The following is a 139,330-nucleotide window of genomic DNA, read 5'->3' as shown; positions in this document are numbered from 1 at the left end:
CTCAGCAAACCCGCTAAGGAATTTGCCCCAGACTCAATCCTCTGAACCCATATTACTTCAAAGTCAAGAAATTTATAAGCTAATAGTGGAGAAATGCTTACGAGAGTGCAAGAAAATCCAATCCCGCCGACTGTTCGACGAAATGCCTCAGAAACTGATTTTTTCTTTGAAAGCGGGGAAAACAATCCATTCTTACAGCTTGAAGCTTGGGTTCGCATCAAAAGGTTCACTTGGAGGTGCCATTGTGGATTTGTACTCCAAATGTGGAGATATGGAGTTTGCAGAAAAGGCTTTCTTTCTGCTAGAGAAGAAGGATAATTTGGCTTGGAATTCGATATTATCATTGTATTCGAGAAAGGGGTTGCTGAAAAATGTAGTGGAACGATTTTCCTCGATGCGGAAGTCGGGGGAAGCACCACCCAATCAGTTTACTTATGCTATCGTCTTGTCTGTTTGTGCTAGGTTGATGCATGTTGACTTGGGTAAGCAAGTGCATTGTAGCATTGTAAAAACTGGGTATGAGTTTGATTCATTTTGTGGGGGTGCTCTAGTTGATATGTTTTCAAAAACTGGGAATCTGGATGATGCTAGAAGGATATTTGATGACTTGATTGAACCTGATACGGTCTCTTGGACAGCGATGATATCAGGGTATGTGCATGCTGGTTTTCCTGAGGAGGCGCTAGAATTGTTTGAGGAGATGCGGAGCTCAGGCCAGGTGCCAGACCAGGTTGCATTTGGGACTGTCATAAATGCTTGTGTTAGGCTTGGAAGGCTTGATGATGCTTGGCGCTTGTTTTCAGACATGCCTAATAAAAATGTAGTCACGTGGAATGTGATGATTTCTGGACATTGCAAGGTTGGTTATGAGATGGACGCTGTGAAATTCTTTCTGGATATGATAAAAGCTGGCATTAAACCGACACGATCCACACTGGGAAGTGTATTAAGTGCCATTGCAGGTGTGGCGAGCCTTGAGCTTGGTGTCCAGGTTCATGCTAAGGCGATGAAGCAGGGGTTGGATGCGAATGTTTATGTGGGTAGTTCCTTGATTAACATGTATGCAAAGTGTAAGCGAATGGAAGCTGCAAAGCAAGTATTTAATGGAGTAAGTGAGAAAAATGATGTAATATGGAATGCATTGCTTGGAGGGTATGCACAAAATGGGCATGCTTGTGAAGTTGTTGAGTTATTTACGAGTATGACAATTGCTGGTTTCCAACATGATGAATTTACATACACTAGTATCCTAAGTGCATGTTCTTCTTTAGAAAATGTGGAGATGGGATGCCAATTACATTCTGCTCTAATCAAGAGAAAATATGCTTTGAATTTATTTGTGGGAAATGCACTGGTGGACATGTACGCAAAATGTGGGGCTTTAAAGGATGCAAGGAAACAATTTGAGCTCATGACAACACGAGATAATGTTTCCTGGAATGCAATTATTGTGGGATATGTCCAGGAAGAGGAAGAAGGAGAGGCTTTTGACATGTTTCATGCAATGAAATTGGGAGGGATTGCACCTGATGAAGTGTCTTTAGCTAGCATACTTAGTGCTTGTGCTAACGTACAAGCTCTTGATAAAGGAAAACAAGTGCACTGTTTGTTGATCAAATATGGTCTGGAAACAAGCCTTTATACTGGAAGCTCACTTATTGACATGTACTCGAAGTGTGGGGTTATTGGGGCTGCAACAGAAGTATTCTCTTGCATGCCTGAAAGGAGTGTGGTCTCCACGAATGCTTTAATTGCTGGTTACGCCCTAAGTAACATAGACTGTGCAGGAAGTATATTCAAATATATGCTGGCTGAAGGTCTAAAACCATCCGAAGTTACCTTTGCCAGCCTTCTGGATGCATGCAGTGATCCGAGTAAAATGTGTCTTGGTAAGCAAATCCACTGTTTTATTCTAAAGTTGGGCATCTCAATAAATGATGAATTCTTGGCTATTTCTCTGTTACAAATGTATTTGAATTCTCAAATAGAAACAGAAGCTATTGTTCTTTTCAGTGAGTTACCAGTTCCAAAGAGCACAGTTTTGTGGACTGCCTTAATATCAGGACTTCCTCAGAATAGCTATAGTGATGAGGCCTTAAAGTTTTATCAGGAAATGCGGTTATGCAATGCTATGCCTGACCAAGCTACATTTGCCAGCGTTCTTAAAGCCTGTTCTGTATTAGCATCTTTGCAGAATGGTAGAAAGATCCATTCTCTAGTTGTTCAAACTGGACTTAATGAGGACGAATTGACAGGAAGTGCTCTTCTTGACATGTATGCCAAATGTGGGGATGTTAGAAGTTCAGAGTGCATATTTGATGAAATGGTTACCAGGAATGACGTCATCACATGGAACTCGATGATAGTTGGATTTGCAAAAAATGGTTATGCTAAAAATGCCTTTAAAGTCTTTGAACAGATGAAGCAGACAAATGTAAAGCCTGATGAAGTTACATTCCTTGGTATCCTTACAGCATGTAGTCATGCTGGTATGGTATCTGAAGGCCAACGAATATTTCATGATATGGTTGCCGTATATGGGGTTCAACCAAGGTTGGACCACTATGCTTGCATGATTGACATTTTTGGACGTTGGGGCTTCCTCATGGAAGCTGAGGATTTCATTGAGAAACTAAGTTTTGAACCTGACTCAATGATTTGGGCACCGTTTCTTTCAGCCTGCAGATTACATGGGGATGATACGAGAGGGAAGCATGCAGCAGAGAAACTCATTGAGCTGGAGCCCCAAAATTCTTCTCCTTATGTTCTGCTATCGAATATATATGCTGCATTAAGTAACTGGGATGAGGTTAACTCTTTGAGGAGGGACATGAACGAAAAAGGTGTGAGAAAGTCCCCTGGATGCAGTTGGATAACAGTAGGTGAGGAGACAAATTACTTCATTGCAGGTGATAAACTTCATCGTAGTGCTGGTAAAATCTATGCAATTTTGACAGATTTGATGGAAGTAATGGGAGATGAGAGTTGTTTTTCTGAAATTCAGTTTTTTATGGTTGAAGGGTGAGAATCAATATATGGTAGCTATAACAGAAGCAACATGCAATGTAGATCATAGACACTGGATTAATAGACGGAGCAATTCTTCTCTTGTTGTCATTTTCTTTTACTCAGATTACGACTTTTAGTCCTCGTATTTTCTTCCTCTATTTGCCTTTCAATATTCTTGCATTCTTTGCCCAGGGAACAGCCTCATTCTCTTATAAGTTCAGGCTATAAATTAGGGTGATAACTATGAAATGTAGCTACCCGCCCTCTACATTCTCTGTAAAGGGCCTCTGGCCATCCATATGACTAAACACAAAAACAAAAAAGAAAAAAGGGGGCATAAAATATGGAATGGATGTAAAGGATTTCAAGATCAAACTAAAAAGTAGTTTGGTTCAAAGACTCACAGCGAGTAGTATAAAAGATTCATTGAGCATTAGAAAATCCATCTACATAATAAAAAGACGAGCAAAATTATTCCTTGCGAAGCTATGCATTGCCCAACCGTCCACATCCACCGAATCCACCCCACAAAAAAAAAAAAAAAAGAAAAAAAAGAAAAAAAATGCCAAAAAGACCTCCACAGCCTCCATCGTTGGATGACCTTTGAATAGTATATTTCTTAAAGGATGAACCAATAAAAGATTATAAGGAAAAATATGAACCAAATAAAAAAAAATGTGAGTACTCAACTTCAGTGCAATTGTAGACGACAATTTTGGAACTTTACAAGAAGCCGTCATGGTAAAAAATCAAAGAAGGTTCAAAGCTCCAATTAATTGCGGAGGTGCATCTTATTCCTTGGAATTTACAGCAGGTGATTTATCCCTAATTCTCGTATTTATTCGAAAAAATAATCGCCGTCAATAGCCCAAAACGTCACGACCATGCTTAGTTCATAGATCACAGCCGTGCCAATAAAAGCATCTCTAGTACTAGCTATCTCAGACGTCACCCACCTCTGAAATTAAAAGAAATACCCTCTACCTTTGCTCATAAATGAAAGTGCTTTGTTGAACACTAGAGGTCTTAACAGGCTTGTTAAACAGATTGCTATACAGAAATTGGTGAATAGTACCTCTACTGATATTATTGATAATGAAGAAAATAAGTTCAGCTACAAGACATTGGTAGCATTTTTAATAAAATGTTTGCCGGGAATGGTCTGTTCTGCATAATGCTTCTGATCGTCATGCTAGCAGAGTTCTTTTTTGTTGGAAGGAAATAAATGTTTAAGTGTCAGCTTCTGGATTCCCACAGTCAAACCAAACCATTTCTTCTGTTGTTTCCCCAGTTTGTTTGAAATTGTCTTTTGTTCTTACTATTGCATATGGTATGAATAAGACAGAAGATAGAAGAGCTTTGTGGGATTGTCTCAGGGGGGTAAGGTGCAAAGTTGGAAATTTTCTTTGGTTAATTCTCGGGGATTTTAATGCCACCAGAAATTCTGAAGAAAGGTCGGGAAGTGTGGATTTTGATTTGCTGGCTACGGATGACTTTAATCAATGTATTGATAACATTGATGTAAGTTTCCTAGCAGGGGCTATTATTATACTTGGTGTAATCACAGACTAATCTATATCAAAATTGATAGAATGTTTGTGAATGATGTTTGGCTTTCTAAGGTAATTAAGGCAGAAGCTGAAATTTTTCCACCAAATGCGTCTGATCATTCCCCAATGCGTGTCTCTGTTATTGATTCTATAAACTTTGACCCAAAACCATTTCGCTTTCATAGTTTCTGGAAACAACACGAGACATTTTTAGAAGTTGTTGCTGGTTGCTGGTCTGAGTAAATAGTAGGAAATGCTGTAAGAACTGTTTCTAAAAAGATGAAATGTGTGAAGTCTGGTTTGAAGAGACTAAAAGAGCAGTTGAATGACTTCACCAGCAGAGTTTTGGCAAAGAAGGAACAGCTAAATATTATACAGAGGCCCTTACAAGGGAATCCTCTAGTTGCAGAGCTTATTCAATTGAATAAAACTGTGACTGTCGAATATGCAAATTTGTTACTTGCTGAAGAAAGTTTTTAGAAGGACAAATCCAGGGTTCAGTGGTTGAATATTGGTGATAGAAACCCCTCTTTTTCCCATAGGAAGGTCAAAGGATACAGCAATGCATGTTTGGCTGCTACAAAACATTTTCACAGCATCTAAATTTCGGCAGGATTTAGTTTGAAAATTTGAATCCAAAGAAACATATAATGGATTTTTGTTGGGTCTAGCCGTCTAGGTAATTCCGAGCTCCATTGACATGCCTACATGAATTTAACGCAACTATGCCAAATTATCCATAGTACAACGTTAAATATTCATTCATTTTTTCCCTTTTCTTGGTAGAATTCATTTACAGATTGAAAAAAAAAAAAAAAAAAGAAGAAGAAGACACAAAATAATTCTGTCTCTTTAATCAGGCACACCTCAGCTGAAAGCCCTTTTGTCTTGAAACGCATCTGTTTGCATTCCTCCAACCTCATTACCGGTTGATGTGGGTGTAATGCACTCCAATGCAACCTCTTCTTTAGTCTGATTTGATTTTTCTTCATCTGCATGGATTTTGGTCTCTTTATTCTTGCCCCACAAAAAGCTATATAGGCCAGCCACTACTAGAACAGCCCCCACAGCACTGCTCCACAAATCATAAGCAACAAAAATCAGAATCCCGTTGAAGAAGTAAATTTCAATGAGTACCACTTGAGTAAGCCTCTTCGAGGTTCATCGAGTCGTATGGATGTTGAATTAGAAAACTAAAAGTTCGGGAAAAAAAAATTGCTTTGACTAATCTACTTGGAAAAGAGAGAATACAATTTAGTTACAGTATATATAAACAAACACACGTAGATGTGACATTTGGTTATGAAAAGGTGGCTTACATTTTGGTAAATTGCAAAGGCAGTACAAGAGAATAATTTTATTTGGGACCGAAATGCACTTTGAGTCCCTAATATTTGACATGTGAGTTAAATGGTTTCTAATGTTTCGACCAAAATAAATGCGGTCCCTGAAAGTTTTTGAGTTTAGGTAAGTTTAGAATAACTAACCAAAAACTATAATATCTGGCAGTCAAAATAAAATTGAAGTTGCCTAATGTTTGATATTTTGATTCAGTATGGTCCCTTATGTTTCAGATAGTTATATTTCAAATGGAAAAAAAAAATGCGAATTAGAATAAATGTATAAAAAATGCGTCCTCATGAAGTCCCTATAAAAATCCCTAAAAGCGCTCCACACTATCCAAACACAATCCTTTAGCCTAAAGAGCATCTCTTTTTTAAATTAATTACAAACGAACAACAACACATGAATCATAGATAAAAGAAAAATTAGTAGGAAGAAAAGAATCCTACCTTCAGTGTATAATATACTAAAACTATAATACAAATTGCTGTATGACTTGTGCATATGAACCTCAATCAGTCATAGTTAGGAATTATGGTTATATTAACAAACAATGATGATTATAAATATGCAGTACTCGTAAGGATTTTTTTTTCTTGCCTTTTCTTTATATTAAATCAAATATTTCAATAATACATTTTTAATGTATTTATACTTATGTTCATCTAAAATTGACAATTAAGTTGAAGAATTTAAACAATTATAAAATCTCTATTTCAATTGAAACTTAATTGATAACCAATTGAAATGCCAAAAAAAAAAAGAAAAATTATTGTTCAATCAACTTAATGACATATAGTTGTTAATGGGAATAAGTGAAAAGGTAATCAAATTCGTTATCAATTAATCATTCATATGATTAAATGTATTGTGTCAAATTTGAGACCAATTATGCAAGAAAGAATAAACATACAAGAAATTAGAAGTATGACCAAATACAAAAAAGGGAAAAGAAAAGTTAATTTAGTTTTTCCTTTTTGTTTTTAGTATTACAATATTTAGTTCATAGAGATGGCAATGGGGTGAGTGTCTGCCCCGTAGAGGAAGGAATGCGGCGGGGCAAAATAGGGGAGGGGGCAATTTTTCTTCCCCTACATTAAATGGGGGGCGGGCAACGGAGCATATCCCCTGCCAATCTCCCGCCGCCCCAACCCTTACCTATATTTTAATATGGCATTATATATATATATATATATCTTTGTGTGTATGAGATGGTGACGGGCGAGTGCCCGACCCATAGGGGAGGAATTGGGCGGGGGGCGGGATGGGGGTATGGGCAAAGGTCAAGGCATATCCCCTTCCAATCCCTAGCCTTACCCCCTACCTATATTTTAATACATACATACAAATATATATGTGTGTGCATGTGTGTGTGTATAATATAAAATAAATGCTATGTTATTGTTATCATGTAAATATATGTATGAAATAAATAACATGTTATGTTGTTATGATAAAATGATGTAATTTTTTGCTAAAACCTCAAAAGAATGATCAATAAAACTATTATTACATCTATATAAATTGAAAAAGTTAAATCAAATAAAAAAATAATGATAGTAGGGCAAGACGGGGATGGGGATTGGAGGGATGAGGGCGAGGTAGGAACCAAGGGAACTTTAGTAGGACAAAGTTTTCTCTGCCTCAAAACCGCCTTGTTGCCATCCTCTACCATTACAGATAATACAATTTCAACCTGATTCATATCTAATTTCATCCTATAATCCTCAACATTTCTATTCCAAACATAAAAGAGTAGAATGATTCAAACTCCAAATTATTGGGACTAAAATGCAAAGTCAAAATAGTTGACTAATGGAAATTGGATTTTGACCATTCATAGTGGTAGAATTTCCTTCAATTGTTCTAAATCTGCTCCAACTTAGAAACTTTGGTGATCATATTTATTTTGGTCAAAATATTAGGAACTAATTTGACACACAGCTCAAATATTAAGGACCAAAACTATATTTCTTCCTTTTTTTTTTTTTGGTTTATTCTAAATTTTCAGTTTGTTGGATAGATATGACAAGGTGCAAACCTGCCGCAATGAAGCGTCTCTTTAAAAATCATAGCCGAAGAGATTGCTGTTAAAATTAGTGCTAACGGGCTGAAAATGGCAGTAAATACGGGCCCTTTCTTGTCCACCACCCACACTTGCAACCAGTACGACAGCCCGGTGACAACAATGCCCTGCAATTGAGGTAAGGTAACCGGTCAAGTGTACAGCCAACATTTTATCTATTCCCTCCCTTTTTTTATAACTGACGTTTAAGGTTTTGCACACCAATTAAATAGTGCTGTTTTACTAGACCAAAAGCAATGCAAACTAACTCCCACCAATTATGAAAAGAGAGATAAAAGGGTAAAATTGTGAAAAAATAATTAATGCTGCATGGGGATAATAAAACGACAGATAAAAGTACTTAAGAGCAAATTTCTTAAACGTCAGTTATAAAAAAAGGGAGGGAGTACTAATTTGCGTGCAAAGCCCGAGAAAGATTGATCTCCTCCCATACAGAACAAAAATGAAAATGAAATGTGTACGGGCCTCCAACAACTTCTTCTTTTCCCTCATTTTAATGAATTTGAAATTTTAATCTTGTTCATACCCCACAAGGACTGAAGCATCCGTACACAAGAGCAACGGGCAGACTCTAGACGACGACCGGGATGACAAAAAGAATGGCTTGAAGCCTTGAACTCCCCTTGTCCTTTCCCCATGGTTAGCTAATACTACGGACATCGCAGCCAGCATCTATGCCCTGCTATAGAAGGAGGGGGAAGAGAAACAGGGAAAATCTTGTCATTAGACTCGACAAAACTTCATCTGTCTACCTAAAAATGTTTTTTACAACGACAGGTTTAAATCCAATTTTGGAACTGTGGCATGCATTCAGGGCGATAAAATTATTTTATTATGAGAGCGTAGGAAATATCTATAAAATATATAATTCCCAATATATAGTGCTAGAGTGGGGGTAGTTGGAGTAAACACTTTTTATCATCTTTTGAATTTCTAATTTTACCCTTGCAAACATTAATTTCTACCCTAATTACCTAATCATATTTTGCCAATATAACTATTCATAACCACCCTAAGTATTGTAACTATCAAATTACTATAACCAAATAAAGCAAAATTCTTTCATCAAAATTTTATACAAATTTTTTATATGTAACAAACAAAATTGATTACTTTTAATAGTTCCCTAATTGTACACATATTGGACGTGTTTTTAACACTAGTTAATCCTTATTGTTAACTTCTAAATTTTAATTTGGAAAAATGGCCATTTTGGTCCCTCATTTTTGGGGTCGTAACTAATTTAGTTCCTTATCTATCACTATGACCATTTTGGACCCTTGTCTTAACCCAAAAATAATAAGCCAATTTTGTCCATTATCTTCAAAGTTGTGTCCAATTTTGTTCTTTACATAATTTAAACCCTTATTTTCACAAAATAAAATCAATATAGAACTTTTGATGAGAAATTAAAAACCCCTAATGGAGCCGATTCTGTGCACTACAAGTCTATATTTGAAATAAAAAAAAGAATTTTGAAAAAAAAAACACACACACACACACATGTGCCAATGCGTATATGGTGATATATAAGGGATAAAATAGGATGCAACTCTAATAATAATGAAGGAAAAAGGTCATTTGATGCACATACTGTGCACAGAACTAACTTCGTTAGAAATTTTCAATTTTTTGTTAGAGGGTCTAGATTGGCTTTTATAGTAAAAAATATGGGAATAAAATGGTCTCAATAATAGATAAGGGACTAAATTGAACAAAAATCCACAAATAAGGGATCAAAATGGCTATTTTTCCTTTTAATTTTTAAATGAAGTTGTACTCTAAGTAAAGCTTGAAGAACTAAGAACTAAAAAAAAAAAATTAACGGATATGATCACGTTTCATAATCTGGCTTCTAATTGTTTGTCGTAGACTAAGTACTGAGTGGAAACCAAGCTGTTTAAAAAGAGTGCTTTAATCATTCTGACATGATTTTTGGTATGTACCATAAAGAGTGCTAGACTAGGATGTTCGAGTGATTAAAGTTATGTTTTAGTTCAGTTTAGATTTGGAGCTAGTGGAATTAGATTCCCGAAAGAGTAAATATGACACAATTTCCCACCCAAAAGTTGATATTAACTTCACAAGGCAAGCATACAATTAGGCATGTTAATAGATTTGGGTTTAATTTCTCAAGTCCACACCCTACCCAAATTTAAACCCCGTGAGAGAGTTGTGAATTTGGATAGAGTCTAATTTTCTATGATTCATTCCAAATTCGGATCCAAATCAGACCTTGCATAAATCCATGTATAAATATATTTTGTATATAATAATTTTGTAAAATGATATAATATTCTGTGGCAAATCGAATATAATAAGATGTCATGATCGTTAAATTAAAGGATACTCTCTTAATCTAAGAAAACACCACCTAAACTAATATTTATGTTATTTTTTAACTCTACATATTTTAAAAATATTTCTACTTTAATTCTTCACTATATGCACGGGTGCCCATGAGATGTCCACACCCATGAGAGGTCTAGATCTACTTTTTTAGACCATAAGGATCCGAGTTTGGGTCTAAGTCTTACTAAATTTAATAAGTTTGGATGTGAATCAAAAGAAAGAATCCAAATCAAATCTTACCCGTTGACATGCTTAGACACAATCAATAACCTGTTCAACCTTTTTTTCAAGATAAAAATGAATATGAAGAAATTTAAAAAAGAGTAAATAAATGAAGAAATAAACAAACAACATACGCAATAGGCCACTGATAAAAGATTAAGATCCCATCCAAGTTTCCAGGAGGATATGTTCCTCTCCACAGCTGCACCATAAACTGTTGAAATCACGCAGCTGAAACAGCACTGCAACGTCGTGAGCCGAAGTTTTGCTGGATACTGCTTGAGAATTGGAGCCTAAAAAGTTTTTTCATTTTGTAAGAATGAAGAAGTTTAAAGAAAATTTATTAGTCCAAAAATAATTGGAAAAAAAATTAATTCAAAAGAAAGTAAAGACTAAGAACCTGCATGACAAGCCAGATAGCCCATGTTAAGTTTGATCCGAGCAGGAGAAGAGACCCTTTTATCCATTCTTCTCTAGTAGAAGTTCCTGAAGAATGGTCTGAGATTTCCTTGCCATGTTGTGAATACAAAGCAGGACCTTTGTAGAAAGTCACCACCATAGCCCCTGAAAGACCCAAAACTGCGCCCGACACTTTGGCCATCCCATGCCACTGAGTTATACTCAGGCTTTCAATCCTGCTTAATTATCATTACCAAAATGAAGATGGTTATATTTTTCAGTGAAAACTTTCAATATTAATTTTGGTACGTACTTAAATTTGTGATGATACCTTAATAAGACAGCCATGACGAAAACCATGACTGGTATATTATTTGTCATGGCCGTAGCAAAAGTTGCTGAAGTGTAATCCATTCCAACGAAGTAAAGATTTAAACTTAACGTTACCCTGAAATTTGTCCCATGAAGAAGGAAAAGAAACTGCGTTAGGAGTCATAGGATTCATCTTTATTTACATGAGCTAAAAGATAAAAAAAAAAAAAAAATTTGCATCAAGATAACAAAACGATTTCATACCCGCATAATGACACAAAAAAGATCTTGCAGAGTACATTGAGTGTTAGTCGATGAGAGCCTTTGCTGCACAAAGTATACAAGGGAAGAAAATTTGAGTTAATCCATCAACTTTGGTCGCGGCACAAGAAGATAAAAATTTAAAAAGTAAAGAAAAGATTTTGTTTGTTTTTCTTTTTTTCGGCTACCTTTCAAAGAAAAATGCGAAGGGAGCCAAGGCAAGTGTGGCTAATGCTTGTCTATAAGCAACAAATACAGGAGGTTTCATGCCTTCAGCTATTGCTGCTTTAGAGAATAGGGCCATGCCAGTGTAGATGAATTGAATAATCAGCATTACTACGTAAGGCTTGTGCTTTTCCATAGCTGCTAGGGAATATCGCAAGGCCATCTTGTCTGTTGATATGCGGGCGAGTGGAAACGGAAGAGGACGCCTAAGGATTAGTGTGAGTTGCTGGCTCGTCATCGTGCCGCGCTGGCCGGCATAAGTAAAGTACCGTGAAGTGTGAACTTTTTTTTTTATTATTATTAATTAGTGAGAAATGTTAATACTACTCTATTTTTTTGTTGATCGCACTTTTGTCATTTAAAATTTTTTTTTTCTCATATGAAAAAGAGGAAATTTAAGCCGGGAGGGGGGAAGGCGATTTAGGACCTAGGATGATATCTAAGTTCGGGCAGCTTCAAGTCTCTCCACTTATTTTATCACATGGTTTAATAAATAAACGTCAAAAAATAAAAATGATACTGGGAGTGTGATTAAAAAAAGAAAAGAGAGTTCAGTTGACATTTATTATTATTTATTTATGATCTAATTATTACTTTTTTGGATCTGTTTAACGAGTGCTCGTTACCGTATATATTCAACGAATTCCCTTCATCATCTTTCTTAAGATGTACTATAGCTTTAAATTTTTGAAAAAAATAAAATTAATTAGCAAAAGTATATAAAATATAAGGAAGGGTAATAATTGTTGATGTCTGCATATACATTATAAGTTAGGATGTGATTTAGGCACGTTAATGACCGCTAGTAAGCACTCATTAGAAAAACCCTTTTTTTTTAAAAAAAATAAAATAAAACTATCATTCTTGGCATTGTTTTGGTGTATGGCTCATATATAGGAGCCATCATAGTTGCCAAAAATTTGGTCCGTCCCAAATAAGGGAAGTTTGTTTTGGTGCTTTTTCACTCATTCTAGCGACGGGATCTCGTAGCCCCCAAACAGGTTTGAAGTCCTAAATGATGTAATTTCTTTGTTTTTATACAAAATATTTGAAGTCCTCAATGATGTACTTTCTTTGTTTTTACAAAATAGAAACTAGAGCGAATTTGATAATCTCAAAGGAATGAAGAAGATACTTCTTAATATTCCCTTTTGCCAGATTGATTTAAAAAGTGTCTTTCACCTCCTTAGTCCCGAATCCTGTTCGGGCAAAAACAAAAATGATTAAAAAATAGTAGTGATTCAAGAATGATTTATTAAGGTTCTGCCAAATTGATTGCTTTTAGATTAGGGTGGATATCATCTCCTTGTAAAGGAACAAGAAATAAGACAAAGCTAGAAAACTGTTCCATTTTTGCCAAAATTGGTTTTCTCGAAGCACCATTTACATACCTAATTTAGCATATGAATACTAACTCATATTTGTAAAATCTAATGCCTCCTATCTTAACATTTGCTTCCAGGACATCCGGTCATCAAACCCTAAAAATGTATCTTGTCATTATTGGTCATCCAAATTTTCATTCACTATTCGAATCCCATAAAGTGTTCAAACTAGAGCAGTTGGTTTAAGTGCGTTGGCAAATAAAAAAAAAAAACGAATAACCATGCTTTATAATTCAAACTGAGTAATCAATTTGATCCAATATAAATAAGTAATTTAATTTCAAAATTCAAAGTTAACAGCTAAGATTGAAGTCATATTTAACTTGTTCTTCTTGATACTACTATCGCGTGTATAATCATTGAGAAACTCGTCTCACATTTATTTAAGAAGATTACGTTCTATATTTCCTTTTTTTTTCAAAATACTCAATATAAAGCTAAAACTTGGATAAATCCGATTTTCAAAAATTCGATGATCCAAATTGTACCGCACCATTTAGTGAGATAATATGACATAATTTAGACCATTGAATTTTTAAAGATAAGATATATCCAAGTGTAAGCCATAATACACCTAACAGCAACGTTCCCCAACTTACCTTCTTGGCCGACCACAGAGAGAGACACCCAGCATAACACCAAAAGTAATCAACTTCAGTACTACTGTAGACCACAGTTTTGGAACTTTATAAGATGCCGTCATGGTAAAAAATCAAAGAAGGTTCAAGGCTCCAATTAATTGCGGAGGTGCATCTTATTCCTTGGACTTTACAGCAGGTGATTTATCCCTAATTCTCGTATTTATTCGAAAAAATAATAGCCCAAAACATCAGCTGCCACCATATTTAGTTCACAGATCACATCCGTACCAATAAAAGCATCTCTAGTACCGGCTGTCTCAGGCATCATCACCCATCTCTGGAATTACAAAAAACACCCTACACCTTTGCTCATATTTTCCATTGCTACCTCAACTCAACTGCCACAGCATTCACCCCGTGATCTGCACTTTGCTGCAAGACCCTTTAGAGAAAACCGTAAGATTTTGTTAATTTTTCCTTTCAAGAAGCTCATTTCTTGCTGCTGCTAAAAAGAATCTTATTTCTGGGTTTTTCTTGTTGCTCATTTTCAATTAAGTTTTTGGTTCATTACTTTAAAAATCCTGTCTTTTTGGGTATTTTGATCTTGTTTAAGCAATGGTGCTAAGTTAAGTTGAATTTCAGTTTATTGAGAGTTAAGTTCTTGCTCTGCATTCAAGATGGTCAGTCATTTTAGTGTTTGTTGGCGATTGAGGCCTGCCTTTTTTGATTTTCTGAGTTTTGGAAAGTTGAAAGCTAAGGGGATGTTTAAGAGCTGGTTTTTTCAGTCATTTAATGGGATTATTGTGGTTGGATCATTGCTGTTCTTTGTTGCAGCTATAAGTTCTGGTTATTTTTTCATGTTTCCAACTTTTCAACCAGAGATGAATAATCCTGACAACAGAACATCACCTGAGTTAGTGATTGATATGAATAGCACATCAACTGAGTTAGATGTTGATATTGATAGTGCATTACCTGATTTGGATAGAGAATGCAATGTGTTTGATGGAAGTTGGGTGGCTGATGATAGTTTTCCTTCGTATAATGCATCAAATTGTCCTTTTGCTGAACGTGGATTTAATTGTTTAGCTAATGGTCGGCGAGATAAAGGGTACCTTAAGTGGAGGTGGCAACCAAAGAATTGTAATATTCCGAGGTTTGATGTGGAAGAGACGTTGGAATTTCTTCGTGATAAAAGGGTTGTCTTTGTTGGAGATTCATTGAGTAGGACTCAATGGGAATCTATGGTGTGTATGCTTATGACTGGGGTCAATGATAAGAGGAGCGTGTATGAAATCAATGGAAGCAAGATTACTAAACAGATTAGGCATTTAGCGGTTCGTTTCGGCTCTTTCAATTTCACAGTGGAATTTTACCGGTCAATTTTCCTAGTGCAGCCACACCAGGCGCCAAAGCGAGCTCCAAAGAGGGTTAAAGTAGCACTTCAGCTTGATAGGTTGGATGATATCAGTAAAGAATGGGTTGATTCTGATATCCTTATCTTCAATTCAGGGCATTGGTGGACACCTGGAAAGCTCTTTGACATGTAAGTCATCTAGTCATCGTATGCGTTGTCAATACTTGTTTTGGTTATCTTAGTTGATATCATCTAAACTCTTCTGGTTAATCTGACACTCAAGTGCACTCTAGATTCTTGGACATCCATTTTTTTATCCCTTATACTGAGTACTATATGGTTTATGTGTTAGATTTATGGTTTGTTGGATTTCTAGTGGCTAGATAAGTCTTACACCGTCCTTGTATCATTGATGACTAATTTCGTGGTATTGAGTTCAATACTTTCTTTTTCTGTTGCTTTTCTTATTTGGATTCTCTTTTTTTTTGGCTGGCGAGGGGGAGGGGTGGTATCCTTGGTTTTTGCAGCAGTTTCTATGGTAATCTCATTAAGTCTAAGGGGAAAAGAGAAATTGAACCTTCAAATCTAGCACAGAAGCTGCCATCTTCCCATTTCCTGCAAGAGCTGAGGACTTCCTGCTCTGAAAATAACTGATTCAACATACTAACAATTCTCTCTAATGAGATGCTTTATTCACCCCACTGGTAGAGACATGTAATGGTAGTGTAGAAGAATTAAATGAGAAGTAGGTTTGTTCACAAGTACACATCAATGTGCAAATTGAATATTACCAGATAACCATAGGTATAAACTCCGAGGTAGACACTTAAAATTTGATATTCTCTTAAAATATGTCAGATCACATCTATGAGCTAAGATGATGTTGCTTCTTATGGTGAGCATTTCCTGGGAATCTTGAAGATGATGTTCTAAGTTGGTATAAAAACATTTTGCCATTCATGAAGATGTGTTCTGTACTTATTTGTCTCTTCCCAAATATGGGAAAAACAGGGATTAGTGCAATTTCTGATACAGATCTATTTGCAGAAGAGTTTACCTTCTTCAATACGTATGTATTAATTCAATTAAACATCTAATGTTAGTCTCATTTTTCTCGTTGAAGCAGTTATTTTTTCTGGCAATTAAGATAGTATGATATATGCTAGTATTCTCCTTACTTTTCTTCTCTGCTGTGGTCAAACAAAAGTTTTTACACGTGTCTGCTTTTGAGCCTGTAAGGAAAGTTCTCTTAGGCATACATAGGTCAAAACTTTTACACTTGCCATTTTGCCATTTTTTAGCACTGTAATTTTTTACGCTTTCTTGAGAATGCTTCTGATGTGTATTCTTCAGACAGGGGCTGGTACTTTCAAATTGGTGGAAAGATGAAGCTTGGGATGCCAATTTCTGGTGCTTTTAAAACAGCATTGGCCACTTGGAAATCTTGGGTCGAGAGTAGGATCAATACCAGAAAAACTCGTGTATTTTTCCGGACATTCGAATCCACCCACTGGAGGTGTGTTTTGTGCGTCATGTTTGGTGAAGCTAATCAGCAGTGATTTCATTTGGATTATTTTGCTTCTGATTTTGCTATGTCCATTTAAGTCTTCCTGTGCATTGGTAGAATAAATTTGCAGCAGCTAAATTTTCTTTAGCATTAACAGCTGCATCCATGTTAAATATATTGTTTTCTTTATTTTCCTGAAGCATTTAGTATTTGTTGGATGGCTTGTTATTGCTGTTTTTGTATTGGTGGAATGTCAAAGGTTTCCTTTTTGGTAACTTTTCCCGTAAACACTCTAACCATGAGCAAACTTTAATTGGGCCCTAGTTCGCATAATTACCATTTATTTCTTATATCTACAACAATTTTCCAAATTTCTAGTTGACTTATACTGATGCTTGTATCTGTATCTGTAGTGCATCCCGACAGCATTGCAAAGTAACAGAGCAGCCCATGTCAAAAGTTAACGGCAGGGACAAGCACCCGTTTTCTGATGCCATAATTGACGCTGCTAAGAATACATCAATACCTGTCACAGTGTTGCATGTAACTCCCATGGGGGCATTCAGAAGTGATGCACATGTGGGGACTTGGAGTGACAACCCATCAGTACCTGATTGTAGCCACTGGTGCTTACCTGGAGTACCTGATGTTTGGAACGAACTGCTCTTCTCATTTCTGCTCTCAGATCAAGGCCCTCAATGAATGTAAAGTAGCAAGTTTATTATCCTACTTGCATGTCCATATAATTGAGCTTGCTTGTACATACCTGTCATTTTTTCACTTTATTGCTGCTTCAAGGGTATGATGCCCATTTGATCAAGGTATATGCTGCAAATAGAGCTTCTTTGTACATTGAGTGGCACTTCCTTCTTTGTTGTATTATTCATCATCAAGAAGACAGTTAGATTTTTCTTTTCCAACTGTGCCAATGTAAAGAAATTCGCTGATAATGGAAGACCGAGGATGTAAACTGAACTCAGGAAATGGCTTCATATGTACAAAGATTCCCTTAATGACAAGCTGGTCATTTTGATCTCTTTATAACAGGAATATAGCTTGCTTTATTCGTTCTCTTTTCATCTCCTTCATGCAAGTATGTGGATGGGGATTCAAAAATGCTGCAATCTTTGCTCTTTAAAGTATCAGATCTTAACAGAGCTTTGACTTAAGATATAAGTAGACACTCAGAAAGAAACCCCATATCTCATCCTGCTATGGCTTTAGTTACCATTTTTTGGATTACCATTGCCTGATTATCAAAGTAAAAGGATTCCTGACTCCCTGCTACCTAAGATTTCTGCATTTCCTTCATTTGCATATGCTTCTCCTTTCTGATCTTCTAAATCACATTAGCATCTTATTTTCCGGAGGTATGTCATGGAGTTAACAAGTAGGATCATCTTCAGTTCTCTGGTTTAAGTAATCTAGGCGGTAATTAAAGCGTTTTTTTAGCTTTGAACTGGTCAATAAAACATGACTTTTCTTCTGAATTCAGAAATCTTATGCATGTTAGATTAATAACGGGCAATTGGCTGAGGGAATATTTTGCTGCAGTTTTTTTAAGAACAGAAGCAACTAAATGTGCAGCTCTGGCCTGATGGCAGCAGAAAGAAAAAAATTTTGAGTGTTTTTTTCAAAGTTTACCCTCATTAATCTTTCAGAGTCAAGCATTCAGATATTATATACTTGTAATTAAGCGAGCACTAGTACAATTTAGAAGTCTTTTAAGGGCAAATTCAATTTGTACATGTTCTTGATTATGGAAGAATAATTACCACTTCCAATCTGATTCTGAAACTATAAGCAGGCAAGAAGAAGCTGTTGAAGAAGTGTTTTTCACTCTAATCAAAATGTGAAGACTCCAAATCTTAACATGAGTGCCACGTTTTTGGAAGCTTGAAAGCATTGTCGTAAAGAAACAGGCTGAAATCTTTAGTACAAATAGGAACCCTTCCCTGGATTATCTCATCATCCAACTGAGATCATCCCAAGATTTCCAAAAGCATTGCAATGGCCTCCGTCAACAACTACAACTTCCCTCATTTTCCTCCCCCACCAACACCTTTTGTTAGTCCACCAACTCCTGCCCGTCCGATTAGGCCCTCTCCTCCTCCTCCTGTTATTCCACCAACCCCTGCCAGTCCGATTAGGTCCCCTCCTCCTCCTGTCATTCCACCACCTGCTCCCAAACCGACTAGCCCACCGCCTCCTCATGTCACCCCACCACCACCTCCCCACCGTACTCCACCACCTAAACCACACCCTATCACTCCGCCACCTCCTCATATCCTCCCACCACCGCCTCCATCGCCACCAGACCATCATTCAACAGTCATAATCATTGTGTTCGTGTCATTCGGCTGTCTTCTGTTCCTTGCTTGCTCCTTGTTAGCCCTCTGGTGCTTCTTGAAGAAGAGAAAAAAGAAGGCTGTGGAAGAGACAAAGATTGTCAACATGGATGAACACTTGAAGGTCCAGGAAGCAATAGTCCAAGGACCTCATGGACAAAAAACAGTAGTCCTTTCCGTTGAGGATGATGTGCATGTCAACGAAGTAGATTACAAAAAGAGTAAGAGTTTATCTGATGAGCAAAGCATGCATGCAAAATCAGGAGAGATTGCTCCTAGCAGCCTTGAAGAAGGGAGATCTTCCTCTAGTCCTGGCCATCACCATTCTAAGCAAAATCCCAGCTGATTCATAACATTCAGTGTTCAATAACTTGAACATCACTTCCAAGACTTTCCTTTTTGCTTCAAGGCATTGTTTGCATTTCGAATAAAAATTGGTCAAATAAACATCACGAGGTAAAAGAAATATGTAACGTGATAAATGATTTTCCTACTCGTGGGAAATTAAGCTGTATAATTTATTCCTCCTTTTGATTGATGAATGAATTTGTTGTTAAATGCTTTAATTCATGATCAGCTGCTGCCATTCAATTTTCTGCCACCCCCATTGTATTCAACTTCATTCCATCATAGTCAAAAGCTAAGGACTCTCAACTTCTTCAGTTTTATATATCTTCACATTTTCTTTAGAAAGAAAGCTCCAAGCTAATCAAACAGTATCCAGCTCTCTCACAGGTATCTCTTAATTATCTTGTTCATCCATATTACCTATGTTACTAAACCTTTTTGTTTATGCTTGGAGCAATAATGTTCAAATTTTAGTGTACAAATTGCTTATTACTCTAGCTCTGTAATTTCTCCCCATCATGGTAATACACCATTCTTTCCACCCAAATGCATATGAATTGGCACTCGAAAGTAGGAAATGTACAACCCCTAAATGCCAATACACAACATACATGTGCAATGGTTGCTTATTACTACATCATATTAAGGGCACTAAATTAATAGCTAGACCCAAAAAATGTACATATGTTATTGTCCTATTGTACTTAGTTCACTGATTAAAATTCTCAAAAATTATCCTTGCATTAAAAATTTCCTAGCACGATGGCTGTCGGCCCCTATGCAAAATTTGCTTTGAAAATTCTTTCCTTTTAGACTTTGCCTTGTATGTTACATTTTCAAGCAACCTGCTAATTTACACTATTTACACATTGTTTGAGTGAAAATTGTCTCTACAACTGAAGAAAAAAATAATGGCGAAGAAAAACTCAACAAGAATGACCACTAGACCATGATGAATCAAGATCTTTGAACTTCTCAAAAAAAAAAAAAAAAAAAAACACTACATATCACACATTTAGAAACAATTGAAGTTTGTTTTTGTTACATGATATGCTTGAAAAAAAAAAAGAAGGAAGTTTGTTATGTGATATGGAATAAAAAAATTGAGTACCATTTTAGACGTACATTATAATAGTAAAAATCAATAATTAAATCCAAACTTGTACAATATGTAAATTTGTGATGATTATGTAGATTTGAGGGAAATATAGGGACTGTTTTCAAAGATGAGGAGGCAATTAACTGTATATTCCAATAAAGGATGTTCTTTTCTCCCAAATTTTCTTACGAAAGTAAGAAGTTTAAAGCAAATAAACCTAATCCCCAACTTTTGAAGCCCTGCGAGGGACTTATCTACCCAAACACCCAACCCCCCCAATACCGATGTGGGATGAAAAATCCCACAAGTTGCCCTGCTGCTAGAAAGTTAAGACCCCCCAAGCCCCTGAGCTGATTTTTCTTTTCTCCCAAATTTTCTTACGAAAGTAAGAAGTTTAAAGCAAATAAACCTAATCCCCATAGTAACTTCAAAAGCCGGCAACTTTTGAAGTCCTGCGAGAGACTTATCTACCCAAACACCCAACCCCCAATATCGATGTGGGATGAAAAACCCCACAGGATGTTAGGACGGTATTATTATTGATACTCGAATCCCAAGTTTCAGTTTTTGTTTGTTTCCCTCCTAATTAAGCTCCCAAGTTCACACCGCCATCCACCTCCTACGGATCACGTTTTGATATCTGAGCTCCTTTAACTCATTACTATTTATTTATGCATGTGATTCTGTGCATTCCATTTCTTCCCATTTCTCACCCTCTCTCTCTCTCGCCGCTCCTGCTGCTTTGAGCTTATTGGTTAGTGTCAAATTTCCTCCTCTCAACTCTCACCACCCTTTTTTCCACACACAAACACACCAAGAAACACACAGTCTTCAGTTTTATCGAACTTATTCCTGCAGGTATGTGGACTAATTTAGTGTTGCACTGGTTCTGCTTGAAGGAATGTCAAAAAAACTGTGATTTTAAGTTCACTTCTTCAAAATTTTGCTGGGGTGGGGGTGTTTCTTGATGATAGTTTTGATCTGAATTGATGGTTTAGAGATAGAATTTTTAGAAGGCTGAGCCCTTGTGGGATTATGCAAATTTGTGGCATGGCCATTCAAACTATAGCTAATTCTGCTGGTATTTTGCCGAAATGGTTAGGAATTTGTAGAGCAATTATTGTTACAGGACTCCAATTGCCGAGGCAATAATATTGATATGAAAGTTTTCAAATTTATGATTCCTTGTAGTTATTGCTGATTTTGGTCTTTGACACCCTTTTTTGGGTGCTTATTTGTTAAGAAAGTTATCGGATGGGAAATAAGGGATTTAATGTATTTTCTAGTGGTTATCGTGTTTGGGATGATTTTAGTGCATTTTTGCAGATGGACTACTTAATTAGATAAAAATATATATATATATATATATATATATGGAAGTAAATTAAATTCGGGGTCAGGAATTTATAACCCTTGATTTGACCCTTGAAGTTGATTGACTACATTTGCCAGACCACAATTATACATACTGTGTTGCTTTGAGCTCCTATGAACTTGATGCTTGAATGATTACTTAAAATCGTTGATGATAATGCAATATAATATGACATGGAGCTGATGATTCCAAGTTTGTCATTTTCTAGTTATTTTTTATTGTTAGTCATTTATTTGTGCTCATCAGTCTTTTTTGTTGTTTTATTATGAGTATGTAACAGCAAATTTGTCTAAAACTTCTGATAATTATGTGGAATTGTTAAAAATCTTTGTATGAATAAATGGGATAGGTTCCCTCTAACATCGATATTTTCTGGTCTACAAACTTGCCATATACTTCCTGCTTTGGGTAAGGACCATGTATCTTTTTGTTGGTTTTTCAATCTTGTTCTCATGGTTTGTCATTTTGGTTTGACTTTCCTGTTCAAATTAGTTACATTCAGGCATTATCTCTTGAAAGGAACATCATTTTGACAACCTTTATGACATTGTAACTGCTGGATGTGTATGGTTCTCTTTTTGCTTCCCATGATAGTTGGATCTTTGTGATTTTCTCTTTCACCGTAAACTGATGCCCTTCTTTGTTACTCAGTGCTGGAGTTGCCCCCTCTGCAGGAAAAATCTTGTCATAGCCCTGAGACACACAACGCATGGGCATAAATTTGTGATTTTTGTACTTTTGAGTTCGTAAATGGCTGGCTCAGTAGTGCCTGTGAGTAAGGTGCCATCACGTAATTATGGATGTATCAACTATTGCATCTCTGAGTACTGCACCTATCGGTTACAGCCTCTTCAGTTTCAGCGCAAATATCTGCAACAATCATTACATGGCAAACTTAATTTTACAAAACGACTCTTGAATGGCCCATTAATCTGCTGTGACAAGCTTAGGCCAGTAGCAGCACTTGAGTCAAATGCTCCTGACCCCATTCAACAGGTTCTATCGTTTATGATAAATTTCAACAGACAGTACTTTAGTTTCATGGAAATTGTTTTTCAGTCAAAGGAGACAAACATACATCAAAATCTTGTTACAGAGAAAGCAAATGAAGATAGTGTCTTTGTTTCTATTTTTATTCTAATCCTTGTAAATGCTGTCAAATAAAGGGATCTGAGAATCTGAGGGGAGGCAAGAACTTTAAAGAATGGAATTCATTAAGTGCAAAGTTTGCTGGAGCTTCAAATATACCATTTTTGTTGTTGCAACTGCCTCAGATTATCCTCAATGCCCGTAACCTCTTAGCGGGGAATAAGACAGCATTATTTGCCGTCCCATGGCTGGTATTACTACATTTCTCGAAAAGTACTTAAGTTCAAATCCTAGTTGTAACTGAAGTTGTTGGAGAGTTATTTTATACATTTTGTATGAAATTGCAGGGGATGTTCACTGGGTTACTTGGGAATTTATCTTTGCTATCATACTTCATAAAGAAAAGGGAGACTGAAGTTGTAGTAGTGCAAACTTTAGGAGTTGTATCCATATATATTGTTATTACGCAGCTTGCTATGGCAGGAGCTATGCCTCTTCCTCACTACATTGTCACTTCAACGGTGGTTTTTTGTGGCTTGATTTTGAATTTTATGAATTACTTTTACTTGCTTAATCCTGGGATCTGGCGTTTATGGGAAGATTTTATTACGATTGCAGGACTATCTGCACTTCCACAGGTGATATTTCTGTCTCAAGCACACACAGATAAAATTCTTGACAAAGGCAAATTATGTTAGGTTTGGCCCTTACCATGAATTTTACAGGTCATGTGGTCAACATTTCTTCCATATGTACCAAATACTATTCTGCCGGGTCTCTTAGCTTTTGTCATTGCTGTGATGACTGTTCTCATGGTAAGGTTTAAACTACTACTTTACTTATTTCCTTTGTTGTCCTAATAATTGATGCATCCCTGGAGGTTTGAAATGATAAATGTGAAAACCATGAAGGTAACATTGAGAATTGATGCCATAGGAGTCATAAAATGAAACTACAATTTAATTTTACATAGGATGAGGGTGTAAATATTCTTCTGATGCGAACAGATTTTTCTTTTCAAGCCTGGAAGCAATAGGCTTCTTCAAATCTTTTTTATAGTATCTCAAATTTGAGGTTGGTAGTCCATGAAGACATGAAGAATGGGGTGTAATTTTTGGATAATTCTATGTTACCATGTTCGGATTTTCCTGACTTAATTTCTCTGGAAGTTGTTACTTTGACTACCATGGTTTTGTTTATCAACAAGAGTCTCCTAGCTCTTTTAAAGGTATTGATGTTAGAAATACTGGTTGAAACGAGGTGGCATACAGAATTTGTTGGTGTTATTTATAGTTCACAGAAACTTCGGCTTGAATACCAAGAAAAAGATTCTACAGGAGATTTGCTGAAATGACTTTTTTGCAAGCACCTTCCCCTCACCCCTCCCCAAAAAGAAAAAAGATATGAAAAATATTAATGAGAAATGGTATATAGTAGAACATTGGCCTCAGTTTTCAATTCTTCTGTTTGTTCATCGGCTCTGTGAGGCACTATCCTTTTTTATGTAAAAACCACTCATCGGTCATTACAAGTGTGGTTTTAATTTTGTGTGGTGTATATATTCATACCTTTCCAGTTAGTGTTCCATTGTACCATCAGGACGTAATGCCCTTGTGGAAAACTAACTTAGCATCCTATTATAAATAGCCCAAAATATGAAGCTTATGTTAGTTTAAATACAGTAAATGACATGCTAAGTGTCACATGCAACTTGACCTTTCAGGTCAAATGTTTGTTGCTTTTACAAGAGATTGAGCTTGATTTTCCTATATCATTGAAAATCATCAAAGGGGTAATGTTTGTGAGAAGTTGAAGCTACTTTTTAATTGCTGGAGTCTGCAAGTGCCAAACAAGTTAATCCTCTTGCACGTGGGAAATTTGTTGGTCTTGTTAAACTCTTTTAATGTGAAATGGCTAGATATCCATATTATTACTCCTCCTCTAGTCGATCGCATATGTTCATTTGTTCTAAGTCTGCTAGTTACATTTAGAAGATCATGGAAAATCTTCATTTATCCAGTCAGTTTTTTTGCTTAATTAGCTGAGATGGAAAATACTCCAGAGCGCATGTAATCATGACAGCAGCTACATTTACAGGCTAGGATGGGCAAACTCTCAGATAGAGGCATCAAATTTGTTGGGTCGATATCTGGGTGGACAGCTACACTTCTTTTTATGTGGATGCCTGTTGCACAAGCGGTAGTTATCTTTTAATTCTATCCACAGAGCAAACGATTATTCTGCTTCAAAAGACATATTCTGAGAGGTTATTGAGGTTGCTTTTTTAATAGGCATGATGGTTTTTTTTTCAGTGGACAAATCTCCGGAATCCTGAAAATATCAGAGGGTTATCATCTGTCTCAATGTTGCTTGCTATGGTTGGCAATGGACTTATGATCCCCCGTGCGCTCTTTATTCGAGATCTAATGTGGTATGATTCTTTTAACTCAAGCTCTCTAAAGCCCTCAGTTCTGCTTTGTTTGCTTTCTAGCGACTGCACATGCTTACTTAAAAGTTCAAATTTTTATTCTTGATTGGATTGGCTTTTCAGTATAGGTAGTTTGTAAAAATGCTAGAGAACTAAGGAGTGAGTCAGAGAGAGAGAGCAAGAGATGGTGGGTGGAAGACTGAACAGTCATTTGGCACAAATCCCACAGTTACATGAAAATCTCTTAAATTGTCCTTCTATTGGGGACGCTTTTGCACTCCAGATGGTTTGAAGTGCTTGATTGAATTATTTTTGGTGGTATCCCTATGACCATAATTACTATAGTAAATGAAACAAAATGCTTATGAGTGCCTACCATGTAGCCATTAATCCTATGGTTTTTTGTGTCTATAATGAGTAACAATGTAAGCTATTCTAGGTTATATCTTCAAAGTCCAGCAAACTAATTAGGTTTGTGGAACTTTCTAGTTTATGATTATTTGTTGAAAATGTACTCTCGTACTCTTTGTAGAAGACAACTAGCCCAAGACTAAGAACATCTTATTTCCTCTAGAATACAATACAAACTTATTATCTCATCAACTTTATCATGTTTTTCATGTCAAATACCAAGTTAAGGCTTGTTTCGCTTCTCACGAACTGTAATTCTTTTTAAAACAAGATCCCATCCTCATTAATGTTATTTGGATGACTAAATAAGAATCACCTAGAGTGGCTTATATATGTGCTCCATAGAGGTGTTTTATGTTTGTAAAAGTATCTGTAAAACTACTATAAGGTCAATGGTATGTTCTGTCATCAACTTGAATATATTTGTTTATCAATAATTATATCACATACATTTCACCTTTGCAACAACTTGGAACTAAAGCACTCCAAAACAAGATGTGTTCAGGAAGTATAAATTATAACATCAGCTCAGGAACGTGCATCTGTTTCTGTAGTTTTAGTTATAAATTCTTTTTTAAAATTGTGTCAGGGCAGAACTAGGTCACAGGTCTGTAAAATCTATCACATGGTACTCTAGTGTCACAACTAGAAAAGAGAAAGGAGCACTCTTGTAAGTTGACGTATAATGTGCATGATCTTGCCATCTTGGGTTCTGCTTGAAAGTTTTGATTTTAGATGAGAGACATTTGATTACTCGATTCGCAATAGCCTAATAGAGTACAACTGAGTAGCCTTCACCCCCGAATGAGCTTCTTGATCTTGTCCTTAGGTAAGTTGTATGTCTCATTAGGAGAAAAGAAGATGTGGTTTTCTAAAGATATTCTATCATTAGGTTGGATTCTGCTTTGAAGCAAAAGAAAAAGCCCCTCCAGAGTCACTTTTGCTTTGAGCATATCCTGTGCCATTTCAAGGGAAAGATTTTTACATCAATGTGCGGTATTTTGTTTGTTGAATTCCAATAGTGTCATTCTAGTCTGTAGACCATGACAGCATGCGGAATGTGTTCTTGATGGTGCTAAACGTCTTTTATAATTGTATCTGTTTGAAAGCAATCCTCTTTTGTATGATATTAGTTTGTATTTAAGCTTCTGATGTTTTTAGACTTTTGAGTGATTGATTACAATACTATCTTAGTATGTCTTTTTATATTGTTATTGTTTTCTAAATCCTTCCAAATGATTAAATCTTATATTCAAAACACTTCTTCAGGTTCACTGGTTCAAGTTGGGCAAGCGTCTTCTATGGTTGGGGGAACCTTCTATGCCTCTACTAGTATGCTTCTTACCTTTGCAGAAGATTTCTTGGGTTGACGATTTTGTTGTTGCTGAAATTCTTTCTTTTCTTCCAGTTTTCAGTGTATCAGCCGCGAGTTCTTCGGGGCGGCAACAATCGGCCTTGTGGCTTGGATAGGTTGGTCAATTTCTCTGTTTCTGAACTTCTTTTATTACAAAATCTGTAGCACAGCTGAAGTAGTGCTTGAATAATAAGACTGTCTTGGTAATAACTTTTTAGATTCTTTTTTACCATCATCCTTAGACATTTAGCTTGAATAGGGCTTGATGGTCCTTCAACAAAACAGGGACAGAATATCCTTAAGTTTAACTTGACTGGCCTTCTTTGGTCCTTTTTCTGTGGAACAGGGATGGCACTCTGGAAGGACACACAAGTTTATGGATACACTTCCCCCTTGACATCCTTGAAGGAGTTGGTTTTTGGTCATTGAATTTACTGGTCCACCACGTCTGATTTAAATGTCGTTTGTCTGAAATACACGGGTTATCCAAGACTTCATCAGAGACCGGTAGGAATTGTGAACCAGGCTACTGGCTTCAATAAGAGAATTTCGGTTTAGAAACCCCTTTGTAGGAATCACTCCTTGACCTTATTCTTGACGATTGGCACTGTCTTGCCTATAGATTCTCAACGAGTACAGTACAATTCCTATATGAATGTAACTCAATGTTATCTTTGACAAAGCAGATGCAGTGTGCTTGGCATGCAACGATAGTGTTAATAAAATGACTGTGTTAATATTTTTCAATACAATTTTAGATTTAAAAGAATGCACAGTTAAGTATTGCTTTATCTCATTGTCAATAATCATTAGCTACATCTGAGAAATAGCCATCTGTCCACTGCCTACGATCAAGTGGAACTGGAGCAGCCCCAGTTCCAGTGAGAAGAGGTATTAAGTAGCTTAGAACAACCAGAATAAGTGCATAGAAAAGAGCCTTGGGGAGTGTTGTACTAGGATTGTCCCATAATTCAAGTTCCAGAAAAGAACATTCAGGTCCAATCCTCAGTCCACATTGTGCAAGTCCACAGCAAACCATCTTGAAGGCTGCAGTTTTGGAATGCCTACACCTGCCATAACCAAGAAAGGAAGAGGAGAAAACACCCCCAACACTACAGCAATCCATCCCACAATTGTCAAGCCCCTATAGTTTACATAAGTTAGTGCAACCGTCAAAACCAGCGCAGCTCTCATCCTATGCTTGCCATGTGCTAGAGCTGGGATTCCGGACTTCAAATAGTCTAGGAATATAACTGGATACAGCGCATTGTCTATGATTCCACTGAGCCATTTCATCCACCCTACTCGAAACCTTCAGTAAGCTCCCAATGCTGGTGAAACCCAGATGACAGAGCCTCCATTTTCTGGAAACATGGTGCCCAACTCTACTGTTACTAATGCTTCTGGGACACTCGATATCAGGGGGCAAAGCAGAAAGCCAGGAAGGGCTAATAGAGGACCAGCTGCTCGTACACTCTCCTCAACTCCAAAAGAGCCCCTAGAGACCTCATTGAAGACGAGAAAAACAAGAGGTACAATTGATACGTTGGTAAAGATTTCAAGATTTGAGGAAAACCCTTCTCCTAACTTGAATATTCAGCATCATTTTTATCCATTTGATGCCTTTCAGTTAGTTAGCAGTAGATGTTTTAATTAACTTTGTGAAGTCAAGAAGTTTGTTTCTATACAATTTGATGAAAATTGACTTTTGGCTTGAAACTTTTGGTCAGTTTCTTGATTTTTGGCGTCATTTCTATGGAATGCCACGAATTTGTCTTCCTGAGCTTTGGCAAGCCATGTGGCAATGACCGCTAAACTTCTCTAAGAAAAAGATATAATACTCCACAAAATAATTGGAGATCATTTGACAAATGGGATCTGTTCTAACTTCTAACTTCTGAGTTCTCAGTTCTTGCCTTCTGAAACGGGTCTTGAAAAGTAAGAATAATTTAATCACTCCCTCCATCCCAAAACTTTTGCTCATTAGAACAGTAACTTCTTGTAGATTTAATCGACACGTTATATGTAGTTTAAATGGAATTACAAGGCACAAGCAGAAGTGTAGACAAGCAACCAGAGAAGAAGACAGAGACTTCGACCAAAAGTCCATACAAGCCTTAATTTCTTCTCTAGACACATTTGGAACGGTGCTAAATCCTTTACTTTGTGGGATATCCTTTCACTTTTGACGTTATAAGGGTATATTGATCTTTGCAGGGGAACAAGGAAATAAAAATTGATCATGTAACGAAGAAGAAATCAATATCATTACTTGTATTGCTAAAGTAATTGAAAAGAGTCTAGCAATGGTATGCGCTCAAAACATTCTTTCTAACATCACTACCTCCCGAGACTTCTATTTATTGCCACCATAAAACTTTCAGTCCTCCCAAATCTTTTAGAGGCAAGAGCTCTAAGCTTCCATTCGGATGATGCAGCGGAGACTTTCTCCTCGTAGCATGTAGTCAAATGCCTTGTTAATCTCTGAGAAAGGGATTTCGTGGGTGATGAACTTCTCAAGCTCTAGCTCCTATAAACAGAAGATAACAAGTCAAATACTAAAGAATCTAATATTGCATGGGACAAGTCCAAATAACTTTGGAAAGACATACAAATAAAGGAAAATCAGAGCAACACTTCTGAGAATCTGACAAAAATATTTTACCTTTTTCATGTATTTTTCTACAACACCTGGAATGTCACTACGGGGCTTATAGTTGCCGAAGAAGGTGCCCTTGAGAGTCCTCCCATTCAGCAGATTCACAGGATGTGTTTTGAATGCATCATCCTTGTTTGGCACACCAACAAGCACAGCTACACCCCAGCCCTGTCAATAAATTGAAGTATCAAATTTCAGTTCTAACTGATTGATACTGTAGGAAAAAAAAATCAAAGAAACGATTACTAGGAAGGGCATTACATCATGAACACATTCAAATGCAGAGATCATGGCATTGGCATTTCCAGTGCACTCAACACTTCTGTCCACTCCTCCATCAGTCATTTCAGCGATCACCTGATAAATGCAGAGATCTTAAAAACCATAGAAGTGAAAAGATAATACATGCAAAATAATAGTAGGTCATTTACAAGCCTTGTCGCTCTTATGATATGAGATATTTTGTCGAAATGTCAACTTGCCTGTTGAACTGGCTTGTCATAATCTTTTGGGTTTACAAACTCGGTGACACCGAACTTCCTTGCTGTTTCAGATGTACTCAGCGTCAATAATGGTTCAAAAATTTACCAAGCAGATCCAATCAATTTCTTCAATATTACCGTCATTGAATCTATTGGCATTCAGGTCAACACCGATGATCCTTGAAGCCCCGGAAATGCGAGCTCCTTCAGCAGCCTGTAGCAGTCATCAAGGCAAAAGGAAAGCTCATTTGTTAAATGTCCATCATCAACAAAAGCAAGGGAGAAGGCAAACATTATCTACTTACAGCAAGGCCTACAGCCCCAAGTCCAAAAATGGCGACTGTTGATCCCTTTGTTGGTTTTGCAACATTTAGAGTTGCACCAAGTCCTGCAGAGAAGAACCACACAACATTTTTGCACCATTGTTTGAGAAATTCTATAATGTTGCTAAGAGTTTAAACTCATCAAACCTGTAGATATCCCACAGCTAAGAACGCAAACTTTATCTAGTGGTGCTTGCGGGTTGATCTTGGCAACACTACCAACGTGGACAACAGTATACTCGCTGAAGGTTGAAGTCCCAAGGAAGTGGTATATTGGCTGCCCATTTTTGGAGAACCTTGTCCGGCCATCATGTAACATGGCACCTCTATCGGTATTTATCCTGAGAAGGTCGCACATATTGCTTTCCTCTGACTTGCAATGGCGGCAATCCTTGCATTCTCCTGTGAATATAGGAAGAACATGGTCTCCTGGCTGCAAATCCGTCACCCCTTCACCTACACTCTCCACAATTCTGTGTTGAGCCCAAAAAACAGAAAAGGGAAGCAAATTTATGAGCTGATTTCTGAAAATCAAATTAATATACTAATGTTAGGTTTCTGAGTCTTCTAATTAGGCTTTCAAAAGAGAAATCTAGATGCCTACCCTCCTGCTTCATGACCAAATATCCGAGGGAAGAGTGGTGTTTGACCCTGTATGCAACTCACTTAATGTCAACTCAAGGATAACAAATCAAAGAAAGATGAAAAGCTACAAATTAGACAACCTCATAGCCCATCCACTGGATGCTCGATATTCAAATAATAGACCGTTGGAGGGTTTACTTAAAATCTGTAGTTGATATAAGGCAATATCACCAAAACCATATTGAAAACATAGAAGGGAAGAAAAAAATGCTTGTGCCGAGAAAATTGGATATGTGCTGAGAAAATTGGATAACTTTTCCATCAATACAGAAACATCAATCAGGTTAGCCAGCTCAATCTCCTTGATATACATGTCTAATTATCTCAAAAAATAATCACCATATGTCCACAAGTGAACTACAGAAATCTGCTTTCACCTCATCCCCCCCCCCCCCGGGGGCGGTAGCTGCTTTGTATAATCAGATCAAACAGACAAACAAAATATAAGTGCATAAGTTCTGAGAATCTAGTCTTGCAATTTACCTTTTATTTTCAAAAGTTAATACCCCACAAAATCAAAGCATTAAGAAAATGAATAGACAGTGACCTTAGCTTCCCAGAAGTAAACATCAGTATGGCAAAGGGAAGTAACTAGAATCCTCAAACGAACTTCCATTCTCTGGGGAGGTGCCACCTCAACTTCTTCCACCACCAACGGCTTTCCCGCCTCCCATGCCACAGCAGCTACAGTAATATTCATCAAAATTACCAAACATCCATAAACGTTGTGTAAAAAGAAGAATCTCTAACACCATAATACATCAAAATCAACCAAAAATGACAAGAACCCACATCCAATTAATCAATGCTAGTTAAGGAAAAAAACACAAGATACAAATATGGTACCTTTGCACCGAATAACTTGACCTGCAGTGTTAGACATTGTTGTGCCTAAAATGATTGTGATCAATGACCAGTATCTCTGATTATAAGGTGAGATTAATTCTAGTGCAATTATGCATGCATTATATAGAGATGCTTGGGGTGCATATGTAGGATTTGTCGGACAATCCACCGCCAAATGTGGAACTAAAGTACCAGAAACGCCACTATTCTTTGATTACCCTCTTGCACGGTGGAAAGACACGCACCTAAGTCCAATGTACTAGATTGTCTTTTCGTGGCTTAGTTCTTTAACTAATTTTTCAGCACTAATAGCCGCCTTCTATTTTGCATGGCAACTTGCCATGTGTCCTTCCAGCAAATACCCTCCATTTAAAAAAAAAAAAAAAAACCTCAATCTCAAGATTAATAATTTAGTTCTTGGTAAAAAAAATAAAAAATTAGCCACTACAATTTGAGAGGCTATAAGTGTAAAAAGGTTAGGAGTTAAAGTTTGAGAAACAAGAAATTAGCTCATAATACTATAATAGGAAAAGATTATTTGCTTGGTACTGAAGTCGCTTGATCAGCAAGAAGGTTTTCTTGCAAGTGTTCGTGATTTTGGTTTACTTGTTCCTAATTCATTCATAGATTGATTTGTGCAACAAGAAATAACCGAAAAAAGAAAAGGGATGTTAATACTTGATAAAACTAGAGAATGGCTTTAACCTAAAGAAAAAGAAAAGGTAGGAAAATGAAAGGACGATGAGGGCCCTCTTAAGAGCTTTCATAAACTTCCCATCTATTGTTTGAGATTGCTAAGGAACATTAGATCCAAGAGTTGTTAAACCTTTTCTTTCTTTCTTTCTATTTTTTCTTTTGGGTGTTGAAACTCAATAAGAAACTTGGATATTGTACAATATGAACAAGGCATTCAATCAGTCAAGATAAATTTTCTAACTCAAACATCTTCTTTTCTAGTTTGATTTTGTCTCCCTCATGAAATATTTAATATGATTTGGTTCTACAAAATGTTCACGACACTATTAAGATCCACATAACTATATCTTCTTTTTCTTCCCCCCACCCCCCATCTCAAGATACTTTGTTCTTCAAAATATGCCGCCTACAAAGTCATTCAGTTGCATTATTGCGTATCTTGATTTTTTTTTTTTTTTGGTATTCTTTCCAATTTTATGTTTTTCCCTTTGTGTCAATGAAGAAATTCAAAGAAAGTATACCTTCCATATGCCACATTATTATCTTTTTCTCATCATCAGAAGGCTGAAGACAGGTGATATGCTTTGCTATATTGGGCTTTTAATTGTAATGTCATAGAACTATCCGCTATGCTCTTGTAGTCCAAACTAAGTGTTGATCAAATCCAATCCGCGATTGATTCCAACAATGGATATTACATTGAAAGAATTTATTTAAACTTTCTAGGGTGATTTTTATGCTATTATTGGTATGGACTTTTGGTAGTGCTTGATTGCAAGGAAAAATACGAGAAAGAAGGAAATTTTTTTTTTTTTTTTTTTTAGTAAGGAGAAAGAAGGATAGTTAGTTCTTTTTTCTTCATGCATGCTTAAAGTTAGCATGAAAGTCGAAAAGTTCCTTTGCACTTCTCTGCAATCTCATCAAAGGCCATGCGAGATGAGATGAGTTGAAAAGTTTTCTTTTCTTTTCCTCTTTTTGGTGCTTCAATACAGTTTTTTTTTTGGGGGGTTGATGTCTTACCCCCGGTGTTTAGGGTCCGCCCCTCCATTTACAAGACTTGAAATCAAGACTTTGCATGAGGAACCGAGTAACTTGCCACTCGAACCAAAGGCGAAATTCTAGAAATATTGTTAAATTTAAAAAGTTTTTTAGAGACGTTTTCCCTAGTTAGGGTCACCAAATTTTCAAAATGCGGCCGCCCATGAAATATGGTATATATTAAGATTTGAATATAATGGTCGTCGCATTTAAATGTAATGCGATGCCCCTTTTTTAATTTTATCTGTTGCATTTGAATATATGTCAACTGTAAATGTATTAGCCTGAATTATTTTCTCCGTGCAGATGGATCTAATTAGGCACTTTAGCAAAGAACTTATGCCCATTTTCTACCATTTGAAAATTGGCGTATGACAATAAACTAGGGAAACTTTGAGCATTCAGCGGACTAGTTTAGTCATACAATTGAGAGGGACTACGAAGTTGGAACATATCTTCTTTGCTATGGTCAATTTTTAGCATTATCACCAGCTGCCAAAGCACCTACACGTGCGTATCACCGCAATCTTTGTGTTTCTTCGTCTTCCCTGCCAAAGTATATGGATATGCTTATGTTACTTTGACGACAGAAGAGTGCATGAATCATACTAATTGTGACCAAAAACAATACTAATTATGACCAAACACAAGATAACTTAGATAACTTGGATAAGTTCATTGCCGTATCCAGTTTTGGATGCGATGAATGATCATTTTCATACGACAGTCCTTTTAGCAAAAAAAAAATCTCGAAAGCAAGATAGTAGTGTTTCGTGGTGGGCACATTTCAAAAATACAGCGATACTAAATGAAAAAAAAAAATGATTTTGAAGGACATCATAATTGAGATATTTTTAATTTAACAATATTCATAGAAATTTGCCCAACCAAGAGGAGTTGGTAATTCTTTTTTGTTTTTAACCGTGTAGCTACAGTATAACTATAGAGGCTAGATTGACTCCATATGCAACCACTGGGCCAATGCCTCAGTGGCTACCAGGGAGGGGTTTAAGCCTTTCTTTGAGCGAAAAAAATCTAAGAGTTGTGTCATAGCACTTTTTTGGTCTAGTTGAATTTGTATACCCGCTAGCCTCCTACTACAACCTCTTTAGGCTTCCCCTCCCCCTTAGATTAGGATAGAGTAGATTATACAAATGTATCGTTGCTGAAAAAAAAAAAAAAAAAAAAAAGACTCCATATGCCCGGCGGACCAACTTTTAATATGACTCAGCAAAGCAGTCGATTCTGCTGAATATGCTGACAAATAGCAAGTCTTTCAATGGGCATAACCTTTGAAAGTTGAAATGATATTGCAAGAAATATTCGTCAAAATGATTCCTTTGATACGATGTTGACAAAAAAATGCAAAGGGAAATGACTCAATGATTTTGCCGTTTTCATCTTTTTCTTGGGTCAAACATAGATCTATGCCCTTCAACAACTTACACAGTCTCTTGCAATAATTTTATGAGAATCTGATATCTCAGTCGTAAGCAATTATACATAGGGTCCAATTCTTTCGGTCTCCACTAACTTGAACGTGCACTAATTACATGAGTAAAACACAGTAAACTAAAATCCACTGCTAATTCATTTCTCTCTGTATAAATGAAGCCTTTGATTTGCTTTCTCTCCAATCATAATTGCAGCTTTAGATAACTGTTCTAAGCCTTCCTGAGAAATTCTCAATTAAAACCATAGATAGATTCAGTCAATTTTTGACTGTTATTTGTTGGATCTAACATAATACATAGGACATATATATGAAATGTTGGCAATTGGGTACATGGGATTCTTGCTTTCTTACTTTTTGAGTTCCCTATGTTCATGATCACAGGCCGAGGACTATGTAGTATAGCAGCGTTACAGGCAAAGATACCAGCATCCCGAATATTACCCTGTAAAAGTCAAGAAAAACAGTTAAACAATTATGCATGCTGTGCAACAGCTACTAATTAAAGAGACAAACTCATTTTTCGTTAAGAGTTTCCAATCTTTTGAAGCTTAGATTGAGCTATATATTATGTCTACAATATATTCAAATGCTTCAGTTGATTTATCTAGCCCTAGTCGAATTACAAAAACTATGCTCTTTAATTTTTTTTTTTCTCTTCTTTTTGGCTAGGTTCATGATTGGTCAAATGAATGTTGAACTGTTCATGCTCCACCAAAGATATATAGGTTGCAGCAGCTAGCTAGTGTTTTCTGATGGGATAAAGCTTACCCGGTACTAAGTATGTCAGGATGCAAGCCATATTCTCTCGCAAAGACAAAAGGGACAATTCCTTGAGGAAGAGCAGCCTGAAAGAATCCCAGAAAACCCACCAAAAAATTTCACTTGAGTTTGCAATCACCATTGATTAGACCACTTTTTATTTTCATCTGCAAAGTATTGAGCATGACAATTATCACCTGCACTATAGCCGCATGCAATCTAATTCCTCTTAGTCCAACCGCAATTGATGCAGCTGACATTATCAATGGTCCACAGACAAAACGAATCACCATTCCTACAGCCGCCATTTTCGTGCCACAAGCAATAATCCGAGGTTGTAATGCCATGAATAACCCTGCAACATTTGTTTGTGAGATGTAAGGGATGTGGAAAAGTTTTTTTTTAAGGTTTTAGATGAATTCTTGTAGCATTGACTAAAGTTTTTTATGTTTAAATATTTCAACGTAATTAGTCCTCCCACATTTAGATTTTACTCAAAAAATATTTGTACCACAATGATAATTACTTTTGCGTTAAAAAAAAAAAAAAAAGCTAATGATTTGATTTGTCCACATTGAAGATAATTATCAGTGATAAGATCACTTACCCAAACTGAACATGGCCATTCCAAGACCTGCATCGGAGATTATTTTGATGGAGTATTTAACCAAACTTGGCATCCCAAAATTCCATCTGTACCCAAGATTACAAATTAAGCATCATACACAAATATATCCACATCCAAAAAAAAATGAAAAAAAAAAAGAGAAAGAGATAGAGAGAAATTATTAACAAAGTGAAAGCACACAATTATTCCTTATTTCTTTTTTTTTTAACGCGCGTGTGATTCGTTATTTCTCTTTTTGTAAATAAATCTTTATCTCGATTCAACATTTTGACATCATAACATGAATTGATCATGCAACATTAGATTGTAGAACAGGTTTATGCCTTAAAACCAACTGTTATGAACAAGCATTAGGACAGAATCACTGCTATATCGTAGCAATGAATTGATCAAAATTTTTTTTTCTACTTTTCAGAAAATAATTATCTATATAATACTAGATAATAATTCATTGTTAAGAAACTTACTTGAATGAAATGAGCGACCAAAGAAGCCCCAAGACACTGGAATAAGTATTTGGATTACGCAAAAGCTTTCTGCCTACCATTATAAGAATAAGTCTTAACATGACAAAAGCATTTGGCATTTCTTGATCTTTTGCTGCACCATGCGGACCTACTTCGACAATTGAGCAATCTCTGAAACTAAGATCGTTTTCTGCAAGCCAACATTCAATAAAATGGATCATCACTGTTCATATTTATCGACAAAACCAACCATTTATTTTTAAAGAAAAATATGAAATTCAATGTGTATAAATTTAATCGTTTTTCTCTATTTCCCCATTCAACATCTCACGCAGGAGTGAGACTTTTTTTTTTGCTTCTTAATATTGTCCTCCCTGTAAATATGAACTTGAAAATCAAATTAGCAAGCTCTCATGAACTGATTTTGTTTGTTATTTCAATAGTCCACAATTATAAAGATATAGATTTGTGCCATAATCTAAATCTTTGCTCATATTTATGGCTACATTTTCTGAGGGCATGTATGGTTTAAGACCATCTCGACCACTTTAGGTGAATATATAGGTAAAGCATCATACTGGTTCAGGACAAGCATGCAGGAAGTTAAAGTGGATACCATGATGAAACTGTCTTTACACAATATGGTTAGACAATGGACCCCAAATAACTTCCCTATGATCAACCCAAATACATGCGCCCTAATGTAATCATTTCACTTGCTAAAAAAGTCTGACCGACCACCAATTTTATGCTTAACCCAAAAAAAAAAAATTGCCAATTATATGAAGAAATATTAGGTGATTCTAATTACTTGTAAATAGTTCTTTAACATGGTCAAGAAAGAGGTGTAAATCTCTTGAATTTTGTCTAGAGACACTAGTCACATGAAACTGCAATATAAATCTCGACTATTTTCGTGGGTAAGTATGAATTTAGACTAGTCAACTCCACTATAGAACTTGGAAATCTATTGTGCTTATAGTTAGTAAAAGTTGATTTGTTTGCCTAGCACCAAAAAAAAAAAAAAAAAAAACCCACTGTTGAACAATTATATTGGGGGGAGTGATTCTTATCGATGGGCCAGAAGGCTTGAATTCTACTTAATTTGTTTGGAAAAAAATGTATATTTTGCACTGGAAAATATGCAAAAATTGGAAAAAAAAAAAAAAAAAAAGAGTTGTATAAAAATCGTGGATGTTTGCTAGAACCATTAAGAGCTCCTGTCATGTTAGGGGATCAGGATGCAAACATCATACAACTTGAAGGATATTAGTAATGAAACACATATATGTTCTGTATCTACATCTATAATTGAAGATTTTGGTGCACAAGAAAAGTTTAATTTTCAATACATTTTTCCAGGAATCTTCAGAAGTATTCGTTAAAAGTTTCTGGCGTTAGCTCAAAACAATTTGAGTTTGTATGAAACAAATCACTGAAATATCTAGACTACAAGAGTTTCCCAGTAATTAACGACAAGAAATCGGATTAGCATATGGAATTTTATTCCTCAATTAATTAAGTACTCGAATAGCACAACTTAAATGGTAGATTCCAAGTTAATCCATGAACGTGCTTTTTTCTTTGTAACCCAAATTGTCATTTCCCAGCTTTTCATTAGTCTCAACCACAAAAGAGAACGACAAAGAAGTTAGAAAGCCAAGAAAAAAAAAAAAAGGCAAGGCAAAAGGAAACAGTAAAATTCCCATGAGAATCCAAGACAAACACCAACACCAACATGCGATGCTACAGGCAGCAATTGTCTAGAAATTTGAGATACAGACAAATCCAAAATCAGGATGACTTTAGTGTATGAATTTCTTGAAGTCTAAAATGACTAAAGTATTACCAATCATAAAAGAATCATGCTGCAAATACTACATAAAGTACTACTATACTATATTATGATACATTGGTTTGTGGCCAAATGATTCGATTCGAAGAGAGAATAGCGTCAAAATCTTTTAAAGTACAGCATTTTTATTTTTTTTTACAAAATACAACAATTATTGGTTCTAAATCAGAGTTTTACCCATGTATGTATGATTATCACCTCAATTTTCTGCCATTGTGAAATTTGCAATGAGAAGGTCCAGTCATGTCTGGTCCGGTCAGTTGAGGTAAGAATGAGACATCTATAAGCTCAGGAGACAAATGTACAACCAGACGCAGAAGAAAGCAATTTATCTCTGACTACTTCATGCCTGCTACTTTTTCTAGTAACCATGTGATCCATATTTTTCCAGATCCCAATGACCCAAATAAGCTAGGTGATAATTCCAAATTTGTTGCTAGAACACTTGATTATACTACCAAATCATGTTCATGTAGAATATCAAACTTTTAATTACGTAATTTTTTTAGTTCCGTTTAAGTTTTAGGGACCAAAAAAAAAAAAAACAATTTCTCTATACTAGTTGGTCTAAGTTCATAACATGCATTCTCCATTGAAACTTGAAATCCTCCATTGGTATATGCGTCATGCATCTTTACTCATGCTCAAATGAAAATATCTTTACAATATAGGGGATTAATTTTTACAGTCTCAATTTTTGTCTGCTTTTGTATATTTAATCAAGTCCTAGGAAAGAAAGAAACAGTGTCGCGTGTCAAAAGTTGACAATACATTAACATACCTCCAAGAGCATCTTTGTGCCCTTGTCCCTCTCCAAGACCACCTTGACCCTTCCCCGGTGAGTCCCACACTATTTTCGTTGTCGGAGACGGCTGGCGGTGCACCTTCCCGGCAGCAGCCGGAGACCTTATCCACATCGGAGTGTTTACGATGGCAGTCGCGGTCACAGTGTCCATTTCATTAAAGTTTGATGCCCTAGGAGTAGGCTGAAGTGAGTAGGCATCCGATGATGCGTAACCCGATAACCTAGGACTTGTTGCATGGTATCCAAACCCTAAATCACCATGCCCAAAAGCAACATCACCATTTGCATGGTGGAATTCATGCAAAGGTGCTGGCGTGTTGACTGAGAATATCTCTGCGTTGGATAGGTTTGATGCTCTAGGAGTGAGTCCTAGGGATGATGATAATGCGGACTCAGGAGCTGAAGATGTTGACCGTCTGATTCGAACATGGATGCGTCCATTGACGTCCATTTCTGACTCGGTGCAAAGTGGGCCCCGGCCGTCTAGGGATATTACATCGTTGTCAATCTCAAATTTGGTGATGGAGGCAGCAATGGAACCAGGAAATTGGCTGCGGATTAGCATCGTTGCACCTCTGTATTCAAAGAGAAATAGCAAGAAGGTGTACCTGCATTGCAGTAAATATAGGAATGTTACGACTGATTTACACAGTTTGTGTAATTTCTTTGGGGCATATTGTCGTTACATTTATATTAATTCAATCATTCCTTAAAAAAATGGTTGCTTGGTCTGAGTGAGAACTGGAATGAAACCTTCATTTTGGATCCTATTTCCATTTGTATTTTTAGTTTCTCAGTGGTTATTTTGTTAGTGTAATGTGTGTTTGAGCTTGAAGTGAGTTTTGCAGCCAAAATTGAATCAACTTTGTGGCTAAATTGTCTACTTTTTCTCTTTTATCGGCTTGCTTTCAGGAAGAGAATTTGTCTCTTTCCACATCAATCTCCTTTTTGTGTTATTCCCTCCCTCTTCAAGGATAAAATGAACTAAAAGTCAAAGGAGCCATTGAAATTTTTGAGAGACAAAAGGAAAAAAAGGAGAAAAAGTGCTTAGTTGAAATACCAGATAATGCATTGAAGGACTACAAGTTGCACCATAAGGCTTTGCGTGAAATCTCCATACATGGCTTTAAGCAGAGGAATGCCCATGACTAGTGTGTTCGGCAAAGTAGAAACTGAGAAGAGGGTTATCATCCAATCGAATTTTCCTGTGCAAACGGCCCAAATTGATAGCAAAACAAGCACAAACATCTTAGAGAGAGTATCGGCTAATATGAACTTTGTGTCCATCTCATACGGATTGTTTTGAGAAATGAAGTGAAAAGATAGCACTGGAACTGCAAAAACTGCGACAAACCGGTTAATCCCGGCGCATTGCTCTGGTGTGAAGATCTTCCACCACTTGACTGAACCATATGCAACAAGCATTGCAAAGTATAGAGGAACCATTGCACACATGACCTTGTAGAAATCACTAGCACTGATCATCTTTTAAGTCTCTTCCCCTCTCTTATTATGAGTAAGCTATGTAAAATTCAAGGATGAGAAGAAAGTTTGATGAGTATATATAGGGAGGGATATGCAGACTTAGAGGCTCCTTTCTCCACATGTGTTAGATACCAGATCACAGTGAATTACTTTTTGGTACTAGGTCTTATTCATTGCATAAAATTTGGGACGGGAACAGTGAATTATATGCACAATATTTGATGTGGAAAACCAACAAGAAAAAGTGTACTCAAGTAATTACAAAAAGTTAATCCAATAGTTGATGTACATTTTCAAAATTTTTCGTGAAGACTTTACTAATCATGTCGTTTTGGTACAGTAGCGTCTAAGAAGATTTGTAATTGGCAGATATGGTAGCAGAAGACAAGTTTAACTTGTGGTAAACAAGTAACTTGCCAGAGGTTTAGTCAATGTTAGAAAGGTTACCTTTTGTATTTAGAAACTATGTGGATTCTTTCTGTAAAAATTACGAACAACCGAGATGAAGCATTGAAATCGTTAAGGAATTTTTCTGATCAGACAGCATTATTTTATGAGTTGAATCTTCCTCCTGGTGATTATTAGGAATCTATTCTTGAGGTCAAAGAAGTTTAAAGAAGTTTAAAGTGGGCAGGCTTTAAAAAAGTTTAAAGTGGGCAGGCTGCCATGAACATGTTCATCTCAAAATTCTTCCTTTTTATAGTTGTCTCTGTAATAATCATATAGGCAACTAAAGAAAGAAGGAATTTGGTCACAAAAACTATAATACTAGTCATCGAATAGATTTTTTACCCCTTTACAAATAAGGTCATCTCTATATGGCCACAACACCGATTATGACTCGTAAATGAATGTCATATTATAATTTGTGATTTAAAATTATACTTATTATTATTACACTATTTTTATATCATAAAAATAAAGCTTATATGACTATTAGCATATATATATATATATATATATATATATATATATATATATATATATATATTGTAAGTGTGAGATCTGGAATCATGATCTTCTACTTACAATTTTTTTTACTTTATTATTCAACCCAACCTTACCCGGAATCAGAAGTTATTAAACTATAGGGAGATTTTGTAGTAAAGGACCAAACCATAGCAAGGTAAAAGATAAATTATTCTCTCTTTTTTTTTTAGTGAATAGCGTGTTACGTATACTACAAATCTAAAAATCACTAGAACGAGAGATTACATTGTGAAATTTTTTACATATTCAAAATCTAGATAAACCATTAGTAGACCAATGATTATCTGTGCATGAGACCAATATCATATTTGCTATCCAACTGGTTCAATTTCAAATTTGATGTTGAGAATTCGATGAAATAATCTAAGAAATCCCAAGTTTGAAAATATTGCTTAGAATCAAAGAGAGAAAACTTTTATCAAAACACATAGAAGAAATGATATAAGAACAAAACTTATATATCTAATAAAGAAACTATAAAAAAAAACTTGAAAAATAAAATCCTACAAAAGAACAAAACTCTCATTAGGAAACCTTAAGAGAGAGAAAACTTTCACTAGTAAACACTAAAAGAGAGAAACTAATGATACCCTAAGAGAGACTTTATTAATATAAAAAAATAAAGCATAGAATTAACTGCTTAGCTCTTTATATGTTGTTGAAAATTAAAGCTCTCTAGACCTACGCAAACAATTACTACATTTTGTTTCTTGGATCTCTAGGCTCTGAATGCAATTTACGGTCACAAGATTGATGGAATGCTAATTCTAAAATATCCTTCAACTATATATTGAAATTCTTCCTTTTGTCTTTAAACTTCAAAAGTGGAATCGAACACAGCAGAATTTTTTTTGTGCTGCAAGTTCTATCTTAGCAGTTTCTGGTCATGGGCTGGATCTTAATCCAAGCAACATTTTATATGGAGTAGACTCAAAGACACATGTTAGCTAAATTGACATAACAACTTGCCCACCATTCACAAGAAGTAATCAAGGCCCAAATTATGTTGAACCACTAAACTACTATTAAAAATTACAGAATAACTTCGGCTTTAAGACAAAAGGGCTTTTTTTTAAAAAAATTGTCTTCATTTGTGTATGGCTGACGTTGCAATTTTTTATAACTCTTAATTGGGTTTTTTGCCCGATTATTGGGTTTTCATAGGGCTTAATTGGGTGTTTTGCCCAATGGCAAAGTCGAATCGTAAACGAGCCCAAGAAACAAAAACAGATAGACGCATGCAGTCGAAGCAAAGGGGTGAAAAAAATATGGAGCAGATGTAAACTGTTAAAGTTAATACTAAAAGAAGAGAAATGTATTTTTGTGGAGAAACGCAGCATTTTCTTGTGAGAATTCCAACACTTATAAGACAAAGAAAGGCATGGTGTTTTTGACAATTCAAATGGTCAAATGTGAGATTTTCCTTTTCTTTTCTTTCTGTGTTTATCAGATGATTTCAATTTCATACGTTGATAGGATTGGATATATATATCACATATTCAAAATTTAAATTTCTAATTTGAATTATGATTAGTTGTTATCCTTAGAAATATGATGCAGCAAAACGAATTTACAGATGAACGGGTCAAGAGATCAAATGTGTTTATGGGCTAATGTGGTCCAATCAAGATTTCAAAATAGAAATTCTTAACAATTTAATTTCTATCTAGCTTACTATCTTCCCGAGACACCCTACATTAAATGGAGTATGACTAATTAACTTTAAATTAAATAAGATAAATTATACTCAATAACAACCTACATTAAATCAAGGCGTTTTAGAAAAGTTACAAGTTAACTATATTCTTTAATTGAAAAAGTGGATTATAATTTGTGATAGATGAAAAAGAAAAACAAAACCATCAAAGTGAGAGGATGGAGTAGCAAATAAGCTGTGGGCTATCACATCTCGATTCCTACGAGAGAAAATGATGTATTTTCTTGTGAGAATTTCAATACTTATAACACAAGGGAATGGGTTTTTGACAAACCACCACAAATGTGGGGTTTTTTTTTCCTTCCTTTCTTTTTTTTTATTGATTTTAATTTAGTTTAAAGGAGACTCTAGAGTCTAAACCTCATAAGAAAAGAGATACAAAAAAGGTATCTGTAAGACAAAAAATAAATAAATATTTAAGAGTTGAATCAAGGAGTTCAACCTAACCTCATAAAGAAAAATAAATATTTTTTTTTCAGTTGGGGTATCCGAGCATACACCTGACTAGTCCCCCAACCCCGAGGAGAGCGGGCCCCACCGATCCTCAAGAAATTACGCCAGGTTGCTGAGGTCGGGTTCGAACCCAGGCCGTCTCACCCTAACGAGGGCTACACGACCACCCGACCAACCCGTCGGGGGCAAGTTCAACCTAACCTCCTTAATATACCTAAACTTGTCTCAACGCTGTTGAGTTAACTTAAGAGAGGATAAACATAGCACAAAAATAATGTTAAGAAGTAGGATTAATTTAATAGGGTTAGATATATGTCACATATATAAAATTTAAATTATGATTAATTATCATGCATTCAAATTAAATAATAGATACATTATCAATGTACAAGAAATAAATTGCTGCAAAACGAGCTTGAGGCATTTGACCAAGCGAAGGGGTGAGATATTGATGGGCTAAGGCGGTGGTCCAATCTGGTTTTCAAACAAGTCTTGACATTCTACTTCCTAAAAATAGGCATTCTTAATAGACTTTCTTAATTGCAATCTACTTTCCAAAAGGTGCTCGTGACGGTGATAGGCTAATAGGCTAAATAGCAACTCTTGACAGTTGCTGTCAAGCTGTCGCCTATCATATGTCTCTGTATTCCTGTTGACTGAACCTCCAAAATTGCAAAGTAGAGGACCCAAGTTTGATTGGGACTGGGGGCATAATGTCCGTCGTTATTGACAATCATTCAAAACGACCTAAAATGTTTTTTTAAATACTATATATATAATTATTCTATATTAATTACTTGTAAAATTTTATAACAAAGACATACTTATTATAATACATAGAGTTCATATAAACAGTAACAGAATATTAAACTCCCGTTGTAAGCATATACAATCAGTTAAAATGCTATCACATCTTGTTTAATAAATATTACGCTATTCTGAACGATTATCACTGGTAATTAATCATCTGTGCCTCGCGTCCCGTTGATTGGAAGCCACCCTTGCAAAGTGGATCCATAGAAATCTGAAGGGTAATTATCAAAAGTTACAATTCCTACAGATCAAAAACTTGAATAGATCTAATTCTATAAATCACGTGATCCAATTCTTATCATACCATTAGTTCTTGAATTGATGTGACAAAATTTAAATAGTAAAATGTATATAAATCGGATCTATCCAAGTGTTTACGAAACCATCAATAGCTTAAACCAACCACGTAGAAACTATCCACTAAATTCTCTATGCGGTTTTTGTATAGAATCTTCATTGAGCTTCTAACGGCGGGGCAATCTGAAATTCTTCTTTAAACAAACAGCAAGCAAGATGACTCTGTCCAATTTGACAATTCTTGCATACACACACACACACATATATATATATATATATATATATATATATATATGTATATATATTATTTTCTGTATTTTAACATCTTTGGAATTGTTTTACATAATCTTTTTTCTAATTCTTTTGCCACTTTTACACACACACACATATATATATATATATATATATATATATATATATATATATATATATATATGCCACTTTTACTATCGCAAGCCTTATTTGAAAAATCATTTTTTTACCTCACATAAATACATGAAATCGATATAGTATATTTTTTTTTTACAAAAAAACTTCAAAAAATAGCAATTTAATAGATTTTGTAATAGTTTTCTAAACTCCAAAAGTATTTGTAGTTTTCTGATAAAAAAGGAAAAAGATAAAATCAAAGTACCATAACAAAAGAGTAGAGAGCCCTCAACATCTCCATTTCAATTTCATAATTTCAGCATAAAATATTTTTACAACATTACAAGAAACAAAATGGATAAGCTTTTGGAAATTAAAAAAAAAAAAAAGGGTAATGGATAAAACCGGGAGCAAAACCAGACGCAAGATTACAAATACAGGCCACCAAAACCTAGGAACGGTTTCGGTTTCGCCTGTGGTTTTTTTGAAAACATTGACTACGGTGCTGACTAATAAAGCAAAGGTCCATTACAAGACAGTGGCAGCCCATGGAAAATGATAATACACAGTTTCCCCCGGGGGGGGGGGGGGGGGGGCGGGCCTGTTTTTAAATGCTTTTATCCATTGTATAAATACCCATCAGTTCATGTCAAAGGTCACCGGAAAACAAACGCAATACTTTACAGACAGAATAACGAAACACATTTTCAAAAGCAACCCGTTAAAGAGAAGAAGAAAAAGAAGAGGAAGAAAGAAGAGATGGCAAGCACTGCTGGACAGGTTATACGTTGCAAAGGTACAGTTTCCTTTAGCTTTTGAAGTAGCATGTGAGTTGATTTTTTTTTTTTTTTTTTTGTGGGAGAGTAAAGATGTGAGTTGATGCTATGTGTTAGTCCAAGGAAATTTTGTAGAGGACTTATTGCCTATTCATGGAATCTTTAGTTTACTAGATAGTGGATCAAATTTAGTTGTTTGTGAGGGGGGTTTAAGGAAGAATAATTGGTTCTTGGTTTGATTTTCATATTTATTTGGTGCGGGATTGCAGCTGCTATTGCATGGGAAGCAGGGAAGCCACTAGTCATTGAGGAAGTGGAGGTGGCACCTCCTCAGAAAATGGAGGTCCGGCTCAAGATTCTCTTCACTTCCCTCTGCCATACTGATGTTTATTTCTGGGAAGCGAAGGTAACAACAACAGTCACACACTTTTGCATAGTATATAATCAATGCAATGTGTCTTAAGTCAAATCAACCTGATGGATCATAGTGTCCTTTAGCAAATTTTGCTGATCTGAGGTTGCGTACTTTTCAATATTTTCAGGGCCAACACCCCGTGTTTCCTAGAATTCTCGGGCACGAGGCATCAGGGTATGTTAATGTTTGAGCCATGATTTCACTGATTCTCGTTATACTGTTACTCATATTCTGGTTTTAGGACTACATATGAGATGGATACTGACTGAATTTTTTTTGGCGATTAGGATTGTGGAGAGTGTAGGGGAAGGCGTGACAGAACTTCAGCCCGGAGACCATGTGCTCCCTGTTTTCACAGGGGAGTGTAAGGAATGTCGTCATTGCAAATCAGAAGAAAGTAACATGTGTGATCTCCTCAGGATCAACACAGACAGGGGTGTGATGCTTAATGATGGGAAATCAAGGTTCTCAATTAATGGGAAACCAATTTATCATTTTGTTGGGACTTCCACATTTAGCGAGTACACTGTGGTCCATGTTGGTTGTCTAGCCAAAATCAATCCCCTTGCTCCTCTTGACAAAGTTTGTGTCTTGAGTTGTGGAATCTCCACAGGTATGAGAATTTGAATTGAAAACTGGATTCCCCTAGTTCAAAGTTTTTAATGCTGGATGATTAATGTTCTGATGCCTGTGTTTTCGGTGCCCTTCTATTTTAGGCCTTGGTGCTACTTTGAATGTTGCTAAACCTAGAAGGGGATCATCAGTGGCAGTTTTCGGTTTGGGGGCTGTTGGCCTTGCTGTGAGTTTTCGAACTGGAAATCGAAATTTAGCTTTCATTCTGCCCAAATTTCCAAATGAGTAACTGTTCTTGTTGCAATTCTACTTGATCAGGCTGCAGAAGGGGCTAGAATAGCAGGTGCCTCAAGAATCATAGGAATCGATCTGCTTCCTGACAGATTTGAACAAGGTTAGCCATCTTTCTGATCATTCAGTTAGAATCATACTCAGACCTTGCATTCAGTTGATTCAAGCTAAATGGATCACTCTGTATTCATTGACCATAGGTCTTAATAAGTGGTTTTTTCCCCGTTTTCTTCCTCAAGTGCAATTTAGTTCAATGGTTAATAATGAGGTTTCTGTCTTGAATGCAGCAAAGAAGTTTGGGGTGAATGAATTTGTAAATCCAAAAGATTACCCTAAACCAGTTCAAGAGGTTTGTTCTTGGTGACATTTCAATCGTGGGTTGCAGTTGCATCCTGAGCCTCCACTTAATACATTTCCAAAGCACTAACATACTCTTCAACATTACTAGGTAATTGCTGAGATGACTGATGGAGGAGTGGATAGAAGTGTGGAGTGTACAGGAAACGTCAATGCCATGATCTCAGCCTTTGAATGCGTGCATGATGTAATTTCCTATCCTCTTCCCCTCTTTTAGCCTACTATATTCAAGAATTTCTATGAAATGTACGTTTCTGCACTGAAACGTACTAAGATTAAAAAGCAAACAAAGAATCAAAGGGATCCCAGGTTCAGTCGTCAACTGCAATATTTGTAGGCCTTCTAAACAGACTAATTACTATGAAACCTTCCATGTCAGGGCTGGGGAGTTGCTGTTCTTGTTGGTGTTCCACATAAAGATGCTGTCTTCCAGACTCATCCCATGAATGTCTTGAATGAGAGGACTCTCAAAGGAACCTTCTTTGGAAACTATAAACCTCGTTCTGACCTTCCGTCTGTTGTTGAAAAATACATGAACAAAGTAAGTCCGCAGATGTTTTTTTTTCAAGTTCAATATCTGCTTTGGTTTGGAAGAGACTATGCGTATTGAAAGTGGAGCTTCTAATAACCGTCTCTCCCTTTTTGTAGGAACTTGAATTGGAGAAATTTATCACTCATGAAGTAACATTTTCTGAGATCAACAAGGCTTTTGAGTACATGCTCAAGGGAGAAGGCTTGCGATGCCTAATCCGTATGGAGGAGTAAAGAAGAAGAACCAAATGCTTTTAATGAAGCTGCTATTACTACCTGCGACTTTTACCAAATCCCTTTACTTGAAGCTTTAAATTGTTCATATCATAATTATCAGTCAGATAGTTAAAATTCTCCCAAGTTGAAGTTGACGTTCTGTATTTTGTCCTAAGATCAAGCCCTTTTCATGTGACTACGTACTGCCTTTTCTTTTCCTTCTTTTGTTGCCCAAGTAAATTATATATTTGCACAATTATCTTTGGAGGAATGGATGGTTTTCTACGTCTTCTTTTAGTGTAATTCCTCCACAAGCTGTCTGAAGCTTTTGAAACTTGTCGGGATGATCAATGGAATTCGAGTAAATAGGAAGATTGAAGTTAAGGCCGGCCCTGATAACATCAACTATCTAGTTCAATGATAGGCTTCTATAGGCTATCAAGGCAGGACTTCAATTTTTGCTCATGCAGCCGCCTGTGTTTTTTCCTTTGTTCGGAAGAAATTTCCTTCGTAAACTAAAAGAGAGAGAGAGAGAGAGATTGAACCTTGCATAATAAAACAAGCAATGAATGATTAATCCTTCATGTCAACCGCTACCAATCAGGCTTCTTGGTGGCTTGGGACCTCAGCTTTGTTTCAAGCAGTAAGTTGATGCAATAGCAAGTCTTGTCATCCAAGTGATAAGATTCAATAGCAAGTCTTGTCCAGAATTATTCAACGGAACTTGAAATTTCATAACTGAATTTGCAATTCAATTAGCAAACTTATCATTCTGTCTACGGACTTGGAAGTCTCTACAGCATTTTCCCTCGAGAAGAAACGTCAATGGCTTAGCAGCAGTTCTCTGCATACGAGAAGTAAAAGGTTTAAAGCCAAAGATGGATCATGTACACTGTAGAATGTGAACTGTCCAAAGATTTCTACCCAAGGTACACCGACAACCTATCTTGGTGCAGAATTATTAGATACAGCAACAGGGTTAGTAGAAATGTTCGTTATTAACATGGTGTACAAGATGCTTTGGACTTGAAAGCTCACAATATACAACTTGTGAGATCTTCAGGCATGCAATTCTTCCCACCCCAACTCAGAAATATTAGCAAGGACCTTTCCTGCCACTACTTTCTCCCGTGAATACTTCACCTATAACTTTGCTTCACTGAATTTTCTTTTTATTACTTCAACGTCATCATGAATTACATTTCTAGCTCTATGATTGAAGATAGTCTTACTCCGCTACACTTGGGGTCGTTTGGCTCATGGAATGACACGAGATTGAATTAATCATCTTATGTTATCCCATGTTTAGTTGGATTTTACACATGGGATAACACATCCCAACTAATCGAATTAATCCTCTATTCATGAGATAAAATAATTCCATGGGGAGGTGTTATTAGTTATTCAGGGATAACTATGAGATAGGATGATGAAATTTTAGACTAATTTATCCTTACAAATAATATAAAATTTATACTCTCATAATTATATAACCTTACCCTTACACGATAAGACAATATAAATAGACTAATTTGCCCCAAAGTTTTTTTGACTAATTTGACCATACTACTAACATAACAATATTTGGACTAATTTGCTTTTATGAATGATACAAATTCGTACTGAATATTATATAATCATACTCTCACACAATAATATGATAATAAACGTACTAATTTGCCCCTACTAATTATATTAAAAATTTTAACTAATTTACTCCTATTCATTATTTTAAGTTTTTGACAAATTTACCCCTATTAATTACTTTAAATTTTTTTTTCTAATTTGCTCCTACTTACATCATAATAAAAGGACTACATTGCCCTTACTAACCTTACTTTCTTAATCAAATTTTATATAATTTCAAGCTTAACCCAAAGAAAAATATTCTATTGGCTTGAGTTTGGCTCATTTAGAACTTTTAAATGGGTTGAATTTTATTCAATTTAATCCTAACTTAGTTAAAACTCGGCTCATTATTTAATTAAATTTAAAATTTAGATTCAAAAACTAAGTTGAAACCTATTTTTAAGGGTTGAATTTGAGTGAATGCAAATTTTTTTCCTATATCTAAGCCGTTGATTTACTTTATAATTCTAAAGTTGCAGATTATTTTATTTTAATAAAATTTATAAATTATTTTACTAAAACGATTCTACAAATTAAGGGATATTTTGGTTATTAAAATAATAATCCTATCTCACCCAATCTCCAACCAATACAAGATAAAATTATTCTTCAATATATCCTATCCAATATAGAATCAATCAAACACTAGATAATTTGAATTATTAATTCGAGAATGATTCAACTCAGGATTAATAATCCGAAATCCTACCTCATCTGGTCCATGAATCAAATGAGCCCCTAGTCTGGATGGAATTATTCGAAGATGGAAGAAGAGGAAATAGCAGTTGTTTCTTTTCTTTCAAAATATCAAGTCAGGAATGAAGTGACACATGCTGTTTAGTGAATCCTGACAATTCCCTCTCCCGACTGGAATTGGAAACTTGGAAGGTACAAACTTTGCCTTTGCTCCCCTCGCTCCTCTCTTCCTCTGCAAAAGCCACTCTGGAAAATGCCTCCAGTCTCCCCTAAGGTTGTCTAGTCGTGGACCTTTACATAATCAAACGATGAAACGTCTAAAGCAGTACAAACTGGTCCAAAGGAAAATGTCAAAAACCGAGCAAAAGCTTTCGCTGGGCTAGTTATATTCATTTATTTCTCCTCTATTACAATGCATGAGAGAATTGGCAGGAAAATGACGGTGAATATGCAGTCAAATTGATACGAAGCAACGGAGCCTGAAGCAAAAATTTGATTGCAAAATTACAAGTTTGGGGGAAGCGATTGGGGAAGAACCTGTATAAAAATACTGAAGATATGATTTTGTTTTTCCTTATTTTTGAATTTTTCCTCTGTTTAGAAGAATAAACAAAAACAAAAGCCTTGACGCATCATAAATATACACCATACTTACAAAACGATACACAAGGCAATCTACTCTTTAACATGTGGAAGCTTGGCCAGAATGTCCAAGTCTAAGATCTTCACATCAAAGGTAATATCCAACTTGACAATGCCATCAGTACCATCAATACCAATGAGCTTCCCGGTAGCCCCACGATGAGTACCTCCCATGATCTTTATTTTGTCAGACTTCCTTGGTGCAACAACCTCTACCTCATTCGTAAGGACAGTGATTGTTTCACCACTGCCACTTGATCCCAGCGCAACCCGACATGAACCATCCTGAACCAGGACAAACACCTCAAAATAAATTCAAACAATCCTAAACCAAAATATAAAGAGATGCGGTCACAAGTAAATTTTGCAATGAACTTCTCAACCCCAGAAAGCAAATTTGTGGTTATAGAAATACATCAACGTAGTAAGTCAGCAAGTCTCCCACAATATAGTTGATCAGATAGTGAAGTCCCTTGAAAAATTTTACTATTACTGATGCTCAGAAATAAGGCGCACAACTTTTATAGAAGTGCAGGTTAAAACGAAGCTATTCCAGCTGTAAAGCCACACAAACTACATTAACAAACATCCAGTTGTGCCTTGAACCCAATGCCCCTAATAGGGTTTAAAGCATTCCTGTGCCACCACACTACCTACTTCACTCAGCAAGGCTTGCTCTCAAGCTGGAAACCATACAGGCTTTTGCATACATTCATGGTAAAAGTCATTCTAATTTTGATGTTAATTAAACCTATTCTTTCCTCAATGAATTATGAGAAGCCCCTGATTCAACCCTCGCCCTCCTGAATTCTAAATTCATTATATATTCCTAAGCATTTATGAAGTCCTCTTTCCAGGAAGCTCCATAAACCCCCAACATAGAATGTTTTACAGAACCACCAAGAAAACAATCACATAAAACCTTCACACTAACATAATGGCAGGTGCAACATGAAAACTGCAAAAAGTTTCAGCCTTTGTGAAGAATTCAGTCTCAGCTCCAGACAAACAGCAAATGATAAAGAAACATATTTAGCCTCTTATATATTATACACATACCGGAAGCACCTCCCGTACAACTCCAATATCACCATCTTCACCAGGCCTACGCACATTGACCAGGATATCAGGCAAAAGCCACGGCCCTTCATTGTCCCCACCTGAAATTGTATGTCCATCATCATACCAAAGTAAATTTTGATCAGAGGGAAGAAAAGAAGTAGAAGTGAACTAGCAACTGAACATAAACGTAGAAAAGAATTCATATATACATTATAAAAATCGTCAAAGCAGGAATCAGTTAATGAAACTCATGAAACTACGGGTACTTGTATAATAAGCAGACATTAGAAATCACAGCCAAAGTACACAATCGCTAAAATCTGTAAAAACACATAAAGCATGAAAAGACTCTGCAGGATTTTGAATATTCAAAATATCAATAGTCATTAGTAGCAGCTACCTATTTTATGCAGTTGAATATCTTGGTTCACATACTACAAGTCAATAACATTGGATACTTAGAACAAAATTTTGAGGGACTGTGTTCTACATCCCAAACTTAAATATCATGAAAAAAAAAACTCTTCATGAGAACTATTGTAACTTAATTCATACCAGTTTAAAAATGTTTTGATGGTGTGTAAATTTTGCAGTAGACATGCCTATACAACATTATCTAAGTCTGTTTAGAGTCCTTTTTTCAGAAGATAAGTCCGTTCATTCCTCAGATATGATTCCTTTCTGAACTCTTTAAGGATCAAACTAGCACCTGGAAAAAGATCAATGTACTACGCTTTATACACTAAGGCCCTGTTTGATAACCCAATTCAGCACTTAATGAATTCAGATCTTAATATGTTCAAACGCGTTTGATAACCAAAAATTGAACATCTGAATTAATTAAGTGGCACTTAATTTCCCAGGCAAAAATTGCTCCCAAAATTAAGTGATAAGCTATTCACTTATCACTGAATGTGATATACACTCAAATATATTAGATTTAATACTTAACAATTTAATAATTTAATGGATTCAGACTTCAGATTTCAGACTTCAATTTTATCAAATGCACCCTAAAACTTTGTAAGAGGAAAAAATTGGAAAATGGAGGTATCTTGGACATTCATACTTAATATTATTCAGTCTACAATTGTTATAGGGTGAACCACAGAGGATAAAAGCACCCCAATCTGCTTTCAGTACAATGGTATCCAATTTAGATATCCCTTGACTCATGGTTTCATAAAGTTATTGCCACCTCATCCTTATAGATTTAAAATATAGTCTAAATTTGAGAACCATGTTGGTCATCACAAAATACAATGATCCTAATTTACCAATGTGTGTGTGTGTGTGTGTGTGTGTACCTAATGAGTATATAAAGAGGAATAAAAAGACAGACCTACTACAGGCGACATCATGTCTAAACCGCCACTGCCCGGTGTCATTGGTTGCCCACCAGGGGTACCAGGCAAATATGCAGAACTTGGTGTCATTGGTGGCTGCCCACCAGGAGTTGATGGTAGGTAAGGGCTTGGAGCATTTGCTGCCAAGTAAAGACAACACGTAGAGTCATATAAAGGAAATCCAAAAATATACATTTGGAAATCCAAATTCCAGACAACTGCAACTCAAATCACAAGTTTCACAAGAATTACCATAGGCTGGATTACTATCCCTTGGTGTCCCAGCATCACCGTAACCAGGAGTAGGAGCTTCATAAGTTCTTGATGGAGGACTTCCAGGCTGAACCAACAAAAATGGATTTCCATAAGCAATTAGTTAACAAGCAGTAAATTGAATGAGAATCGCAAGAGCAGTTCATACCTGATATTGCGGACTACTGCCCCATGAAGCAGGGTTTCCATCCTCCCAATCGTCCCTAATATAACCATTTCACAAAAACATCAGCATCACGATCATTTATAGAGATGACATTGTACACATCCAAATTTAAGACCCTTGCTATGTGAATTCTCCCATATTTCCAGTCTCAAGTTCCAAACAACAGGCAATATCACATACTTTGAATAGAAATCTGTTAAAGTCATCAAGGGGACTGTTTCATGAATTATTTACTTCCTGACAGTTTGCCCTGCAGGTAGACATATACTGACACAAAGATAACTTGGGCCTGTTTGCATAAATTCTTTTATGTTTACACGTATGTCCAAATAACTTGAAACTAAACATGATGTTGTAATCCTTGACCTTCTCACTGTCAAAGAATTTGGACAATAGCTTAGACGTTTATTCATCCACTCGCCAACTTTCACTACATGCTGCCTTAAAAAAAACTTTCACTAAATGCTGAAATTAACCTTTTCTCTTTTGTTCTTCTCTCCTTGTCAGTCTGAAAAATTGCTTTTTTCCAACAAATCTAGAAATAAGAACTTTACAACAACACGAAAATATATATAGATGCACCTATTTTCATAGGGTAAATTTTCCTTCATGATCAACCAGAACTGAATAAATGGAAAGTGATTAGGCAGGTAAAACTACGAAAAAAGGGGATGGTTAATAGATAATTCTGAGAGTAATCGAGATCATGGTCTTAATTTCAATTTTGCCAAAAAGTCAAGTATTAGAGTATTGCAATTTACATGATACAAAAGAACTTATATCAAGGAATACATGATTATGATCAGTGGGAAGCTCAAATTTAATCTTCAGCCTAGCTCAACTAGGCATAACAGGTTGTCACAAAAAGAAGAAACTCTGCTAGCGGTGGAATTTCATGGGCTTAAGGATATTTAGTAAAAGATTCAAGTACCTATATTTCATAATAGTAGAAACCTTCTTCAAAGGTAAACATGATCATGATATCCAAGAAGCCAAATTCAGCATTTGAGCTTGAGCTCAATGTGGAAGTTCAAGCAATTGGTTGTTGAATTAAATAGAGCCAAGCTCGAGTTAACGTCTATCAATTAGATATTTTGACTACAATTGTATTTTAGACGTTAACTCATCTGTGCATACAATTAGGTATTTTGACTACAGTTGAGCTAGGTAACCAAGCTACCAGCTTAACTCAGCTTTGATGCACTCTAAATGCAAATAAATCCCCAAAAAATGAAAGAAAATGGGCATTATAAAATAGAAAAGCACCTAGGTGGACTCATTGGTGTATATGGATTCCATGCTCTGTCACGCATAGGTGTCCTCATGCCATCATGAACTGGTGTAGCTGTAGCAAATCAGGAAACAACAAAACCATTTACACAAAATATTTGGCAGTAAGTTACTATATCACTAATTAAAACCTTCAACTAGTGATATATAGAAACAGCGGAGTACCTCCGGGATCTCTCATAGGAGTCATATATGGACGTAGCGGAGTACGAGAAGGATGTACTGGGGTCTCACTTCCCATACCAAATCTAGATTTTTCCCTGACAAAAGAAACCACTCATAAATCTTCATGCTCCAAACAGATTGAAATAAATAGCAATGTAAATATATTTACCGGAATGGTGTTGAAACATTCACATTATCAGTTATTTGATCACGATTAACTGCATGTAAAATTTAGGTGAGTAAAAGGCAAGAAACCCAATAATAAAAAGTACATACAGGGACAGGTCTCTCAAAAACATTTTAAAGAGAGAGAGAGAGAGAGAGCAAAGAAACACTTGCCCGTAACTATCCTCATCTGGGCCTCGAGCTCAACTCGGAGAGCATTTCCTTTAACCTCTTTAACAATCCCATTACACCCCTTGTGAGGACCCATACGAATTTTAATAATAGCACCAACCAAATTGTCGTGCCCTCTTCCACCTCTAAATCTTCCTGCAGCTGTAAATTAAGAGCCTCATAAGGGTTACAAATAAAAGCTCGGCAATAGACGATAGAAGCCATATAGACCTGGCATTAAGAAATATAAAATAGTATACTCTCATAGCCAAAGCAAAAATAAGGAAATCAAGTATAAATATCCAAAAAGGCGGGACACCAAAAGAGGAGGAAAACCTAATCAACAACAATCACAGCACTAATGTCCAGTAGCTAACTTTTGAAGAGAAGGAGACAACATAACCAACAACACAATCAGAGCACTAAAAGCAACTTGTAACATACAATTTACAGGTGGACCGCCTCTAGGTGATCTCATTGGAGATAGGGGAGCACGAGGAGGTGCTCCAAATTTGGTGAATTTTGAATGCAAGGAGCCACCCTAAAAACAGTAACAGCGAGAATTAATTAATTATAGAATGCATTAACATTAGTAAACAACTAGTCACAAAGATATGCAACCCACATACATTTCTGTCAACATTTGCTCGTGATCCACCAACCAGCACACAGGATTGAGCTTTGGCACAAATAAAGCCAGCATGCTCAAGGTGATGCCGGTCGTAAACAAACAAAATCCCTTTGTAAATATGTTCAACAGGGCCTTGTTTTCCCTAAAGAATGGAAAGAATAGCAAAACTGTCAATCCCCAAAACCTTGCTTCAAAAGACAACCAACAAGAGGTTGAAATTCTCACTTTACAGGGGCCCTCGAGAATTTTCACTACATCTTTTACTGATAATCGGTTCCCATTTCGATCTTGTGTTCCATTATTTTTTCTGTCAAGCTTAAATTTGATCTCTCTTAGCCTCACAAGTGCTACCTCTGGCTTCTCCGGAACCCCTTTAAGGACCTGAAATTAATACCCCATTAATCATCATAACTTCAACAGAGTCATTCTTGACTCAAAGGTAAATGCTCACCTGGAATGCTTCACTCTCGACACGTATAATTACACCAAAACTCATATCACTGCATTAACATACAAGAATTAGAACTAAATTGATATTGACAACATCCAAACAAATAAAAGGACTTACTCCAACTGCACAAGGTCATGGAGCTCATATTCTCCAATTCGAGTAACACCAGTTGTTACTTCAGAGCTCTCGACAATGTTATCAGCAAATACGCGAAGCTGAACAGAATCAGATGACAAAGTTATAGAACCCTTCTTTAGAGAAGCAAACTTTAAAACAACTGAGAGGGAATAACTTACAAGCTCCTTAGTGGTGTCAGATACTATATTTACTACATGTCCCTCAACAGAAACGACCATACCAGTTGCACCTTCTGTGGCTCCAGCTACAACCTTGACATGATTTCCAGGCTCGAAGTACTTGCAAAGCTCTCTGTCACCTATAGCAAGAGTTGCCTGCAAAGTAGAATACAGCAAGAGTGGAACACATTATCCATTTTCAACTTATATACACGTATGCTATAAAAGGACATCCAACAACAATAGCCTGTCTTTACCGGGAGACCCTTCTCATTTGGTTTTATGTGCACTGTATCTTCCTCAACTTTCTCAACCCATCCCTTCAAATTCTTCAGATCGCCTTTGACAACAATAACTCGGTCACCTTTCATGAAATGTCCCTTTTTCCTGTTTGCAAAAAGTGTGGACAAACTAGCTACATCACCATCCCCGTTCTCACTAGGTTGCCGAAATTTCTCAAGCTCATCAAATGTTGGTTGTATGTTCTGAGTGCTAATTGATTTCATGGAAAAAGATTTGTATAGGAAGCCATCCTTGAACATCATGCCCCCAATATTTTCAAAATAATCTCCAGTCATCGGATCCCTTCTACGCTCCACTCGTATGTGTAATTCTCTAGACACAAAACAAAGATCAACAGTCATGTTAGATGAGCACTAAACTACTCTTTAACTCTCTGTTTTTCACAATTATCTTACTGCCAAAGTACCTGGCCTCGTCCATATTCATAAAACGTGGAGGCGGATTAAATGTTTTGTTCTTTTTCTTTGGAACTTCTCTTCCTTCCTGAATTGTAAATTGTTTCATCAATACAAGAGCCACTCAAACAATAGCACTTCCATAGGTTGCAAGGGCAACAAATTTCTAATACTAATTAGAGCAAACTGGACATCGGAACATGTCTGACTAGTTCGTGGAGGTCCAACCTACTAACACAAGCTAGTAACAAGCAAAATACACAGTACCAACCAGCTTAGCTGCCAAGGCTGGCAAGTCAATCCGTGGGATTAACTTCAAAGTAACTTTCTGCCGCACATTATCCACGTCTACAACCTTCAAAGCAAATAGCTTAAAGTAAGAGAAAGAAAAGACCAAATGGAACAGAAGCATAACAAAATAACACATGCAAATGGCAAAAAAGCTTACATACCTTGGCAAGGTCTCCTTTATATGTTCCTGTCTTCATTCTCACCCATGTGTCCCTGGAAATATCAACAGCTTTACTTTCAACTGAAAGAACATCAGTCATCTCCTTGATTGGAACAAGCATTATTTTTGCTGAAGCAAAAATATTCCGCATACCCTTGATTGCCTGTTCCATATAACCAAAAAAGAGTCTCAATAGAATTCAACAGGTAACACAAGACTTCACATCCAATCCAATGGAAACCCAAAACTGACACAATTGGATCTCAATTATAGACAACATAGCCATCAAAAAGTACCAGGTAAACTGCATACCTCCTTCACATGGGCTTCTTTGTCCGCTTCAATGTAAATGTAGTTCTTAAGGTGATCAAGAGCTACAACGGATCTAATTTGCAACTCAGGCCCTTTATCAATAGCCTTTTGCATAAGGCAAACTGCAACTTCCCTTTCACGACCAATCTGCCAAAAAAATATTGCAAGAACATTATGTACCAGCCCCAAATACTTATTACCGATTGGAAAAACTGTCTTTACTATCTTACCGCACATTTCACCATCCATAACTTGGGATCCCTGACAGATGGTAAAAGAGCTTGTTGTTCAACTTCTGTTGCCTCATCATCATATTCAACCTCTCGCCTACCATATCTTTCATGAATAGTCCTCTCAAGGGCCTCAAAATCCTCTTGATCCTCCTCCCGATGAAGCAGTGGGCGACGATGCATCCTTCTACCCTCATCATCTTCATCAGGTAGCTCGGCTCCAGTATCGACTATAAAGTCTACTATGAAAATCAATCATGTAAGCACTAAAAGAAGAGCAGTCAACTGTACGGTTGGAATACACAAGATCTTGTGCTGAGAAACAGTGGGCTAAATCATACAAGCAATTTAAGAAGCATAAAATCCTTGGCTCTTCAAATAATAATGTCAGGAGAACAGTGGGATAAATCATACAAGCAATTTAAGAAGCATTAAATCCTTGGCTTTTCAAATAATAACATTAGAACTACGAATTCTTCCTGAGTAGGACATCCAGTTTTGCAATTACTATAGAGAATGAAATAATGATGCCAGAAACATGATTGGACAAAGTAGAAAGCAAATATACTCAAGCACAGAAGAAAGCAGTCAGCCAGACTTATTGATCATGACAAAGAAAAAATAATTTGATTGCCTATTTACCCCTTTTGAGTAAACAACTGAGCGAAGTATCCTAAAAGTAGAACTTAAGACACGTTCACCCTTCTTACAGTAAATAAAACAAACATGAAGGTTTCCAAAAAGCCACCCTGGTGGAAAAATTGGCTGAACTCTTTGTAGGCATGTTCTCTTTAGGGTTTTATAGGAGAAAAGGAAAGATTAAATTCCAAGTAAGAGGACTCCCACAGAGATGGCCAGCAAACACCAATGACGAGTATCATCATTACAGAAAGCACAACCAAATACATTGACTAAAAATTGTTTTCTAATGAGTTCTAGGAAGCACAATCTAAATCTACATACACATGCTCTGTCAGCAAAGATAACCCTATTGCAAGAAAGCAGCTCATCACGCAATGCAAAAACTTCTTAATTATTCGGTAAGCAAGTGATATAAAAAGGCTCTAATAAAAAAGCTTAACATTATTGAAGAAACTATCCAGTCTAGTTAATTATAGACATTATGAGACTAATGTCTATAGATGGCAGCTGTAATGTTTGGTATAAAGTGTTTTTAATACTTTAAAATTTGTGTAGAACATAAACTTGCATCAAGACAAACTAGAATAATCTTTTTATGTACAAAAGTACAAGTGATAAATGCAACCACCTATCTGGAGTACATCTTTGAGAGCTTTAGGACCCTGAATTCCAGAAAACAATTCTCTACGTATCCACAACCCTTCCTCTTAGAACTTTCAAAAGGCCAAGAATTAGCAAAGGAATCCACAATATTCCACACCACTTTTGCGGAATTTCACTCTTCAACTTTGATCACTTCACGTATTATGTCCCAATTTTAAGGTGAAATGGTCCAAATATTATCCAATGAATTAAAGCCAACAGTTTGATGGCATAGGCACCAGTATAGCATCGTGAATTCAGTTCAATGAACCATTCATAAACATTCAAACCCTTATTTCACTTCAGTCAATAACACGTAACTAGAAAATCAACTAGCTGGCGTATTCACGAACAAGAGCACAAAAAATTAGGCATAAAAAACAATACATGTCATTTGGCATACCCTAACGGAGTACAAGTACTGATAGCCTTGATAACCTAAGTTAGGTGCATCTCTGGGGGGAACCTATTGGGCGAATACCTAGTTGAGATGCAATAGCAAGTATGTACTTCAATAAGGCATTTTTAGCGAAAATCCAATTTAAAAAAGGCTTGTTTAGCCTATTTCATCCTAAAAGTTGCCAGGTTTATTCACCAAGATTAGATTAACTAAGAAAGGACACATAGAATACGGTAAAAGTTGCATATAATCAGCAAGAATACATATGAATAACCATTGTGCATAACCCCTAGAAGATTGACAATTTGCAATGAGTCAACACCAGATGCACGCATCTGGCACATAACAAGATAGAACTAACTACAAATTGAGGTCTCAAATATTGTTTTTATAAGTATTGAGCGGACATGCTTTACACTTGAATTTGGATGTGCTGAGATCATTCTGTAAAGTTTGGTTTGGAACTTTAATGAGGTGAAGAAACAGAATCTGTCCAACTTAAACCCACATTGCAGTCATCCTACGTTCTGGAGGAAAGGCAATTCATGGACAGCACACTCAGAGAAAGCTCACATATTCCTCTCTCCATCTTTATTCAATTGACAAATTTTTTACCCACATCCACTCATTGAGATTCATACATCAAGTTTCAAAATGTTGTAAAGTGCTTTCTCAGAAAAGCCAACAGTATAGTGATAAGCTGGAAGACAGCAATGCAAGACACTACATTGGCTTTCCAGTGTACCAGAGAACAAATTTTAAATTTCTAAGCCGAGATCCTAAGCTGCTAATAGTCTTTTTCACTGCGATTGTATTTCAGACTCCCAGGACAAATGTTCAGACCTTATTTCAACCTACCAACAACAAAGCGTTTAGGTATAAACATTTGACCAGTCCACTAACCAGCCTAATCTCAATCAACTACAAGTACCATTTCATCCATAGATGCAGATCCTCAAAAAACCACCAAAATTTTTGTGCCCCATTTTAATCCATTGCCGAAGATCCTCAAAAACCATCCAAAAATTTTATGAGATCAATTTCAAGAAAAAGGATAGACCCAAAGGGAAAAAAATAAAATTTTGGATGGACAATTGACATCATCAACCCGTATAAAACTCATGCTATAAAACTCATGCACACTGTTCTCCTACAATTCATTTCACAACTTATTAGACACTTCACCTACAGATCATGTATCAAACCATGCAACATATTGTTATTCATAAAAAAAAAATCCTAGGGCTTAAAAATTTATCCAACGTTTCCACCGAATTTCACCACTTAAATTAGAACTTAATCACATAAGCCCACACAAATATTCCGCAAAACAGTAACTGTAAATTCCGACAGTTAGTCGAGGTGGAAGATACGTATAATTAAGTAAATTTCAAATATTAGTAAGAATTCACACAAAATAAATTGAATAAGATTCTGACCATCTTCGCCTTCTTCCTCCTCTTCTTCCTCATCAGTATCAACTTGAGCTTCAAGTTCAAAAAAATGCGACCCCGACCTCTTCTTTGCCTTTCTCTTTCCACCGCCGCCGCCATAATCCTCATCATCATCGTCTTCCTCCTCTTCCTCATCATCTTCCTCCGCCAAATCATCAATAAAATCCGATCTCCGCCGTTTTTTCCCGGCCTTTCCTCCATCATATTCTTCCTCTTCGTCCTCGTACTCCTCTTCCACATCCTCATCCTCCTCCGGCTCCATCTCGTCGTCGTACTCCTCTTCTCGTCTTCGCGGCATCGTAAATCTCACTTCGTAATTCTCCTTACAACTGCAATTAAGCTCTTCTTAATTCTTGATTGTGTCGGTCGCTGATTGGAAAGATGGAGATTTGTGAAACCCTATATGGAAAAATTGGGGATTTTGAAGAGAGAGAGAGAGAGAGAGAGAGTGGAGTGTGTTGTTCTTGTGAATTTATGAGGACGGTGAGGGGTGGAGGGAGTTGGGTTGAGCTACCACATTGTGGGTTGGGCTTTCGATTGAAATTTTAGGTTGACAGTTTTTCCGTTGTTCCTTTTTTAGAGTCAATAGCCCAAAAACCTTTTGTTTGTTCCTGACCTTCTGGCAGTTGACGGCCCAAAACCCATAACCACAAATCTTCACGACAATTTTTTCTGAGGGAAAATCTTTCAAAAAATTCGAGTTTTCAAAATCAGGATCCTATCGTTTAGAGATCACCAGAAAATATATTTTCTTTTTCACAGGCATTTTATATGGCAGGACATATAATAATTGACTTTATCATGCTAATTTATGACATTTATATTTGACACTAAGTAGCATGTATAAAAATTTTGCTTCCTAAAATTTACCGTCCGTAATTAATTACATTTTGTCAATTGTCTTATCTTTTTTTTTACCTAGTACTATCAAAGTTGAAAACAATTAACTTTTATTTCCTTGTATCAAAGTTGAAAATATTTATAAAAAAAAAAAAATAGCATAGGTGGATGTGTTTTTATGGAAACCTTAGGGACTAAATCAGTGCATTTTCCAAACTTTGGGGGACAAAAAATGCAATATTCCCTTTTGCATGTCGTGCATCTCGATGCCACTTCAATCACAGTCCCGTCTTGGACTGAATCACAAAAATGGCGGGGATAAACAGCAAAACCGGCAGCAGAATCACGACCACCGCAACGCCCTGCACCCGCACGCACCAGATTGGAGCTCTAGCTCTGGTAATCTTCACCTTCTTCCTCACCAGACTCATTGATCAGACTTTCCCCCCTTCCTCCTCCTTCGACAGCGGCCCCTCCCACTACAGCCAATACGACGCCGCTCTGGTTGCCGCCGGCGGGTCCCTAATTTGGCCCGAGAGGGGGTACGGGGCCCAATTGTCGATAAAGATCTACGTCTACGATGAAAAGGAGATCGACGGGCTTAAATTATTGCTCTTTGGCCGTGACGGCAGGATTACGCCGGAGGCTTGTGTTAAGGGCCAGTGGGGCACTCAGGTAATTTTTTTATGAAAATTCAAGTGCAGTTGTTTACACATTTGTGCAATAATTTTGATTTTAATTGTGTTATGAAGTTTCCGGGGATGGTGGAAATTGTTGTGTATGGTTTAAGTTGAATTAACTGTGATTTTGCATTGGGGAATAGAAAAGGAAAGGGACAAAAAAGAAAAGAAAGGAAAAGCTTAATATTCGTTATTTATTGATGGGTATTAGGAAAGATGGTAAAAAATGGTGAGGAAGGAGTAATTTTAGAGTTTTTAGAATGGAGGGTTATTGGTAGGATTTGAAAGGAATTATACAGTAATGATCAGAAAGGAGAACTAGCTCTGTAGAATAGAATAGTGGTACATCCCATTGTATTACTAGTGAATTTGTGAGGTCGATGAGAGAAAGAAAATTGGATTCTTTGATTGGTTTTTCTTTCGTATTTCTCGATATAATATGTGTAGCATTTCTAATGTGGATCAGATACATTTGATTTGTGCTGGTCGGAAAGCACATTTGCTCTTTTAGAACTATATAAAAGTTTGTAGGGTTGTTGCTCGTGTTCTCCGTCTTCTAGATTGATGACTGCCTGGAATTCGCTGCTTTGATGATTTAAATTACTTTGATTTGTCATGAGTGGCTTTTTTGATGTGCTGTAGGTTAAGATACACCAGATGCTCTTGCAGTCGAGGTTCCGGACGAATAAAAAAGAGGAAGCAGATTTGTTCTTCGTTCCAACTTATGTCAAATGTGTTCGGATGATGGGTGGCCTGAGTGACAAAGAAATTAACCAAACTTATGTCAAGGTGATAATCCATCATCTCAAATTGAATCTTGCCTGGATGAGTTCATTGCTTACATGTTTGGAATTAATTTCTTGATGATGCTTTGGATAATGATATTTTCCATTAGGAACCTTAAAATTCTGCAGTGTTTCAATTTTGTGCAATATTGAAAAAGTTACGAACTTTATTGGCTTTCTGTAGCTGCATTCTTGTCTTCCCATCACATTGGAGTAAGATATTTTTTTTACTTATGGCAGCACACATTTCGCAGGTACTAAGTCAAATGCCTTATTTCAGGGTCTCAGGGGGACGCAATCACATATTTGTCTTCCCAAGGTATTGTGGGTTTATTCGCAGTTTAGTGTTATTTGTTGATCTTAAGTGACTCGTAATAATATTATGTTATCTAACTTGCATAGGCAGGTGAACAAAGTAGGAATGTCAGTTTTAGATTTTGAACTGCAAAAGAGTTAAAAGGCTGTCAATTGTCAAAGCTTTGTAGTTCTGTAAGAGAAATGGCTTTGTAGTTCTGAACTATCCTATTTGTCCTGTCCTAATCCTGCATTAGAGTTTTTTTTTTTTTGTGTTTTTTTTGAGTTGGGGGGTTGGGGGGAGGGGGGGGGGGTGGGGAACAGGGGTCTTATGTTAGCAGATTGGGTTTTTAATCTCTGTTAATGTTTTTATTGACTTTCCTTGTGAACCAAAAGGGTATTTCAGCTGTGGCTGCTATTGCTGTATTGGTGTTTATTCAGCTTTAATGGTGGTTCTTTGCTGTGTTTACCTAATTCTCATTACTGCAGTGGTGCTGGAGCGCATTTATTCAAGTCTTGGGCCACTTATTTGAACCGCTCCATTATCCTTACTCCCGAGGTACAGTTTGACTTTGGCATGGGTATTTATGCTGAATGAAGTAGGTAAAAGGAGAGAGAAGTGTAGTTTACGCACAAAACAAGTGCCTAATTTTCCAAAACATTCACCAAAGGTCGAGTAGGTTGTTTTAACTCTTTGGAGAATATGTAACTCATTCTTTTGCAATGGATGAGTCTTAGGCAGTACAGCCCTTGTCCAGTGCTTGCAATTTCTGTTGTCTGTTTCTCAAAGAATAACTTTATGAAATTTTCCAAAACGTTCTTGGTGCCAAAATGGTTTTTAAAGTCCATGTCCATATCTGCTAAGTTTCGTACATGTTTGCTCATTTGAATTGAAGGATTTGCTTGTGTGTCTCTTCTGTTTAGAATGAATGGGTAATTCGGGTTTTTAAGAATGAAGCTTTTGTTGAAGAACGTGATACATTCATCAATTGAGACCTGTTATGGTGCTTTAACTGAGATGACAGGGATGAACATTTTTTATATTAGAGCAGTAGCATTTCAGATTGAACTCAAGCTTTTCCACTTACTGATTCCTCAGATTTTTTATTTTTAAGGGGAGTACATGGCTTGAGTTTTACACCACTAAATTACAGGCGAAAACTGCTCATTAATTACTTGTTGGCTTTTTTTAGCCTGTCTTACACAACAAATGGTCTTCAAATGTAATTCAGGGAGACCGGACTGATAAACGAGACACTAGTGCCTTCAATACATGGAAAGATATAATCATTCCTGGAAATGTTGATGATAGGATGACCAAGGGGGATAGGCTGGTTGAGCCTTTGCCTTTAGGAAAGAGGAAATATTTGGCAAACTATCTAGGACGAGCACAGGGAAAAATTGGTCGTCTTCAACTGATAGACCTTGGAAAGCAATTCCCGAATAAGGTACGAGTTTATTCTTTCACCTCTTTCCTCACTGCAGTATATCAGGGTCAGAATAAAGAAAAGCAGATCGCTGTACTTGTAAATAGTATTTGAATGTTATATACATTTTTGGATCTTAACAATGAGGAAATAAGCATTTAAAAGCTTCTTTCTGCTCTGCAGAAACTTATACATCACTTCATGTTAGATGTTTCCAAAGTTCAAGTGCCACTTCTTTCTGTCCTATAAAGTATTATAGTTCGGTTTACCTGGGTTTTGCATCACTGCCATAGTTTTCAGCTTGTTCATAAAGAATGAGAGTCTGGTAACTGTGGAACCTTGTATTTATGGTCTATATTGACAACAATAATTCTTAGACGCATTGCTGTTCTCTTTCTGAAGATATAGAAATCAATAACAGCCTTATTTGGTGAATGTTAGTCTCGATACAAATGGCTGAAGACCAACTGAAATGATAATCTCTAACAGTGATGGCCGTAGTTCATAGATTGTACCATTGACAATGTACCCTTTTGCAACCAGGTCAATAGGTTCTTCTCTCTGGTGGCTGCTCGAGCCTGTCTAAAATTCTTTAATATCATAATTATGCTTGCCTTTACTTGCTTTATAGTTGTTTGGTGGTCATTCCTCCAAAAAAAGGTACATGCTCATTTTGTACACAGTTGGAATCTCCAGAATTAAAGTTCAGTGGCTCGGAAAAGCTTGAGAGAGCAGCATATTTTCAGCATCTGCGCAATGCCAAATTCTGCTTGGCTCCACGGGGCGAGTCTTCCTGGAGCCTACGCTTTTATGAGTCCTTTTTTGTGGTTAGTCTTTCAACCCTTCCATGTATCTATTAACAGGAGCGCAGTCCGCCTTTTAGTTATGCTTATGATTGTAATTTGCCGAACAGGAGTGTGTACCAGTAATTCTATCAGATCAAGTGGAGTTGCCTTTTCAGAATGTAGTCGACTATTCTCAGATATCAATCAAATGGCCATCTACGCAAATAGGTCCTCAGCTGTTGGAGTACTTGGAATCGATAGCAGGTTAGCCTGCTACTTCTTTTGTTGCAAATCCAAATTCTCCAAAGCATTTCTAATAGCATTTGATTTGCTTCTCAGATAATGCCATAGAGAAGATGATAGCCCGGGGTAGAAAAATAAGGTGCTTGTGGGTTTATGCTCCTGAATCTGAGTCATGCTCTGCATTTACTGGGATTTTGTGGGAGCTTCAGAAGAAAGTGAGGCAATTCCACCAATCAACTGAAACTTTCTGGTTGCATAATGGAACTATAATCAATAGGAATTTGGTGGAGTTTGGCAAGTGGAAACCACCCCTGCCTCTACCATGAATGTTGTCTGAGGACAATCATTAACGTTCTGCAGCACTCTTTTGACAAGCTGTTGTAGATTATTTTGCTGCTTCCAGCATGTTTTCTCTGTTAGCTTAGTCTTTTAGTGAAATTGATTGTTGTATACAGAATCTTTTACAAGGTGAGGTCTTTAAAAGAATTGCTAATTCTGTGCTTTCTGTGCTTGACAAAACAAGCACATACGAGGCTTCAAATTGCGTTCGTAATTTTACAACGAAATCTGAACATGAAAACTTGTTTGGGGCATGAAAACTTGTTGGGGCCTGCTCGTTTTCGAATGTAAAGGCACCAAAGATTGACAAACCATGTGAATTCTTTGACCTCGTGCCTCAACTGCATAGATATGCCGAAATCAAGACGTTTTTCAGTTCATCAAGAGGGGAAAAAATAAAGAAAAAGAGTTGATATTTTTATGTTCGATATTTTAAAGCTTAATCTTCCTTGGGTTATCTACATGACCCTGTGACGTGTTTAATTTTAAATTTTTGTTTGGATTGGTCATTTTTTCAAAAATAATTTTTTAAAATACAATATTACAGTAATATACAATAACTCAAAAAACATCTCATTCATATAATATATCAAATATTTTAAAAAATTTTATTGTAAAAATTTTTCATATACACTGTTACAGTAAAATTTTTCAAAAATACTACAAACAACAACTAATCCAAACGGAAGTATCGGAGTATATATAGGCAGGCAAAGATACACAATATGGTTGTAGCTAAGGCGAATTAAGTGATAAAAAAATTTTAAAAAAAATGATAAAAAAAATAAAGGAGAAGATGCCCTACTTTATAATTATAGAGGAAAAGTTAATCTGTGATCCATTTTACAACCATTCTCTATTTTTCGGGTACTCAGCTTTGGATTCTAACTCTAGAATTTGGTCTTTATACAAATGTTACCATTGCAACAAAAAAAAAAAAAAAAGAAACAAAAAGAGTACTCAGCTTTGGATTCTACCTTTAGAATCTGATATTGATATTTCATTTAATATATAGCAATACTGATATAGGTACATGTTTAAGTCATAACATATAGGAGTAATTGAATCCATGGTCCTTAACTAGTATTGTTACGGGACAAAGGAATTATTACATCAGGAACTGTTTTTACTGAATCCATGATTCTTGACGGGTACCGATACGTGACAAGGGGATTATATTAGGAACTGTTTTGATATTATTTGCTGCCAAACAAGACAAGAAATTTTGGGCTCCTTGATATTTAGCAATTGTAACATCCGAGTTACACGTGGTGGATGATACACCAGAATGCAACTACTAGTGGGAAAGAAATCTCAAAAAATACCACAGCCACAGGAAAACTACAAGTAACTACAGCAGCTCATCTTCTACAGTTTGCCCCTTGAATAATTTAGAGGTAGTAGGAGAATAAGGTCAATCAATCAATCGTCTGAGCTTCATTTCTGGACAGAAGCAACCAAGAAGAGGAGTAACTAGTTTCTTATTAGTTTCCATTGTTGAATTTCCATTTCTCTTCTTCTTCATTTCCCTCTGCCACCACTCTTTTTTTCGGTCGAGTGAAAAATGATTACAATATCATACACTAGTTGTTGTCTTGCTGGGACAAACAATCAACAGATTGTTGCATCTAAACATTTCGTTGCTAATTCTGCATCAGAGAAAGGGGGTTCACTCGTTAAAGCTGGGGCAGGTTCAACAGAAAGGGAAACTGTGAATGAAGAAAGTGAGAGGCTGATACAGGCGGTCAGTAGGAGGTCAGCAATGGCTTCTGCCATGTCTTTAGCTACAACAGCATTTGGATTTCCTGGAGTGGGATTGGCAGTTGTAAAACAAGGTCTTCTGGCAGGAAGGGTGCCTGGCCTTTCAGAACCAAATGAGCAAGGTTAGATTCATCGTTTGTACTCGTAATCCCACTTTCAAGAACATTATTTAGAATAAAGCAAAAGAAGCATGCTGGTTATCGTCCTCAAGATCTTTTTAGACTGAAAAGGAAGCATAATCAATCTTATGAAGCAAAATGCTTAAATTGTTCTAACATGGATTGAAGAAATTGCATTTTCTTTCTGTTGTCCAAAATTGGTAGACAACGTATATACATGCAGTATTCCTTAAAATTGATAACGTGAAAGATTCTTGGGTGGTTCAAATTCTATAGCTTCGTCCAATGTGAATACATACTCCTTCACTATGTAGAACAATTTCTCAGGCAGGTTGGAGAACTTATCGAAGGCCGGATGACAAGTCAGGAGGGCATGGTGTGGGATGGAGTCCTATCATCCCCTATGCCTTTTCTGTGCCTGATGGCTGGGAAGAGGTAAGCATAAACTCTTCAACAGAGGAGCATTCATAAATATCTCTACGTTTTCATCTTTGAACTCCAATTTCTGAAGCCAAAGCATATTTTTTTCATCGTTTGAGCGGCTTTCTGCTATCTTGTATGATTTCCAATACTTCTTTACTCTTTAGAACAGTCTTCTTTTTACCACAGCTTATCTTGTATACAGGTTCCTGTGTCCATTGCAGATCTAGGAGGCACAGAAATTGATTTGAGATTTGCCAACTCCCAAGAAGGACGTCTCTTTGTAATTGTTGCTCCTGTTAGAAGATTTGCGGACAGTGAGTTTCCCTCCCATCCCTGCCCTCCACCTCCTTTCTTCTTTATAATTCTGAAGCTGGTGCAATTTCTTGGATGTTGTTGCAATATAATAAGCTAACAGAAGGGTCATACAAGCAATAGGCAGACAATTGTGAAGATTTCTGAAACAATGGCTCATTCACATGATAAGCTGTTAAATCAGCTTGATTGCTGATGCAAGTGTTGGTTGTTTTTGGGTGTATAGATATCAGTGATGATGCAAAAATTGAAGAAATTGGAGAACCAGATAAAGTGATTGGGGCTTTTGGGCCGGAAGTGATTGGTGAGAACGTCGAAGGGAAGGTGTTGAGCGCTCAAGTAGCAGAACACTCGGGAAGAAAATACTACCAGTTTGAGTTAGAACCACCTCACATTTTTATCACGGCTACTGCAGCAGGAAATCGCCTTTACTTGTTCAATGTCACTGGAAGTGGTATGGAATTAAGTATTGCTATTGGCACTTCATGCCAGATCTTATCACCCACAACCATGGGATATAATGTGTTATTCTCATTCTACAGGACTTCAATGGAAGAGACACTACAAGGATTTGAAAACGATAGCTGAATCTTTTAGAGTCATATGATTGGAAATCATTCGTGTGTAAAGAGGCAGAACTCCAGTATTCTGATGACCAGAAAGAAGAAAGGAAGCGCATCAACTGGATAGAGAATGATTTACAAGAATCTAGCTTGTGATATACACAACACGGAGGCATAACCTCTGATTTTGCAGCATTAATATATAAAAGTTAGAAGAGTACAATTTTTAGTGTTTTGCCCCGATTCTCACTGAAGTGCAAGGGAGATAAGGCCATATGTTCAAAAAATGGCATGAATGACAATAATTTACGAAATCTACAATTGGAGCTGCTGTTTCACTTGACCGCTCATCTGTGTATGTTGCAAGCCCGGATTAATACTAGTTTCCATGACTTAGAAATTACAGCGCTGCAACCTGCCTTAGGAAAACCTTTATTTGATACAGCCACCCTCATACATTCAGCTTTCTCCCATTTAGGTTGAAAAATCATTTAAAAGTTAGACTACACAATACAGAGGCATAGGCAGAACCTCTAATTGCATTAAATTGGTGTTTCAATAACGTATTTCTATATAATGGATTGTATGCAGTTGGTACTCTCAAAGTCATTCTCTGAACTGCTCAAAGTCCTCGTCATTGATTAAAAAACTAGCAAGGCCAGTATCTACTCTGGTCCACTCGTTTGATTTGGTTAAAGATGTCAACTGGTCTTTAGAGGCGGAATAAAACTACTTTCCGTGCTTTCAAGCATCACAGTGCTACAGCCTGCTGCTTTTTTAGAACCTTTATTAAATAAAGCCACCCTCATTCCTTCAGCTTGCTCCCATTTCTCAGAAGCTGCATAGATACTTGAGAGCAGAACATAGTGAACAGGGTCATCCACGGCAGAGCCACATTTTAATCCGTCTACCTCCTCCAGCATGCGCTCTGCCATATCTGTGTCTCCATGAGTTCGACATGCTCCAAGTAGAGCTCCCAAAATCGTCTCATTTGGTTTTAAGGGCATCTCCTTGATTAGTTTATAGGCCTCTTGTATTCTCCCTGCACGGCCCAAGAGGTCAACTATACACCCATAATGCTTGATGCTCGCTGTCACTCCATATTTCTCCATCTTGGAGAAAATTTCTAAACCTTTTTCAACAAATCCCCCATGCGCACACGCAGATAGAACAGCAAGAAAGGTTATATTGTCAGGCTTCTCACCCCTGCTATCCATTCTGCCAAAAAGCTTAGTAGCTTCCTTACATTGTCCGTGGACTGCAAAACCCAAAATCAGAGCATTCCAAGTTGCCGTAGTTTTGCATGGCATCTCCTCAAAGAGCAATCTAGCATTTATTAGATCCCCACATTTTGCATACATGTCAACCAATCCATTAAGAACAAAGTTATTCAATTGGACCCCTTTCTGGATCGCCATTTCATGCACTTTCTTGCCAACATCCAAGATACCCAACTGAGCACAAGCTGATAATACACTCACCAAAGTAAACTCATCTGGTTCAAACCCCTCACTTTGCATCCTTGTAAATGCATCCAATGCTTCGTCACACAGTCCATTCTGTGCATATCCAGATATCAATGAATTCCAATTCACCAAATTTCTTAACTGCATCCTATCAAAGATTGCCTTTGCTTCTTCAACCTTGCCCTTCTTAAAATAGCCTGAAATCATCGATGACCAAACATAAAAATTCCTCTTTGGCATCATCTCGAAAATTTCATTAGCCGCCTCCATCTCTCCACCGCTAGCATACCCATCAACCATTACAGTCCATGTTACCACAGTTCTCAACTCTTCTGGCACCCTATCAAAAAACTGCCTAGCCATCGCCATATTTCCATTTTTCGCTAGCCCATCAATCATTTGATTCCAAGTCACTGAGGTCCTTAATGCCATTTCTTCAAACAAGAATATTCCAGATTTCAAGTCTCCAACTTTCATGTACCCTCCTATCATTGCATTCCAGGTAGTAACATTTCTCTCAGGCATATTATCGAACATTTTACGCGAATAACTTATTTCGCGACATTTGCCATACATATCCAGCAAAGAAGTCCCTACCATTACATCACCTTCTACCCCTCCTTTAATAGATTCAGCATGTAAAGCTTGGCCAAGGCTAATCATAGATAATGAAGCACAAGCCTTGAGGGCTAAAGGGATTGCACCCAGGATAATGTTTCCTACTCCACGATTTCGGTTATAGATCAAAAGGGCTTGTTTTGTTTTCCCTTGAAAGATGCAGTTTTTGATCAAAGAAGACCACTTTGATGATGGGTTCTTGGTGATGTTTGGATGGCCAAAACCAGAACTTTGCCTCAAGTATTTAGTTTCCGTCTCAAAGAGGATTTCTTTCTGGTGATTTTGACGTTTGTTTTGGGTTCCAACTTCAGAAAACCTCGTAGTTTCTGATGGGTTTTGGAGAAATGTTGCTGTTTTTTGCATACTGCGTACTCATTTGAATTGATAATATGGAATGGAGGGAATTGTAAGCTTTTATAGGCCCTTGAACCAAGAACTTGACCCTTCTGGAGTGTGACAATTTCTGGTTTTGCTTTCGGGTTGTTTTTCTCAATTAATTGGTAAAATTATTTCAAACTTGCTTCAATATTACTCTATTCTGTTAGTTGGGAAATGAAATAAAGGGATTAAAAAACATTGGTTATATATGTTGATTTGGGATTTATGTATTGAATATTATCCCAAATAATATTTCACTTGCATCATAAACACATTTTTTAATTCACCTTTTTATCTCACATACATCACATCACAAAAAGTGCTACAATAATTATTCCAAATAATATTTCAAATAATACCCTATCCAAACAACTAATACGATTTTAAGCAATAGAAATAAATTAAAAGATGATTTACTTTTTTTATTTTTAAAATTTTCATATTTTTGCTTATCGTTTAAAAATATTTCATGATATTTCGTCGTTAGGTGGACTCATTTATAAATAATTTAGCAATACAAAATCATTTGAAAGCACGATTATTTTTATTTAAAAGATAATCAATTCTTGGAGAAATGATTTTAAAAAATGTGTTAATCTTTGATAAGTATTCCTAGCAAGTTTTTTTTAAATATAAAAGAATTTCTAGAAAATTGTTTTGGCTTAAAAATATTTTTAAATAAAGTTTAAATGTATAATACATTCTAAGTTTTAACAAATGTTACCTTACGAGAATGGGAGGAAATGAAGGAGATCACTGAGAACCGGGTCAATATGCGGACTCTATTTGGGTAAAAATATCGAAGGACTGGGCCAAATGTGGATCCTACCGGGTAATAAGAGAAATCGGGTCAAATTAAAAAACGTCTCCCCTTTGCAATCGAACCCTAGCCTCTCTCAAACAATTTTTTCTCCTCTCTAGCCACTAGATTTCCTTCTCCAACGTGGTTTCCGGCAGCCGGCGTTGCCTATTTTAGAGAAAGGACGATGGGAAGTGCAAAATCAAAACGAATTGCTCTTTTTTGGCATAGGTTTGCTCCCTTGGAGACTTTCAGTTCCCTACCCCCCCCCGGGGGTCCTTTTTTTAAATTCTGTTGCTTTTCTTCTGTTTCCATGGGCATAGGAATTGGTTTTTTCCTGTTCATTCAAGAGATTTATACTTATTATTGTTTTGTATTCAGGTAAACTGATTTTTTTTTCGCTTTGGTGTTGTGAGTAGACTATGTTAGTACCATTCCAAGCTGTTCAATATCTCAAACCGTTTGATGGTGATGATTTTCGTGGTTTTACCCGTAATGTAGGTTGATATGTATAGTATTCCTGATTCATCGCCTTAGAAATTTGTATATGGGTCTGCATAGATTTTTATGTCTATTAATCATACATGCATTGGTTGTTTAAGGAGATGAATTTTGACTTGTTCTGTATCTGCTCAAGCTAACTTAAGTTACCTTCATTAAGCATTAAAGTCACAGCTAATCTTGATCTTACCAACATTTAATTGATATATTCTTTGAATTTTCCGATTTACAACCATGCAAGCAAGTTTAAGATTCTTAATACTACATGACCATCGGGAGTAAAACGGGGATGATCGGAATCCTTTTAGAATATTATTAAATTAGCAGTTTAGCCTTAGGAAGATATTTGTCATTATGACTAAGATACAGAAAAGAACTTAACTTCATCAGTTTAGTCCAGATATAGGAACCAACCATATGTGATGTGACATCACATTGTGTAATCTACATGGAAAGATATGTGAAATTCTTGAAACTTCTAACTAACTCATGACATCTATAAAGTTGAGATGTTTGTGATGTTAAATAACCAAACTGACAATTATTTATCGTTTATAAGGGTATTGCAGGTTGGATTTCTATAAGTTATCTATGGTTGTATTTTGTCCAGCGGACTCTTGAATTTGCTTTGCCTCAATCTCATTTTATGTAATTTCGACCATGGCAACTGTAAGACGTTTGAGTTTCGACAAAAATTCAGCAATGTTACTGCAAAATGAGATTTCTTTGTTAAAATGTGGTTGTACATGCTATTGTTGATCAGATGCCAATGACAAGTTTCTAGAGCGTGTGCAAAAAATTGAATGTGAATGCAGTGTTCCAAGAAGATAGGTATGTGACGGAGTCATATTGAAGGACATGGTTCTCTTCCCTTAGTAGAATCCTCTGTCCTAATGTAATCGAATGCGCTAAGAAGATGTATTACTCGCAGATAGAGCCTCCGAAGTGTAAATGTTGGAGGCATAATTGAGCAGCCAATGTATTGAAAAATTTCTTTTGTGGCCTTGCTGCCGTCGACTAGGATATGGTTATAGCTCTGTAATAGCAAATGATTCAGTAATAAAAAGCATTACTATTATGCATAGAAAGGTTGTACCCTTTATCTATTTTCAACCTTTTAACTATGAAATAGTTCAAATAAACTGCCTTATATGCAGCAGTTGCAACTACAAAGGTTACTTTTCATTCTTTTGTTTCTCCAAAAAGCAAAGAAACCATAACTCAGTTGATATTTTACCATAAATTTATGAGGTAGTGGATTTTGATGTAATTTCAGATTATTAGGCCTTTTTTTGGAATAAAGAGAGCTAAATTTTGGTGAATTTTGCAACTTTTTATTTCTTTTGAATTCTTTGGGTTAACATGTTGGTTATTTTTCAGTTTTATTAATACATTACTTGTTTCAATTTTATGGAGTTTGAGGATTCAAGCTTGCTTTTGAACTTAGTTTTGTAACAATGCAATTCTCTTACCAGCTTAGACACGATAGAATTGTTTACATAATCAATTGAATTGTCAATGTTGTCCACCATTTAGAACCTAACCATGGTTGTCCACTATAATTAAAGTAAATTAAAATACAATACAATTGTTAGGCAATTTTAAGAGTGAGAATCATCATTCATCAAAGTTCGGCTTCAACAAAATTGATTATGATTGATTTAAGATGAGTTCTTTTTATCTTTTCATGTTTTCCTATCCCATTTTTTTCACAAAATCCATGATTCAGAAAAAGAATTACTTTCCGTGGAATTCTTTTCCATTTCCCTACTACTTTCCTTTGTTTACCAAACAAGAGAAAGGATTAGGTTTCTACAAGGAATTCACTTTCCATTTCCTCACTGCTTTCTTGGAACCAAACAGGGCCTTAGTTCTTGGTGGCATTTGGGGAAAAAGTAAGTAGCGTTAGTGCTTGATAATGCATGGTGCAGGATCAAAGTCTTTTATTGTTTGAATGGTGCATACGTGTTGTGGGCTTTTTATATGGCTACTAGTTTTACTTGGTAGTCATGACCACTTGCTGCAAATTATCCATATATTTGTGCTTCCGAATCTGTAATTCCTCGGGTGGTCGACTGAATGGCGGCATGCAGGACACAGATTCTGCTTCTGTGTTTCATAATAATAGTTAAACTGCTTATGTTTGCAGTGAATGTGTTCAATTAATTCATTTATTCTTCACTTTATTATTATATTATTATATTACCTTGCATTGCTCCAATGTTTCCCACCCTAAATCCAGTATGTGCTTGTATCTGGCACTTGCTTATCTTTTAGAACTTGACGATGATGATTAGACTTGTGATTTTGGTGGCTACATGTGTTTCTTTATTGATTGAACTAGACAACTACTTCTAGAATGGGTAAGTGAATTGATTAGATATTGGAGTTTTGTTAACTGTAAGTGAGGACACTATGATCCAAGGACTTACAGAATATGAAAAAGCAGTAGTAGTTTTTCACACCCAAGTTTTAATGTGGAAAAATATTGTCTTGTGAACCCATCTTAAGGAAGGTTCTGATTATCCCGTGGAACAATTATGATTAGTTTTTGATACTGGTGGGATTTAACTAATTGCTTTTCAACTATTGATGCAAAGTAAGATGACTAACAAACACACCCTACTTGACATGGCTATCTAATTGATACATGCAAAGAAACTAGTATACGATGACTTTTCCTTAATCTTCTTCTTGCTATTTTTGTTTATTTGCCCTTATGATGTTGTATTGACAATCATATTATAGATAAACTTTGAGGGCGCATAATTATACTTCCATTGGAGATACTTTAAAATCAGAATGGATAACTTACATCCAGAGATGAAGGTTAAGAGAATAGTTTGGAAAAGCAGCAGCAGGGAAAGATTTGCGAATGAAGTTAATGATGACCATGATAGTTCTTCAAGAACATCTCAGGATGATGCGAAAAAGAGCCACTGTTGTGATCGTTCACCTCTTACTGCAGTCCCTAGGACTCGGGATTCTGATGAACTTGAAAATCATGATGCATCGATGAACTTCCAATATGATCTGCAGAACCAGCTTCTTTGTGATCCTCAGACATCCATGTTACAAACAAACAATTCACTGTATGGACCTTGTATGATGCCCCTTCTTCCCATTCCCAATATGCAAGAACGTAGCTCAGATTTGCGTGTCATCTTGAATGGAGCAGCAAATAGAGGAGGAATCGGGCCACCCGTAGGAGCTGTAGATATTGGTGTTAGCAAGTCAGCATATTACTTTTGTGTCGCCCTACCTGGAGTAAAGAAAGATCCTGGTATAAATAGCTCTGCCTCTTTATTTTCCACATCTTGCTTGTGCCAATGTCCAACTTAGTTACATCCGTCTGCACTAATTGTTGTTATTCAAATACTCCATGCGTTAAAAACTAGGAACACAATACTTGTCAAATTTGACATTGAGAATGGTTTCACTGCAGGTGAATTTAGCTGTGAGGTCGAACGCGATGGAAATGTTCATGTGCGAGGGGTGACAACAACTGGTGCAAGAACTGTTTCGAGGAATTCTCGAGTCTATGGAATGAAGTTTCAGCAACAATGCCCCCCTGGACCCTTTACTCTTTCCTTCAGTCTTCCAGGACCAGTTGATCCGCGACTTTTTTCTCCCAACTTTAGATCTGACGGCATTTTTGAAGGTGTCGTAGTAAAAAGTGAAAGAGACTTTAGTATGAACAAGTAGGAACAATCTTGTCCACCAAGAGTAGAGCAATGGCTTTTGCCCTTTCTTATTTTGTTCTGTTTTTTGTGCTCAAGCACTTTCTGAAGAGCGATCCCACAAAGTTCTTTTGAAAAGAAAACACAACGACCTTGTGCAAAGATTTTAAGCTATTTTCATTTTCTGAATTCTTGTTGACAATCCTGGAAGAATACTTTTTTGAAAATTAAACTAGCTATATGTCGTAATGAAACAAAATTGCTTCATATCATTTAAAATGAACTGAGAACCATTAGTAAAATGCAGATCAGATGATTACTGATAGAATCCAAAATTCAATATACCCTATTTTTTAACTTAAAAAAAAAAAGCCTAATTGCATACAAAAGTTGAGTTCTTCCATCATTGATTCTTCATAAAAAATAAAAACAAACCGTTTTCCTCTCACGTGTAGAGGCTTTCTCTCTCTCTTGGGAAGAGAGCTTTTTTCTCCTTGGTGGGAACTTCAACTTTTGAAAACTTCAAGCAACCAATGAACACTCTTCAAAGTTTGAAATGGAGCTAATTTCCAGATACCAAATTGTCTGCATTTCGGGATCGTAAAGCCAAGCATTCATTGAGCCTTCAGTTTCAGACATCATTAAGAAGGTGCATTGAAGGAAGCTAGAAAAAAGGAGCGGCTTGTTTGGAAAAAAAAAAAAAAAAAAAAAAAAGAGGAAAAAGGAAGGAAGAAGAAGAGGACAACTGGGTGATAAGGGTAGGAAATAGTGACTCAGCAAGCTCTATCTTCTTAGCAGCAGGTCGGAAACTTCTTCAACTCTATCAAAGGGAGGACGTCTGGTGAAGGTAGCCTAACTGTTCTTCTCTTGCTCTTGTTTTAGGCCTTTCCTGCTCTTGTTTTTTGGTTTCTAGTAGTTCTAGCTCTGTTAGTTAGCTTTGTGTGAGTCTGGAGAAAACGCTACCTTTTCTTTAACCTCTATAGAGCTAGGTGTTAGTGGGTGTCTGGTGGTAAGTGTCAGGGGTGTAGTCAGTTTCTCTACTAGGGACAGTATGGAGGAGGATCTGGTGGAAGTGCTGCAGAAATTCGCTCTATCTGAGAAGGAAGTAGGAAGTACCCTTCTTGATCTGGGGGACCTTGATGAAGGAATTATAGAGTGTCAAGATAGCATTATAGGTAAGATAAGGGGGGAGAAGGTTGCTAATTTCACAGGAGCTAAAAATTTTGCTACTATGGCTTGGAGCTACCCTAAAGGTCTTAGAGTAGCTGAGTTAGGACCTAATGTGTTTCAGTTTACTATCCCGGATGCGAAGGAAAGGGAGCGCATTCTGGAAGGAGGTCCCTGGATCATAGATAACCAGATATTAGTGCTTAGGAATTGGGAGGTGGGGATAGAAGAGGATGGAGAGGCTTTTAGTGTAGCCCCTGTTTGGGTGCAAGTGTGGAACTTACCCATACACTGTCTGTCTAAGGCAGTAGGAAAGAAAGTGGGCACCATTTTTCATGAAGTTAAGGAGGTGTTAATCCCTCAATCTGGAGGCAAGGAAGGGAAACATATGAAGCTTCTAGTTCTGATAGATATTACACAGCCTTTGTTGAGGGGAACAACGATCCAGATGAATGGGGTGAATAAATGGCTGTCATTTAAGTACGAAAGATGTCCTGACTTCTGCTATAGTTGTGGTGTTATAGGGCACAGTGAAAAGAATTGTAAGTTCCCAGTGGTGGTGAAAAAAGGGCAATACCAGAATCAGTACGGTCCTTGGATGAGGGTGTTTGGTGGAAGGGGATCTCCTCAGAAGGATAACAGCCAAAAGACTTGGACGCCACACAAACAGGCGTGGAAGATAAGAAATGGGGAAATGATCAGATTAGAGGATATGGAGAAACAGGAGAAAGGAATAGGTCTGAAGGAAAAGGTGGGGATGAGCAGGACAATGGAAGTTAGGGGGAGAGAGGGCCAGATTTTGGAGGAGGAGCAGGGGGGCCTTCCTACTATAGGGAGGGAAAAGGTGGGCAGGATAATACCAAACTGGAGTTCTGGGAAAGACAAGGAGGAGGCGAAAGGGATAAAGGAAGGTATAAAGATCAGTACAGGTCTGGAAGAAGTTAGAATTCTGGAGGCTAGGAATGATGAAGCTACTGATATGGTTAACACTGAGGAGGAAGAGTATGGAAGGATAGGAGAAGGAGAAGGAGGACAAGGAAGGTCTAGTGTAAGTGGAGGATTAGTGCATATGGAAACAGATGAAACCACCAACAAAGAGAACCAAGGAGGATGTAGGATAGAGGGGAAGAGGTTCAGAAGAGTGCTCTCTGGGCCTAGAGAGATTAGAACTCCCCTACTGGAGATTAATGGGACAAAAAGGAAGTTTCAGTTGAGAGATGAAGAAATGGATGAGGTGGAGAACCAGGACCACATAGATAAAAAGATTAGGGGAGATCAGGCTGGAGGGGTAAGTAGGGAGCTGTTTGAAGGGGAAGGGATCAGCCCGCACTGGTCTCCAAAGGACCAATGAGAGCTATGGTGTGGAATTGCCAAGGTGCAGGGAGCCCCTTGACAATTCCCCACTTGAAGGAGGTTAAAAGCCTCCTCTCCCTGAACATGATCTTCCTCAGTGAAACTAAAAACAAAGGTAAGTATATGGAGAAGGTGAAAAGGATCCTGAGTTATGATAACTGTTATGTGATTGAAGCTTTGAACAGGTCTGGAGGTATGTGTCTGATGTGGAATGAGGAAACTAAGGTTAAGGAGATCAAACATTCTGCCTTTACTATTGAAGTGTTGATAGAGGATGAAGAAGTGAAAAAGGATTGGTGGCTGATAGGGATATATGCCAGCTGTGATAACCAGCAGAGAAAAGGACAATGGGAAGTCATCAGTAGGAGGAAAGCTCTGTGGGGGGAAAACTGGCTTATAATGGGGGACTTTAATGACTTATGCTCAAACGAGGAGAAGTGGGGAGGTAGAATTAGGGAGGAGTGGAGCTTTAATGATTTTAGAAACTTCATTCAGGAAAACCAGTTGGTGGATATTGGGTTTGAAGGCAATCCCTGGACATGGAGCAACCAGTGGCAGAATGGAGAGATTAGACAAAGGCTGGATAGAGGTCTTAGTAGTGGAGGATGGAGTAATCTGTTTGAGCACCCAAAGTGCACTCACTTAGAGAGTTTAGCCTCTGACCATAGCATGCTGATTCTGGATACTACCCCAGGGGTAGGGGGAAACAAAAAAAGAAAGAAGTTCTTTTTTGACAAAAGGTGGGTACAGAGAGAGGGAGTAGGAGAGGTGATTGAGAAGGCCTGGAATGAGGAGGTTGGAGGGTCCAGAATGTTTAGAGTTATGAATAAGATTAAGAGGTGTAGAGTTGCTCTTTTGAAGTGGAGGAATGGTTTTATCGATAATACTAGGAAGAGGATTTCTACTTTGAAGCAGCAACTTATTAAGGAGAAAGGTTCAGAGGTTGAAGGTAGAAAGGGAAGAGTAGCTGTCTTGAAGAATCAACTTGTGGGAACGTATAGGGAAGAGGAGTTATACTGGAGTCAGAAGGCTAGACTTAATTGGCTGCAAGAAGGAGATAAGAATACTAAATTCTTCCATGCAGTGGTAAAGGGGAGAAGGAAAAGGAATAAGATAGGGAATTTGCAGAGAGAGGATGGGTCTTGGACCAAGGATGATAAGGAGGTTGCAGAAGAGATTGCTAGTTTCTATAAGCAGCTTTTTAAATCTTCTAATACTGATGATCTAGAGGAGATTCTGGATGGCATTCCCTGCACTATTACTAGCCAGATTAATGATAACCTTACTAGACCTGTTGAGGAAAATGAGATTAAGGTAGCTGTTTTCTCCATGAACCCCAATAAGGCCCCTGGGCCTGATGGGATGACACCTCTCTTCTTCCAAAAATTCTGGTCTATCGTTAAAGAGGAGGTGGTGAAAGCTATCAGAGCCTTCTTTCACTCAAGCCACATGCTCAGATCCCTGAACCACACCATTATATCTCTTATCCCTAAGATAGATTTGCCCTCTGATATGAAGCATTACAGGCCTATTAGCCTCTGCAATGTCCTATACAAAGTAATCTCTAAGATTCTAGCTAATAGGCTGAAACCTGTCCTGGAACTCTGTATTAGCAAAAACCAGTCAGCCTTCATCCCAAACAGACAGATCTTAGATAACATTATCATTTCGCATGAATGCCTACATTTCCTTAAAAACAAGAGAAAAGGCAAGGATGGCTATACTGCTATTAAATTGGACATGTCTAAAAGCCTATGATAGAGTTGAATGGGATTATCTGAAAGCTGTCATGGAAAGGATGGGGTTCAATCAGGCCTGGATAGCATGGATTATGGAATGTATTAGCTCAGTCTCTTACTCCTTCAATGTCAATGGAGAGACTAAGGAGTATGTGATCCCTTCAAGAGGTATTAGGCAAGGTGACCCTCTGTCACCTTACCTGTTCCTATTATGCTCTGAAGGTCTCTCAAATCTGCTAAGGAAAGTAGCTAGACAGGGTAAGCTAAGTGGATTAAGAATAAGCAGACAAGGACCAGTTATTACTCATTTATTTTTTGCTGATGACACCTTGATATTCTGTAAAGCTGCGGGGGAAGAAGCAAGGACATTGAAAGCAATTCTGAATCAGTATGAGAAAGCATCTGGTCAAGTTATTAATTTGGAAAAATCTGCTATCTGTTTTAGCAAGAACACTAAGGCTGAAGACATGAAGGAAACCTGTGAGTCTCTGGATGGGGTGAGGACAGTGAGCCAAGGTAAATATTTGGGTCTGCCTATGGTGATCACAAGGACAAAAGGTCAGATATTTGCCTACATTAAAGAAAGCATAAAGGCCAGGCTCAACAACTGGAAGAACAAGCTACTAAGTGCAGCAGGGAAAGAGGTGATGTTAAAAATAGTGACAATGGCCATGCCAATATATGCAATGTCTTGCTTCAAGTTACCAGTAACACTTTGCAAAGAAATCACAGGACTGATGGCTAAATACTGGTGGGGTGAAGCAGAAGGGAGAAACAAAATACATTGGTGCTCATGGGACAAGATGATGAAGGCAAAAATGGATGGTGGACTGGGATTCAGAAATTTGATAAGTTTCAACAAGGCGCTACTGGGAAAGCAGATATGGAGGATGCTTAGATTTCCAAACCTACTGGTTAGTAAAATTCTGAAAGCTAAGTACTTTCCTAAAGAGTCCATTTTCAACTGTAAAACCCCCAAAAACTCTTCATGGTTCTGGCAAAGTATAATGTCAGCTAGAGAGGTTGTGAAGGGGGGAACACTGAAGAGAGTAGGGTCAGGGAAGAGCATTAGAATCTGGAAAGACCAATGGATCCCAAACAACTTGAATGGAAGACCAACTACAATGAGACCAGATAGGGGGGAGGAGCAGAAAGTGGAGGAACTAATCTCCAATTTCAGATGGAACAGGAATGAAGTCTGTAGGAGGTTCAACAGGGAGGATGCAGAAAATATCCTGAAAATACCAATCAGTCTGTCAAGGACTGAGGACAAGTATTTTTGGATACATAGCAGAAACGGGGAATATTCTGTTAAGTCTTGCTACCAGACTTTAGTCAAGGAAGAGAAGAGGAAAGGAAGAGGTGCGAGAGGTGAGTCTGGCTCTAGCTATGATGATTCCAACAAGCAGATCTGGAAGACTCTGTGGGAGCTGAACATTAAACACAAGATCAAGCTGTTCTTATGGAGGTGCATTACGAATACATTGACAGCTAGGGAATCAATATTCAGGCGAACAAAACAAGGATCGCCATTTTGCTCAAGATGTGGAGATGGAGTTGAAACAGTAGAACATATTCTCTTCCACTGTCAACAGGCACAGAAGGTTTGGAAACTAGCACCAGTACAATGGGATGGCTTACACAACCAAACAGGATGCTTCAAGCAATGGTGGACTGCATTAACCCAAGCCAGAAGTAGGAAAGGAGGAAGACAGCATATTGCATTGACAGCTAATATACTGTGGCAATTATGGAAGGACAGAAATGATATAGAGTTTGAAAGGAAAGAGAGAGATGGATGGAAATCTGTACGTAAAGCTAGTACAGAATGGATGGAGTATGAGGAAGCTGTGATAAGGAAAATGGAGAAAAGTACACCAGAAACAGATAAAGCTAGAGAAAGCTCAAGGGAGGAAGGAAGGGTGGAGGAAGGTATGATGGAACTTCAAATAGCTACCAAGAAATCAGCGGAGGGCAAGAAGGTGGGAATTGGTGTGGTAGCCAGGCAGGTTGGAGGGAGAATCAGAGCTGAATGGAAACTAGTAGAAAGAAGCTCGGGAAAGGATATTCAAGACGAAGCTAAAGCAGTAAGACTGGTAATTATGAAAGCAAGACAATTGAGCTGGCAGAGAATCAAAATCATCAATGCGAACAAACAGCTCATAGCTTTGCTGAAATCTGGGAAAGGAGACAGTCCAAATACTGCTACATTGGTGGAAGACATACAAGCTTTAGCTAATCTGTTTCAAATGTGCTCTTTTGAAGAAAGAACTAGTTGTAATATGACTTTATGTAATCACATTTGCCATTATGCTTTAAGCATATGTAGGGATGAGGAGAGATTTTTTGGCTCTCCTCAAGTGCCTTGGTGCACTTAGTACAGCTGGTTGAGCCATTGCTAAAATATTGTAAAGATACCTCTATTTATAAAATGACATCTATCGTTTCCGGAAAAAAAAAAAAGATTCTTCATAAAAAATACTTTCACTTTCTATCTTCACTCACGTCCAATTGCCAACTTCATCTTACTAGCATATAGAGCTGTTAATCGAATCGGGTAGCTCGCGAACCGAGCTCGACCCGGCTCGATAAGGGCTCGATTCGGCTCGTTTATTGAGAGAAACGAGCTGAGCTCGAGTTCAACTGGATACTCGTTTAATAGACGAGCCAAGCTATGCTTGACTCATTTAAAGCTCGAAAGGCTCGAATAGTAGGGGCATTAGCGTCATTTCAATATGTATTTGATATTCTAACCTAATTCATTCTCCCGTTTCGAGCTCGATAAGCTTGGCTTGTGGTTTTCGCTCGAGTTTCGAGCTTGATAAGCTCGACTCGATAGAAAACTCAAGAGCTCGAACTTGAGTTTTCTATCGAGTACACCGAGTCGATCTCGAACAACTTGTGAAGATCGAATTACTAATCGAGTGAGCTCGAACTAGCTCGATTAGAGGTTCGAGTCGAGCTCGATTATCATGTACTCGAGCTCGACTCGACTCGTTAACAGCTTGTTAGGATCTAGACGCGAAACAAATAACTATTGAGACATCAAATGCACAATAATTTAATGAGAAACAAGTCACAAGCATGAAAGATAAATGACACACAATATTTAACGTGGTTCGGCTTCACCATTGAGCCTACGTCCACAGAGAGAAACCTGTTCTTTATTATGAGAGGAAAACCCTATACAAGAATACAACTTGAACCCAAACCCAACCCTTGTATACCATCTCTCATCTCCCAAGAACCCTCTCTCACACCCCATGTATAAGGTTACATGATGCCCCTTGTGTCCCCTTGTGTGTGTCTTGTGTAGTATGCCAACCCACCTATTTATAGGAAACATTACTGTCAAAAAAAATCAAATAACAATTGGAAACCAATATTATTTCCTAAACTCATATAGAGTAGGAAATAGCATCTAATTCCTGCTAAATAGGGTTTTACTTGACTACTACTTCAGGTAACTAAATCCAATTAGGAAGTTAGTTACTTCCCACACCAAATAAGAAATCTACTTAAAAGAATTTAAGCCAATTTACTAACAAATCTCCACCTTGGCGAAAATTTTTTTTAGAAATCATTTGCCTTCAACTACCAAATAATATGGTACCAAACTACACATCCGAATCAATACAGTCCTGACACCAAATTGATTCAATCGGCAAATGAACATGTATAGCTACCCCGAGTCCAACCTCCAGTTGACTCGTGAGAAGGTGTCTCAAATCACTATCTCCCTTTGCAAGATTTCTTCTCACCACCACTTGCAATCCAGGATCCACTTCTGTGAGATCTAATCCTAACCATTGAGGTAACTAAGTGATAAAATCACCATACTTCTTCTCATCCTCAGGACTGTCTCGCCACTTGTGGTTTCCAAGACTCCACCTAAAACGAAAAACTCGTAACTGTCAGAGTCTTCTGGCGCATGAAAATTAGATTTCTTTGTTTCTTTGGGACACGTGTCACACCACCCAAAGAACATAACTGAGATCTAAAAGCCATCGGGATGGAGTATCAATCGTTGGAGATGTGAGAAAGTCTCCACCGATTCACGTCCAAAATCAACATTGGACTCCACCTTTTCCTTGACCCTTGAATCACCTGCCTAGATTCACCATCAAACATCTTCATACTTTTCGACTTTTCATCCTTCACCATCAATGCTTTTTGACAAGTCATTGAAACAAGGATACCACCCATTAAATTGTTCAATTAGTAACAACTACCAATCCATTTGATCTCAATAGTTAATTAGGATCCAACTACAAATCTTGAGCAGGCCAGTCTCGCAACCAAGCTCTGATACCACTTGTTAGGATCCAGACGCAGAACAAACAACTATTGAGACATAAATGCACAACAATTTAATGAGGAACAAGTCACAAGCATGAAAGATAAATGACACACAATATTTAACGTGGTTCGACTCCATCATTGAGCCTACGTCCACGGAGAGAAATCTGTTCTTTATTATGAGAGGAAAACCCTATATAAAAATACAATTTGAACCCAAGCTCAACCCTTGTATACCATCTGTCATCTCCCAAGAACCCTCTCTCACACCCCATGTATAAGGCTACATGATGCCCCTTGTGTCTCCTTGTGTGTGTCTTGTGTAGTATGCCAACCCACCTATTTATAGGGAACATTACTGCAAAAAAAAATCAAATAACAATTGGAAACCAATATTATTTCATAAACTCATATAGAGTAGGAAATAACATCTAATTCCTGCTAAATATGGTTTTACTTGACTACTACTTCAGGTAACTAAATCCAATTAGGAAACTAGTTACTTCCCACACCAAATAAGAAATCTATCTAAAAGAATTTAAGCCAATTTCCTAACACAGCTCTATTAGCATAATCTTGAAAAAAAAAAAAGAGATGAAATATGAATTTACCTTTTTTGTGGACATAGTTTTCTCGGTTTTCAAAGCACAAGCAACATAAAGAACAAGCAAACTAATAACTCATTACTAATCTGGCATACACTATTGAGTATTTTTCTGATCCAAAATTTACTAGATCCATTGAGATAATCTTACAATTAAAAATGCTAAAGAGGCTAAAAATTTGTATATTGATAAAAAAATCACACACATAAGCAAAAATTAGATTTTTATGCAGCTACATGGGTCTTTATGAGACTCAACTGCGAAGATTTCGTATGATGTTTGTGTTCTCCTTATCTTAAGAATTTTTTCTTCATCTTTCAATGTTTCCACTCTTTCTTTCTTTCTCTGTAATTAATCTTCTCGATAAACTAAGCAAAACTTTAATAATACATCAGATTCGTGTAACTTAACTTGCATAAACTCTCATGAACTTCCTCCCATGAAAGGTTTGATTTTGTAAGAATGAGGAAAATCATAGGTTTTGTTCCTCTAGAATTGAAGGGTTTTCCTTGCCTTTTCTCTTTCGATTTTTTCTTCTTCTTTTTAATTGAAAAATAGTAGTGTAATACAAGAACGGGAACTCTAACTTTTCTTGGGAGGAGCAATGTGGCTTTTTAACAATCACGAGGTCCATAAAATGGGTCTGCATACCGGTTCATCCAAGTATTTGTTGAGAAATTGTAGTAAATAACAAATCTAAACTAGACAAATGCAGAGACTTTGAGGCATGAAAACACTTTCTTTAAGGTGTTATTTGCCTCAGTTAGACAAATTACCTCTAGGGTACAATAAAGTCTGTAAACTATCAAATGAAAGGAAAAAGTGATTTAATTCCGTCAAAATCTTACTATTTAAAAGAATCGAAGTACCTATCCAAGGCACTATCAAAGGATGCAATCCTTATTGAATAGGTGTATAGGTAGTTAACCAATAAATAGATATGTCTGCTAAATGTAACCATCATTAACTACCTCTAATCTAACCCCCTATCCTAATCAGGAAGCCCCAAGGTGCCCCAAGTGCCCTTGTCAAGATTTTATATATCTTCCGATTCATATTCAAGTGTATGAGATATAAATTGAAATAACTTTCCCACCAAACTAATATTTTGGAACAAGTTTTTAAAGGAAACAAGATAATGATGCATATATAGACAATGCGCACTCTATCCTCTTTCAATGTGGGACAATGAACTTCAACATTCTCATTACAAACTATTACCAACAGTTTTTGCCATTTACAAACTAGTTTAGCAATACAAAACCATTTGGAAGCACGGCTTTTTTATGTAAAAGATAATCAATTCTTAGAGAAATGATTTTAAAAAAAATGGTGATCTTTGATAAGCATTCCTAGAAAGTTTTATTTTCTTTTCAACATGAATTTCTAGACAATTGTTTTGGCTCAAAAATACTTTTGAATAAGGCTTAATTTTACAATTATTGTAACTTTTAACAGTATTTTGTAGTATATCATTTTCAAATATGGTTCATGGTTCTGTCAAATGGCCAATCAATTCTTATTCAGCCAAGTTAACTTGAGCAACTAAATCCATGTTAAACAGTTTAAACTAGAAATCTTACTATAGCGTCAAATTTAGTAATACTCAAAATCAATCAACACTCCGTTACTTGAGCAATTTACCAGTATAGACTATCAATTATTTTCTTAGGGAGACTTAGGCTATTTTTAGTGGCAATTTGATTTTTCCATAATAATTAACTTAACTACTTGGTAGTGTCCAAAGCACCTTTTTGACACTCAAAAAGAATTTTCCTTGAGGCTTGATCTAGGTCCCCACTTTTTCCTTTTTTTTTTTTTTTTTTTTTCTTTTGGAGAAGGCTTAAGCTAGACATAGTAATATGGCACCATGTCTTTGTATTTGTGTATTACGAAAATGCCCCTCTCATGTTGCTTTCTTGAATTGACCGTTATTAACCGTTAAAGGGGAGCTCTGTTTGAATGGTAATACTACAAAGCAATGGAGCATTCTATGCTCCAATTGTTGCAGAAATGCAAAACGATCAAACAATTGAAACAAACCCATCTTCAGATTATCGTCAATGGCCTCAAAGATGACAACTTTATTGTACCCAAACTCATAAGTCGATCCTCAGACCTTTCACTTGACTATGCTGTTGCAACTTTTGAAAGTATGAATAATCCCAGTGTTATATCTTATAATACTTTGATTCAATGCTTCATTGGTAAGACTAGTAATGATGCATTATTGACTTATAAAAAGATGAGGGCCTCAATGATTTCGCCTAACAGTTTCACATTCACTTTTCTTTTGAGATGTTTCGAGTCTTTTGAGGCGTTGGGAGATGGTGAAATGGTGCATAATCAGATTGTGAAGCTGGGATTTGAGTCAAGTGTTTTTGTTATGAATACGCTTATGGATTTTTATGGCAACTGTTGTGGGGATTTGGGTGTGGCTCGAAAGGTGTTTGACTATATGCCTAAAAGAGATGTTGTCTCGTGGAATACGTTGATTGGACGGTGTATGAGCCGTGGAGAGATAGAATCTGCAATTGGGCTGTTTGAGTCCATGCCGGAAAGGAGTATTGTGACATGGAATTCGGTTATCAGTGGGCTTTTGAGAGCTCGAAAATTGGAGTTAGCTCATTCTGTATTTCAACGTATGCCAGAAAGAAATGATGTTTCTTGGAATACAATGTTGTCTGGTTATGTAAAGGTTGGTGATATGGAAACTGCACAGGCGATCTTTAATAAGATGCCGGAAAGAAGTGTAGTCTCTTGGACAGCTATGGTTTCAGGGTATGCAACGGTTGGTGACCTTCCATCAGCAAGGAAGATTTTTGGTGAGATGCCAGCAAAAAATGTGGTTTCTTGGAATGCAATGATTGCAGGTTATGTTAACGGTCACTTGTTTGATCAAGCACTTTCCGTGTTTCATCATATGTTAATTGATGGCAGATGCAAGCCTGATCAAACTACTTTAGTTAGTGTCCTGTCGGCTTGTGCTCACTTGGGATCTCATGACCATGGAAAATGGGTTGACTCCTATGTTAGGAAAAATAAATTTGAACTGTCACTTCCACTGGGTAATGCTTTGATAGACATGTATGCGAAATGTGGGGATGTAGAAAATGGAAGAGCAGTTTTTCAAAAGATGAACAAGAGATGTATTATTACTTGGACTTCAATAATATCAGGATTGGCAGTCAATGGATATTGTACTGAAGCCTTAGACCTATACGATGAAATGTGCTCAGAAGGACTAAAACCAGATGATGTGATTTTTATTGCAGTTCTTTCAGCTTGCACACATGGAGGACTGGTGAAAGAAGGTAAAAGGGTTTATGATCAGATGGTGCACGACTTTGATATTACACCACGAATTGAGCATTATGGCTGCATGGTTGATCTCCTTGGTCGAGCAGGAAAGTTGGAAGAGGCATTAAGGATCATAGAGAGCATGCATTTACAACCTAATGCTGTCATTTGGGCTACTATACTTTCTGCTTGTAAGATCCATGGTAATGGAAAGTTGTTGGAGTCACTGACAAGAAAGATCTTCGAGCAAGAGCCAATGAATCCTGGTTACTTAACATTGATTACAAATTTAAGCTTGCATGTTGGAAGATGGCAAGATGCATTGGACGTCCATGTAGCAAGTAGGCAACAGGGAACAGAAAAGGCACCTGGTTGTAGCTCAATCCAAATAGGAAACAGTGTGCATGAATTTTTAGCTAAGGATACAAGGCATACACAAAGGAAAGAGGTCTATAGGTCTTTAGCTAGCCTGAATGGACACTTAAAGTCAGTTTATGACATGCAGGGACTCCTGGCCCTTGCATTGACTACCAATGCTTCTTCTCAGAGTCAGACGTGCAAGAACTCTGGTTAATGCATAGATATGTATAAGCTTCGACTTTTTCTTGATCTGATATCCGAGAGGAAAGCTATGCTGTCACAGATGGACAACATACTTGTATGGGTAATATGTGAACTGTATTTAGATTTTGTAGATAAAAAGCATTTGTGCTTTATGAAACTTAAGTGAAGCACATCTAACTTGTACATTTATTTTTGAAGATACTGCTCTGGCTCTCAGCTATCACGGATAGAATGAGGAGTTCATCCTTTGGCTTTTCAACAGTAATGCTGATTCTGCAACTTCTTCCATTATCGCTGCTCAACTCATTGCTGGCTCTGGAATTCGAAAAAAAAAGAGGTAGGACCACTCTTTTTTGCTGTAACTAAATGGGTTTCCATCATAAAGTGTTTCTTGATCACTAATGCTCTTTCATTGCGTGATGCTCATCAATGGAAGCCATCTAAAAGTATTTTTCATGGCAAAAAATTAGTGACAGCAGATACTTTTATTCTTTTTACAAAACAGCTACTGGTTTCATGTAACAACGAATAGCAATAAGTGACATGATTAAACTAACTAAACTCTTTAGTAGTTACCATGTTTATTGCTCACTATGAATTTTCATATTCTGATGAAGTTTCAGAGCCCTTTCTACTTAATTGCTTGAGTGAACCAAACAATTATTTATCCAAGTCTTCTAAAGTGACAGTTTTATTTTCGCTTGTTGGAAAATTTGAAATGAAGCGAATACAAATTAAAGAAGCTGCTTGTACTTGTTTTGAAACTAATTAAGATAGAAAAAGTACTTTTTTTTTTTGGGATACAAACACCTAGTTGTGGCCAAATGAAAGTTAGTTTGCTGTGGCACTAAAAGTTGCATTGAATGCCAAGTTTCAGAATAGCATGCTGCACGAGTTATTTCACAAAAAAGAGCTGTAAAAACCATAACTTTTATGAAATTTCAAGACCATGATAGGCATTTTTCTTTGGCATACATCATCCGCACATGAATGTAAATAATCTTTACGCATCCATAGCATAGAATAGTTCATCATAAACATTATTGAGATACATGGGATTCTTTGGATTCACTGTTCTTGCGACTGGTTCTTGCTGCATAAGCTCTTGAGCTTCTCTACTGCTTCATGCAACTGCCCTTCACCTTCTTCTCTCAACTTGTGACTCAATTCCTTAGCCTTTTGTTTCACTGATTCTCCCAGCTCTATCTTCTCTACGACCACCTCTTTTATGACTTTAGCAACATTTTCCCTCTTGATCCGCCCATCTTCATCCCTCAAAATCTCAATGCCAACACCAATCTCCACCGCAAGTCTAGCTTGGAAAGGCTGATCATAAAGCATGGGCAAGGCTAACAATGGAACCCCATAATATAAGCTTTCCATAAAAGAACTCCATCCGCAATGGCTCACAAAACCACCAGTGCTTGGATGCTCAAGAATTTTAGCCTGCGGTGCCCATCCATCCACCACCACACCTCTGTCTTTCACCCTCTCGAGAAACCCTTCTGGTAGAGCTTCTTCAAGGGCAATGGCATGTCCCACGGGGAATCTGACTACCCATACGAAGTTAGCATTACTCAGCTCCAGGCCGTATGCCATCTCTTCCCTTTCTTCCTCGGACAGAAAGTATTCGCTCCCGAAACAAACATAAACCACTGATGATTCCTCTCTACCATTCAGAAATTCAATGATATGGGAACTGTTTTCCGTCTCCTCCTCCATCTTGGTATCATCATGTTTTAGTTCAATAAGAGGACCAACAGCTAAAATCTTCTTCCCACGAGAGGAAGATAAGTGATCAATGTATTTCCCGTCAATCTCTCTGCAGGCTTTCAGCAAAACAATGTCAGAAGATACTTCAAAGCCCTTAGTTTTGGATAGCACAACTTCTTCGGGAACTTTTTCTTTTGATTCTTGGAGAAATGCTGCCATCCTCTTTATTTCATAATCCCGGAGAAAAATTGCAGGAAAAGGGTAAGTCCCATCGATACCGGAGTATCCTTTATTGATGATATCGTAAAAGTACGACCAAGACCAAAAAACTGCTCCACCGCCTAAGAAAAGAACAGCTGGGATATGAAACATTGAAGCCAGCTCCGAGGCCCATGCTTGGAACATGTCGTAGATTAGCAAATCTGGCTGCAAAATGTTTAGGATGTTTTGGAAGTGGGTCCTTCCCATGTAAAACGCAACATGGAGGGTTGGATTCAGATGGGGTGGGAGGTTTTTGGTTGTGTGATAGTGTGGAGGGAGTTCAGGGAAGTGTGGCAAATCAAGTTGCACTAATTCTATTGAATGATCGGAGAAGTACTCGTCCAAGTTTCTATCTTTCTTGACGAAACTCAGATTGATCTCAGTGGAACAAAAGTAGATCTGGAAGTTGTTTTTGGCAAGTCTCTTGGATAGTTCTAAGAAGGGAGACATGTGGCCATGAGCTAGCCATGGGAACATCAAAACTCTGAATCTACGAGTATTAGATTCGTCGTTTGATGTCTGCTCCATAGGGGACTTGATTGAATCTCTGGAATCCTATGGTTTTCTTTGTTAGGAGAATGGAAGCAGTCCCAAAATAATAATGAGGAGTCTCAATTTTGGATCCATCGGACGGATAATGAAGTGGAATCTTTGTGGTTGACTCTCGACTCCTCGAGGACAAAAAGATATTTAATTCAATAATCATATTGCCATAACGTATGTGTAGCATTCATGCGGGGACCCATTTCCAGCTCTACTTTTTTTATTCCTGCCAAAACCCGTTTGCTGTCATCAGACTTTTGTAAAAAAACTATTATATGGCGCGAAAGCAATTTTAACACGGGTCCATGAATAAATGAAATGCACTGGTAACTGGTGAGAGGCACAAAACTTCACCCACCACAGTGCATGCCTTCACCCTACCATAATTACCCAGTCCCAAGAAACATGAACAACAAATTAATAACAATAATGTTTGTTTGTCAATGTAAAATCTATCGTCAGATAGATATTTTCATGCAATGATTTCCCCTAAATGAATTGGGTATTTTCGGAAAATTTTCTTGTGTTTGTTAAAATTCTTTTAGAATATACTATCCTCTTAAATAGTCTGTGTAATCAATCCACTATCCAAAAAGAAAAAAAGAAGAAAAAAAAAGTCTGTCCAATCTAGTAGTTGGCTGACTTGGCTCCCATCGTACTGCCCTGTCATTTCCCCCTTTTTCCAACACCGCCCAAGCTAAAAGCGTACTCCACGGCCCGACTACTGATTCTAGGAGTGTGCATGGACAAGCCAATCCTTTCTCATTATTTCTTTGCTTCACCAAACCCTAGTCGCCATGGTTATTAAATCCGGCCCGGAAAGGAGATCAGTAAAGAAGGTGGGTCAACGGATTACTGGTTCAATCAGTGGATGAGTGGTTGAACCAGTGAATCACTAAATATATTCAAATATTATATTTTATAATTTTTTATATAGGATATATGATATAAATTTTAATAAATAATGTCATAACAAATGCTCATTTAATTTAATTTGCTATAGAATAATTAATTCATATAAGAATCAGCAAAACATAAATTTAATTAGTGATCCACCAAACTTCAAGTGTAAAATTTTATCTATGTTTAGTGTAATTATCTAGGTTACTTACGAATTTTAAGTGTAAAAAATTATTAAAAACAATATTTATCTTTAAAATAAATTATGTAATACGTTATTTTTGAAATATATTTTATAATTTATAGAATTTGGGGGTCATAAGTTTGTATTAAAAGATTCCAAATAAATTTTTTTTGGAGAAATAAAAAAAGAATAAAGATAAAATTGATAAAACGTTCATATAGTATAAGAATGATAATTAACTAACATGTGGCAAAATGGTTTGGTGGTGAGCTTAAAAAATGGGTAAAAAATTTTTTCTCAAAACTGTTTCTCCACAAAATTGGTCGGGTTTCTGGTTTAATTCGGTTGAATCACTGGATCGTTGACCAGTCAATGATTCCGGTGCTTAACTGATCTAATTAGAGACCCGGTCCGGTCTACTGGGGATTGACCGGTTTGACCGTCGAATCGGGCCGGGCCGAGTTTTATAACTATGCTTCTCACAATTTTCTAATAATTCATGAAACAAAGAAAATTTAATGAAAATTTTATAAAGAAAAAAGGAGAAAATTATATCCCTTTTCTTTTCTTATGAATTTGTCTCTGCCCAATGCTGCTGGAGTAGTCCACGTCTTCATTTTCCCACGCCTCAAAGGATACCTCGCATTCTGCTTATCATTTCTTGAAGAATTCAATAGATGCATGTGTTCTTACTTTTCTTTGTTTATTGGTGCTGGTAATCATGATGCAGTCCTTACTAAAATTGATAAACCTTTTAAAGAAAATCACCTAAAATACATTGGCTTAGAATTCCGGTTAAGGGCAAAAAAAAAAAAGGTAATTTAGCCTTATTTGGATTGAAAGCTTAATAAATTTGTATTCATTAAAAGTTGTGTTAGCTAATCAATTCCATTCAATCTCAAATTTACCTAATCTAATACACTAATTGCATGGTGTGCAACATACTTACCGGAATCATTTTTTTTTAATTTTATCGACTATCATTTTGTCTCACATACATTATACCAAGTCACAAAAAGTGTTATGATATTAATCTAATTTTTTTGTTCAACTAAACCTCTATCGAATCACACTTTTATTTAAAGTCAAATGATATCTTTTCCCTTTACGGATCATTCATATATTTTTTTTTCCTTGGTTTACAATTAGACTGCACCAAAATAATAAATATTTCTTATTTTAACTAATGTGTCACAGCTTTTATGATTGTATTGCAACTGATATAATTTTTTCCTCAACCTCATTTGTTTACGCTCAATTGGTTTACAAATCTCCCACTTTAATGTGAATCTTGTCCTAGTACTTTAGATGTCCCCTTCTATCTGCTAGTGCACCAAACCGTTATGTGGCTCCCATACATGTACAACATTAAGTTGAACTAGCATTTTGCATGTGCCTTAGCAAAGTTTGTTTTTTAAATTTGTTATGAATTTGTGCGGGCATGAACAATTTAGATAAAAAAAATTGACGATGATCTTACAAGTTCATTCATATTGATTTTACAAAATTGATGTAATAAAAATACTTAACTATCATAGTAATCTTTAAAAACTTCTTCACAACTTCTTTAACTATCATACTAATTTTTAAAAATTTCTGTACATACTTTTACTATAATATAAAAATATTCATCAAATATTATAATGCATATCAAAAAATCAATATATATTCTAACTTTTTATGTGGATATTTTTTATATAATTAAAATTTTTATAATAACCATAGATCTAGCTACATATTCCTACTTAATTAAGTACAAAAGATTTAGCAATTTATTTTCTACATCAACAAATATTCAAATTCCAGCAATATTGATAAATCTATGAGTTACCAGTTAAAGTTTTTTTAACACTAATTTAATCCATATGGATAAAAAATTAAATGACTTTATCATATTGTTAGAAGAGAGAGGAACCGTAAGAACAAATAACTCAAAATTATCTAAAAGATAAAGTTGTTAGAAGAGAGAAAAACTATAAAGAAAACTAATTATAAAAGAATTAGATACAAATATAGTTGAAACTCAAGCATCCAAATAACCGGTTAATTTTCCATTAATTCTTTTCAATTAGATAAACCACCTAAGAGAGAGAATATGGGTAATTGAAATTACAACTTTCATTATATATATATATATATACACACACATATATATTATGTATTGATTAGATGCGATCAATTGCACACTCATTTTCAATTTCCACCATTTGAAGTCTTCTTTCGAGTTTAGACAATCTTCTATTATCACAACTCCGTTGAAGTTAAACTTGTGATCATATCATTGGCAAATAATTCAATAGTAAAAATGAAACCACAGGAACATGCTCATTTCCCCCTTCCCAAAACATCCAAATTCAGTCAAAGTTTATAATTATAGTGTGAGCTAAAGGTCTATTTCACTTCTAACTCTGGTTGATTGTATATTGTCTTCCAACCAAAAAAAGAATAATAATAAAGAAACTTCTCAAACTTTCACCACTTATTTTGTATATTGTATGTAAACAAGACATTTTGACACAAAATGTCTAAAGTGCTAGAAAACTTGTGGAACTACGAGTGACTATTTTGGTAATTTCACAAGCGTAAAAGCTAAGAATGCGCCCAATCAGTAGCCAATTACGTCGCCGGATTACTAACTTCATGTCATGCCCCAAATCCGGGTCCCTGGATTGGATTTGCAACGTGGCACGTTGTATCTATGAGACCTTACTCCTATAAATACAAGGCATCATAACCATAACTTACAAAAATTCATTAAAATTTAAATCTTACATATACCAATGAGACACGTACATTTCAATAAATTATATCTACAAAATGCTTTATTCTAACTCCTCAGAATTTAAACATCTATCTATATACCTTTCTCACTTATCTTCTAAACGTACACGAACTGACTTCCTTGATCTGCAAGAAAGAAAAATGGGCGTGGGTTGAGCGACGTATGCCTAGTAGATAATACTTACTCCCCTGTTGGATCGTGTAGCTATATACATACTATATACATTTGCAAATTCGATCACACCATACCACATGCATACAGCAATTACAAACATTTGTCATCTCATTTCGTATATTACATAAACATATCTCATTGAAAGTGAGTGGCTTAAACATAAGTGGCCTCTGTCCGACGTGACACTTAGTCCCGTAGGTTCTAGAGGTAGCCCCCGCCGAACATAGTTTAGAAATACACATAATATGACATGATTGTATTCATTGAACATACTTGCAAATCATAAATTATATCAATCATGTCATTTCATTTCATAACATAGCTCATAAACAAGCACATGCAATATCTAGCTTTCGAGTACTCAGTTTAGAGATTAAACCCCTTCTAGGTGGGTGATCAATAGATTTCATGACTACCGATTGGTCTCATTACATACATAGGTCAATTGGCCGGACTCTATACCGAACTACCATGACCTTGTCAATCGGCCGGGCTATCATGACCATTAGGCAGGACTACAGCCCCTACCGTTTATTCCATGACCGTTTAGAGCTTTTCGTAATATAAAATCATTTCACACGTCACATGCACCTTTCTTTCATTTTATGAAAATATGCAACTCATTCCATAAAATATTGCATAGCAAAATATTTCAAGTATTCGTAATTTCATCCTTGCAAAACATTTGAAATAGGCATACATGATCCATTTCTTCACATACCAAAATAAAGCTCTTGCTCGAAAAAAATATTCATATTTAACATTTCAAAAAATAAAGAGGGGTAAGCACCACCTACCTCAAACTGCGCTTTTGAAGAGATTCTTAGCGCACCGTTAAACTTGCTTCAAGCCTATAACCAATAACATATATACGTTAATTAATTTAATTATCTTATTCTTAAAGTGCCTAACCCTACCTTAAATAACCAAGAAAACGTGTCTGGACATTCTCTAAAATATACTTATATAGTTTCTTGAAATAAAAGATTTTTCGTTTTAAAAAATTTGTTAATTGAGACGATTTTTTTTAGAGGGTGTCCTAATTTTAGGAAGTCTCTTAACTCGATTATATAGAATTCATTTATTATCAATTTATGCATTCATTCGTTTGTTTGTTTGTTTATTTGTTTACTTATGTAGAAAATGGCCCACATTAACTTGGGTCGGGTCCTGGGTTCGGTCGGCCTAGGATTTAAGTCCATTTATTAATTAAACTTCTTCTCTTTTATTTTTAATCAACTGGGATTTAGAAGATAATTTGGGTTTCTAGAGTTGGTTTGCGGATTTATTAGATACTATTTAGTAATGAAATTGAATTTAATAAAAGATATCTTGAGTTTTGACCAATTAAAATATAAGCCTTGGAAGTAAAGTTTGAATTTCTCTTTTTTTTAAATGATTTAATAACTTATAGTGAGTCCATATTAGGATATTTAAAATGCAGCTATTAGGCTTGGTAAAATATGTTCATTCATTTATTTGAAAACCTAATAGGCCCAAAATTTTTCTTTTAACCCAAGCTATCATTATTTTTTCTTTATGTCTAGCTCCAAGAATGATGATAGTTGGTCCTAGCAAATTGGCCTAAATGACCTCCGTTACTTCATTCTAGCCTTGATTATCATATAAGAGAGCACTAGTTCACATGCATTCGGCCTGAGACATTAGTTAGACAATTAAAAATAATAGTTTCTGAGCCTTAGCATAATTATCTTGAAATCAAGGGCCAATACTAAATTTTGAAGAAAGATAAAAATAAGAAGAACAAATCTTCAAACCCATCATCTCAACCTATGATTTTCCTCTCCTAATATCACCAACAACTATTCTTCATTTATTTTGTTGAATTGACTTCTCTTACAAACTCAATCTTATGAAATGAAATCAAAAGTCATGGCCCTTTTTGTATTTGTAATCAATGCTTTTGTAATTACACAAATCCCACCAAATTGATCAATCTTTGACTCTTTTCATCCTTTTGATTCTAACCAAAAGACCACAACAAACCATCACTACTTTGCCTTCAAAATTTGTACCAAATGTCAGACTGGAGATTCTGATTCTCTAGTTATTTATCTTTGTTGGGTACAATTTCTATATTTCCTTCAACACTAAACAATCCAAAGCGATATAATATGTGCCAAAGACATTGATCAGGACTATAACAATACCCATTTGATTTTAGAGTTCTGAACATATAAAACCTATTAATAAAACATTGATAATTACATTTAAGCTTGTCAATAGCCTAGGTTCCTAGTAATATGCCTAGGGGTTTTTCTGAGTGAAAATTCAAACAAATAAGTAAACGAAGCAACATGATTGAAATCTTACTCAATCCAATGGAGATGTCGAGGGTTTTGATTTTTCCACATTGAATTAATCCCTCTCTACCCATTCACTAGTCCTTCAACATTTGACATTCTTCCTTGCGTTCTTTTTTTTCCCCACTCTGTCGTATATTGGGTGTTTACCAAATGAATCAAGTGACAGGCAAACAAGTTTTTGAACGTGGTTTACTCCAAACTCTCCCCACACAACTCCTATTTTATTGTAGTTGTAAAGGCTCCCAACCCTAAAGAATTTGAGTAATAGATAGACAAGAGTAGGTTAGTTTGAGTAGATGTCTTCCTAAGTTACAAAACATTCTCCCTCAACACCTACTATCCTTGGTGGTTGAGATAAGATAAGATATTAACACCAACCTCTAAAGAGATAAATTAACTAAGTAAACAACTAGTAAAATAATTAATAACATTATTTACAGAAAAAGACGGGGTTTCACATTTCACTTCATGTTTTTGATAAGTGAACCAGCGATCATTTTTTCAGTTTTTCCCCTACAAAATAACATTTTTAGTCTATTTTCCCAAGGATTAATGAACGAGGTAATTAATGTTGCAAAGTCACAACTATGGTTGTCATTTCCTCTTTCTCCTTTACATTGTGATCGTTGAACACAGTTTTCTTTGGCATAGAAATGGAGAACTCTGGAGGTCTGCGGGTGGGTGGAATTTTTTTTTTTAAGCAACAGCGTTGGCATAGTCCCCTGCAGAAAGCAAACAAAATATGGAGTACTCAAATAATAAAATAGTTTTTCAAATCTGATCCACCACGGATCAGCAATTTATATGAGAGTATTAATTGTACGTCCATGTCCCAAGAATTAAGGAATGAGATTTGTTAGAGTCTCATTGATGATTGCCACTTTCTTTTCTTTATCCAAGGGCGCCCCCCCCCCCCCCCCCCCCCCCCCCCCCGGGCCAAACGTGGGGATCAAAAGCGGACGAAGAATCCCAGCATTCAACTGCTATCAATGTACTTTTCTTGGTTAACCAGGCCTTGGGCCATAACCAAATTGATGGACAGTGTTTTTTCTTGGCAGCTAGCCTGATTCTTAACAAACACATTAATAATTGATTACTTTTGAAAAAATGCCTAAGAAAATAATCTAACAAGCAAAAATCAATTACAAGAAAAAGAACAAAAAGATGTCCAAATAATTGAATGTGATTGTGAAGTAAAAAATGACTAATTTGTTTCGAATTGTATAATATTAGCCATATAGAATCAAAACATTTCTTTAATTTTAAGGAATGGTTGAAATTAAGATTATAATTGATTGGTGATTTTCTAATTATAAGAAAATATAAACACACGCACGCATACACACACAAACATATAAAATTTCTTCACAATTGTAACCTAGTGAATGGACATCCTAAATTTTTTGTTAAGATGGATTATGAAAAATAAAAGAGACACAATTAATGTAGAATCACTATATGTAACAATACACATAAACTAAATTATTTGATGAATACCAATTTTAGAAATGGAAAATAATAGATAAAGGAACTGTTTATTTTGCTCCAAAATAAGAATTTGAAAGAAGAAAACTAATTTTAAAAAAAAAAGAAAGAGAAGATAGAAGCAAAAAGATTAAAAAAAAAATTGACATAATGGAGGGGTAGTTTTGTCCTAGAGAGAGTTAAGTGAAAAAAAAGTTAATGGGTAAATTGAAAATTGTGGTATACGTTTGGGGACAAATTATATGAAAACTGTAGCGCTTTTATATGTTTTCAACAAGAATGGATTTGGGCTCAAAAAAGGTTAGTATCGCGTTACTAATTTTTTAGACATTCTTTCTATTCTAGTCTAGCCCATACCAATCACATAAAGGCTTTTTGGTCATTGAATTTTTAGAATTTTAAAACTATAAAATAAAAATAGTTATAAATAAAAAATAAATAGAAAGTTACAAAATTTAAACTATAATGCCCGCAAATATGATGGCCATTTTTTCTTTGGCGTACATCGTCCTCACATAATAAACATTAGAGTGAATAAACTTCACACAATCCATACCATAAAATATTAATGAGTAAAAAAAAAAAAAATGTCGTAAACAATTGAGATACATGGGATTCCTTGGATTCACTATTCTTGCGACTGGATCTTGCTGCATAAACTCTTCAGCTTCTCCACTGCTTCATGCAACTGTTCTTCACCTTCTTCTCTCAACTTGTGACTCAATTCCTTAGCTTTCTGTTTCACTGATTCTCCCAGCTCTGTCTTCTCTACGACCACCTCTTTTATGACTTTAGCAACATTTTCCCTCTTGATCCGCCCATCTTCATCCCTCAAAATCTCAATGCCAACACCAATCTCTACCGCAAGTCTGGCATGGTGAGGCTGATCATAAAGCATGGGCAAGGCTAACAATGGAACCCCATAATATATGCTTTCCAAAAAAGAACCCCATCCACAATGACTCACAAAACCACCAGTGCTGGGATGTTCAAGAATTTTAGCCTGTGGTGCCCATCCATCCACCACCACTCCCCTCGTTTTCACCCTCTCGAGAAACCCCTCTGGTAGAGCTTCTTCAAGGGCAATGGCATGTCCCACTGGGAATCTGACTACCCATATGAAGTTAGCATTACTCAGCTCCAGCCCGTATGCCATCTCTTCCCTTTCTTCCTCGGACAAAAAGCATTCGCTCCCAAAAGAAACATAAACCACTGATGATTCACCTCTATCATTCAGAAAATCAATGATATGGGAACTGTTCTCATCCTTCTCTTCCTCCTTGGTATCATCATGTTTTAGCTCAATAAGAGGACCTACAGCTAAAATCTTCTTCCCACAACAGGAAGAGAACTGATCAATGTATTTCCCCTCAATCTCTCTCTGGCTTTTTAGCAAAACAATGTCAGAAGATACTTCTAAGCACTTAGTTAGAGATAGCAGCATTTCTTCGTGAAAATTTTTTTTGAATTCTTGGAACAATGCTGCCATCCTCTTTATTTCATAATCCCGGAGAAAAATTGCAGGAAAAGGGTAAGTCCCATCAATACCGGAGTTTCCTTTATTCATGAAATCGTAAAAGTACGACCAAGCCCAGCAAACTACTCCAGCGCATAAGAAAAGAACAGATGGGATATGAATCAGTGAAGCCAGCTCCGAGGCCCATGCTTGGAACACGTCGTAGATTAGCAAATCTGGCTGCAAAATGTTTAGGATGTTTTGGAAGTTGGTCTTTCCCATGTAAAACGCAACATGGAGGGTTGGATTCAGATGGGGTGGGAGGTTTTTGGTTGTGTGATAGTGTGGAGGGAGTTCAGGGAAGTGTGGCAAATCAAGTTGCACTAATTCTATTGAATGATCGGAGAAGTACTCGTCCAAGTTTCTATCTTTCTTGATGAAACTCAGATTTACCTCAGTGGAACAAAAGTAGATCTGGAAGTTGTTTTGGGCAAGTCTCTTGGATAGTTCTAAGAAGGGAGACATGTGGCCATGAGCTAGCCATGGGAACATCAAAACTCTGAATCTGCGAGTATTAGATTCGTCGTTTGATGTCTGCTCCATAGGTGATTTGATTGAATCTCTGGAATCCTATGGTTTTCTTTGTTAGGAGAATGGAAGCATTCCTTATATAATAACAAAAAATCTCAATTTTGGATTCGTTGGACGGATAATGAAGTGGAATATTTGTGGTTGATGAACTCAAGATGCGAATATTTGGGCAAATGAAGCTGAATCATAATAATGCCGCCAATGGTCATCCCAAGCCTTCTTAGGCTTGGTGGTGCGGGGATCAAGGTTCGAACCTTGCCTCCTACAAAAATTTGTCACAATATGTGACGGACTTCATTGACCAGTTTCGATGAAATTTTTACTTACATCGAGTCCTCTCCCCCTCCCTCTAGAATAGACTAATTTAAATTATAGGAATTCTATCGTATCGAAAAAAAAAAAAAACTAAATCATAATAATGGGGTAAAGGGAAAACCGACAAAGTTTTCTCTGACAGCTGCAGGAGAAAATGACTACTTATGGTTGAGCAATAAACTAAAATTAACTAATTTAATTCCAACTAATCACAACCCAAAAGAAAAGTTGATGCCAAGTACTATTATTTTTTTTTCAATGCTAGTGGAGTTATTGCTTGGTAGATGCATGATTGAGGCCAAGTTCTTGGCTCAAGTTCAATGATTGGAAAGCCGATCGCTTGAAATTATCACCAATCAATAATTTAAAGGGTAATTGATCAGTAACATAAATGAACCCGTTAGAAAATTAGCATGCTAAATCTTGGAAGAAACAATAATAGCTTAAAAGGAACCTAAACCGTACAATCATGTTGAATTGGGTCCTAACTACCCACAAATTAAGATTAACATGTGTAAAAGTTCAATCATATTACCATAACGTATGTAGCATTCGGACTAGAGGCAGGAATGGTTGCAGAAGCAATGATTTCTAAAGATTATATGTAAAATATGCATGGTGTAACTTTTTCTGGACACGATGTAATTCATTTTTAAAAAATGTAATTATAAAACAAAATTTTATATATTTCATGTATAATGTTAAAAGTGAAATACAAGTTGAAATCCGGAACATTGGCATAACATTAACGTTTGTAAAAGTTCAATCATATTGCCATAACGTATGTAGCATTCATGCCAGGACCCATATGCAGCTCTACTTTTTTATTCCTGCCAAAACCCGCTTGCTGTCATCAGACTTTTTGTACAAAAATAATATTTGTTGGCGCAAAAATATAACGCATACAACAAAAGCAATTTTAACAGATGCAAAATATGTGAACAGAAAAGGAGAACTCAAGAGCAGTTTTGTCAAAGTTTCCTGGCCCACTGGCGGGTCCATGAATAAATGAAATGTACACTTCAAAAACGAAACCAAGAAAGGACTTAAAAGACTTTTCTTGGGCTATAAATGGGGTTCAAACGTCACCAGCAGCGAAAGAAATTTAAAAGTGGTGTCAAAATACCCTTTTGGTGTAATAAGATTTATGTATCTACTAGTTTCTAACACAAGTCGCTTTAGGCTCTTCCACCCCCGTAGTTTAGGATAGAATAGATTATACAATAGTTATCGTTTTCGAAAAAAAAATATTAAAGTCAGCCCATTAAGAATCCGACAGAGGGATTGGACCCATTGAATCAACCAGTGAGTCACTGATTGAACCAGTGAGTATTAATTTAATTTTTATAAATATAAAATAGTAATTTTAATATTCATAAAATATATAATAAGGTGCTTAGATACTAATTATTATACTTAAAAAGATATATAATAAATATATAAATATTAATAGAAGATTTAATTTCATTTTATTGTACTTTTAAATAAATAAATAATATAGTCAAATATAAAAGAAATTTATATCACTTGTTTTAAAAAATATAGCATTATTTTTCATTATTTTATTTTTATTTAAAAACAAAGTAATTTTCTAACTAATTAAATATTGTCAATTTAAAAGTTAAAAGGATTAATTGTATAATAAAAAAATAAACAAGTTTATAAAAAAAATATTTAGTTATCAAATAAAAACTAAGCAAGTGGTAAAGTCGATATATATTTAAATGAAAATCTAATGTACAAATCTTATCAAAAGCATACATATACATTTTGTTTAAAAAACAAAGACCCACAATTTTTTTTTTAACAAAAGGTAAACTGAGTCAATTGAAAAATAGGACAGATTCTCAATTGAACCATTGGATCAATCGGATTTGATCGGATTATTGCTTGTTTGAACCAATTAGAGACCCAATCCGATCTAATGCTCGAGTACCGGGCCAGCCGATTCAATCAACGGATTGGGTTCGAATTTTATAACTATGACTTCAACCACTCATTGAGGGTAAGATGCACGCCTTCACCAATCATCCATCCACAACCACACTTATCTCTTTCACCCTCTCGAGAAACCTTTCTGGTAGAGCTTCTTCAAGGGCAGTGGCATGTCCCACGGGAAATCTAACTACCCATATGAAGTTAGCATTACTCAGCTCCAACCCATATGCCATTTCTTCCGTTTTCCTTGGACAAAAGGATTTCGCTTCCAAAAGAAACATAAACAACTAATGATTCCTCTCTATCATTCAGAAATTTGATGAGATGGGAACTGTTCTCCTCCTTCTGTTCCTCCTTGGTATCATCATGTTTTAGTTCAGCAAGAGGTACAACAGCCAGTGTTTTAAAATGCGAAAGCACTGGTAAGACGTTTTGTCTTTGCCTACGCCCCACAAATTTTTGAGTTTTTAACAAATAAAATAAAAATACTTATAATATTATAAAGAAATATTGTAAAGTCATAATATTTATGCTATAAAGTAAATTATTCAGTTCAACCAATGGTTACTGGAGAACAAAATATGAAACTTTTAAATAATTTAGGACTCAATCATAATTTTGAAAAGATAAAACAGCAATATGCCAGTTCTGCGCAAAATCGGGAAAAATTTGAAAATGAAAAAAAGTGAATGGGTTTATGAGCAAAACATATCACGGACTGTCCCTAATCTCTTGCGCCTTGTTCCTTTTCCTTTCTTCTTCCGCCGTTTCTTTTCTTTACCACTTTCCCATCTTCTTCTCCCAAACTTACTCCGCAATTCAGTGTCTCTTCGCTTATTCACTGCTTGTGCTTCTTGTTCTTCTATTTTTAGCACAATGCTTTACTAACTATAGTTATAGTAACGAAACAGTCTTACCTAATATGACAGGTTGTTGCACTTTTAGCGACTATTTAATTATTTGTTTGACCCATCCACTTAAATAGGATAACAACTAAAAATATGGAAGTAAGTTTCCCATCTAAAATAGTAAGTTAACCTTAATAGATTAGTAATTTTTATACCTCAAAAGGTAAATTGGAATAAAGATTAAACTTACTTTTTAAATAAATAAATTACTACTTTATATCTCAAACTTATTTTTTAAAGAGTAAGTTTAGTTCAAGTAACAATAAGTTTTTATATATAAATGGTAATTCTTACTAATAACATAGTAAATTTGATTAATGATCAAAACTTACTGATTTTTGGAATACATGTACAATTTTACATTAAAAAATTATCTCAAACTAATATTAGGAAGTTTAATTAAAATAATAATAAGATGTTTTATTAATGATTAAAACTTAGTATCTTAGTTAGTAAGTACTCGTAATATACCTATTTAATAAATGATTATAGGTATAATTTAAAATTTTTCTGTATTTATATATTTTAAATACTATGAAAAGTAGTTTCACTTTTCAGATAATCTTGTAAAATATGTGTCAAGAATTTTAGCCTGCGGTGCCCATCCATCCACCACCACACCTCTGTCTTTCACCCTCTCGAGAAACCCTTCTGGTAGAGCTTCTTCAAGGGCAATGGCATGTCCACGGGGAATCTGACTACCCATACGAAGTTAGCAAATGTTTTCAAACCAGGACCGGACCGACCGGTCCGACCGGTTCGACCGCAACCCGGCCATGTGTCCGGTCCGATTTATTACTTGTGTTGACTTGGTTCAAAAATCGGTCAAACCCGTAAAAAATCGTTCAAACCGTTAAATCTGAATCGAACCGTGAACCGCGATTTTTTAATTTTAGGCAAAATTGATTGAATTTTGACCGAAATTATCTAAACCTATTCTTTAGTTCACTTTTCAATCTTCATTCGGTCTTCTACTCTTCTTCCTTTGCTTCGCCGCCGCTTCGCCCTTTTGTTTTTCAGCCAACAATCTTCCTCCGTAGCCTGCCCCTGCTTCACCTTCACGGCTTCACCACCACCTTCAGTTGCTGATCAGAAGCAAGATGATGGTTTTGATGAGTTTGATCCTCGTAGCTCATTTTCAGGTAAGATCTGGTTTCACCTTCACGGCTTCACCACCACCCTCTTATTTAGTTTAATTTCACAAAAGATCTGGTTTGTCCTCAAATTAGAAAAGGTATTTTTTTTGGTTTGTCCTCAAATTAGATAAGCTGATCAGTTTGTCCTGCAATTTTTTTTTCACTCGTTAATTGGCTTTGTTGTCTGGCTTGAAGATTGTAGCAAAGGTGAATCAGTGGGTTAATCTATTATCTTATTGTGGAGACTGAATCAGTGGGTTTTTTTTTTATCTTATTGCTGGCTTGAAGGCTCGTTAGTTGGCTTTGTTGCACGTTGCAGTGATGAGCTCGTTGGCTGTTGCAGTGTTTCTCTCTTTGTTGTCTAAAAATTGGTAGTAGCATTTTCGTTCTTTTGGTCCATTAGGAGATTGCAGAGGGATTCAATTGAATGAGGCAGTAAAAGAATTTGGAATAAGAAAGAACAGAACTAAGAGCTGCCAATCTCATATGATTGATTCTTTAACTGAAACTATGAAAGGCACTCTTCAAGAAAGAACCAAGTAGATGCTAGTTGGCTATGTTTGACCTTTCGCAATCATTTGTTTCATTAAGAATATTTCCACTTGGATGCAAACGCAGAATGATGCAATAGCATAATCCTCCACATGCCACCGCATCTCACCTAGTTTTAACATGCATGGACAAAGAAATATCTGACTTACCTATGATTGAGCAATTTACATAATTCTTAATTAGCCATTAGGCCTCCATGTACTAAGCTGCTGTCTACCTGGCTGTTTGTTTTTGTTCTTGTTTCTTTGGGTATTAACTCTACCTTGAATTTTGCTAATAGTTCTTGGTATTTACCTGTAATTTACTTATGATTCAACATGAAGGGAATTTCTGGTCTCGGATTTTAGGTAGAAGTTTGAGAAGAAAGAAAATGTTAACCATTATTAACACTAGGTGTATATTTTAGTTTTGGTAATTATTACAAGACTAGGATTATTTTCTGTGCATAGGTATGTGTGTGTATATGTGTATATATATATAATTTATTTATTTATTGAACCGGAGTTGAACCGGTCCGACCGGTTGAACCTCGACCCTTTTACTTCACCGGTTCATTTAACGGTCCGAGTTTTAAAACATTCTTAGCATTACTCAGCTCCAGCCCGTATGCCATCTCTTCCCTTTCTTCCTCGGACAGAAAGTATTCGCTCCCGAAACAAACATAAACCACTGATGATTCCTCTCTACCATTCAGAAATTCAATGATATGGGAACTGTTTTCCGTCTCCTCCTCCATCTTGGTACCATCATGTTTTAGTTCAATAAGAGGACCGACAGCTAAAACCTTCTTCCCACGAGAGGAAGATAAGTGATCAATATATTTCCCCTGAATCTCTCTGCAGGCTTTCAGCAAAACAATGTCAGAAGATACTTCAAAGCCCTTAGTCATAGATAGCACAACTTCTTCGGGAACGTTTTTTTTTAATTCTTGGAGAAATGCTGCCATCTTCTTTATTTCATAATCCCGGAGAAAAATTGCAGGAAAAGGGTAAGTCCCATCGATATCGGAGTATCCTTTATTGTTGATATCGTAAAAGTAATACCAGGACCAGAAAACTGCTCCACCGCCTAAGAAAAGAACAGCTGGGATATGAAACATTGAGGCCAGCTCCGAGGCCCATGCTTGGAACATGTCGTAGATTAGCAAATCTGGCTGCAAAATGTTTAGGATGTTTTGGAAGTTGGTCCTTCCCATGTAAAACGCAACATGGAGGGTTGGATTCAGATGGAGTGGGAGGTTTCTGGTTGTGTGATAGTGTGGAGGGAGTTCAGGGAAGTGTGGCAAATCAAGTTGCACTAATTCTATTGAATGATCGGAGAAGTACTCGTCCAAGTTTCTGTCTTTCTTGATGAAACTCAGATTGATCTCAGTGGAACAAAAGTAGATCTGGAAGTTGTTTTTGGCAAGCCTCTTGGATAGTTCTAAGAAGGGAGACATGTGGCCATGAGCTAGCCATGGGAACATCAAAACTCTGAATCTACGAGTATTAGATTCGTCGTTTGATGTCTGCTCCATTGGCGATTTGATTGAATCTCTGGAATCCTATGGTTTTCTTTGTTAGGAGAATGGAAGCATTCCTTATATAATAATAAAAAGTCTCAATTTTGGATCCATTGGACGTATAATGAAGTGGAATATTTGTGGTTGATGAGCTCAAGGTGCGAATATTAGAGTTTGACTAATGATTTTAGGAACGAATAGACAAATTAAGAGAAAAATAGCATCAGTGAATAAACTACAAAATAGTTATATTTTAAGGGAATTTACTGCAATTAGTCCTTACGGGTTTCAATGTTTCTTTGAAGTTTTCGTTACGTAATGTTAAAGTTGACTAATAATTTATGAGGTAAAGTGATAAGAAAAATAAAGTTAGGAGATAAAGTGCAAACTAGTTAAATCTTAGGAAGGGTTTTCATAATTAATCTAAATTTTAAGGGCTAAACATGCATTTTCATTTGAATTAACAAATTCCTAGGGGTGAAATGACTAAAATACAACGTTAAGGGAAAAGGTGATGCTTGCCCTAAATATTAAGAGGGTAAAGTGAGAGTGACCTTTGCCAAACAATTACACATTTCGAAAACTTTCGCCAAAGTTGTACTCGTGTGGTAGAGCTTTACACAGAATCCTCCCATCCATCGCTCTCAACGAAGATACAGTTTGACAAGCTGAAGACATGAATATGATGGCATGGATCAAATCTGCAGATCATGTTGCAGTGAGACCATTCACTACATTATCGCAATAATCCAAGTTTGGTGGCAACTTTCATGCCCACTGGCGGGTCGGTGAACAAATGAAATGTACATTTCGTAAAGGTGCAATGTCTCTATACGTGAACAAGACTCAAGGGGATGGTTGCTTCTCAAGTTTCAACGACTCATTAATCGTAAGAGGCACACCTTCACCTACCACAGTTCACGCCTTCACCCTACCATAATTACCCAGTCCCAAGAAACATGAACACTAAATTAATAATAATGTTTGTTTGTCAATGTAAAATCTTTCGTCAGACAAATATTTTCATGCAATGATTTCCATTAAAATAATTGGGCATTTTCAGAAAAATTTTTTGTGTTTGTTAAAATTTTTTTAATATATCCTCTTAAATAGTCTGTGTAATCAATCCACTACCCCGAAAAAAAAAAAAAGGAAAAAAAAGTTTGTCCAATCTAGTAGTTGGTCACATCGTATTGTCCTGTCATTTCTCCCTTCTTTCAACACCACACATGTTGAATGCGTACTCCTCACATTATTTCTTTGCTTCACCAAACCCTCCTCACAATTTTCTAATAATTCATGAAATAAAGAAAATTTAATGAAAAATTTATAAAGAAAAAAGGAGAAAATTACATCCCTTTTCTTTTCTTACGAATTTGTCTCTGCTAATGCTACTGGAGTAGTCCACGTCTTCATTTTCCCTTGCCTCATAGGACACCTCGCATTCTGCTTATTATTTCTTCAAAAATTCAATAAATGTATGTGTTCTTGCTTTTCTTTGTTCATTGGTGCGGGTAAGGATGATGCTGTCCTTACTAAAGTTGATAAACCTTTTAACGAAAATCACCTAAAATACATTGGCTGAGAATTCCAGTTAAGGGCAAAAAAAAAAAAAAATGAAATTTAGCCTTATTTGGATTGAAAGCATAATAGACGTGTATTCATTAAAAGTTGTGTCAGCTAATCAATTCCATTCAATCTCAAATTTACCTGATCTAAAACACTAATTGCCTGGTGTGCAACATGCAATGCTGCCCATCTCACCATACTTATCATTATTGTTATCACTTTAGTTTTTCATACATTGTCTTCACCCTATCACTATCATCATTACACAAATATATGAAAAAGATTATTTATACTTACCCAAATCATTTTTTTTTATTTTACCGACTATCATTTTGTCTTACATACATTATATCAAGCCACAAAAAGTGTTACGATATTAATCTAATTTTTTGGTTCGACTAAACATCTATCCAATCACACTTTTATTTAAAGTCAAATGACATCTTTCCCTCTTACGGATCATCCATATTTTTTTCCTTGGTTTACAACAATGTTTTTAAACTCGGACCGGTCAGTGAACCGGAGAGGTGGCCGGTTCGCGGTTCGACAAGTCCGACCAGTCCAACCGGCCGGTTCAAATGTTCACTTTTTTTTTTTTTTTTGTGTGTTAAGTGCTAAGCATGTTTCATTCTACACTTGAACTTTACCAACATAACTTAATTTAAGTTATGATAATAATAAATTTTCTAAAAGTTATACATAAAATATGGAATGATAAATATAATTAAAATATCATAATTCACCATAAGTTTTCATAAATTCATTATAAACATAAATAGATACAATCCAAATGCTCACCAATTATCACAAATAAAAACACAAAAAATAAATAAATTAAATATTGAAATTCTTTTACAACCCTTAAAAAAATCCATAAAAGAGTTCAAGTTAAGACAAACTATTTGAATAGCAAACTTTTATCAGTGGTATGATAAGCAACCATACCACCTTCACAATTTCATCAACTTAAGCTGAAAAAGTTAAAATTTTATTATAAAAATATAAATCTAATTGCTCAAACTAAAAAAAACTAAAAATTTTTGAAAAACAAATATACAGTTAAACACATAAAAAATTAATTGCTACTAAACGTTACTAATTAACATGTTATATTAAATTGAATGATCCTATACCATTAATTATTTTAAATTCAATTATCAATAGCTTCGATTATGTGCCAACTACCATATTTTTGACCAGCCCAATGTTATTATTTGTAATTCCTACCCAATTCCTACACGGATGTGCACTACTTTTGCAAAAATTTCATCCTTAATTAATCGAATAAAAATAAAACAAAAATGAGGGAAACATATGAAAATTGAGGGGAAAAAGAAGAAAATGCAAAAAATCAACTAAAGATAATAATATAGAAAAAAAAACCTTGAAAAGAAAAAAAATTAAACTTACTAAGATGTTGGAAAACAAGAAAAGTTGAAATTTTCAACTTGTTTACAATTTGCTAAAGATAATAACCTGATAATAATGGTAAAGACTTGAGAAAATCTTGTTGTGGATAATTGGGTTAAAAATGGTTAAGAAGAAAAAATTGAAAAAAAAAATAAGAGAAGAATTTGATGTTTTAATATATTTTTTAGTCAAGTAGAATTCTCAACAAACTTAACTATAGTCTAGCGGTGAGATTGTCATATCCAAACTTGGAGACCCATGTTCGAATCTTAGCTACACCATTCTTGATATTTTGTTGAAGAATTTAAAAAATCGCCGGTTCATGGTTCTTAACGGTTCGCACGGTTCGTCCGGGTTTCAACGGTTCTCCATGAACTTCCGGCTTTAGCATTAGACCGGACCGGTGACATGGCCGGTTCGCGGTCCAACCGGTCGAACCGCCCGGTCCGGTCCGGTTCTGAAAACATTGGTTTACAATTAGGCAGCACCAAATTAATAAATATTTTTTATTTTAACTAATTGTCACAGCTTTTATGATTGTATTGCAAGTCATTTAATTTTTTTTCTCAGCCTCATTTGTTTACGCTCAATTGGTTTACAAATCTCCCACTTTAGTATTAAACTTGTCCTAGTACTTTGGATGTCCCCTTCCATCTGCTAATGCACCAAACCATTTTGTGACTCCTATACATGTACAACATTAATCTGAACTAGCATTTTGCCTTTGCCTTGGCATACTTTATTTTTTTAATTTATAATGAATTTGAGCAAGCATGAACCATTTAGATAAAAAATTAACGATGATCTTACAAGTTCATTCATATTAATTTTACAAGATTGATGTAATAAAATACTTAACTGTCATACTAATTTTTAAAAACTTATTTACAACTTCTTTAACTATTATACTAATTTTTAAAAACTTCTTTACATACTTTTACTATAATATAAAGATATTCACCATATATTATAACGCATATAAAAAAATCAACAGATATTCTACTTTTTTGTATGTGGATATTTTTTAGATGATCAAAATTTTTATAATAACCATAATCTAGCTACATATTCCACTCAATTAAGAACGAAAGATTTTGCAATTTATTTTCTACATCAACAAATATTCAATTTCAAGCAATATTGATAAATTTATGAGTTACTAGTTAAAACTTTTTTTAACAGTAAGTTTATCCATATGCTAGAAATGATACAAATTGGCGAAGTAGTTTTGTTGTCTCTTTTCTATATGCTAGAAATGATAAAGAGGACAGGAGAGCCTTATGGAGTGAGCTATGTAGGCTTCTGAATATAATACATGATTATGTGACGGGATTTTTATATCAATACAAGTTTATTTCCGAATTTTACCTGTTGGACTGCAAGTATACAGATCACTTAGTAGTTTTGGGCAAATATCAGGTCGATTCCACAAGGAGCAATTTAAACAAGTACTAGACCCTTATTTTCTCTATTATTGAGACTTATGATAAATCTGAGCAAGAAGATTATAATGCTATTATCTACAAATTTGGTTTAATAAATGCTAAATGCAAATGGAGAACTTTCACTCAAAATTGAATCTAGGGATGTAAATTCCACTTATGGCATAACCAACACAAATGAATAGATTTACCTCTTGTTACAATCCTTGTTTAACCAGGGATTCATTTCCAATATTACCAGATATCATTCTCATGATGAAATGGTCTAGAGTAGTCCAGTTTTCCCTATTTTCATGGTGAAATATTAGTTTTACACTGTTTTCCTTCATGAAATGCTAAATAATCCACTTAAGTGTACCTCTATTTTCATGAACATACAACTTAAACTCTACTTATGTGTTTCCAATGTTACTACCAATTCTCATTGAATAATAACAACTATAAACATGCTATTGGTAATCAAACAATAACAAGTAATTACAACTGCACAAATAGACAAGTTAATACAAGATACAACAAGTGTAAATCACATTCAATTCATATCATTTAGCCATAGGTTTCATTTACTCCCTAGATAAAGAAATTTAGCTATTCATAAATGATATAATAATCAAACTCACAAGTTTATTAATGCAAAACATCATAAAGTACAAGTACAAGAAAGATAAAGAAAAGCTTAGCCAATTAATGGTGAAACTCTCAAATTTCCGCTATGTCTTGTACAAGATGATCACTATGTCTTGTATAAGATGATTACAAGTGAAGTCTCCCAGTGCTTCTTCAAAAACTTCTAGCTAGAGAGAAACTTGTTACAAGAAGAAAAACTCCCTCTGTATCTTTCCTTAGCTTCCCCTTGTGTCTCTGCATAAAAGGTGGTAGAAAGGCATTTTTTTCTCCTTCATGATTCCAACAACTCAGATTTTGTAAGGAAAGTCAAAAGAAATGTTGTTTTGACTTGTCAATAACTCATTTTATTTTCCTTTTTGTTGCAGAAGCATTTGTCACCAAATTCTCTCACTCAAGATAACTGGAAAGTTGTGTAAAAAGTGAGAAAAACGGCTGTGCCACTTGCAGAAGAGAGAGGCAGATCCAAGTCCTGGATCCGAGGGGTACAATATGATCCAAGTTCGGATCAAGGATGATCCAAGGCCTTTCTCACATGGATCCGAGCTCGGATCAGCAGACCTCGGATCCATTACTCCAGAAGTACAGACGAGGGATTGGATTGCTCTTGTTGCACACGGATCCGATCATTTTCCAGATTTTCACTTCATTCCTTTTTCTTTGTTTTTGCTCCTAGTATCCTTGTACTTTTATCCTCCATATGATCCTTACATTTTCTTTATCTCGTGCATGAATTCCATATATCAATCATTCACAATTTCACAAAATTAACACGTTAATCCACTCATTTATCAAGTTTTGAATACTTAAACAAAATTTAAACAATTATCACCAAAAAAGTTCAAATATGGCTTTAATCTTCTCAAAACCTACTAAAAATTCATGCCAAACTTGTACAAAATGCATGTTAAATATTCACTTATCAAATTCCCCCACACTTGAATCATTGCTTGTCCTCAAGCAATTCACACATAACTTACTATAATGATTCAAGATATAAAACAATATACGTACTTTTGTCAAAATCTAGAAACCAATCATTATGTCATTTCTCAGATTACACTAAATACTCATAATATCAAGTTAAAGAAAGATAATTATATCTTAATTTTAACAATTTCAACTCAATTTCTCATCCTATCCTAATTTCACAAATAAGTAAATCATATAATCAATCTTATGGCCTTTCTCATCACATAACCATAAAAATTTTCACATCTTAAAAGGGATTTATTCACACTTCATTTTATTTAAATAGTGAAAATGCATTTTTACGTGAAAATCGACACTTTTAAGTGAAAATCCCCGATTACTCAACATTTCACTTATTTAAATTGCTATGCTTACTCTTAATTCAAGTACCTTTTTACATTAATTCCGACATTTATAGATGCCAACCCTCGGTTACTTAGTACATGAATCATTAGAGTAGAAATAACAATAATAATTTTTTTTGATATAACAATCTCAATATTCCCTCTGAGCATAATTAGAGGATGAAACTGGCCTCGTTTTGACTATATCAATCACTTGCTTATAAAATTAAGTAAAAGTGAGAAATATCATTAAACATGTAAAATTCTAAGCATAATTTTTCTTATTTAACCGAATATACTTTCTAAAATGTAAAAATCCTAATTGCATAATAACTAATTCCAAGCCAAATGAGGACTAAACCTTTCCAAAATACATATAACATTTTATCCAATGGAAGAATTAGGCACTTAAAATTGAACATTTTGGCCATTATTTGAAAAAATGCAATAAAATATTGAAAAATATTTTAGAAAGATTTTGACATAGTTTCCCCATATAAATGAACAAAACTCCCTGCCAACAGCCTCAATTTCAAGAAAATTAACCTCATGACAATATTTCCAAATATGATTCCAATATTTCTAAGCCATAAATAACTAAGCACAATCACCCCATAAGATAAAGTAATCCCTCCCCCACACTTAAAATTCACAATGTCCTCATTGTGGAGGAAGGTAAAAGAAACTAGTACTCCCCTAGAAAGAAGTGGTGATGCACTTTGAAGCCACGAACCCCACGAACATCCAAATTTTGTTCAAAATGAAACAAGGGATACGAGGAAACATAAGTAGCATAAGATTATTTAAATAAAAAGAAGACTTCAAGGTTTAAATTCAACATAATAAAAGAAGAATAAAGAAACAAAAGATTGCAAAATATCTTCATGGTTGCTTAGAGGTAGGATCCACGATCTCTTTAGCTCCTTGAGGATCATGAGATGTTTCAATATGTCCCTCTTCATGGTGATGAGTCAGAGTAGGTGAATGTCGGATATTGAAATGATCCTCCATCGCCCGAAGACGGTAATCATGCCTGTCTAATTGCTCCGTCATCCGTCGCTCCGTTTGATCGATGCGCTCCATGACCCTCGTCTCCATACAACAGATGGCATTGAGTATTTCCTGCCATTTGATCTCGGAGGAGGTGGTGGTGTTGGAGTGGGAGGAGGTAGAGCCTGTTGTGCCTCCATTTTTTGAACTGCCGGTTCCTGCTAAGTGTGAGGTGGGGGCTAAGTAGAGGTTGATGCTTCTCCTATATCACGAACCAAAGAGGCTCCAAAGTCCGTAGGGATACCCAAGGATTTGAGTACTGAGGCATTAACTTCCTCGGCGGCCCTAGTAACAATGGCTCGCTCGGCTCCAAGAGGAACCTTGAGTTGCTCAAAAATAAGGGAAAGAAGGCGAGGGAACCTAAAACAGGTCTCGCTGGCTCTCATGTGGGCTGTGGTCCGCATGTAGCTGATAATAATACTGGCCAGAGGGATACCAGTGAGCTGCTGACCCACACCATGCATCATCTTGTCCAAGAAATAAAGGTCGCTATTTCAGAGCTCCCCTTTTCCACCCCTCTTCGGCACGACATTAAAGGCAAAAAGATAGAATATCAAGTAGTACCTAGGATCGTAGGAGTCGGCATATACGGTGAGCTTTTTCGAATTTCCTCGCTCACGGTACTGACCCTTAAGACGTGCCGTAGCTTCTCCCACTTGCCATGGATCACATGCTTTGAATTCCTTGGTTAATTTCACATCTTCTCCTTCGTCCATGATTTTGGCACTTCGGGCGATTCGATCCCGAGTGAGAGCCACTCTCTTGCCTCGAACCCAAGAGACGATAAGGTCCCACTATGGCTCTGTTTGTCTTCCACATTGGTGTAGAACTCCCGGACCAAATTGGGGCAATAATGCTTCGGTAATTTCAATATATTTTTTCACCCCAATCGTCCAAATGCTGTGGAGACTCGATAGTGGTCATCCACTTCTGGTGCCAAATGTTTCTCAATTATAATCTCCTTGTCTAAGCCTGCTTCGTACCACTGTTGATTCTCGAGCGAGGTGAAACGAGTGGTGTCATAATCTGAAATTGGCTTCTCATGGCTCGTAGATGCTCTCTTACGCCGTGAGCATGGCGGCGACTGTGGTGAAGGAGATTTTTCCACTGGTGACTCCTCAGGTATTGAAGGAATTCACTCTTCATTTGAAGAAGGTGAAGGAGTGCAAACACGAGCCCGTCTTATGTGAGCCATGGTACCTATATCAAAAACAAGATCAAATGCACATTAGAAGAATTCTAAATCCCTTGAAAATACACGACCAACAATGTTAAAAAGTGATTTGGGAAAATTTCGACAGAGTTTCCTCTTGAAAAAGGACAAAACTCCCTACCAACAATCACAATTACAAGCAAATAATCTTCTTAAAACTTTCTCAAATCCACTTTTAACATTTAGAATGCATAGTTCCAAAAGAATATTACTACGCACATAATAAATCCAAACACTTAAAGAGTTAAAGCCATTTATAAGAATGGAATAACATCTCAAAGTAAAATGGACTATTAAGGACAATGTGCTATAAATGTAAGCCTTAGCATCATTTTAAAACAACATTACTCTATGCATTAGCAAAACATCCTCAATTGGAACAATTTTCAATATATAGTAAAATCATCTAAGAATTACACACCACTCGACTATACTGAATACACATTATCATCAAATTGCATAAAACATTAGTTCTAAATCTTAGAAACAGGTGCAAATTATCCCAAAGAAGCCAAAAATTTGAAACAAAAGGTTCAATGTGCTTTAACTTAATAATTGAGAAAATTTTTACAAAAATTCACCATGTTAACCAATTTCTCAATTCTAAGCATAAAAGTGGTTCTAATGATATATATTGGCACAATGTAGCACAATCATAACAAGAATTTGCAACATATATGCATTACCCAAACACATAGAAAAACAACAAAAATCAAGAACTAAGAAATGTAAAACATGAAGGAAAGCTGAAAATTCTTACCTCAAGTGCGTAGGATGATGCTAGAGGATGATAATGTTGCAAAAATAAGGAAGAAAACAGTCCAAGTTCACCCCGAAATGGAAGAATTTCAGTGCGGCCTAATTTCTATTTTGAAGATCAAAACCCCCCAAATTGGTGTTTTTGATATGAAATTGTTGAGGGTTTATGATCATAAGATATTGGGAAATGTTTTTGAGATGAAAGATTGGAAGATTAACGGATGAAATGGAAGATGGAAGGAAGGAAGGTAGGGTTTCGGTGAGGAAGAAGAGAAGAAAGCTGGAAAATGGCAGAACCGAGGCTATATCCGCGAACCGATCCGAGCTCAGATCATTTTGATCAGGGCTCGGATCCGATGGCCTCGGATCTGCCTAGCCAAAAGAACAGACGAGCCCTCGGATCCGACTGGGTTTGGTCGGATCCGAGCTCGGATATGTTCGTTTCTGCATTAATTGCAGAAACTGTAATTTTTTCAATTTCTACTCCTTTTTTCGGCAAATTCCAAATTACACTTATGATGAACTTTTTAGCACTTTCAACACCCCACGCAAGTGTGATATACTCTAAATACTAAATCCAACCTCTTAAAACACATCAAACACATCTAAATTGCAAATCGAAGGGTAAGGTTCTTTGATCATTTTGGCACCTTTACACTAAGATAGTACTTTTAGGCATAAAATGCACATCAAATGAGTTAATGAGCATATACAAACATGTTATCATCGAAACTCACTTGAATATCATGAAAGTTCAACATTGGATATATGAACAAGAAATTTAGACATTTAAAACAAAATTCAATATTTAAACTTCCCTCTTTAACTATCGTTCTTCAAGTGCACTTCCAGGATAAACATTGAAACTCTGGTATCCCCCTACAAACCAATAAAATACTTATTAATAGAAAGCCAAATCAAACCAAAACACAAGAAATACTTGAAAAACACACAATTATGATATTAATATTGGGTTGCCTCCCAACAAGCGCTTTGTTTAAAGTCGTTAAACTCGACTTTCCTCAATATCCTTTAATTTTCAAATGTGTTTCCTGAGTAAATCACTCCTTTAGGAACCCTCTCTCCGGCCAAATAAGACTTCAATATTTGACCGTTCGCCTTGAATGGGACACCATTTTCCCCTTTTATTTTCGCTGCTCCATAAGAAAATGTGCGAACCACTTCAAATGGTCCGAATCATCGAGACTTAAGCTTTCCAGGGAACAATTTAAGCGTTGAATTAAACAATAACGCCTTTTGCCCTTCTTCAAAATGCTTAGGAAGATGTGTTTATCATGCCAGAATTTCATTTTTTCTTTGTAAATCTTGGCATTCTCATACAAGGTTAACCGTGATTCCTCCAATTCGCTTAGCTCGAACATTCTCTTTTCACCTGCAGATTTAAAATCAAAATTAATAGCTTTAATAGCCCAATACGCTTTATGTTCTATTTCTATAGGTAAATGACACGTTTTTTCATAAATAAATTTATATGGAGACATTTTCAACAGCGTTTTAAATGCCGTTCTATAAGTTCACAAAGCATCTTCGAGCTTGTTTGACCAATCCTTTTTCGAACGATTGACATTTTTCTCTAGGATGATTTTAATCTCCCGGTTGGCCAACTCTGCTTGGCCATTAGCTTGAGAATGATAGGGAAGTGACTTTTTATACCTACATCCATATTTAAGCAACAAAATATGTTGGACTGCAAATATACAGGTCACTTAGTAGTTTTGGGCAAATATCAGGTTGATTCCACAAGGAGCAATTTAAACAAGTACTAGGCCCTTATTTTCTCTATTATTTAGACTTACGATAAATTTGAGCAAGAAGATTATAATGCTATTGTCTACAAATCTGGTTTAATAAATGCTAAATGCAAATGGAGAACTTTCACTCAAAATTGAATCTAGGGATGTAAATTCCACTTATGGCATAAACAACACAAATGAATAGATTTACCTCTTGTTACAATCCTTGTTTAATCAAGGATTCATTTCCAATATTACCATATATCATTCTTATGATGAAATGGCCTAGAATAGTCTAGTTTTCCCCATTTTCATGGTAAAATACTAGTTCTACTCTGTTTTCCTTCATGAAATGCTAAATAATCCACTTAAGTGTACCTCTATTTTCATGAACATACAACTTAAACTCTACTTATGTGTCTCCAATGTTATTACCAATTCTCATTGAATAATAACAACTATAAACATGCTATTGGTGATCAAACAATAACAAGTAATTACAACTGAACAAATAGACAAGTTAATACAAAATACAACAAGTGTAAATCACATTCAATTCATATCATTTACCCATAGGTTTCATTTACTCCCTAGATAAAGAAATTTAACTACTTATGAATGATATAACAATCAAATTCACAAGTTTATTAATGCAAAACATCATAAAGTACAAGTACAAGAAAGATAAAGAAAAGCTTAGTCAATTAATGGTGAAGCCCTCAAATTTCTGCTATGTCTTATACAAGATAATTACAAGTGAAGTCTCCCAGTGCTTCTTCAAGAACTTCTAGCTAGAAAGAAACTTGTTACAAGAAGAAAAACTCCCTCCGTATCTTTCCTTAGCTTCCCCTTGTGTCTTTGCATAAAAGGTGGTAGAAAGACACTTTTTTCTCCTTCATGATTCCAACAACTCATATTTTGTAAAGAAAGACAAAAGAAATGTTGTCTTGACTTGTCAATAACTCATTTTGTTTTTCCTTTTGTAGCAGAAGTATGTGCCACCGAATTCTCTTACCCAAGATAGCTGGAAAATTGTGTAAAAAGTGAGAAAAATGGCTGTACTACTTGCAAAAGAGAGAGGCAGATTCGAGCCCTGGATCCGAGGGGTGTAATATGATCCGACCTCGAATCAAGGATGATCCGAGGCCTTTCTCACAAGGATCCGAGCTCGGATCAACAGACCTCGGATCCATTACTTCAGAAGTACAGACGAGGGCTCGGATTGATCTTGTTGCACACGGCTCGGATCCGTGTGATCATTTTCCAGATTTTCACTTCATTCATTTTTCTTCGTTTTTGCTCCTAGTGTCCTCGTACTTTTATCCTCTAGATGATACTTACATTTTTTTTTCATCTCGTGCATGAATTCCATATATCAATCCTTCGCAATTTCACAGAATTAACACGTTAATCCACTCATTTTTCAAGTTTTGAGCACTTAAACAATATTTAAGCAATTATCACCAAAAGAGTTCAAATATGGCTTTAATCTTCTCAAAACCTACAAAAAATTCATGCCAAACTTGTACAAAATGCACGTTAAATATTCACTTATGATTATGCTTGGATTCTAATGGGAGACTTCAATATAATTTGTTATGATTATGATAAATCTGGTAATGTGGAAAGAAAACAGGTTGCAATATCTGAATTTGAAGATTGCTTGCAACAAATTGATGTTGATGATTTGCCATTCAAAGGCTATTTGCTTACCTGGTGCAATGGAAGGTTTGGCAAAGATCAGCTCTATTGCAAACTTGACAGGATATTATGTAATGAGAAATAAATGCAATTATTTCCTCATCAAGAAGCTGAGTTTTTGGATCCTGGAGTATCGGATCATTGTGCTGGATTACTTACTATTAAGAAAGATTTTAATTTTGGACCTAAGCCTTTCAAATTTCATGGATTTTTGATGTCTCACAATGATTTCCCTTAGCTACTTCATAAGGCATGGTCTACTGAATTTCAAGGTGACCCTATGAGGAATTTCTGTTTGAAGCTGAAAGAGGTGAAGACAGCATTAAAAGAGTTAAATAAGAAAGAATTCTGGGATATCTCTATCAAAACTATCCATGCACAAGAGGCTCCATACTCTGCTCAAAGGCAACTACAACAGGCTCCTAGACATACACTTGCAATCTATTGAGAAGAAATGTCTATCAGCTTATACTTCTCTTTTAATTGACGAGGAACAATTTTTCAAGAATAAGGCCCATACTGATTGGCTACTCTCAAGGGATAAGAGTACAAAATTTTTTCATAGAAAGATGAAAATGCATCAAAGGAGGAATAGTATTTTATCCTTTCAGAATAGTAGTGGACATAAAGTGGAGGATTATGAGGAGGTCAAGAGGATCGCAGTGAATTTCTTTCAAGACTTGTTTTCTGAACAAGGGACCTTTATTAAAGCACATAGTGCCAGATTGCGTCAGTTTATTGTAGACAAAATAAGCAATTACCACGCTAATGAGCTCTAAAAAAAAGTCTTTGACAGTGAAGTACAGTCAATGTTATTCTCTGTGAAGCAAGGTAAGGCTCCAGGACCTAATGATTTTCCTGTAGAATTTTTGTAAACAAAATAGAGAGTTGTGCAAACTGACTTTATCAGAGTTGTTAAATACTATTTTAGTGATAGCAAATTTTATCCTCCACTGAATAGTACAGTCATTTCCCTGGTTCCAAAAGTGCCTAACCCATCAACTATGAAAGAATATAGGCCTATATCTTGTTGTAATATAGTTTACAAGGTCTTCTCCAAAATCTTAACTGAAAGAATGAAGAAAGTGTTGTCAAAATTGATATGTAATCTCCAAAATGCCTTCCTAAAAGGTAGAGTGATCTCAGATAATATACTTTTGATGCATGACATTGTAAATGGGTACCACAGGGCTACTAGACAAGCTAAATATGCTGTAAAAATTGACTTGGTTAAGGCCTACGACACTATTAGATCGGATTTCTTATTCACTATTATGAAATGTATGAATTTTCCTAAGAAGTACATTTGTTGGGTTAAGAAAGGAGTGTGTTCAACTAGATTTTCACAGAACATGAATGGAAGTTTAGTTAGGTATAGGGGTGCGTTCAAGTCGAGTTGAGTTCGAGTAGTTAAAATAACTAAGCTCGAGATCGAGCTCTATCTCGTCGGGCTTTTAGAATTCGAGCTCGAGCTTGAACTCGATGTCAATTTACGTTACTCGAATTCGAGTTTAATTAAATCTAATCAATTTAAATCAAGCTCAATCAAGCCTAATCAAGCTCACGTAATAAAAATTAATATTTTACATACAATTTTAAATAAAGATATTATTGACATTTCACAAGAATAAAAATTAAAATATATATTATAAAAAACTCAATTAGACTCGTCGAGTCTTCGAGTGCAAAATATTGAAGCTTGAACTTGACTCGCTGTTTCTATCAAGCAGCTTGAGCTTGAGCTTGAGCTTGAACTCGGTCAAAATGAGCTTGAGCCGAGCTGCAGACCGAGTAGCTTGCGAGCTCGACTCAAGCTACTCGGTCCAGTATCAGCCCTAGTTGGTTATATTCCCAGTTCTAGAGGATTAAGACAAGGTGATCCCATCTCGCCATATCTCTTTTTTCTTGCAATGAAAATTTTCTCTCTTTTGTTTGATGAAGCTATTGAAGGACTTGACTTTCAATTTCATCCAAAATGCCAATCACTTGGAATATCTTACCTTATTTTTGCTGATGATTTATTCCTTTTTTCTGATACAAACCTTGGTTCTTTTAATATCATGAAATCTGTTCTTAAGGAATTCTCTAATCTATCAGGACTATCCCCTAATTTGCACAAGAGTGAGATCTTTCTATCAGGCGTTAATGAAGAGCAGGATCTAGAACTATGTAAGATCCTAGGAATCAAGAGAGGTTATCTACCTGTCAAATATTTGTGTGTGTCTTTGATAAGTACCAAACTATTCTTCAAGGATTGCTCTCCAATCATTGAGAAGATAAAGACGAATATAGAAGGGTGGAGTAATAAACTATTGACTTATGTTAGTCGATTGCAATTGGTGAAGTCAGCGTTGCTTAGTATTCAACTCTATTGGAGTAGCATCTATTACCACGAGCTGTCATTAAGAGGATTGAAGCTATGCTTACTGCATTCTTATGGAAAGGTGTAAATTCTATCAAGAATGGGATCAAAGTATGTTGGAAGGAAACGAGCAAACCTATTAAACAAGAAAAGCTAGGATTACCTTATTTGACAAATTGGAATAAGGCTTTATTGTTTAAGCATATCTAGCACAAAAGCACTTAAAAAGGATTCTCTTTGGATTGCTTGGGTTCACACTGTGATACTCAAAAATAAATGTTTCTAGTCTATTTTATTGCCTCAATCTTGTTCTTGGGTTTGGCGTAAACTCCTTTAGATCAGACCTATTATACAGCCTTTTTATTGTCTCAGTGATAAAAAATAGAGAAAATACTTATCTCCGGTATGATAATTGGCACCATAGAGGGCCATTGTTGACAGCTTATGGACCCAATAAGATATGACAATTTGGAAGTACGCTATAGGCTAAGGTTTCTTCTATCATTGAAAATGGAGAGTGGAAGATCTCCATTGGTAGGAGGAGAATAGCTGAAGTAGATGATCCTGCACAATTTCTTCCAGTGCAATTTCTTCCTTCTGGACAATCATTAAGCGAGGGAATGTCAGATATAGTGAAATGGCTACCCAGTAAATCAAGTTTGTTCTTTGTCAAATCTGCAAATGAAGTGTTGAATCATTTCGCTGTTGACGTCTATTGGCATCATCTTGTGTGGTTTAAAAAATATATCCCAAAACATTCATTGATCTCGTAGTTGTTGTGCAAGAATAGATTAAGCACAAAGGACATGTAGGTTAAATGGGGCATTATGACTGAAATGAAATGTGTACTATGTTGTACTGGAAATGAATCTTGTAATCATCTATTTTTTCAATGTGAGTATGCAGGTTATATTTGGTCAAGAATACAGCAATACTACTTGCAATATTGAGGGATTTATGAATGGAGTACTGAAGTTGAATGGCTCAGTTGTCATTGGAAAAAAAGAAAGCTTTATACATACAATAAAGAAGGTGGCACTAGGAGCAGCTATATATTATATATGAAAGAGAAATTATAGGGTGTTCTAATATAAAGCCTTTGATGCAGAAGCTATTGTACGCAAAATGCTAAAAGAGATTCGCTGCTATGCGGCAGAATGGAGGAATGTATCGAGCACAAGAGACAACTGGTTATTTTGTCTTAGTTGGGATTTTTCCCAAGAGATTTTCCTTAAATTTTGATAGCATATTCGGAATTTAGTTCATTGTAGTAGTACTATTGTATAGCTTAATTGGTTGTAGTAGTACTTTTGTGTAGCAAATGCCTCTAGTCTTGTGTACATTCGTGTTTTATTCAATAAAATCCCTTTCTACATAAAAAAAAAGTTAATCCCTATGGATAAAAAAATATATGAAGTTATCATATTGTTAGAAGAGAGAGGAACCATAAGAACAAATAACTCAAACTTATCTTAAAAGATAAAGTTGTTAGACTCTAGAAAAACTATAACTAAAACTAATTAGAAATGAGTCAGATACAAATATAGGTAAAACTCAAGTATCTAAATAACCGGATAATTCCCCATTAATTCTTTGCAATTAGGTAAAACACCAAAGAGAGAGAATATGGGTAATTGAAATTACAAAATTCATTATATATATATATATATATATATATATATATATATATTATGTATTGATTAGGTGCAATCGATTCCACACTTATTATATAACAGTAGAGTTTTGGTAAAAGTAAATCTAGTCCCCAATATGATAGGCATTTTTTCTTTGGCGTACATCGTCCTCACATAATAACATTAGAGTGAATAAACTTCACACAATCCATACCATAAAATATTAATGAGTAAAAAAAACAGAAGTCGTAAACAATTGAGATACATGGGATTCCTTGGATTCACTATTCTTGCGACTAGTTCTTGCTGCATAAACTCTTGAGCTTCTCTACTGCTTCATGCAACTGCCCTTCACCTTCTTCCCTCAACTTGTGACTCAATTCCTTAGCTTTTTGTTTCACCGATTCTCCCATCTCTATCTTCTCTACAACCACCTCTTTTATGACTTTAGCAACATTTTCCCTCTTGATCCGCCCATCTTCATCCCTCAAAATCTCAATGCCAACACCAATCTCCACCGCAAGTCTAGCTTGGAAAGGCTGATCATAAAGCATGGGCAAGGCTAACAACCCCATAATATATGCTTTCCATAAAAGAACTCCATCCACAATGACTCACAAAACCACCAGTGCTTGGATGCTCAAGAATTTTAGCCTGCGGTGTCCATCCATCCACCACCACACCTCTCTCTTTCACCCTCTCGAGAAACCCTTCTGGTAGAGCTTCTTCAAGGGCAATGGCATGTCCCACGGGGAATCTGACTACCCATATGAAGTTAGCATTACTCAGCTTCAGCCCGTATGCCATCTCTTCCCTTTCTTCCTCGGACAAAAAGTATTCGCTCCCGAAACAAACATAAACCACTGATGATTCCTCTCTACCATTCAGAAATTCAATGATTTGGGAACTGTTTTCCGTCTCCTCCTTCATCTTGGTATCATCATGTTTTAGTTCAATAAGAGGACCAACAGCTACAATCTTCTTCCCACGAGAGGAAGATAAGTGATCAATGTATTTCCCGTCAATCTCTCTGCAGGCTTTCAGCAAAACAATGTCAGAAGATACTTCAAAGCTCTTAGTTTTGGATAGCACAACTTCTTCGGGAACTTTTTTTTTTTATTCTTGGAGAAATGCTGCCATCTTCTTTATTTCATAATCCCGGAGAAAAATTGCAGGAAAAGGGTAAGTCCCAACGATACCGGAGTATCCTTTATTGATGATATCGTAAAAGTACGACCAAGACCAGAAAACTGCTCCACCGCCTAAGAAAAGAACAGATGGGATATGAAACAGTGAAGCCAGCTCCGAGGCCCATGCTTGGAACATGCCGTATATTAGCAAATCTGGCTGCAAAATATTTAGGATGTTTTGGAAGTTGGTCTTTCCCATGTAAAACGCAACATGGAGGGTTGGATTCAGATGGGGTGGGAGGTTTTTTGTTGTGTAATAGTGTGGAGGGAGATCAGGGAAGTGTGGCAAATCAAGTAGATCTGAAAGTTGTTTTGGGCAAGTCTCTTGGATAGTTCTAAGAAGGGAGATATGTGGCCATGAGCTAGCCATGTGAACATCAAAACTCCGAATCTACGAGTATTAGATTCGTTTGATGTCTTCTCCATTGGCGATTGAATCTTGGGAATCCTCCGATTTTCTTTGCTAGGAGAACGGATGCATTCCTAATATAATATTAAAAAATCTCAATTTTGGATCCATTGGACGGATAAATGAAGTGGAATATTTGTGGTTGATGAGCTCAAGGTGCGAATCCAATGAAGCTGAATCGTAATAATTAGTTAGTCTCTGACTCCTTGGAGGACAAAAAGACTAATTATGGCTGGGCAATAAACTAAAGGGAAAATTTTAGCAACCTCCCCAAGGTTTTTATTAATTTCACTAGACTCCCTTAAAGTTTGCAAAATCACACAAACCTCCCTAAGGTTAAGGTTTTGGTAACAAAATCAGTTCAATTAGAAAATGTAATATTAAAAAAGTATTTTAAGGAGAGAGATGAAATTATTATTCCATAAATACCCTTTATGCATGTATATAAGTTGTATTAACAAAAGAATAAAAATAATTAAAAATTAGAAACAATTAACAAACACATTTCACTACTCAAAAAGTTCATATTCAATAAATTAGACAACACAAATAAGCAACAAACTACACTAATGATTATAAGATTATGCAAAACAAATTAGTTATATTTTTTTGATATGATGTTTGTTGTGATTCTTGTGATCTTGAATAGAAAAAATTTTCGAATTTTGCCTTTCTTTTCTGTCTTTTCTCCTTTACTTCCACAAAATTATTTTACAACTGTCATAGTTTTAAAAGTTTAAAAAAAAAATCTTCATGAACAACCTTCTTTTGCTCTGTATTTTCCTCTTCAACCAAAACCCTTTTTTCACATTATGTACAACTGATTTCTGATCATTTCAAATTCTATCAATCACATTATGGTATAATCTGTCACGAAACTATTTATAATTCCTTGGTTTAGTCATGAATCAACTTTTATTTAGCCAAAATGGTCATTCAAGTGACTAAAACAACTTCTTGTTATAAAAATAAAAGTGTATATTTTCATTATTCGAGTGAGCAAAATAAAGTTTTATCAGTTGAGTGACAAAAAATGCACTATTTTGTTAGTTGAATGACAATTTTAACTAAATAAAAAGTTTAGTGATCAAGCTACGGAATTCTAAATAGCTGAATTACTGTTTTTGCCATTTTCTCTTTCAGTTATGGAGTTGCTGCTTTGACATCAAAGTTGCATTGGCATTAAGCAGCCTAACAAACCGTCTAGTTTGGACCAGCTACAAAGCTGTTTTATTAGCGGAATGTGTCATTAAAGACATGATTTCTATGACGTGTGTTTCCACGGACAAGATCTATAGATACTTTGCATTGTGATGAAGTTTTAAATTATGTTTGTTGTTTTATTTGCACTATCCTAACAAGGAGTCTAATATTGTTACCATTGTGGCAAGCCCTTTCTCAACAAAGAAAGTTAGTGTCACACTATGAGAATAACTACAAGATAAAGAAATTCAAGCAAGATCACCATTTTGATGGGTTGTAGGTTTTTCAAGGCTGGAGGAAACGACCTAAATAATGGTATCCAGAATTCTTTGCTGGGAAATGACCTAGTATGATCCTTTTGCTAGTAATGGTATCCAGAATTTTTACTGAATTTGGCCTACTAAATTGTTTGGATAGAGTAATATTTGAAATATTATTTGAAATAATTACTGTAGCACTTTTTGTGATGTGATATATGTGAGATAAAAAGTAATTAAAAATAGAAAAAGATGGATTGAAAAATGTGTTTATGATGCAGATAAAATATTATTTGATATAAATTTGCAATCCAAACACACATGTTTACCTGTACATTCTGACGAATAGTCTTCAAATGTACCAATGATACTTCACAGGGACTTCCACGGTTGACTTGCAACTTGCATTATTCGATCAATACGATTAGCAGTTGCAGAAGTGTAGCTTGGTTTTGGCAAACCATAAAATTTACCGCCGACACTACAACAAAAATGACCTTTAACGGCATTTAAAAGTGTCAGTAAAAATAATTTAAACTGACACTTTACTTTTCCTCACACCTCGGACAAGTGTTGTCCCTTCCAATGCGGGGATAGGTTCATACTATTCAAGGTGTTAGGAAAACTATGCTATTATAGCATCTCATCTGCCAACAAAAATCCATTTTCTTAACAATGGAAAGTATCAGAATATTGTTGAAGTTGTTGAGCTATGCTGACACTTTTAACTGCCCGGAGTTTTTTTTTTTTTTTTTTTTTTAAATAAAGAAGCAACCTGATTGTGCTTTCTGCTAGATACCCAAAGGACTTGTAAAATTATCCCAAATAATAGAATATTGTCGTAATTTAAAAGCAAAAGCAAAAGCTAATGCTCAAATATTATTTATTGAACTAAAAGTCAGTAACAAGTACTAACATAGCTAATCGAAACTGGGTTACAGAGATTGGCACATAACAAGTACTATTATAGCACCCATAAACTGGGTTACAAAGATTGGCACATAACAAGTACTATTATAGCATCCATAAACTGGGTTACAGAGATTGGCACATAACTCTGAGGAATGACATGACCAGCTGCTGCAATTGGTGAACAATCACGTATTGCATTGCCTTGTGGCATGAGCCTAAAGACGAGAGATGTCCTGCAGGGCAAAGTGTACTGATCAGTTGAGAAATTTCTTCAACTTATGACATTCTTGGGCAACTATCAAATTACACTTAAGCACCAATATCTACCTTCCGCCACTAGAACAATGTGAAACCGCAGGCCTCAAACCAGCTGTAGCATGGATGAGAGCCTTGCCTGTGAGAAATAAAAGGTCCCTAAGAACAAAGCCACTATCAGCCAGGTACCAGCGGCCATTGGGGTCACAAACCTGGAAATAATAGGAAAGAACTGGTGGATAATTAATCAAGAAAAACAAAGTGTTGAAGCATTACAATTCCAAAAATGATCTAGTTGAAATGTAGAAAAAATGTATAAGCAGTTAAAAAGGAATCCAGGAAATTAGTATATATTGTTGCAACCTACCTACTAATCATTAAAAAAAAAAGTCCAAATATAGGTTACAACACCTGAAGTCCAGGAGCATATGAGGAAATTAGCGTCAACAGCCCCTTCTCTACTTCACTATTTCGACTCAGCTTTCCACCTCCTGTAGATCTTTTTCCATTTAGTGAGTGTGTACTGGAAAAGGTTGCAACAAGCACTGATGAAGAAGCCTGTTAGCAGGCAATGGGCTATCGTCAAGCAAGTGGTTGAAAACACTGCTGATACATTCTAAATACAGATAAGAAAACACTAAAGTAGACCACTAAAAGCAAGCATATATACTCCAAAAAACATGACTTCTATTTTAAGTTCAAAATAGAAGTCATCTCTAAGAAATCCCCACAAGCATCTTGATATGATAAAAGGAAATCAATCCAAGAAAACGATCAAGAAATGTAGGCCACTAACTCTCACTCCTCCTCGACTATTTGCCCCTTCTACTGACATAGATACCATCAAGGAACTTCCGAATATCTTTGTTTATCACATGGCATTTCTGTCCACAATAAGAAAAGGTTGTACATTAGCTATTCAGCCAGATGAACTACATTTTAAAGACAAGTGACAAGGAACAAAACTTGTAGATTCAAATATCATAAATATGGCACAGAGTGTCTCTTACTTGGTTTATCAGGGCAGCAGATCGGGAAACAAGCTCAATGTCATTGCCATCCAACACCAATTCGTCCTTAACCTTCTCAGACCAGATAATAGTGACTTCTTCAAGCATATCCACCTTCCTCACCTGATTCAGAAAACATCACACATTACAAAATGTTTCCCTATCGGAAAACATCACATATTTTTTTGGTTCTGATCTAACATTAAGGAACTGAATGCAAGTAATTAATTATAATTCATGACTAACATATGAAAACAAATAGAGTATATCGCTCAAATATTGCAACTTGACATTGAAATCAATTCTCATGCTTTCTTGACAAATCCAACACGGTTAGTTTATCTTCCATTTTAGAGATAATTTCAGAAATCTCTCTTTAAGGTTTCTAACAACTCCTTCAGCTTTAGGTTTGATCATCCTTTAGGTATTATTAAACTTACATTATAAGCAAGAAAGATATATGTATATGTATAATCCTCTCTCTCTCTCTCTGTCTCCATCTGCTGTGATTTTAGCAGCGGACTTTTGTGCATACCAAACACATAACAAAACTTACAACCAATTTATTAGCCAACTCCTGACTTTGGCTGGCTAATAAATTAAATTAACAAGTTCCAATGGTAGCAGCAATCAGTTGAATTGAAGCTGTCACAAAATGATCGAAGCAGGTTTTGATAACTACCCCTTCCATAACTAAAGGAAAAATATCCAAGAGTCTACCAATACCTTAGTAACACTTGTACAAATAGCCACTTAACAAGACTACAAAAGAGTCCTTGCCTTGATAACAGAGGCCTATCTCTTTCTTTATTTTAATGCCTTCTCTCTGTCAAACATTGTCTCAATTGCAACATTCTTTCCCTACATTTCTTATCCACTTCGATTTGATAACAAATTTAATTTGTGATCATATCATTGTCATGCATCATCATTGTAGGAAGACCTTTCATATATTGGCTTTAATTCTTCTTTTAAGCCTATAGATTATCGCTGACACGAATAGAAAAATACCTTGTCCGCTGCTAGATGTTAGGAGTACATAATATAGATGCAGACTTCCCAATGGCTTCTCGTCACTCATCAGGATAACATTAACAAACTACCACTAAAGACCGACGTTGTCTTAGTCGTGTGCACTTTGGAATCTTTTACAGCATCAATACTATCTTCTACTTTGGAATCTTTTTTCAGATACCATCATCCTCTCCTCCTATGCCAACAACCACAGCTTCCACCGCCTCATCATCCGCCGCTCTTCCACCACCCATCACCGCCACCACCTCCACCTCTTCACTCCCTTCCACAACCACATCACCTCCTCTACCTTCTTTACCTTCTCCTTCCCAAAACCCTCAACCCCAACATCCACCCTCAACCCCCAAATCACCAATTGACATAAAATAATTACCCAAAAAGAACTCAAAATCAGACAAAAGTAAACAAAATGAAATTAGAGAAAAATTAGCGGATGGTTTACCAAGACGAGAGTGCTGGTGCCGGAGTAGGGTCCAGGGGGAGGCGACATTTGCCGCTGATCGCTGAAATCCAAGAAAGAATAAGTGCAGATGCTGCGAATACCGCCCTAAATCTAAGGCCTCTCTCAGACTTAGAGCCCTAATTTTCGATGGACACCAGTTTGGAAATTAGAAATGTTGGGGAGATCGGCCAGGGCTTCCCCTAGCTTCTGCATTATTCAGTAAGGCAGAGGACAGGAGAGTGGCCGAGAGAGACGGAGGGCATAAATTTGTAAGAAAATTCTGCGGGGAAAGCAAAATCCGCAGAATTTTGGCCAAGAGTTTTGAGAGAGAGTTTGCCGAGAGAGAGAGAGAGAGAGTTTGTGAGAGAGATAAGAAGAAGCAAAATTTCACGAGGAGGCAAAATGAAGTTTTGAGATTTCACGAGGAGGCAAAATTTCACCAGTTTGTCTGATTTTCTTAAGCGAGACTAAGAATAGGAAGAATGTGATAGATAGAATAGCTAGAAATCTAAGGTTGGATCATAATGTGACAGTGGAAGCTATGAATAGGGCAGGTGGAATGGCTTTGTTCTGGACTAAGGAAACACAAATTGTTGAGGTAAACACTACAGCTTTCACTATAGAAGCCAAATTGGAAGATAATGGCTCTCAGGCTACTTGGTGGTTTATTGGAGTTTATGCTAGTTGTGACCAGAGAATTAGGAAGGAACAATGGAGAGTGTTAACTGATAGGAGCAGATTGTGGGTATCCAGATTCTTAATCACAGGTGACTTTAATGATATTTTGTCCAATGATGAAAAGTGGGGGGGGGAGCGTATAGGGAGGAGAGGAGTTTTAGGGACTTTAGAGATTTCATAGACTGTAATAGATTAGTGGATATAGGGTTTGATGGTCACCCTTGGACGTGGAGTAACCACTGGGATAACGAAGGTGAAGTCCGACAAAGGCTTGATAGATGTCTTGGAAGTGTGGAGTGGTTTCAAGAGTTTGAGAGGGCAAAGTGTCAACACATTGATACCCTTGCGTCCGATCACTCTATACTTTTACTAGATACTAATCCAGGGATGGGAAGGAAGAAGAAGAGGTTCTATTTTGATAAGAGATGGCTCCACAAAGAGGGGATTCAGAAAGTGGTGGAGCAGGCTTGGAACAAGGAGGAACATGGGTAAAAAATGTTCAGAGTAACTAGGAAGATTAAAAATTGCAGAATCGAGCTTTTGAAGTGGAGAAATGAAGTCCAGTCTAACTCTAGGAGCAAAATAAATGATCTTAAGCAAGAACTGGACAGAGTTAGGAACTCAGGTTTAGATAAAAGAAACGGGGAGTTAAAGGAAATTAAGAAGCAGCTGGCCGAAGCTTATAAGGAGGAAGAAATTTTTTGGAGTCAAAAGGCTAGAATCAGTTGGCTGCGGGAAGGGGATAAAAATACTAAGTATTTTCACTCTTACGTCAAGGGGAGGAGAGTGAGTAATAATTTGAGCAAAATACAAAGAGAGGATGGGTCTTGGACTAATAATGAGGATGAAGTAGTGACTGAAATTGCTGACTATTTTAAGAAGCTGTTCACGAGTGGAGGGAGAGATGAAATGACAGAAATTTTATCTGGTATTCCACACTCAATCACTCAGGAGATGAATGCTAATCTGATCAAGGAAGTCCTTGAGGACGAAATCCATGAGGCACTGTTCTCTATGAATCCAGAAAAAGCACCAGGTCATGATGGAATGACTCCAATGTTTTTTCAGAAATTCTAGAGCTCTATTAAGAATGATATCATCCCAGCAGTCAAAACTTTTTTTTCACTCAGGTCACATGCTTAAATCTGTGAACCATACTGTCATATCTCTCATTCCCAAAACTCTGCATCCAATCAATTTGAAAAATTACAGGCCTATCAGTCTATGCAGTGTGATCTACAAAATCATATCCAAAATCTTGGCCAATAGACTGAAGACTGTTCTGGATACCTGCATAAGCAAAACTCAATCTGCCTTTATCCCTGATAGACAAATTTTGGATAATGTGATTATTGCTCATGAGTATATGCATTACCTTAAAAAGCAAAAGACAGGGGAAAGAAGGCTACATGGCAATCAAATTGGACATGGCAAAGGCTTACGATAGGGTGGAGTGGCATTTTCTGCTTGCTATGATGGAACAAATGGGATTCTGTGCTACGTGGATTAACTAGATCCATAGCTGCCTGAAGACAGTGAGTTACTCATTCAATTGTAACGGGGAGGTCAAAGGTTTTGTGTCCCCAGAGAGGGGAATCAGGCAGGGGGACCCTTTGTCCCCTTACCTGTTTTTAATCTGTTCAGAAGGCTTTTCTAATCTGTTGAGAAGAGCTGAGGAGAGCAAAAGAATTGAAGGTCTAAAGATCAACAGGCAAGGTCCAGTTCTTACTCACCTTTTTTTTGCTGATGATTCTATCATCTTTTGTAAAGCGAATAAGGGAGTGGCAGGAGAGATTATGAAAGTCTTGAAAGCATATGAAAACTCCTCAGGGCAGTTGGTCAATTTGGACAAATCTGCAATGTTCTTTAGCAAAAACATGGTCAGCGAGAAGAAGGGAGAAATCTGTCAAGCTCTTGGAGGAATGATAGAGGCAACACAAGGCAAATATCTGGGGCTCCCAATGGTTGTCTCAAGAACTAAAGAACAGATTTTTGGCTTCGTAAGGGACAATATAAGGAAAAGGTTCCAGAACTGGAAAAACAGATTTTTGAGTCCAGCAGGTAAAGAAGTATTGTTGAAGGCAGTCGCAATGGCTATGCCTACGTACGTTATGTCATGCTTTAAGCTACCAAGAAGATTGTGTAAAGATGTCTGTTCACTGATGGCCAAATTGTGGTGGGGAGAATCTAATGGCAAGAACAAAATACACTGGATTTCTTGGGAAAGAATGGCTTTGGAAAAAAAGGCAGGAGGCCTAGGATTCAAGGATCTTGAAGCTTTCAATCAACCCCTGCTAGGAAAGCAAGTATGGAGATTAATTACTAGACCAAATCTGTTGGTGACCAAAGTGTTAAAAGCTAAATATTTTTCAAAGGAATTCATCTTACATTGCAGTCCCACCAAAAATGCATCCTGGATTTGGCAAGGCTTAATGGGAGCAAGAAGCCTACTCAATGAAGGACTGATTAGGAGGATAGGGAATGGGCGTAGTACAAGCATCTGGGAACATAAGTGGATTCCAGATACAACTACAGGTAGGCCGACTACAAGTCGTAGGAGCATTTGTGGGCTGGAAAAGGTGGAAGAGCTCATAAGTCACCAAAGATGGAATAGGAATATCATCTTCAGAAATTTTAACAGACATGATGCGCACAAAATTCTAGCTATTCCTTTGAGTCTTTCAGAGAGGGAGGATAGCTTTTATTGGCAACCAAAGGCGGGAGGGCAATACACTGTCAACTCGGGCTACAATCTCCTGATGAAGCAAAACAGAAAAAGAAAAACGGGCAACCCTGATGGAGCAAGTTCCAGTTATGCAAAAGGTAGCCCTCAAGTTATTCAAATGTGGAACACTCTGTGGAGTCTAAATATTAAGCACAAGATCAAGTTCTTCATTTGGAAATGCATTCAAGGAGCTCTGCCAGTGAAGGAAGCTGTGAGGAGGAGAATGGGCCAGGGTGATCCTACTTGCACAACTTGTGGAACTGCACAGGAAACAGTAGAACGCCTCCTGTTGACCTGCCCTCATGCGATGAACATTTGGAAGGCAGCTCCTATTCAGTGGGATGGGGCAAAGGATCAACAAGGGAATTTCAAGCGATGGTGGCTAAGGATTTCAGAAGCAAGGCATAGACCAGAGGGGTTGGAACATATTGGTTTAACTGCTAATATCCTGTGGCAGGTGTGGAAAGAAAGGAATAAGAGGGAATTCGAGAAATCAGATATAGTAACACCTTTCAAAACAATAGCAAGAGCACACAAGGATTGGATGGAACAGCTGCAGGAAGAGGGCACGAAAGTTGGAAAGAGCACAGAAGAAACAGTCCCTGGACAAGAATTGCAAGATCAGAACTATACAAACGAGAGAGCTGTGATAATGGAGATAGAAACAACAAAGAAAAAAGGACAGCATAATGTAGGGATAGGAGTCACAGTTAAGGAATATGCAAGAAATAGAATGACAGGGTGGATGATGAATGAGATCAGCCTGGGAAACAAAGTCCTAGATGATGCACTAGCTCTGAAACTGGCCTTGTGCAAAGCTGTGCATCGAAACTGGAGCAAGGTTAAACTGAAGTTTTGTAACAAAGAGCTGTGGAGACAAATCAAACGGCAGAGCCCTGCGGACATTAAGATGGCAACAGTACTTGAAGACATCTCTAAGTTAAAGAGGTTGTTTTGCATGTGTTCTTTTGACTTGTGTAGACAAGAACATATATTAATTAGTAAAAAATTAAGTGATGATGCCTTAGGCGTTATTGTTGATGAGGAAAGACTATTTCCTCAGTGTTCTTAGAACACATTTTGTATAGCTTCTCTCGAGCCGTTGCTCGTATATGTACTCTTTCTCATTAAAGCAATGAAAATATCCTATCGTTTCGAAAAAAAAAAAGAGATTTCACTTAAGTGTTTTGGCAAAGAATCTTCCGCCAAAATTAAACCACGTCGTTTTGTGTTTTAATTTTTCTTGATGTATCCCACATTTTCACAAGTGTCATGATAGAGAGCCTAAAGATACATTATTATTTTTATATCAGATAAAATAAAAAAAATTAGAGCATATATTATTAAGTTGATAATAAATGTCATAATAGAAATGCTATAATGAAATAAACCAGTAAATGTCCTTATAGACATGTTAGAAAAGGTCATTTTTGTTGTAGTGCGAAAGCTGGTATCAGTAACATGTTAATTCTCTTATTGATTCTTGTCATCTCTATGCATTATATTTATTTTTCTGCACATTTTCTGGCTCTCCAGAGTGGAGAGTGCAAATAAGAATGTCTTGACCATGTTATTAATGTGTCCCATCTCATTGTTAGATTGTATTTTCTCAAATCCTTTCAAGTTAAACACAACTCGTACTTTTTATCATAAAGTTAAAGAGTTTTTTACCTTTTGTTGCCCGGGACTAGATTGTAAGATTTGCATTTTCGTTCTGTATTAATTCCATTGGACTAATTCTACTTCACACTCCCGAATTTATATTAATTTTTTACTTT

General features: G+C 36.3%; 17 protein-coding genes, 3 long non-coding RNA genes and 2 pseudogenes across 30 annotated transcripts in view; 11 read left to right on the top strand and 11 right to left on the bottom strand.

Annotated features, from left to right (window-relative positions):
• LOC113713755 (pentatricopeptide repeat-containing protein At3g09040, mitochondrial) overlaps nt 1-3,131 on the top strand; it is a 3,355-nt gene extending 224 nt beyond the window's left edge. Inside the window, exon 1 of the mRNA XM_027237539.2 lies at nt 1-3,131. This exon is cut by the window's left edge and continues 224 nt beyond it. Coding sequence (XP_027093340.2) covers nt 1-3,025 — 3,025 coding nt within the window. The 3' untranslated portion in view covers nt 3,026-3,131.
• Nucleotides 3,132-5,187: 2,056 nt separating this feature from the next.
• LOC113714216 (WAT1-related protein At1g43650-like) lies at nt 5,188-11,977 on the bottom strand. Its single transcript, XM_027238006.2, has 7 exons — nt 11,724-11,977; nt 11,539-11,601; nt 11,294-11,410; nt 10,964-11,198; nt 10,698-10,856; nt 7,945-8,096; nt 5,188-5,631 (listed from the first exon to the last, which is right to left on the bottom strand). The coding sequence occupies exons 1-7, from the start codon at nt 11,921-11,923 to the stop codon at nt 5,427-5,429; spliced, it is 1,131 nt and encodes a 376-aa protein (XP_027093807.2). The 5' UTR covers nt 11,924-11,977; the 3' UTR covers nt 5,188-5,426.
• Nucleotides 11,978-13,922: 1,945 nt separating this feature from the next.
• On the top strand, nt 13,923-17,634 carry LOC113713543 (protein trichome berefringence-like 7). Its single transcript, XM_027237299.2, has 3 exons — nt 13,923-15,272; nt 16,441-16,599; nt 17,004-17,634. Exons 1-3 carry the CDS (start codon nt 14,404-14,406, stop codon nt 17,290-17,292), a joined length of 1,317 nt encoding a protein of 438 aa, XP_027093100.1. The 5' UTR covers nt 13,923-14,403; the 3' UTR covers nt 17,293-17,634.
• Nucleotides 17,635-18,404: 770 nt separating this feature from the next.
• On the top strand, nt 18,405-19,600 carry LOC113713815 (protein TRACHEARY ELEMENT DIFFERENTIATION-RELATED 7A). The gene has a single exon (XM_027237601.2). It carries the CDS (start codon nt 18,601-18,603, stop codon nt 19,282-19,284), a length of 684 nt encoding a protein of 227 aa, XP_027093402.1. The 5' UTR covers nt 18,405-18,600; the 3' UTR covers nt 19,285-19,600.
• Nucleotides 19,601-21,000: 1,400 nt separating this feature from the next.
• LOC113715096 (maltose excess protein 1-like, chloroplastic) lies at nt 21,001-27,794 on the top strand. 4 transcript variants are annotated; one of them, XM_027239265.2, is made up of 10 exons: nt 21,001-21,139; nt 22,412-22,756; nt 22,927-23,100; nt 23,197-23,487; nt 23,575-23,664; nt 24,947-25,048; nt 25,162-25,280; nt 26,958-27,020; nt 27,097-27,158; nt 27,389-27,794. In XM_027239265.2, exons 2-10 carry the CDS (start codon nt 22,511-22,513, stop codon nt 27,469-27,471), a joined length of 1,230 nt encoding a protein of 409 aa, XP_027095066.1. In that variant the 5' UTR covers nt 21,001-21,139; nt 22,412-22,510; the 3' UTR covers nt 27,472-27,794. The 4 variants fall into 4 exon arrangements, with proteins under 4 accessions (XP_027095066.1, XP_071924486.1, XP_027095064.1 ...); XM_072068385.1 differs by having other exon boundaries at nt 21,031-21,139; nt 22,435-22,756; XM_027239263.2 differs by having other exon boundaries at nt 21,037-21,243.
• A 17-nt stretch (nt 27,795-27,811) lies between these two features.
• Nucleotides 27,812-28,793, bottom strand: LOC113714215 (polyamine transporter PUT1-like; annotated as a pseudogene).
• Nucleotides 28,794-29,287: 494 nt separating this feature from the next.
• On the bottom strand, nt 29,288-32,155 carry LOC113713537 (alcohol dehydrogenase 1). Of its 2 annotated transcripts, XM_027237293.2 has the most exons (10): nt 31,998-32,155; nt 31,699-31,835; nt 31,111-31,157; nt 30,654-30,979; nt 30,489-30,571; nt 30,322-30,397; nt 30,184-30,245; nt 29,963-30,058; nt 29,708-29,869; nt 29,288-29,572 (listed from the first exon to the last, which is right to left on the bottom strand). In XM_027237293.2, the coding sequence occupies exons 1-10, from the start codon at nt 32,032-32,034 to the stop codon at nt 29,456-29,458; spliced, it is 1,143 nt and encodes a 380-aa protein (XP_027093094.1). In that variant the 5' UTR covers nt 32,035-32,155; the 3' UTR covers nt 29,288-29,455. The 2 variants fall into 2 exon arrangements, with proteins under 2 accessions (XP_027093094.1, XP_071924487.1); XM_072068386.1 differs by lacking the exon at nt 31,111-31,157 and having other exon boundaries at nt 31,998-32,136.
• A 2,972-nt stretch (nt 32,156-35,127) lies between these two features.
• Nucleotides 35,128-41,218, bottom strand: LOC113713240 (auxin efflux carrier component 6). Of its 2 annotated transcripts, XM_027236921.2 has the most exons (8): nt 40,762-41,218; nt 39,678-40,309; nt 37,042-37,231; nt 36,554-36,639; nt 36,144-36,301; nt 35,956-36,032; nt 35,539-35,629; nt 35,128-35,405 (listed from the first exon to the last, which is right to left on the bottom strand). In XM_027236921.2, the coding sequence occupies exons 1-7, from the start codon at nt 41,184-41,186 to the stop codon at nt 35,563-35,565; spliced, it is 1,635 nt and encodes a 544-aa protein (XP_027092722.1). In that variant the 5' UTR covers nt 41,187-41,218; the 3' UTR covers nt 35,128-35,405; nt 35,539-35,562. The 2 variants fall into 2 exon arrangements, with proteins under 2 accessions (XP_027092722.1, XP_071925694.1); XM_072069593.1 differs by having other exon boundaries at nt 35,128-35,629.
• Nucleotides 41,219-46,460: 5,242 nt separating this feature from the next.
• Nucleotides 46,461-49,255, top strand: LOC113714470 (alcohol dehydrogenase 1). The gene is made up of 10 exons (XM_027238317.2): nt 46,461-46,621; nt 46,871-47,007; nt 47,144-47,190; nt 47,304-47,629; nt 47,733-47,815; nt 47,908-47,983; nt 48,168-48,229; nt 48,329-48,424; nt 48,617-48,778; nt 48,886-49,255. Exons 1-10 carry the CDS (start codon nt 46,585-46,587, stop codon nt 49,000-49,002), a joined length of 1,143 nt encoding a protein of 380 aa, XP_027094118.1. The 5' UTR covers nt 46,461-46,584; the 3' UTR covers nt 49,003-49,255.
• Nucleotides 49,256-49,665: 410 nt separating this feature from the next.
• Nucleotides 49,666-51,463, bottom strand: LOC140015654 (uncharacterized). The gene is made up of 2 exons (XR_011822286.1): nt 51,323-51,463; nt 49,666-49,828 (listed from the first exon to the last, which is right to left on the bottom strand). It is a non-coding gene; the product is annotated as an uncharacterized lncRNA (long non-coding RNA).
• Nucleotides 51,464-51,784: 321 nt separating this feature from the next.
• On the bottom strand, nt 51,785-63,233 carry LOC113714469 (putative transcription elongation factor SPT5 homolog 1). 2 transcript variants are annotated; one of them, XM_072068394.1, is made up of 22 exons: nt 62,782-63,233; nt 59,659-59,900; nt 59,429-59,575; nt 59,118-59,279; nt 58,937-59,020; nt 58,677-58,753; nt 58,225-58,582; nt 57,968-58,123; nt 57,789-57,886; nt 57,672-57,720; nt 57,446-57,601; nt 57,219-57,362; nt 57,034-57,130; nt 56,593-56,751; nt 56,423-56,471; nt 56,254-56,348; nt 56,065-56,143; nt 54,781-54,835; nt 54,612-54,699; nt 54,356-54,499; nt 53,011-53,111; nt 51,785-52,236 (listed from the first exon to the last, which is right to left on the bottom strand). In XM_072068394.1, exons 1-22 carry the CDS (start codon nt 63,092-63,094, stop codon nt 51,985-51,987), a joined length of 3,105 nt encoding a protein of 1,034 aa, XP_071924495.1. In that variant the 5' UTR covers nt 63,095-63,233; the 3' UTR covers nt 51,785-51,984. The 2 variants fall into 2 exon arrangements, with proteins under 2 accessions (XP_071924495.1, XP_027094116.1); XM_027238315.2 differs by having other exon boundaries at nt 59,659-59,897.
• Nucleotides 63,234-63,892: 659 nt separating this feature from the next.
• LOC113713521 (probable glucuronosyltransferase Os03g0107900) lies at nt 63,893-68,343 on the top strand. Its single transcript, XM_072069604.1, has 8 exons — nt 63,893-64,311; nt 64,959-65,105; nt 65,356-65,420; nt 65,885-65,954; nt 66,628-66,843; nt 67,506-67,649; nt 67,736-67,871; nt 67,947-68,343. Exons 1-8 carry the CDS (start codon nt 63,946-63,948, stop codon nt 68,174-68,176), a joined length of 1,374 nt encoding a protein of 457 aa, XP_071925705.1. The 5' UTR covers nt 63,893-63,945; the 3' UTR covers nt 68,177-68,343.
• A 1,143-nt stretch (nt 68,344-69,486) lies between these two features.
• Nucleotides 69,487-71,717, top strand: LOC113714850 (psbP domain-containing protein 4, chloroplastic-like). Of its 4 annotated transcripts, XM_072069341.1 has the most exons (6): nt 69,500-69,658; nt 69,848-70,072; nt 70,401-70,504; nt 70,695-70,806; nt 71,031-71,258; nt 71,347-71,717. In XM_072069341.1, exons 2-6 carry the CDS (start codon nt 69,952-69,954, stop codon nt 71,409-71,411), a joined length of 630 nt encoding a protein of 209 aa, XP_071925442.1. In that variant the 5' UTR covers nt 69,500-69,658; nt 69,848-69,951; the 3' UTR covers nt 71,412-71,717. The 4 variants fall into 4 exon arrangements, with proteins under 4 accessions (XP_071925441.1, XP_027094769.1, XP_071925442.1 ...); XM_027238968.2 differs by having other exon boundaries at nt 69,494-70,072; XM_027238969.2 differs by lacking the exon at nt 69,500-69,658 and having other exon boundaries at nt 69,929-70,072; nt 70,397-70,504.
• A 259-nt stretch (nt 71,718-71,976) lies between these two features.
• On the bottom strand, nt 71,977-73,941 carry LOC113714849 (pentatricopeptide repeat-containing protein At3g21470-like). The gene has a single exon (XM_027238966.2). The coding sequence runs from the start codon at nt 73,812-73,814 to the stop codon at nt 72,069-72,071; it is 1,746 nt and encodes a 581-aa protein (XP_027094767.1). The 5' UTR covers nt 73,815-73,941; the 3' UTR covers nt 71,977-72,068.
• Nucleotides 73,942-74,572: 631 nt separating this feature from the next.
• LOC113713390 (alpha-crystallin domain-containing protein 22.3-like) lies at nt 74,573-78,971 on the top strand. The gene is made up of 3 exons (XM_027237113.2): nt 74,573-74,859; nt 77,878-78,412; nt 78,575-78,971. The coding sequence occupies exons 2-3, from the start codon at nt 77,932-77,934 to the stop codon at nt 78,832-78,834; spliced, it is 741 nt and encodes a 246-aa protein (XP_027092914.2). The 5' UTR covers nt 74,573-74,859; nt 77,878-77,931; the 3' UTR covers nt 78,835-78,971.
• Nucleotides 78,972-89,786: 10,815 nt separating this feature from the next.
• Nucleotides 89,787-94,553, top strand: LOC113714771 (pentatricopeptide repeat-containing protein At3g29230). 2 transcript variants are annotated; one of them, XM_027238839.2, is made up of 2 exons: nt 89,787-91,930; nt 92,035-94,553. In XM_027238839.2, the coding sequence occupies exon 1, from the start codon at nt 89,954-89,956 to the stop codon at nt 91,844-91,846; it is 1,893 nt and encodes a 630-aa protein (XP_027094640.1). In that variant the 5' UTR covers nt 89,787-89,953; the 3' UTR covers nt 91,847-91,930; nt 92,035-94,553. The 2 variants fall into 2 exon arrangements, with proteins under 2 accessions (XP_027094640.1, XP_027094641.1); XM_027238840.2 differs by having other exon boundaries at nt 89,787-91,936.
• LOC113714772 (UDP-glucosyltransferase 29-like) lies at nt 92,751-94,338 on the bottom strand. Its single transcript, XM_027238841.2, has one exon. The coding sequence runs from the start codon at nt 94,336-94,338 to the stop codon at nt 92,905-92,907; it is 1,434 nt and encodes a 477-aa protein (XP_027094642.1). The 3' UTR covers nt 92,751-92,904.
• Nucleotides 94,554-98,053: 3,500 nt separating the features above from the next.
• On the bottom strand, nt 98,054-100,895 carry LOC113714774 (uncharacterized). The gene is made up of 3 exons (XR_003453779.2): nt 100,728-100,895; nt 99,191-99,244; nt 98,054-98,344 (listed from the first exon to the last, which is right to left on the bottom strand). It is a non-coding gene; the product is annotated as an uncharacterized lncRNA (long non-coding RNA).
• A 1,764-nt stretch (nt 100,896-102,659) lies between these two features.
• Nucleotides 102,660-104,344, bottom strand: LOC113714773 (UDP-glucosyltransferase 29-like). The gene has a single exon (XM_027238842.2). It carries the CDS (start codon nt 104,262-104,264, stop codon nt 102,834-102,836), a length of 1,431 nt encoding a protein of 476 aa, XP_027094643.1. The 5' UTR covers nt 104,265-104,344; the 3' UTR covers nt 102,660-102,833.
• Nucleotides 104,345-107,918: 3,574 nt separating this feature from the next.
• Nucleotides 107,919-116,371, top strand: LOC113713272 (uncharacterized). The gene is made up of 2 exons (XR_011822487.1): nt 107,919-108,555; nt 116,016-116,371. It is a non-coding gene; the product is annotated as an uncharacterized lncRNA (long non-coding RNA).
• Nucleotides 116,372-127,625: 11,254 nt separating this feature from the next.
• LOC113713711 (UDP-glucosyltransferase 29-like) lies at nt 127,626-129,051 on the bottom strand (annotated as a pseudogene).
• A 5,639-nt stretch (nt 129,052-134,690) lies between these two features.
• LOC113714212 (uncharacterized) lies at nt 134,691-135,904 on the top strand. The gene is made up of 3 exons (XM_072068839.1): nt 134,691-134,916; nt 135,033-135,315; nt 135,358-135,904. Exons 1-3 carry the CDS (start codon nt 134,691-134,693, stop codon nt 135,902-135,904), a joined length of 1,056 nt encoding a protein of 351 aa, XP_071924940.1.
• The last annotated feature ends 3,426 nt before the right edge of the window (nt 135,905-139,330 follow it).

Source organism: Coffea arabica, chromosome 10c, assembly GCF_036785885.1.
Source record: "Coffea arabica cultivar ET-39 chromosome 10c, Coffea Arabica ET-39 HiFi, whole genome shotgun sequence".
In the NCBI taxonomy this organism is placed as follows: domain Eukaryota; kingdom Viridiplantae; phylum Streptophyta; class Magnoliopsida; order Gentianales; family Rubiaceae; genus Coffea; species Coffea arabica.
Note: the sequence above shows the minus strand (reverse complement) of the source record. Positions and strands in the feature narration are given on the sequence as shown.

Excerpts from the sequence above, each read along its gene's own strand:
- LOC113714216 (XM_027238006.2), bottom strand. The coding sequence starts at position 11,923 with ATGGCCTTGCGATATTCCCTAGCAGCTATGGAAAAGCACAAGCCTTAC. Across the intron at positions 11,411-11,538 it reads TTTTTTGTGTCATTATGCGG|GGTAACGTTAAGTTTAAATC; the intron begins GTATGAAATCGT and ends GACAAATTTCAG. Across the intron at positions 8,097-10,697 it reads TTTTATCAGTGGCCTATTGC|GGCATTGTTGTCACCGGGCT; the intron begins GTATGTTGTTTG and ends CCTCAATTGCAG.
- LOC113713543 (XM_027237299.2), top strand. The coding sequence starts at position 14,404 with ATGGTCAGTCATTTTAGTGTTTGTTGGCGATTGAGGCCTGCCTTTTTT. Across the intron at positions 15,273-16,440 it reads CCTGGAAAGCTCTTTGACAT|GGGCTGGTACTTTCAAATTG; the intron begins GTAAGTCATCTA and ends TTCTTCAGACAG. Across the intron at positions 16,600-17,003 it reads TTCGAATCCACCCACTGGAG|TGCATCCCGACAGCATTGCA; the intron begins GTGTGTTTTGTG and ends CTGTATCTGTAG.
- LOC113713815 (XM_027237601.2), top strand. The coding sequence starts at position 18,601 with ATGGCCTCCGTCAACAACTACAACTTCCCTCATTTTCCTCCCCCACCA.
- LOC113715096 (XM_027239265.2), top strand. The coding sequence starts at position 22,511 with ATGGCTGGCTCAGTAGTGCCTGTGAGTAAGGTGCCATCACGTAATTAT. Across the intron at positions 25,281-26,957 it reads TTTATTCGAGATCTAATGTG|GTTCACTGGTTCAAGTTGGG; the intron begins GTATGATTCTTT and ends ACACTTCTTCAG. Across the intron at positions 27,159-27,388 it reads CGGCCTTGTGGCTTGGATAG|GGATGGCACTCTGGAAGGAC; the intron begins GTTGGTCAATTT and ends TCTGTGGAACAG.
- LOC113713537 (XM_027237293.2), bottom strand. The coding sequence starts at position 32,034 with ATGTCTAACACTGCAGGTCAAGTTATTCGGTGCAAAG. Across the intron at positions 31,158-31,698 it reads TTTACTTCTGGGAAGCTAAG|GGTCAAACACCACTCTTCCC; the intron begins GTCACTGTCTAT and ends AGTTGCATACAG. Across the intron at positions 30,572-30,653 it reads TAGCTGTGGGATATCTACAG|GACTTGGTGCAACTCTAAAT; the intron begins GTTTGATGAGTT and ends TCTTCTCTGCAG.
- LOC113713240 (XM_072069593.1), bottom strand. The coding sequence starts at position 41,186 with ATGATCAGTGCTAGTGATTTCTACAAGGTCATGTGTGCAATGGTTCCT. Across the intron at positions 37,232-39,677 it reads GCACAAAGATGCTCTTGGAG|AAAACGATCTTAGTTTCAGA; the intron begins GTATGTTAATGT and ends GTTGGCTTGCAG. Across the intron at positions 36,640-37,041 it reads TGGTCGCTCATTTCATTCAA|ATGGAATTTTGGGATGCCAA; the intron begins GTAAGTTTCTTA and ends TCTTGGGTACAG.
- LOC113714470 (XM_027238317.2), top strand. The coding sequence starts at position 46,585 with ATGGCAAGCACTGCTGGACAGGTTATACGTTGCAAAG. Across the intron at positions 47,816-47,907 it reads TGGGGGCTGTTGGCCTTGCT|GCTGCAGAAGGGGCTAGAAT; the intron begins GTGAGTTTTCGA and ends CTACTTGATCAG. Across the intron at positions 48,230-48,328 it reads ACCCTAAACCAGTTCAAGAG|GTAATTGCTGAGATGACTGA; the intron begins GTTTGTTCTTGG and ends CAACATTACTAG.
- LOC113714469 (XM_072068394.1), bottom strand. The coding sequence starts at position 63,094 with ATGCCGCGAAGACGAGAAGAGGAGTACGACGACGAGATGGAGCCGGAG. Across the intron at positions 58,124-58,224 it reads CAAATGAGAAGGGTCTCCCG|GCAACTCTTGCTATAGGTGA; the intron begins GTAAAGACAGGC and ends TCTACTTTGCAG. Across the intron at positions 54,700-54,780 it reads GCAGTAGTCCGCAATATCAG|CCTGGAAGTCCTCCATCAAG; the intron begins GTATGAACTGCT and ends TTGTTGGTTCAG.
- LOC113713521 (XM_072069604.1), top strand. The coding sequence starts at position 63,946 with ATGGCGGGGATAAACAGCAAAACCGGCAGCAGAATCACGACCACCGCA. Across the intron at positions 67,650-67,735 it reads TTTATGAGTCCTTTTTTGTG|GAGTGTGTACCAGTAATTCT; the intron begins GTTAGTCTTTCA and ends TTTGCCGAACAG. Across the intron at positions 67,872-67,946 it reads GTACTTGGAATCGATAGCAG|ATAATGCCATAGAGAAGATG; the intron begins GTTAGCCTGCTA and ends TTTGCTTCTCAG.
- LOC113714850 (XM_027238968.2), top strand. The coding sequence starts at position 69,754 with ATGATTACAATATCATACACTAGTTGTTGTCTTGCTGGGACAAACAAT. Across the intron at positions 70,807-71,030 it reads TGTTAGAAGATTTGCGGACA|ATATCAGTGATGATGCAAAA; the intron begins GTGAGTTTCCCT and ends TTGGGTGTATAG. Across the intron at positions 71,259-71,346 it reads GTTCAATGTCACTGGAAGTG|GACTTCAATGGAAGAGACAC; the intron begins GTATGGAATTAA and ends CTCATTCTACAG.
- LOC113714849 (XM_027238966.2), bottom strand. The coding sequence starts at position 73,814 with ATGCAAAAAACAGCAACATTTCTCCAAAACCCATCAGAAACTACGAGG.
- LOC113713390 (XM_027237113.2), top strand. The coding sequence starts at position 77,932 with ATGGATAACTTACATCCAGAGATGAAGGTTAAGAGAATAGTTTGGAAA. Across the intron at positions 78,413-78,574 it reads TGGAGTAAAGAAAGATCCTG|GTGAATTTAGCTGTGAGGTC; the intron begins GTATAAATAGCT and ends GTTTCACTGCAG.
- LOC113714771 (XM_027238839.2), top strand. The coding sequence starts at position 89,954 with ATGGAGCATTCTATGCTCCAATTGTTGCAGAAATGCAAAACGATCAAA.
- LOC113714772 (XM_027238841.2), bottom strand. The coding sequence starts at position 94,338 with ATGGAGCAGACATCAAACGACGAATCTAATACTCGTAGATTCAGAGTT.
- LOC113714773 (XM_027238842.2), bottom strand. The coding sequence starts at position 104,264 with ATGGAGCAGACATCAAACGACGAATCTAATACTCGCAGATTCAGAGTT.
- LOC113714212 (XM_072068839.1), top strand. The coding sequence starts at position 134,691 with ATGAATAGGGCAGGTGGAATGGCTTTGTTCTGGACTAAGGAAACACAA. Across the intron at positions 134,917-135,032 it reads ATCCAGATTCTTAATCACAG|GGTTTGATGGTCACCCTTGG; the intron begins GTGACTTTAATG and ends TAGTGGATATAG. Across the intron at positions 135,316-135,357 it reads TGGAACAAGGAGGAACATGG|AATCGAGCTTTTGAAGTGGA; the intron begins GTAAAAAATGTT and ends TAAAAATTGCAG.